Here is a 144137-nt window from a genome sequence, read left to right on the forward strand (position 1 = left end):
CAGATTCAAATATACACTTACTTGTTCATATATATGTTACATGTTTGAGAGTGCTTTAGAAACTGCAATAGCTTAAAGTAAAAAATAAATAACAAAGTTTAGGAAAAATGAACATGTTAGAATTTTGAATCTTCATATCCATTTGATACTAGGGTAGTAGTTGAGACCTTTCCTCCAAAATTGGCATATCTCAATTTTCCTACATTCAACAAATATTTATTATGTGACTAGAATGAGCAGAGAATTTAGGCCCTTTAGAAGATAACAAAATACAATACCTACCTTACAGCTTATAATAAAGAAGGAGTTTGAGGACCTACCATCATTCCAGTTAGCCAATTTTTGACAAACTTCCAGTTACTCTTTTGATTCTCTGTCCTTTACTCCTTACATCCAACTGCTCCAATCTTCCTGATTCTTCCTTTCCAATGTCTCTTCATTTCTCCCTTTCTCTCAAACCTTATATCTGAATAACTTCAATAGTAGGCTATCCTCTCATTCATCCATCCTACACAACTGATAGAATAAATTTCTCAAATTTTTATTGTGATTTTCCTTCTCCCAAAAACATTCAGATATGTTTTGGTATGTCAAATCAACATGCACACTTCACTCAAATGTTTGAGGAACTCTCTCAATTGGCCACCCCCCAATCCATCACTACTGTTATCACCACATCCCTACAAGCTATCTCTGGTAATTCATTATCACATCCTCTAAACTAACCAAAACAATCTGTTTGCTGTTCCCACATATGGTTTCCCACCCTCATGATCTGACTAAAATGGACTACAATAGGATTCATTTCCTTTATATTTTCTTCCCCTCTTTATACGATATCCCATTGAGGATTCACACAATGGGTCTATACTGCTTCTTTTTGTTAAGTAGTTTCACTCATGTCTGTGCTGCTTTTCCATGCCTAATTTTTAGCAATTAGAAGACACTAACTCCTTCCCAAAAAAGCTCATAGCCCTTTTCTTTCTTTTACATTTATGTCTAATCAATCTTTTCTCATTTGTTTTATCTCACCACATTTTGATCCTTAAGTGAAATACCTTAAATTTTTCCCTCTGAATATGTTAGAATTCTTACAAGGTGCTAAGTCACTGGAATTGATAGAGACAATAATTATCTAATTTAGCATGGTACTTAACAGTTCTCTAGTTCACTAATGAACTTAGTACTTATTAGAGTTCACACCTTTCACACCTTTAAGAGAGCATATATAAGCTAGGAGCCTCAACCAGGATGGACTCCAAGAGATTTACAAGCCAGGATTCAGTCCAGGAGATTCACAAGTCAGGAAGGACAAACCCACTAATCCACAAGTCCACTCTTGGAGGCAGAGTCAGATTCATTCCAACTTCCACCTTTGTGCTGGCTGGAGAGATTTGGAGGGAGCTGAAGGCTGAAGCTGGAGAGGCAAAGGATTAGCGACAAGAGCTCTTGGAACCAAGGAGAGAGATAGGCCTCTAAGAAAGCTAACCGGGCCCAAGGAAAGAGACAAGACTTAAAAGGAAAAAATAAAGGATTTGGACTTTAACTCCTGGCTGCATTTGAGGTGATTATTACTCAGAACTGAAACTAAGGCTGCCTCTAGAAGCCCCCCAAGAAACCTGCTCCCAGAGAATATTATATTTTAGAGAAGAACATTACATTTTGGCGCCTGAATATGGGACAGGCACAATCCTGATTCCAGTGGAAAAGCCTCCGACCTGATCTCAGTGAAAAAACCTCTGATCCTGATTTCAGTGAAAAAGTCTCCTTGACCCAAAAATTAGGGTTAGTACAACAAGGAAACTTTGTTAAAGAGCTAAAGTAGAATTTCAGCTAAAATGGGGACAGATGTTTAGAAAACAACCTTCTGTTTTTCTTATAGGAAAATGTGTAGAGAGCATTGTCAGGATTATGAAAAGCCAAGGTTTGATTATAATTTAGGAGCAGATCACTAAACTTTTAGAAACTGTACCATACACATCAACTTGGTTCTATATGGAAAAAGAATTGGATCCAGATGAGAAATTAGTAGGAGAGCAACTAGGTGAATACTACAATTCCAATCCAAACTCAATTTCCAAAAATACACTTAATACATATAATTTAATACAACTGGCTTTAAGAAATTATATAAGTGTTAGAATAAGGAAAAAGAATAAAGAGCAGGATGGGGAGGTGCTAAATAAACTAGGTGAAAAGGATAAAGAATCAGATAAGAATGGAGTTAAGTACAATTCTGAGTATGGCACTCACAACAGGAACATTTCCCCTCCTCTGACCTACTCCCCTCAATTAACCCTTCATGGGTGGAGAGAGGAGGAGGGGGAGAGACAGTGACACAACCACCATGAAGCAGCCTATAACAACATTACAAAAAGCACTGGTTAAGGCAAAAAATGAAGGACAGGATGTATCTGATTTAAAAATACATGCATACCCTGTAATTAAAGAGATTGACTCTTCAGGTCAAAAAAGGAGAAGATACACTGCTTTTGATCTGGAAAAAATTAAAAATTTGAAAAAGGGTTGCACTCTTTATGGGGCTACATCATCTTATGTTAAGATGTTACTAGATAATTTGTCTTATGAAATCCTAACCCTTAGTGACGGAAATCCATAGCTAGGACATGTTTAGAACCTATACAAAACTTGTTGTGGCATTCAGAATATCATGAATTATGTAGGATTCAAGCCAGACACAATAGGCAAACTGGAATTAACATACAAATCACTTTTGACCAACTAGCAGGTGAAAGTCAGTGTGGAGAGAATTCAGAACAAATTAATTATCCCATAACAGTGTATGAGCAAATTTCTAAGGCTGCAATAAAAGCTTGAGGTTCTCTCCCAGAAAAAGATGAAAGTAAAGCCTTCACAAAAATAGAGCAAGGTCCCAATGAACTCTTTGTGGATTTTGTGGGACATCTTCAAACAGCTGTCACAAGACCCATTAGAGAAAATGCAGCTACAGAAATAATGACCAGACAATTGGCTAAGGAAAATGCTAATGAGATTTGCAGAAGAATTATATGGGGACTACACAAAGATGCTCCTTTAGAGGAGATCATAAGATGCTGTGCCACAGTGGGCACAAATGCTTATTATACCCAAACTACGATAAACATGGGAAGACAGAGTCCCTCTTGGCAAGGGACTTCTAGAGAAAATCATCGATGTTTTCAGTATGAAAAACTGGACATCTGAGAGCTCAGTGTGGATATAGAGATAGAGTGAGAGTACAGGGTGAGAGAAAACCCACTATGCTATGTCCAAAATATAACCGAGGCTTCCACTGGGCCTCAGAATGTAGATTAGCCCAGAGAAATGAGAGGTGGGGCCCAGCTCCAAGACCTCAATCAAAAGACAGATGGGGCATGATGGCAGCTGAGTTTATACCTAGAGAGTCTTTAGAAGGTCAGGACTCTGATGTGATTTATCAGCCAAAAAGCAATCAGATGGCAGAAAGGGATTACTTGATCAACCAACAGAAAAGCAATCAGATGGCAGAAAGGGATTAGAGTTGGGGAGAATACAGGTTTTTTAAACCAACAGGGCAGTGTCCAATGCAAACAGCTCCAATATAATTGCCAGGTGAGATTTTAAAAGTGGTAAATAGAAGGGACTAGATATGTTAACTGCTTGGGAGAAAGGGTTTGTTTGTATTCCTACAGACGGAGAAGGAAACCCGTAGATAAGGAAACAGATGGGTGGCAACAAGCACCTGGAGAGAGACAAAAAAAGAAAAAAATTTGGAAACAAAGGAGAAGACCTAGGAACAAAATCTGCAGGAATCATTGGATTCCCTAACACAAGATAAGACTGTTGCAGGAATTGAAAACCAGCAGGAATCATTGGATTCCTTGAGATGAAAAATTGTTGATAAAGACTGTTGCAGGACTTGAAAACCATCAAGAATCATTGGATTCCCTAACACAAGATGAGACTTCAAAACTTGCAGGAATTATTGGATTCCTGGCACATGAACTAATGGACAATGGGTTCCTTTTGTACTATTTCTAGGACTTATGGACATGTATAATTCCTCATATTGATGCATGTCATTTGTTACATCACTTCTAGCTGTGTTATGTTACTATGTGCTTATGTAATTTATATAATTATGTGTAATACCTCACATATTGATGGATTTATGTATACCTGTTTTAAGAGTGAGTCCCTTCAGAAACCCGCTAATCTGATTTGATTTCCCATTTCCTTTGGTGTTTTCATCTCCCTTCCTGAGATGTCAGGGAGGGCGTGATCACCTCCTTTTTATGGTGTTTTCATTCCTTTTTTGAGGAATCAGGGAAGGCGTGATCACTTCCTTTTTTGGGATTCTCACCTCCTTGAGAAGTCAGGGAGGTCATGACCACGTATATTCTAAATCAAAAGAAAGCAGGAGATGTTAGAATTCTTACAAGGTGCTAAGTCACTGGAATTGATAGAGACAATAATTATCTAATTTAGCATGGTACTTAACAGTTCTCTAGTTCACTAATGAACTTAGTACTTATTAGAGTTCACACCTTTCACACCTTTAAGAGAGCATATATAAGCTAGGAGCCTCAACCAGGATGGACTCCAAGAGATTCACAAGCCAGGATTCAGTCCAGGAGATTCACAAGTCAGGAAGGACAAACCCACTAATCCACAAGTCCACTCTTGGAGGCAGAGTCAGATTCATTCCAACTTCCACCTTTGTGCTGGCTGGAGAGATTTGGAGGGAGCTGGAGGTTGAAGCTGAAGAGGCAAAGGACTAGTGGCAAGAGCTCTTGGAACCAAGGAGAGAGATAGGCCTCTAAGAAAGCTAACCAGGCCCAAGGAAAGAGACAAGACTTAAAAGGAAAAAACAAAGGATTTGGATTTTAACTCCTGGCTGCATTTGAGGTGATTATTACTCAGAACTGAAACTAAAGCTGCCTCCAGAAGCCCCCCCAAGAAACCTGCTCCCGGAGAACATTATATTTTAGAGAAGAGAACATTACATGAATACCACTGTCTTCCAGTTTGCTTTTGTTGTTTCCCATTTTATCAAAGTAATTTTGTACTTTGTACATATTTCCAAAGCAACTGTAATTCACCTAATTTAGTATCACCTCCGTATTTCATAAGAATATTTTAAACTCTATTATTCATATTGTCAATAAAGACACTGCACAGAACAGGCCTCAGGATCAATCGTGAAAGACAATTCAATTCAATTAAATTAATATTTTTTAAGCAATTATTGCATTCAGTACACTGTGCTAGGCAAAACCCAAAAAAATAATGTCCTTAAACTCATGTAGCTTATAGTCAAGTAGAGAAGTCTGATAATATATTCTGATGACACTCTGCCTTTCTAGTCTTATTTCATTCTACTTTTTTTTTAACAGCCCAATAATGGTACAAATCACATAAACCATCCATGCTCTCCCTATCCTCACAAAAATAACCAACATAATGAACTCCTCATTTTTGCTATTTCCTTATCCCCAGTGCCTAACACAATGGACACAGTATACACTTGAATTGTGAACAAAGTACTAAATGAATTCCTGGGTAGAAATAAAAAATAAATAAACAAGAGATGGTTTCCTAGGAGAGTTGACATTTGAGTTAGATTCTAAACGACCTATGGAAATGAACAAGTTTGGGTTGAAGAAAATAAACCATGGAGAGATGATGAGTAAACCATTGAGTTATAAAATAAAATGCCTTGGTCTGTTTAAAAAAAAAAAGTAGAATGAAATAAGACTGGAAAGGCAGAGTGACATTAGATTACACATAGCTCTGAAGACCAGAAAAAAAATCTTAACTTTATTTGCTTACCAATAGCCAAAAAAAAGCCATTAAAAGATTCTGAACAAAAAAGTAACATATCCAGATCTGTATATCTAACAGAGGTATAAAAAGCTAGATTGTAGGGGAGAAAGAACAGAGCCAGGAAGACCATTAGGAAGTTATTATAATAATTTAAGTGGGTGACATTAAAGACCTGTACTGAGTGCTAATAATAACAACACATATAGCCATTGATAAATGTATGCTTTTGTGTGTGTGTGTGTGTGGGTGGGTGTATTTCTTTACACTACTAATTATTGTCAATCATCTTTTGGATTTTTACTTCAAATCAATTCATTCACATTAAGTCAAATAATCACTGAACTTCTAAATTATTAGGATTGTGGTTATTTATAAGCAAGAAGGCACTTTAAAGATCTTGTAGTCCAATTCTCACATTTTATAGCTATGGAAAACTCTAAAAATCAAAATCATAGCTTCCTAGCTTATCAAGGCAATCACTAAATATCACACCTCTGCTCAGAAATCTTCATTGGCTGCCTAATGCCTGCAGGATAAAATGTAAAGATCTTAGTCTGGCATTTAAAGTCTTCTCAATCTAGAGCTTTTAGTTACCATTCCAAACTTATTTATATCATTTCTCTTCATGTATTCTATGTTTCAGATGAGCTGGTCTTCTTAATTTTTTACCCCAGTCAGTCAATAAGCATTTATTAATAAGTATTATGTGCCAAGCATTATGTTAAGCATTGGGGAAACAAAAAAGCAAAAAATCTTTTCTCTGTCCTAAAGAAACTAACAATCTAATGGAGGAGAGAAAAGTAAATAACTGTGTATATATACAACACATATAGGAAATAGATGGAAGGCAATCCCAGAGGACAAATCATTAGGAGTTGAAGGAAGTAAGAAAGACCTGCAGAAAAAGAGATAGGATTTGAGTTGAATTTTGGAGAAAACCAGTAAAGTTACGAGGCAGAAGTGAAGGGGAACAGCATTCTAGGTATTAGAAGCAAGAATACAAAAGCATGAAGGTTAGAGGTGGAGTTTCATGATAGAACAGTCAGTAAGCCAGTGTAGCTTGATCATAAGAGTTCGTAGAGGGAAGCAAAATCTAAGACTAGAAAGATAGAGAGTTATAAAGTTATAAAGGGCTTTAACTGTCAGAAGACAATTGATCTTAGAGTAACTGGAAGGCACTGGAGCTTACTGACAGTGGAGTGAAATGATCACATCTTCATTTCAGAAAAATCATCTTGGTGGCTGGAGTAAAAGACTGATTGGAAGGGGAAGCAAAGAGAGTAATTAAATAACTTTTGCAAAAATCTAAGTGAATGATAATAACAGCTTGTACTGAGAAGATAACTATGTCCATGGAGAGAATGGACATATAGGAGAAATGTTGTGAGAGGAGAAACAAGATTTAACAATAGATTAGATTGTGGAGTGAATAAGGTAAGAAGTCAAGGCTGTGTACCTGGGTAATATCCTTGACAGTAACAGGAAAATTGGGAAGAAAGGACTGAGGGAAAGGAGAGAATGAATTCTATTTTAGACACAATTGTTGGAATCCTTACTAACTGCTAACTAATTAGAGTTGATCTAATCTTACAAGAAGATGTTTTGGGCAGAACCTGAAACAAGGTACTAAGTAGAACTAATTAATACAAGGCTTGTGTTCACACCTTTACTCATTGGAGTTCAATGAGTTCACACCTCCCTTGAAGCTCTTTGGGCCAGAGAGCACTATGGAAGAAAACCCACAATCCCTCTCTTGAAGGAGCATAAATAGAACTTCAATGGGCCAGTCAGGAAAGTACTTCAGAGTGAAGAAGCTACAAGTCGAGATTTCACCGGAATGACATGAAGAGTGGAGCTGGCTGGAGGCTGAAGAAAGCAGAGGCAGAGGCTGAAGGACCAGACCTTTGGATTTGGCGACATTTGGAGAGAGCTCTTAGAACCAAGCAGAGGGATAAGCCTCTAAGCTAACCGGGCTATATTGGAGATAATAAAAGATCTGAACTTTTATCACCTGGCTGCGTTTTGAGAAGAAAAAGCTCACCACACACAATGAGTCTGAGATACCCATGGAACATTCAGTTCAAGATGCCCAAAAGCCAGTTGATGAAATGAGAGCTCAGGAGATAGACAAGGGGTAGATATGTATATCTGAGACTCTCTTCTAGCCTATTTCTCTTCCTTCCCCCTCAAACTCTCAGGTCAATCCAGGAATTTATCCCAGATAGCTAGGAGACTAAAAGACTTGTTACTACCAACAACACCTTTTTACTTTGCTAGACCTCCTTGCCCTGTTTGCTAGACCTCATTTGCCCTGGCTTTCACAGGGAATAGATGAGATTTAAGTCAATAAATCTGCACCTTCTGATGCAATGGAGAACCAGCCAAGCTTATCATCTGTCTTACCTCTTCCTCCTAAAGTCCTATAAATTTCACTATATGCCCTGCTATAGTCCCCCAGTCCTATCATATGATATATAACCTAAGGGGCCTCTGAACATTATCATCTATACTATGGCTACATTCTTAGAACCTCTGGGTCTTGCCATCTTGCTTGGGGATACTAGTTGTATCCCCAGTACAAGTACAATATTCAGTACACTGTAAAATGCTTTTTCATTTATTCATCTGAATAAAAAATAACAATTGATCAGATAATCAATATCAGCAAGTAAGAGAATATAAAGGATAAGGAGCAGAGAGTTCAGGATAGTTCCTTTTGTGGATATCCATGGTTAGTTTACTTGACTTAGATGAAGCCCCATCATAGGATACTGAGAAGGTGCAATTGGACAAGCAAGAGATGAATCAGTAGAAATTAGTCACACACACACACACACACACACACACACACACACACACACACACCAGAAGAAAACATCCAGAGAGTGATGGCATCAAAGAATGAAGAAAATTCAAAAAAAAGTATGAAGATTGGGAAAGTCCATTAAAATTTTCAATTAAGAGATCATTAATAAGGGAAGAACTCAAGATAAGAGTATCAGGAAGAAGACAAATTCTCTCCTGTCAGTTCTTTGCAAAGGTCTTGAAGAGGGAGAAAGTCAGGGCAGGGGATGGGGAGAGGAGAAGGGAGAAGAATCTGAACTAGATTTAGTCCTGATTGGGAAATCAAGAAAAAGTCACAGTGAGTCATGTTTTCCAGAAGTTAAAAACATAGGTTGATACAGAGAAGTCTTTAGACACTAAAGATAAGGTCTAAATAGAAATAACATGCATCATTCCAATACAAGAATTGAAAAGGGTCAAGACTGTGCACTCAGACCCACACAAAATAGGTCTGACCTTTTGTAGGATGCAAGAAGAAGTGCCAATTCACAACATTGTTGCTTATTACTTAGTTCTAGATCACAGAACTAGAACAGACTTTTAAAAGTTTGGAAATTGAATCAATAGATAGCATTAGAGAACAAGCTGTGAGATGTAGGTCTATGCTGAGTCTGTGACATAATATTTTCCAGTAGAATAATATAATAATACATAAATGGTAGTTTCCTACTAGCAAGTGAATTTAAGAAAAATAGGTATTGAAAAGGTAAAAATGAATTCACCTTAATAAGTAGAAATGAAGATCTATCCTCTTGACTAGAATTTAAACATTACTAAGAAGCTTCATGTCCAGAGAACATTGAGCAATCTTTTGCAAAAAGTACAGAGGTAGCATAAAAGAATTCAGTTAATGACATGCATATATCAGGTGACTACTGTGTACCAGTCAATTCATTCCGGGAAAGGAATGAATTCTGGTTGCTTCTAAGAAAAAAGCAGAGATTTATATGGTGAAGATAGGGAATTCCAAGATCATAAAATTGTAGAACTTGTGGTGAAGGTGAGGGATGGGAGAGAAGAGAACTGAATTTCCAATCCAACCTTTATTGAAATAATGAATGCTATTTAAAAATTCTGACAAGTGGTCATCCAGGCTTTGCTTAAAGAACTTCCATGACGGAAAAGTTACTGCTCCTTATGGTAGCTACATTAATAGTATTGTACAATTCTCCTTTGGTAACTGCATTTAAAAATTTAAAAAAGAAAAATATATATACATATATTAGGAAGAAGCATTTATTAAGTAACTATTATGTACCAGATACTATGTTTGATAAAATATAACAATGTAAGTAGCTTACATTCTATAAGAAAAACATATACTATATGAATGTCAGATATGTACACAAATGTAAGATAAGATAGTTTACAACAGGGGAGGCACCAGAAGTTGGGTGAAGGTGGGATAGGGCTGGAAGAAGAAAATCTTCACTAGGGGGTGGTGTTGAACTGGACTTTGAAACAAATTAGCGATTCTAAGATGCAAAGGTAAAAGGGAAACAGCATTACAAGGATGGATAACAATTTATACAAAGGCCTGGAAATAAAAGACAGAATTCCACATCCGAGAAATAGAGAGAAGGGTAGTTTGAAATGAGTAGTGCATAAAAGGAGCTAATGTATAGTAAGGCTCAAGAGAAAATCAAAGCTATGTCTTGGATAGCTTTAAATCTAAAGGAAGGTTTGGGTGAAGCGTGTATATGTTATTCTAGAGATAGTATAGTCCTACTGGAATTTAATAAGCAGAACAGAGACATGTACAGACTTGTGCTTTAAGAATATAACTGATAGCTGAGTACAGAGCACACTGGAAAGAGACTTGAGACAGTGAGACCAATCAGGAAGTTGTTGCAACAATATAAGTGCTATTAAAGGTCTGTGCTAGGGTGATGACTGGGTGAGTTAAGAGGTGAGACAGAAGATGTTATGAGGCAAAATAAGAAGCTTTGATAATTGAACTGTAAGGTTAGTGGTACTTCTCTTGAAAGTAAAGAAACTAAAGAAATAGACAATCGTGGGAAATGAGTTCTATTTTGGACAAATTCAATCTAACTAAGCAATTGGAAAGATCCAATAGACAATTGGTTATTTGTAACTAGAGCCTAGAAACATAGAACCAGTAAGGAGTGTCAAGAGGAAAAAAAAAAGGAGGGCCAAGTAACAGACACCAATTAGAATGGACCAAATAACCAGCCTATAATTCAATTCAATAAGCATTTATTAAGTGCCTACTATGTGCCAGGCACTAAAAAAAGAGAAAGGCAAAAGATTGCCCTGCCTCAAGAAGCTCACACTCTAATAAAGGAGACAACAAGCAAACAAATGTGTACAAACAAAACTATGGTAAATAATAAATATATAATAGAGGGAATCAACTGTGGTTTCTTCTGAGATCTACTTATTTGACTTCTTGCACCATAGTTTCTCTGATCTGGAAGCTTTGGATTGTGGTTGTTATGTCCTGCTTTCTAGAGCCCCCAAGTTGGGGTGACAAAACATACCAGGCTTTCTAGAGCCCTCATGCCAGAGTGATTAAAATATACCATCTTAGTGGATGAGTGATGAGGCGAGACTCCCGAGGATGGTGGAGATATGGAGTCCATTTATTCCCAGTTCTTTCCCTTCATATACCCTAATACCAAAACAATACTGGGCATGCACTAAGTATATACTGCACAAGTGGGACCACATAAACAACTTGCTATTGTACATAGTTTGCCACCTGGTACCACTCTTCCACCTGGTATCACTCTGCTTCAACCACAACACTGGTTGTCACCCTCCCAACTTCTCAGGAATTCTGAGAGTTCTTAGGGGAGATGGGGAGCTGAACCAGACATTGTCAGCAGGTTCCCTCTGGGCCGAAGAGTCTTATATCTTACCCAGAGTTCCCCCACTGTCTGTGGCCCTCTACATTTGGCTATGACATTCCAGACAGATTTCCAGGTGGTTTTTATCTCGGATTTGAAAGAAGTCAGGAGATATGAATGAGTAAGAAGAAATGTTCCAGGTATGAGGGAGAATCAGAGAAAATTACTGGAGCTTAGTGGGATGCCTTATTCATGGAAAATAGCACAGAGGCCAAGGTTATTATCAAAGAGAATGTAGTACCGTAAGATGTAAGAAGATTGGAAAGGTAGGAGTGGTTAGGTTAAGAAGGTCTTTAAATGCCAAACAGAGGATTTTGTATTTGATTTTAGAGGTGGTAACTCCACTAGAGTTAACTGAGTGGGGAAGAGGGGAGGGAAGGTGACATGATTAGGCCATTGCTACAGGATAATCACTTTGGTGACTGAATGGAGGATGAAGTAGGAAGAGAGAATGATTCCATGAAAAAATGAAAAATATTAAAAACAAATTGAAAATATCAAAGAAAAATGTAAGGTATTTCAGAGCAAAAACAAACAAAAACAACTGACATGGAAAAGAGGTCAAGGGAAGATAATATAAGATCATTCTATTGTTTGAAAAACAGGACCAAAATAGACATATTTCAACAAATCGTGAAAGAAAATTACCTAGATCTCTCATTAAGAATAGAAAGAATCCAGCAATCATCTCCTTAAAAAAAAAAAAAATGAAAACTACCAGAAATGTCATACCCAAAATCCAAAGCTTTCAGGTCAAAGAAACTATGCAGAAAGAAGCTGGAGAAGTAGAACTCAAATAACAGGAAACCACAGTTAAGGATGACACAAGATTTAGCACCTACCATATCAAAGACAAGAAAGTTTGAAAATATTATATTCCAAAAGGCAAAAGACAGATTTTAAATCAAGAATAAATTACTCAGCAAAACTAAGTATAACTATATAGGGAGAATATAGACCTCTAATTAAATAAAGTATCTCCAAGTATTCCTGATGAAAAGACTGAGAAATGCTGAAATACAAAAATGAGTAAAAAGAAACATATAAATGTAAATATAAGTAGGCAATAAGAAAAGACTATACAAGGATGAAGTTTTTCCCTTCTAATGTGGGTGTGCAATGTAATGATAGAAACGTTCCTAAGAAACATGTCAGCAGGGATCAAAGAATGATTCAAATAAGATGGAGAGCCTGGGACTGATTATTTTTATGTAATGATCTTATAAAGAAAAAGGAAAGAAAGGAAAGAATAAAACTAGGAAAGAAAAAGAGAAGAATGGAATGAATGGGAAGAAACGTTTTTCACATAATCAAGGATGCAAAGAGAAATCAATTATAAATAAAGGAGTAAGAGAAGTATATATCATTTAACTTCATAGTATGAAAATGATACAAAGAGAGTAGAGTCAATAGAACAACTTATACTATGGCAACAACATTGTGAAAACTAACAATTTTGAACAGAGAAGCTAAGGGAACAAGCATTTGCCTGATTTATCTTAGGTTTATGTTTCTAATTAACCATTTTGTCCTGTCTTCATTTTGAAGATCATTCCCCTTCATAGAGGAACAGTAAACTAAGAGCTGAATAGTTACATCTTCTGTGCATCACCTGGTATTATCATCTTTTCATTGACCTTAAATGTGGGTCATTTTTATTTGACATTCTTCCTTCACTTTTGACACAGGGTGGGAGTGGGAGGTGGGGACAATATATAAAAAGGTTTTTTTTACAGTCTTGAGTCTGCAACTTTAGGGCCACAACATTGTAATTTGATTCAGTTATACTTGAGTTTGAAATTCTATCTCAGATACTTAAAATATCTGTTTGCCTCTAGGGTACTAGAGGCTTGGTTTCCTCATCTGTTAAACTGGTATTATATCTGTAATATCTACTTATGTTTGTGATAAGGCTTCAACTTTGCAGACAAAAAGTTACAGAAAATTTATAATAGTCATATTGGGGTAGACATTTAAATATTGATTGGTTGGTTTTTGAGCTAGTTTGGCAAAACAAAATATAGAAAAGCTTTGGTAGCTTAGTCGAATTCAAAGTCATTAACTCTTTAGTTCTTGATTCTGAAATCTAAATGACAATGGACAAAACTTTCTTTTATCAGGAGGAAATAGAGTCAGTTCTTACAGAGTAGCTCTCTGCAAAGCTAAAAAAAAAAAAAGAAAAAAAAAAAAAAAGAAACCCTAAGTATTAGTTGTATGGTTTTCAAAAGATAATTGCATTTCGTGATAGCAATTTTGATAAGTGAAAGCAGCTTCAAATTTGGAACAGTAATTCTCAGATATAGAGATGATGATATGACATGGGCATAATTCTAGACATGAGATGAGAGAAAACGGATACATAAAATAACTTCCTTCATTGACTTAAAATTGGCATACAAACACAAAACTCATTAAATAAATTATTTTTCTTTCAAAAGGTCGAGGCAAATAAATTAAAATGGTAATTCAAACATATTCCACTGAACTATACTCTAAATGAGTTAAATTTTTATTTTATTATGTAGCACTGCTCATGGGCACCTACTACACACATTAGATCAAAAATACTCAAATAAAAAACTGAGCTTAGTGAGGCAGGTTCCTATTGACTAGGCCAAAACTTTTTCCAGAATTCATATGTTTTCTAATAAAAAACGAACATCTACACAAGCAAAAGAAAGTGAAGAAATGTTCTATATAAATTAAATTATTGCAGATAATCAAGATACCTATTATTTTTTTTAACCTTTTCTTTTAATGCTTTAGGGACTTAAATTGCTAAAAAAAAAAAAAATTCTCTTAAGTCCTCTTTTAACTCATATACAGCATTACCAAGAAAAATTCAAAAGTAACTAAAATTTGAATCCAAACCATTCAATGAAATTATTAACCATCATTCACTACATTAAATAAGTTTTTACATCATATGTAAAGACTTTTTTTTTTGAGGGGGGGAGGGGCGGAAATAAAGAGAAATAAAGGAAGAAAGGATCCAAACCAGATCCAAACCACTTATTTGATTGGTATAACCCAGGAGTTCCCTTCATCAAGGCAAATCAGTAATTAATTTCTAACTTATAATCGAATAATGTTGCCTTTGGTATGTGCCCATGCTAGCACAGCATTTATGTGTCAGAAATAGACCTTGAACCTCCCTAACTTCAAGATGTCTTGATTCTACCCATCATACTATGCCTCTTAAAGACTATTAACACTGTTAACTTTATACGACCTTTTCATGATGCATTTATAATTTGGCAAAAATGAACGAGAAAATACTTCTCCACACAGAAGCCAGAATTCTGATTTTGTACCACAAGCAAATGTCAAGGTCTTTTCTAATCTAGACTATAGAGAATTATCAACATAATTAACTTAAATACCTGATGTCAAATTGAATCCATGGGTAGCAAAGTGTTGTTTCATCTTTCAACTTTCATCTAGAATGGGAAGAGTAAATATAGCTCTCCTTAGAGCTACAACAGGTATTAACTAACTATAATGAAATCCATGAAGAGCAAACATTACTTACCAAAACGACAAATTTATCAGTTAGGTCATTCTTCAATTCATTTGGCCTGACAGAAGGAATATTTACTCACCGGAAATTGTATGAATAGAAAATCTTTTTTTGTTGTTGTTTGCTATATGAGTCTAACACCTACTGCCTTGGGAACCTGCCCATATGGAAATAAAAGGTTTCCAAAGCTGGTTTATAGTTATAATGGAAAAAGTCTTCCCTCATGTGTGGCTTCGTGCAGAGGTGGGGATGCTAAAGCGTTCAAATTACAAAGTATAAAAAAAAAAAATTCCACATCATTTTTCAAGAAAATTTTCAGACACTTATCCAGGAAATTTTAGTTATAATAATAAAAAATATTTCTTTCTATCAATGCATCTTCTTTCTACCTGAGCAGGGGTCACTTTTGAATTTTTAACAGTTAACAGCACAAATGCTCATTTTGAGAGAAAAAAATCTAATAACAGTAATAGCTAACGTTTATATAGCACTGACAATGTGCAAGGCACTATGCTAAGTGCTTTACAATTATTATCTAATTTGATCTTCACAACAACACTGGGAGGAAAGTGGTATTATTAACCTCATTTATAGATGAAAAAAACTGAAGTAAATAAAGTAATTTGTCCAGGGTCACTTAGCTTAGTGTCTGTGGTCAGGTTTGAACTCAGATCCTTCCAACTTCAAGCCTGGCATTTTATCCATTGTATTACTTAGTGCCCATTCTACCTGGCACCCATTGCCAAAGACCTTTTTTTTGTTTTGTTTTCAAAACTTTTATAAGATTAAGTTACTTTTTTCCCTCTCCTCTCCCTCTTCTTTTCCCTCTCTACAAGAGCAAGCAATCTGATATAGATTATATATGTAAAATCATATTAAACATATTTCCACATTAGTCATGTTGCAAAAGAAGAATTAGAAGGGAAAACCTCAAGAAAGAAAAAAAGTGAAATAGTATGCTTCAATCTGCATTCACACTCCATAGTTCTTTCTCTGGATATGCATAGTATTTTCCATTATGAGCCTCTTGGAATTGTCTCAGATCATTGAATTGCTCATAAAAGCAAAATCTATCCAAGCTGATGATCATACAATGTTGTATTACTGTGTACAATGTTCTCTTGGTTCTGTTCATTTCATTTAATATCAATTCCTGTAAGTCCTTTCACTTTTTATTTTTAAATCTGCTTGCTCATCATTTCTTATAGCACAATGGTATTCCATTACATTCATATGCCACAGCTTGTTCAGCCATTCCCCTCAATTTTCAATTCTTTGACACCATTAAAATATCTGCTACAAATATTTTTGTACAAGTGGGTCCTTTTCCGTTTTTATGATCTCTTTGGGATACCAACCTATAAGACAGTAGTATTGCTGGATCAAAAAGTATGAACACTTTGAATGCCCTTTTAGCATAGTCCCAAATTGTTTTTCAGAAAGGTTGGATCGGTTCACAACTCCATCAACAATGCATTAGGGTCCCAATTTTCCCAAGTCCTCTCAATCCCATATTCTTTCATTAAAAATTCATCTTAATTAACTACCTACACATATCTTCAGCAGGAAAAAAAAATGACAATTATGTAGGATTTCCCAATTTTTCAGATCTAGTTTGTTTTCTTATTATGATAATAATGATATCAAGTTTTACAAAGTGCTTTGCATTTATCAAATCATTTAACCATCACAACTTTGTGTGTCAAATGCCTTATTAAATAATCCTTATTTTACAGATGAGGCATCTAAGGTTGAAAGAGCTTAAATCACTTGAGCAGTCATACCATTAGAAAGTCTCTGAGACTAGATTGAAACCCAAACTCCAAAGTCAGCTATCTAATTTGCCATGTTAATCAGGAAAGGCCTTTAGACACCATCTAGTCCAACTCATCCTCAAAAGAAATTCTTTTTATAGCATACCAATAAGCTATTGGTTTCAAAGCAAAAATCAACATATGGAAAACACTCCCAACAATTATCACAAACTCTCTGAAAGTGTAACAAGTTGTTTGGGATAGTGGGTTCCCTAATTCTCCAGTGGAAAGCTTCCAGCAAAAGGGAACCTATGACCTCCCAAACAACCCATTATACTTTCAGATGATTTGTTGTTGGCTTTTCCACATGTTGTTTCTGCCTTGAATTTGTCTGAGGCACAACAGTACAACTAGATAAATGGTCTAGTTTTACTCTCTGGGATGAGGTTTTGTATAATAAAAGTTTTGTACAATAAAATAAAGAAAAAGGGCACTAAGAAGCAAGGTCAAAAGACTCTCAGGAATGGCGTTTGAATTCTTGGTGCCCCTTTCCCTTACTATGAAACCTTTCGAAAACTCACTGTCTATCTCTACCTGGAAAAAAAAATGGCTTCTCAAGTTTGTTGCAAGGACTATTTGAAAAAACAGGTATACAAGTTCTTTGGAAAGATTTAAAAAGCTGTGACAATACCAGGAATTATTATTAATACAGATATTAATCTCTATGCTTAGGCTAATTAATTTCCTTATTATTTGCTATATTTTGGGGGATCAGTTGAAAGAATTGGGGATGTTTAATTTGAAAAAAAAGAGAAATGGGGGTAATATATCTTTCTTCAAGTATGTAAAAAACTGTATGGTAGAAGATCATTTAGACTTGTTCTTGCTAATTCTTACCCCTGAGGGATAGAGAAGCAAAACTAAGACAATGGATAAAAGCTGCAGAGAGAAAGCGGTAGATTTCAGCTCAATATAAGGAAAAAACAATTCTTAATAATCAGAATTATCAGGGCAGCTAGTTGGTACAGTGGATAGAGCACCAGCTCTGAAACAGGAGGACCTGAGTTCAAATCTGGCCTCAAACACTTAATACTTCCTAGCTATGTGACCCTGGGCAAGTCACTTAACTCCCAATTGCCTCAGCAAAATAATAATAATAATAATAATAATAATAAAATAAATAATTAGAACTATCTAGAAGTAGAGTAGCTAATTCAGGAGGTAGTGAGTTCTCTATCAGTGGAGGTCTTTAAGCAGAGGTTAAATGACAATTGTGAAAGACATTGTAAAAAAGGCTATTTTCAAGTACAAGTTGATCTCTGAAATTCTCTTCCAATTCAAAAGTTCTATAACATTTTGTGATCTAGCTCCCTTTCTGCTAAGTATAAGAAGAGAGTAATAAAAAGTAAATAGCTTATTAACAATGGAAGACTCTGGAAGGAAACATGGTTCTTCTGTCATTCAAGTCAAGAAGATGAGCATTATGGATGCATTCCTATTACAAACAAATGAGTATCATTTACTAAGGCAGCACAATACATTTGCACACCTATGTACATTGTGACCCCCTCTTATCCCTTAGCCCAGTACCAGGGCTGGTGTTCCCCAAACAACATACACAGAAAACATCCCACTATTATATATAAAAATATATATTATATATATTTTGGTCAGCTAGAATAGGCGAATGGTGCTACAATCTCAACGCCTGCCACATATGGGAAAATATTAAGAATCTAAACCAATTCTTAAGATAGGAGATCAGAAACTTTAAATAAATAAAAATCAGAATCCAAAAAAGGGCTTTCTTACCTGGAGGTGAATACCACTGACTGTTGAACTCTCAACTGGGAGAAGATGACTCAACCTATAGAGCACAAACCTGATCAGGTACCAGAGAAAAAAAGCAACAAGTATGGAACTTTACACATCATTATCATTTGTCCTCCTTTGTTCTATCAGAGCACTCACACAAAAGACAAAGTCTTCTTGAGCCCTAGTTATGGGGCAAGGCTCTTAGAGGCCAGCCTAAGGCTCAATGGGAAAGAATGTAATCAAAACTAACTGACATCAAGTTTCAAGTATTAAATACCTTTCCTAGATGTCTGCTCCAAGCTTTGCTTCACAACATGACTATATCATAACACGTAAAGCATGTTACATTGATGCCTATGGAAAAAAAATCAGATCACATATGGAACAGAAGTTTATAATTTCTTTGAAGGTGAGTAGGGGAAACCTGAGTAAGCCATTTGATTGCCATGTTCTTCCCAAAAGATCACTATGGCATAAGAAATTTTAAAAAGTAAAAAACTTGAAAAAGAAAAGGAAAATTGTAAACCTCCATACCAACAAATTTATTCCCCCTTTCCCAAATTCTTTCAGAAATGTGTAAAACTAAATATGTAGGAACAGCTAGCCTGGTATATTGTAATGACTTGGATAGGCCCTGCTACCTACCAACCAAAGGACTATGAACAAATCACTTGAAATCTCTGAGCCGTAGTTTCCTCATGTCTAAAAGAATACTGGCATTACCAATGCCTCAGAGGTGTGAAGAAGGTGTTGCTGTTGTTCAGTCCTTCAGTCATGTCCAACTCTTCATGATTCCATTTGAGAGCTTTTTGGCAAAGACACTGGAGTGATTTGCCATTTCCTTCTCCAGCTCATTTTATAGATGAGGAATTAAGGCAAACAGGGCTAAGTGCTTTACCCAGGTCACATAGCTTATAAGTATGAAGCCACACCTGAACACAGGTCTTCCTAATTCCAGGCCCAGCACTCTATTCACTGCACCACTTAGCTGCTCATTACTGAAAATATGAACTGATGTATATGGAAATAATGCAGATAATTTTACAAAATATATAATATCAGACATGAGAAGACTGGAAGCTGCAAAGCCTCATTCATGAGATTAGAAGGTCTCTGAAATTCACTCCAATCTAAAACTTTTTTAAAAAGTGCTTTTATAGAGCAACTAAACTGTTTTATTCATATTTCACAAATATTTTTATTATATTAATAAATATACTGTAATTCCAGGAAAGGAATTACAACCTCCTGAGGAAAAGACAGATCCAAGAAGTTACATACCTGGTACTTTTATGCTGGAGATTCTTTTAAGACACTATGTGAAAATTATACAGTATTTTAATAGAATAGATTGTGGTTCTGATATACAATAACATACAGCTTTTAACGAATGAAGTAAAGAGTTTGCAAAAGAGAATTACATCTACACTGAACATATGTGGAAAAAGATATTTAATTGTAAAATAGAAAAGTAGACCAGAGTACAGTTTTAAGGGTAATTTCTTTCTTATACAGTATAGGTTATCTAGAGGAATTTTAGGTTTAGATAAACATTTTCATAAAGCAGTGAAACAGAAAAACAAAGCAAGGAAAAAAAAAAAGGCCTGAACTTATATTTTACTGGGGAAAATAACCCAAAAGTGAACAATAAAGTCAAAATTTAATCATTTGTCTATCATGGAATTTAACAATTTTATGATAGAGCAAGTCACAGCACAGACAATCTGCTTTTATAGCGAAAAGCAATAATGCTAGACAACAGTGGCATCAACGAAGTATGAAAAGTTCTCGTCCTACATCCAAAAGCAAATGCTTTTCATAAGAATAGCCAAGACAACATTTGGCTCTTCTAGTTTCCTGGGGGGAAATGAGTCCTTGAGAATATTTCAGAAACCAATCTTTGTCGAGTTTTCCAAAAACATTATCCTTCAATCCAGTGCCTGGAAATGTTTTCATGTGGAAGTCATGATAGAAGGCACTGAATACAAAGTTTCAAGTCCCCTATGTGAAATTTTAAAAGAGAGTACAGGGTTTGCAAATTTAAGTTATATTGCAAACTGCTACTTCCAAGAACACTGTCATTCCAATAGAACCAGCTGCTAGCTTACTTAATTTCAATGACCTATGGACTAAAAGTTTTTAATTCCTAATAACTTTCATCATCTTTGCCAAAAAATACCTATGCAAGTGATGCACTTTGAAATTATAAAAACATGCAGAATATATACAAACTGAAAATTTAAAAAATATTTGCTTCATATACATGTAAATCTACTCAGATATAGCTGAAGTTGAACAAATATAAAAGTTTCACTTTCTAAAAAATGTTTTCAAATAATCTGAGACAACTACTTAAAGCTATAAAAAGATTTCCTTAGAGAAATCTACTCTTTAGGTAGAAGTCTAGTTGATACCTATAGAAATAATTCCAGAATCAGTCCACCACATAATTATTATGCAAATATTTGGTCTAATCAACAAGGATCACCCTTAAAACTGTTCTGCTTCTGAGAAATTAAGATTCATACTAAAATCAAAAGGAATTCACAAAAACAGTGGCTTATTATGTTTCTGGATCTCTTCAACCATCTTTTATCAACTCATTTTGGAACTGTAAAAAAAAAAAAAAAAAAAAAAAAAACTATTTACAGAATTCAGTTTTAAATACTTTTCACACAACTTCTAAATTCATAGTTTATGTTACAAGAAAATTCAGAGCTCATGGCTTAAGTCCAATTATCAACCTGTAAGTCTCTTTTCTGTATGCTGGATTCCCATGACTGTACTTATGTGGGGTATACAGTTCAAGATTGTATTCTTTTTCTTGACTCAAGGTAAAAATCAAACTATATTGTCCATTTCAGTTACACTGCCTCTTTGTTAGTCTGGAGACGAGTCATGGCCTCTAATTTCTGCCGATAAGCTTCTGCTTCCTGTTCTTTCTTTAGAAGTTGCTGCCGATATTTTTGTGCTTCTCGATTTGCTTCATCCAGCTGTTTCTGAAGTGCCTCTCTCTCCTAAAAAAAAAAAAAAGTTTCATCAATCTTTGTGCAAATGTTTAACATGTAAATGCAAAAGATCCAAAGCACCAGAAATAAATCAATCTAAACTAACTAATAAGTCCAAAGTACCTAATCATTACTGAATACAGTGCCAATTACATCTTTACAAAGAAGAGCCTAATAAGAACTGGGGTTTCGTTAAACTGATCTGACTCATACACAAATGCAAATATGGGGATACTTCTCTTTTCCATTTCAATCAACAAACACTGAGCACTTAGTTTGAGTTCAGTATTGTTCCAGGCCTTATGGAAGATACAGAAATAATATTAGACATTGTTCCTGCACACAAAGTGCTTACAATTTAGTTAGAGACAAAATCAAGATAGATAAAATAGGGCAGAGCAGCATACAAAATGCTAATTTAGTGTGGCACAGACTCTTGGTGCTACAGAAGTTCAGTAGTCAGGAAAGGCTTCATGGAGGTGAAAGATTTGCACTAGACCTAACCTACATAGAATAGGTGAGATGTGGATAGATATTGGAGACAAAGAAGAGTATCTATGGTAAGAAAAAACTTAATTAGTAATTGTCATTTATGTTATTCTTTAAGGTTTGCAAAGCACTTTATAGATATATTAGTTGTTCCATCCAATGATCCTGTGACTTTTAAAAATGCTATTCTTTTGTGATTCAGGTATCTATAAAAACACATAAAAACACCAATTTCTTCAAAGCATAATTTTTCAGTACATCAAGTTTCTGAATGGTATAATGGGAGAAAAAAGTATTTGACTTGGAATCAAAGGACAGGTATTGTTTTGATTACTTATTGTTGAATAGCATTTAGTACACTGCCTAGCATATAATAAATGCGTAATATTTTTTTCATTCAATTATAAATGTCTGGTAGGAAGTTTTTACCCAAAGATAAGTAGATGATAAAATAATAACTACCTGTCCTTGATAATTTAAGTCTCCTGTTTAAGATGAACTACATCTTTGGGTAACAAAAGAAGTAATTGATGTGATTGCTAGGCCAGTGGCAGAATTATTTAGAAGAGCATGGAAAACAGGAGAGGTCTCACTAATCTGGAGAACATGCCAATTTTAAAATATGCCAGTTTTCAAAAAAGAGAAAAGAACAAGATCTTCAAACTTTAAGTCAGTTAACTTAAGTGAATTTGATTTTTATTTAGCGGAAAACCCTAGTACAGATGATTAAGGAAATGGCTAGTGAATGTCTCAATAGGAAACCAGTAATTGCAAAGATTCAACACATGTTCAAGATTAATTCATTTTCTTTTCTGACAAGATCACTAAACTTGTTAATGAGGAAGATGTTATAAATATAGTCTACTTATATATTAGTAAAAACATCTGAAAATATTAACATACTATTCTTATGGAAAAGAGATGTAGAATATAGCATAATAAATTAGGTGGATTCAGAACTCGTTAAAAGGCTGAATACAAAGAATAGTGATTAATGATTCAGTCAATTTGGCAGAAAATCTCCAGTCTCAGAGATTTGTATTTGCTCTTATGCTATTTGATATATCAGTATCTTGGATGTAAGCATAGATAACATACTCATCAAGTTTTCAGAAGGCACAAAGCTAGGAAGAATATAGTGCATAACAGGATCAGGATCCAGTTAAGATCCTAACACACTAAAACACTAGAATGAATCAAAAATCATTAAATTTAATAAGCACAAACAATTAAAGTCTAAAGCTTACATTCAAAATAAATGACTTCAAAAGTATAGCAGAGGCATGCTTAGAAAGCAATTTATCTGAAAGATCTGGGGATTTCAATAGGCTGCAAACTCAATGTGAGCCAATAGTATGATGTAATAGCCAAAAAAGCTAATGACATCTTGGTCTTCATTAAAAGTCATGGCTTCTAAAAACAAGGAAGTGACTGTCTTATTGAACTTTGGTCTATTCATATCACATCTGAAGCACTGTGGTCAGCTCTGAGTGCCCCAATTTTAAAAAGTTACTCATAAACTGAAACATATTCAGAAGAGAACAACCAGAATGATTGATGAAGGACCTTGAATCCATGTCTTGGAGTATCACTTGAAAGAGCTACTATTGTTTTAGCCTAGAGAAATCTCATGTGGGACATAAAAGTACATCTGAGTATTAAGGTCCATACAGAAAAGGAGGTAAATTTGTTCTATTTGGCCCCTGAGGATAGAACCAGGAACTATAAGTAGAAACTTGCAGAGACAAATTTAATGTCAAAAAACTTCCTACTAATCAGAATTGGCCAAAATTAGAATGGACTGCCTAGACAAGTGATAGGTTACCTAGGCCTCATTAGAAGTCTTCAAGCAGAGAATGGATAATCATTTTGCAGGTCTGTTATACTGAAGGATTCCTTTTGGGTATGGGTTAAACTAAATGGTCAATATGGATCTTTCCAATACTTGAATGTCATGAAAAATTAAGTGTGGGTCCCTGCATGGAATATGTAGGTACAAAGAATTGATACTAACTAAATGCAAAAATAATACTACACCAGAATCTCAAAACTTATTCCAGGTAGTACTGATTTAATACTATTGTCATTATCATTTTCTTTAATACAAATCAATTAAAAAACAATCTTGTTATATGAATATCTAAAAAGTTCTCAATGGACTTTCACTCATAGATCTTATGTTATTTCATATCATTTCTAAATAATATTTAGGATATATATATATAGGAATTTGAAACATGGAGATAGTAAATAATTTCCCAAAATCATTACGTCAAAATGGAGGAATTTGAAACATGGAGATAGTAAATAATTTCCCCAAATCATTAAGTCAGTGACAAAGAAGATCCTTCATTACCAATATCCTGTTCAATGTTTTATATACATTAAGTGACAATTTCTCTTTCTCTTCAATGTACTCAAAGGGATTTTTTAAAAATATATATCAGATTGATAATATTTATTTAGAGAGAAAACTTATAAAATATTGCACTTCATCATAAAATATTCCCAGGAAAGAATAGCTTGCTGAAATGAATGGAATTGTGTTAAATAAGAAATTCAATCAGTTTTTTAAAATGTGTGCTTTTTTTAAAATTAGAGATAAAGATAAAGATAGATCACATGAATCAGTAATCTGTTATAATCACATACTAAGAAAACTGCTCATTTGGGATCATTTTATGTAGATGATTGATGCAGATAATTACAAAAGTAAAAGTATTTTGATATATATTATGTAGTAAAAGGGGAAGAAAATAATTATTTTAATAAATAAGACCCTTACATATCTATACCTTGACTAGCAATTTCTATTCTCAACAAATAAAATAATCCCCTATATGTGGCAGCTCATTTACTTTCCCTGGGTCTCAGTTTCGTATCTGCAAAATAGGAAACTGAATCAAAGGATTTCTTAGGTCTCTTTCTGCTCTAAATCTAGTATGCTATGAAATGAATTCTGCTGAATAAACTTCTATTCCAAAAATAATTGATTCAATTTAGTTAAAACAAAATTAAATGATTAGCAAATAACCAATTGTTTATAAAATAATCAATTTGACAAAACTCAAGCTACTTTGGCTATTCTCTCCGGAATTTCTCCAAAACAGACCTATAATTGGTCTGTTAAAAGACAGAAAAATATCCTCTGTGATAGGGAACAAGAGATAACATTTCTTGTTAATACCTGTAATGATGAATATATTTGAGATTACTAGGGAATAAATGAAAGGATAAAGTGCAGAAACAGACTACACCAAAGACCCTGTGCTAATCAACTACCATAAACAAATCCTGTTGTAAAAAGCAAAGGCTAAAGTACAGTAGAGGCAAAATGACAGCCCTATCAAACTTTACTCTACAAATAACAGAAACATGCAATGATAAGAAAAAAAGACTGAATTTACTTGTGACCACCCTGGTAAAACACACCGGGTAAAAGACTCCTTACTTCTATTTCTGCAGATTCCACCCGATTTTCTATAATTTCAATACATTGTCTCTTGACTGGTGGTTCTTCACTTATAACAGTTTCTTCAGCTATATCTGTTGCTGGTACTGTTAATACTGAAACAAAAGTAGTACATATTAATTACTTTAGGAAATGTTTATCATGATATTATGAAAATAAAATTATTCTTAAAATTACTGACACACGTAACTTTAAAATATTGATTCACATATTTCAGACTATACAAAAATGTGCTTCAAAACACTGGGTTACTACTTTCAATCTTTTACATTTCCTAAACTTTCCTGTCCTAATTTACTACACTTGTACTTATTAAAAACACAAGCTTTTTTGTTGGAAGACAAGGGAAGAGACTTGACCCCAGAGTCTGGAAGATGTGGGTCCGAGTTCCTCCTGTCAGTCACCTGATAAATATTTATTAAGCACCTACTACATACCAGACATTACTAAATGCTGGGGATACAAAGAAAAAGATAGTCCCTACTCTCATCAGACTAGATTTGTGATCCAAGGAAGTCACTTAATAATAAGCCTTTGACAACTCTCAAAACTATAAGTTGTAGAAAAGAAATGTTGACAGAGGAAGATCCTTACCAAATACTTCCTAGACCAGTGAAATCACAGGTCTGCCCTAAATAAATAAATCTTCTTTATCTAGAATCAGATCAATCACTCTCCTAAAGACTATTTCATAAATTAGTCTAAGATATTGATATGCAACTGTAGCTAACTCTCAGTTAGCTGGTTATCATTTATGGCAAGTATTAATTCACAAAATGGACTTTTCTGCCATGTAGCACACTTCTGGATTGGCTTCTCTGCACTGTCAACACATATTCAGTGAAAGAAAGGAAATTTTAACATTACCATACAGACAATATGATTTAGAAGTTTGAGAAGCATATATTGATGGCCTCAAATCATTTTTACTAGCTGAGTAATGCTGGGCAAGTCACTTAACCTTTGTCTGCCTTAGTTTTCTCATCTAAAATGAAGATAATAATAATGTCTACCTTCTGGGGTTATTGTGAGGATAAATGAGATAATATAAAGCACTTTGAAAACCTTAAAGAGCTATATATAATGTTAGCAATTATTATTATTCAATGTAGTGTTAAAAAAAAAAAAGTACAATGCAAGATCCAACAAATGATTTTTGGAGCTGTACCACAATTCCTTTCTTTTCTTTTTTTTTTGTTTCTTTTTTATTTTTTTTACACAAAATATACATATGGGTAATTTTTAAACAATGACCCTTGGCAAAGCCTTCTGTTCCAAATTATCCCCTTCTTCCCCCTCCCCCCTCCCCTAGATGGCAAGTAGTCCAATACATGTTAAATGTGTTAAAATATATGTAAAATCCAATATATCTATGCATATTTATATAGTTCTCTTGCTGCACAAGAAAAATCAGATCAAGAAGTAAAAAAAACTGGGAAAACAAAATGCAAACAAATAATAACAGAATGAGTGAGAATGCTATATTGTGGTCCACATTCAGCTCCTATGGTCCTCTCTTTAGGTTTAGATGACTTTCTTCATCACTGAACAATTGGACACAATTCCTTTCTTAATTAATGAAGATACAGAGATCTAACTTACCTTGTTGTCCATCTGGCATAGTTACAATGATGGGCTGACCTATTCCACTGGTTGGAATGGAGTGCAAATTACCAAGCTGAATTCCATCTGTAACTATTGTAATGACTTGCTGACCCCCAGAGCTAACAACTTGCTGGATTGCACCATCTACTGATTCTGCTGTCACCACCTCCTCAGTAGCCACAACTGGAGAAAGAATTCAAAAGTATGTCAACAAACATTTGAACACCAAAAACTCAAATTAAAAATTTTAAAAGTTAAAAAATAAGCTTTTTTTCAAGTTCTGTACACTTGTTGTTTTAACCTCTCCCTTTGTTTAAATTTATATGATGCCCATCACTGACAAAAATTTGTTCCCAAATGGCAAACTATACAAACCAATCCTATTTTTAAGTCTTAATAGCTGAGATTGGATTATGTTTTGAGAAAACACCATCACTTCCATTTAAAGAATAAAACAAAAGTTAATCCCCAAATCACTCTGACAAAGGCTCAGTACTTCTCACTATGGGCCTTTCTTATCACTAGCACAAAACTATTTTCCCACTCACTCATTAATATGACTCCATCAGATAAAGGCGATGCCTCCCACCTCTGTGTCTCGGAGACAACCTAAGATGCAGATTCAAATAAAGTGTACAAAAGTCCAGTTACAGACTATATGTTTGTTATTTGAGAAATGGCCTACCTACATACAGAGGCTTATTACCAAGTTGTCATAAAGTCAAGAAGAAGTTATGAATTTTATTGGTGGAAATAATATCCAAACCAATGAAATAATAGATCCTTAAAATACTGAAGGCAATCAAAGAACTAAGTCATAGGAAAAGACAAAGGACTGAATCTGTGATTTCAAAGAAACCTTTTCTCCCAACTCAGGTGGAAAACTTTTCTGTAATTTTTAGTCTGTAAGAGTTGTCTGGAGCACTGAGACCTTGTGTCTTGCCCAGGGTCAAATAGCCAGTTTGTGTCAGATGTAAAACTTGAACCCAAATCTTCCTGGTTTTAAGCCCACCATACCACACTGCTCTCTTACATATGGAGAATATCCTCTTTAAAACGCTGAGTAATCCTATTGATGATATCATTTCAGGAACAAATCATAGCACTACAGATGGGAATTTTTTATTAGGTACATGAAAAACAGTAGAAATAGAGCAATTGTATTATCAGTAGACACAATTATCAAAATAACAAAAACTCAAATCATGATTAATTTGGTTATTTACTTCCAAAAGAAAGTTTTATCTTTTAAAAACAAAGAAACAAAAAGAACAACAACCCAAAAAAAAAAAAAAAAAAAAAAAAAAAAACATTGTTACCAGCTTCATTTAAAAGAATGAGTATATAAAACCATTTCCAAATGAATTTTTCTGTTTAAGTCATGGGGAAAGATTTTATAATACAAAATCTTATAACAAACTGTGATATATAGATGCTGTGCAAAATAAACTTCATTTTACTAGTGTTTACAGCAGATTACCTGTAATCTTGGGCAATAAATGGCTAAAGAACTTACTTCAGAAGGAGGTACCTCATATGCACTTCAAGAAAAGGAAAAAGCAAGGTACATTTCAACCTTGGTGTTCAAAGTTGTATCTATGGCAACAAGCTTAGCCTCAAACCTGCCACTATAGTATGTGAGGACTGTGAAGATTTAACTCACAAAAGATAAAACTCACGATTTTGAGAACCTTTATATTTTGAGTTCTTTGATTATTTTTGTTTGTCCTTTAAACTATAATTAAGTTGTATCATGAAGCACTTAAGAAAATTTCAAGAAGAAATTATTTTTAAAACAGAGTAATGAAATACTGGACATGAGTGGCCAATTGTAAAGCAACTAACATTTTCAAATGTAATAAATTTATTCATGCTTTGATTTCTTTTCCTTGCATATGAAAAAGGAATTTCTACCTCAGCTGGTAATGAGAAGGAAACATTTTAAAACAATCATATTAGAAATTGCTGAGATCAGAAAATACACAAGGAACAATTCATGAGCTTTCATCTTTGCAATTAATTTTACCACTATTTTCAATGATTGCCATTAAAATGGATACAATTCTTGCCTTTCATCTAAAGATCTTTGTTCCTTTGCAAATTTCACTAAAGAGATTAAAGGAAAAAGTTACAGAATGTTTGTGTAACAAATCAAAGTAGAAACAATAATAAACCAAAAATATGAAAATATTTTTAAATTTGAAAAATAACTTTATATAAATAAATTTGAATTAAAAATTGAGGGGATGGACAGCAAAAGGGCAATAATTGAACAAGTTGTGGTACATGATTGTGATGGAAGACTATTGTACTGTAAGAAATAAAGAACATGTGCATTCAGAAAAATCCAGAAAGACTTAAATGAGATGATGAAAAATGAAGGAAGCAGAACCAAAAGAAAAATGTACGCAATAACAGCAATATTGGTATGATGATCAATTGTGAATGATTTAGCTATTCTGAGCAATACAATAATCCAAGACAACTCCAACGGGCTTTTGATGAAAAATGTTATCCACTTCCAGGAAAAGAAGTGATGGAATCTGTATGCAGATCGAAGCATAATTTTTTATGTTATTTTTCTTTTTTTTGTTGGTTTGTTTTTTGTTATTTTTCTTGAAGTTTTTTGATCTTTGGAGCCTGTTTTCTTTTGCAATGTGGCTAATATGGAAATGTTTTGCATAATTGTAATGTATAACAAATAAAATTGTTTGCTTTCTCAAAGAGGACAGGAAGAATAGAACTTGAAAAATGAATGTTAAAAATATTTTTACATATAATTGAGAAGTAAAATAAAAAGGAGAGAGAAATAAATATATTAGAGAGCTCTTTTGAGGCTCTTTTTTTTGGTTCAAAGTAAAATCACACAACATAAATACTCACTTGTCTGATTCAGTAACAAAAAGTATGACTATACAAAACCAAAGATAAACTAGAACTAAGTTACAGAAACTAAACAGAGAGATAGAGAGATGGATCTAGATATATCTCTGAAACCTGATATCTCTTATTAGAATAAAAGTTCCATGGCCGTAGGAATTATTTCATTCTTTGTACTGTATCTCCAGAACTAGTAGATGATTAATAAATGTCTGTTGATTAGCTGATTATCTATATGACTGATACAGAACTTGAACTCAAAACCACCAAACTAAAACAATGATTACCAAAAAAGGAAAATACTGCTAAAGACGAAAAATACCACAAAAGTACCTTTCCATAATAAAGTATTAGCTACATATTTATTAAGCTACATATAATTACATATAAGCTACATATAATTAGCTACATATGCTTATTAAGAAAAAATTACATTTGAAAACATAATAAGGAACCTGTCAAGAAAAAAGTCAATTTTTGTAAATGACTAAAAGATGAAGTTTATATATAGGATTTTCTTTCTAGTTACATATTCAAATGTCTTTGGTGGATTTCTTTCCTCAACATATGCAACAGGATTGGATGTATAGTAGGAGCTCTAAATCTTATATGGCTTAATCTGGGCTTGGAAGGTGTGAGAGAGAAAAAGTCAATTAAATCAAAAAAATCTAATAAGATTTTTAAGCTAATTCTTGAAACTTAAAAGGCAGGATAGAAGAAGAACCATTTATAGTCATTTTATAATAACTGATAAAAGTCAACCGTCAATAGAGGAATTGAAACAGAGTTTGGCAATTCAAAAATAATATATACTCTCTCTTTTTTTTTTTAACTAAGAAAATCTTTTATTGAAATTGTATCATGAGATACATTTGAAATTTAGTATTTTCTTTGGAATTTTTTTTTAAATAACTTTTTATTGATAGAACCCATGCCAGGGTAATTTTTTACAGCATTATCCCTTGCATTCACTTCTGTTCCGATTTTTCCCCTCCTTCTCTCCACTCCCTCCCCCAGATAGCAAGCAATCCTTTACATGTTGAATAGGTTACAGTATATCCTAGATACAATATATGTGTGCAGAACCAAACAGTTTTCTTATTGCACAGGGAGAATTGAATTCAGAAGGTATAAATAACCTGGGAAGAATAACATATACTCTCTCTGGAAAGCATTTGCGCATTTAAATTTTAATATTTCTTGCCTAATAAAATGGCTTTCACAACATTTCAAATTAGATAAAACCATACTATACAAAGTCTTGAGTTGAAAGAAGGCTTTCCAGCTTCCTCCACATTGCTCCCATCCATGTTTAAAATTCTTTCCTACTACTCATTCTTATTGGAATAGAGAGGAATATTAGGAATATTTCTCACACTACAACACAATATTAGATCAAAACAAAGCCTATCAAGTGCCATAAAGCTCTGAGATGTGATGATAATGAAAATATTCATCATTTTAAAAGGTCCTCTTTGCAAATTATGACAAACAAAAGATGTCAATTCTATCAAACAGTTAAAATAAACATAGCAGATGATATTAATAATGATTGACAGAAAAGTTTTTTAGAGGTAAACTCATAACTCAAATGATCCACATGAGAATTAATTCTGTAATGTTAAAAGTTTTGCTACTTTTAAAAATTGTCGTCTATTCTTTATCCATTTCAAGTCCAAAAGAAAGAATTGCTCAATTCCACTTACTTTCCCTGAGCCCTCTGAACCAGCCAAACTGATTTAGTCATTGGCTCCAGAAAATACTTTATACTTTCCCTACGTATATTTTGAGAAAAAGTGAACAGAAACATTTTTCCTGCATAAGCGCGCGCACACACACACACACACACACACACACACACACACACACACACCCTTTGGCTTGAACAAGTAACTGCTGTAACTAATAAGGTTTTCCCTGCAGCACTACAGATTTTCATCCCACTCAGAGATGCCAATTGCTTGTCACTGATTTGAGAGGTAACATCTATTAAATCTACTTAACTCTCAAGTACTTCTTATTTTTCTCTCCTTAACTGTGTCTCTCACACCTTCCAACCCCAAATTAAGCAACATGGGCTTTAGAGCTCCCATTATACACCTAATCCTATTGCATATATTGAGGAAAGGAATCCAAAGGCATTTGAAGGTGTAACTAGAAAGAAAATTCTCTATATAAACTTCATCTTTTAGTCATTTTGCAATCTTAAAGAATCATTCTAAGCAGGGCTTCTCAGAATCTTAAGACAGACATGTTAGGTTTCCATTACAATTAACTTTGCAGTATTCATTATTCTTTAATTATTTTGATAACTAATAAGATTAATTAGAGTTGCTGAGGTGCCACTGGACCAAAGCATATATTCTAACAACTTCATCACTCTTTTTTAAGGAAAAAAAAATGAGGGAAAATAAGAAAATCACAATGTTATCAATGATCATCTTTCACCACAAAACTATAAATAGAACCCTAATTAATTTACTAAAAATCTATTCCCAATTTGAGAATATTAGAGGAATATAGAAATATACTATAGCGCAATAAAGGAAAATTTTATTTTATGCCATCACAAAGTGTAACCATTACACTTTATGTTGATGATTATCAGACATCCAATTACAGTCTCTCTTTGGAAGTATATCACCAACTGCCTTATTCCATATTTATAACTAGATGACCCATAATTCAAAATAGAAATCAAAATCTTTCCCTCAAAATCCAACCGTCTTCCAAACTTTCCTATTTTGGCCAAGAGTAGTACTATTCTTCCAGTCACCTTTGTTCATAACCTTGATGTCATTCTTACTCCAAATATTTAATCAACTGCCAAATCTTGTTTCTAATTCCAAAACATCTCTCAATATCCATTCTTTTCTCCATTTAAGAACTAATATTCAAGTTCAGGATATTAACACTTCTCAGCTATCTAGTTTCCTAAAAATTAGCCTTTCTGCTAATCTCTTTAATCTACCCAGTTACCAGTAACTCTCTAACAGTGTAGCCCTAACCATGTCACTATTCAATAAACTCCAATGCTCTCTATAACTTCAATGACCAAATATAAAATCCTGTTTGCTTTTAAAGCCCTTTACAACCTAGCTGCTTTGTACCTTTCCACCTTTTTACATTTTACTTCCTTTTATATATTCTTCGATTTAGTGATTCTGACCTTATTCCCTCCTACACATTACACTCCTGTCTCTCTGACTTTGCATTAATTATCCTCTTTACCTAGAATTTTTTTTTTTACCTCTTAAGATTCCTAGTTTCCTTCAAAGCTAAGTTCAAGAATACCTTCTTCATCAAGCCTTTCTTGATCCTCAATCTAACTACCACCTTTTCCTCAAAAAGTATCTTATATCTATACATGTACATGTTGTCTCCTTGGGCTAGATAGCACCTTCCTTGAGAACAAGAACAGTTAGTTCCTCTTTGGTCTTTGTTATCTTCAGTGCCTCTCACTATGCCTGGTCCATAAAAGACAAATGCTTGGTGATTAATTATCCAGAAAATTACACTGCCCTTAAAATCAATGCCAACCAACAAACACATAACCCCAAAATTCAGCAGTACCTCACACTGACTCACCCAGTAAGCATCTCCTTTCCTACTCAATCTCACCAGGCTACCTACTAGCTATTTCCATTATAAGTTCTGGTATCCTATCATTTCCCAGTATTGTACTATAAAACTATGTGATATCATCTAGGCAAAGCAGACAGGAAGAACTGTTATTTGCAATGGAAACATTGTTATCTCTTTCTGTTAAAAAAAGTCACTAGAAACAATATAGGTTTGCCATGGCACAATCAACTTGACATATGAATCAGTTGGTTTGCAATGTATCTGTATTTGAAAGACATTATTCTAAGGTATTCTCTAATATCTCAACTTTATTCTTAGAATTACTCATGAGTAAAAAAACAACAGAAATTCAAATAACTCAAATGGATCCATGAGCTCATCTATTTGGATGGTTCCTTCAATAACAGATACTGTAATTCTTTTATTGTCTATCTTAGACAGCTCTTGTCTGTGGCTCCTTCGAATATGCCACATTTAATATACTGGCAGCCTTCTTTTCTTCCTCCTAACATAAAGAGGGTGACAGTGCCAAACTGTGTACTGTTACTGTGTACTGATTACTCTTGGCCCTTATCCCACAATCAGCTCAACTTCTCTTTCAGTCATACATAGATTTCCTTTACTCTAGCACTTCTTTATAAAGTTCCTGATTTATTATATGTTGCAACTTACACACACTCATCATTTGCCTTTTCACTGATTTGCCTTTTCATTGATTTGCCTCTATTTCCCTCATTTTTACTTTATCAGAGATTACTGTATTCTATGCTTCATACATATATTCCATGTTTTCACATGACATCAATAGACCCTACTGGTAATAAAAAAAATGGGCTTTTTTCCCAGGAGAAAGTTTTAAGTCATTAAAAGAGCTCTGACATTTCCTAAAGGCAATTCATCCTGATCTTCCCATTTAATTTTGGCCCAAATTCTTTGTCCATTTGTTCTGTCTGTCCCAAATATATATATTGATGGACATATGTTGTTTACCCAACTACATATTATAATCTGGGCAGAAAACACACTTTATCCATTTGATTTTCCTATGTAGATGATCAGTCCAAACTTTTAAGTGGTTATGCTTATGCTTTTTTGAATGTTCCCAGGTTTGATGCAAGCAGCAAAATGTTTTCTGCAATAAGACAGTGGTGTAGCAGATAAGGAATCCTGGTTCAAATTCTATCTCAGATATTCACTAGTTGAATGATCTTGAGCAAATTAAGTTAAATCTCTCTGTACTTCAGTTTTCTTATCTACAAGGTAATGGAATTGAACTCAGTGACTATTTTTGGTACCTTCTGGCTCCAAATATATGATCTTATGACCATCTATAGGAAGATCTTTTCCTCACATAGGCAAACACTTTGGGTGAGCATACATTTAATGCCTGGCATGATGTTTATAATCAGAGAATTAATGACCAAGTTTCTCTCTGCTATTACACATTGCTAGAAAAAGCTAATAATTTTAATGGTTGGGAGACATGCTGTTGAAAAAAGTCATTAAATTGGTACTTTGCTCTATTAAATATAAAACTTTTTATTTTAAAAAAAAAAGGAATCAACAATTAGTATAGCAGAATTTTTTATCTCGAACATCTTTCAGTCAAGTGTGTGATAGCAAAGATATGATCCACTGAGGAATACTGTTTGCAACAACTAGCTTGTTTCTTATTAAAATCCTCATTAAGAATGCTGTGCTTTCAGTATATATATAGATAATGCTAATAAAATTTTTACATAGAGAAGAATGAACAAATAGGTCAGTAGTTGTCAAAGTCCTGTCAGGTAACTTTTTTCAGTATTATTAATAATATCCAAGTTTTTTTTTCCCCCCCTTGGTATCTTCTCTTCCTTCAGATACATAATAAGTCAACCCCCTCAATGCTCTTTAAATTGTATTACCTTTAACACAGATCTCTACTCTGTACTACTAATATGATATAATCTAGCTGCTTTTCTCATATTGGTTTTCTTAGTCCAATTTCTACCTCTTCTATAGGTAATTTGGGACTATGATGTTACAGTCAAAGTACAGTAGTTCTATTATTTTGGTTATTCATCATAAAAATCTTTCAAAAATCTTTCCATTTTTCTTTTGTCCATTATCTTTCATTTTCATCCTTAAGTATCCTTGAGAACATTATACCAAGTTTTTCTAAACCTGATTTTATTCTCCATTGCTTTTCTACTTTATATGATAAAATCTCTCATAATTTTCCATCATCCTTCTTCACAAGGTTTTAGAAATGAGTTTATATTCTAAAAAGATCATCTCTTGGCAAGTCAAGTGTCTTCTGACTAAGGTGCTTTTTAGGCTCTTTTGGTCTCCTTCATATGGCAAATGACTTACCACAGTTAAACTTCCATAAGAACTTATTATAATTAGTGTCAATAACTTTGCTACTGACCATTATCCATTTTTCATTTTCAATAACTTGTTTTAATAGGTCAGGACAGAGCTGCTTAAACTGCATGAAGCCAACAAGAAAGGAGTTTAAAATATCACAACTCAAGTGACAAACAGGAATGAGGAACAGTATCAAAGGAAGTTTCAAATGTCAATGGGGAGAAAGGAGTGATGTTGAGAGAAGATCACAGCATAGCAGGAGCATACATTGGTAACGAGCAAGAGCATCAAATTAAATGAGAATGACAAATGGGTATTGGAAAGTATGCTAAATGTTATTAAATGATATCAAACTTTGTACCAAATGACTTCTAGATGGTCAATAGCATGGAATTTTAATTTTGATATTTTAACACCTTTATAGAATTGAAAAGCATATATTCCCAGAACCTAAAAGAATTAGGCTGGAATAAAAAGAAAATCAAACCATGATGGTTATGACAAATGTAATATATGCTCTTCTCATGTAGTCCAACTTTGTTTACATTTCACAGTAATCTGAGTCTGTGGGAAACCTTGGAATGTAATTATTTCAATCCTAACTCCTGCCCTCTGCTGATACAAAGATGGTGAGCAGAGTAATAGGAAAGGAACATAGGGCAAAGATAATTGAATTTTTTCAAGTGCCTAAAAACAATAATTTAACCACTTTCACAGTAAAAAAAATATACAATATTTATTGGTCAATCACATATATACTACTGGACAAAATTATGTCCATAATGGCCTTCTCATTGTAAACAAAGCCAGAAAAAAAAAGAGCATATAGCTAAATGAAAGAATAGGATATAAGTTTTCTTTCAAGAGACAGATAAAGGAGCTAATGACATCATGTGCTCAAACAGATATTTGATCATCTCAACTTGCAGTGCTCATAATGTGCACAGATAAAAAAAAACTACCATGAAGGTAATCATAGCTCATGTACCAAAATCTACAGCAGAAAATGAAAGAGCTAAGAAATTCTATTCAGAACCTGAGATCCTCCAGATGAAGTTAGTCTTAACAATGGAGGATTAAAATGCAAAGGTAGACATAAGAGGAAGTAATTTATAAGGAATAAAAGAGGCCAAAGGCTTGTAGGTAATTCAGAATCTTTATGCCTGTTTATCATGAATACTTTCTTCAAAAGAGTGAACCAGAAGGCACAGGGTATAGTAAACATTGAATATTTGGGAAAAAAAAAAAAAAAAGCACAAATAAATCCCCAAACTGGCTAAGTCTTGATTGGAAATAACTGATTATCAATATAGGAATCGTTTAAGAATAAATTCTCTGAAATGAATTTCTTTACTTAGACAAACATTTATTAAGAATCTAAAATGTACACGATATTTGAAAGTACAAAGTCACAAAAAAATCAAAGAATCCCTACACACAAGGAGACTACTATTCAGGGGTTATAATATGTACACAAATAAGCACAGAACAAGGAAAATCAAGGCAACTGGAGGAACAAAAAAGGCTTCATGGAAAATGTGGCTTCACCTAAGCTGAACCTTAAAGAAAGACAAGGATTCTAAAAGGTGAAGATGGAGATGGAAGGCATTTCAGGCAGGAACAATGGCTTATAAGAATGCACAAAGACAGGAGATGAAATGTCAAGTTTAAGGAACAGAGGGATCATGCAGGAGAAGTATATGAAACAACAAAGGTAAAAATTAAAGAAAAGATAAAAATGAAGACATATTATACAACTACAGAAGCCTCAATATGACCTAGTTTCAATAAGTTGTTGACGTCTAAAAAAAATGGGATAATGGAAAAAAAGTGAAGACAATGATTGCAACATCATTTTTTTGAGAAGCTTAACTGATGCAAAACAGTTGCCACAATGAGGAGGTCAAAAGAGCCCAGAAACCACCTTACCCAGGAAACACTTGATCTCCTTGCCAAGAGCAGAGACATGGCAGCCAAGGGCAATACCAGGTTAGAGTACAAGCTCATGTGCAAAAGGACGGAAGGTGACGACCAGTGTTGCCTCACAAAACAGCGAAAGACAGTTGAGGAAACGTGCCTGTAGGGAGCTTGGCATGAGACCCAGCTAAGCCAGATCATCCGGAGAACATGTGCAGATGACACTGGAAGAAGGACAACAAATAGAAATGAAATGGAACAAATCTGCTGGCATTTCTCTATGATCTAGTCTCATCAACAATGAAAATGGAACCACTACATTTGTGCTCCACCATCAAGTACCAATGTCATTTGAGAAGATGAAGTCAGTCTGTTTGCTATTACTACTCATGTGACTATGGGCAAATTATTTTACCCTTCTTGGATTCAGCTTTCTCATATGCAAAATGAAGGGGTTAAACCAGACTATCTCTTAGGTACTTCTAGTTCTAAAATTATAATACTATGATTTATGAAAAAATAGGTAGACAAGACCAAATATAGATATGAGAAATTCATGATAGAGATAACAAAATTTTAAAAGTAGTCAAATATCACTCTTCAAGAACTTTCAGAGAAGGGAAGATTTTAAAGAAATAATAAGTTATGGATAGAGTATTAATAGTAGCTAGTACTTATTACCCTCCCCCAAAAAAGTAACTAAAAAGATACCAGCAACCATTGATCCATAGATTATTTTCTCATCTTTATAAAAGATGACAAGTAAATATATATATATATAACAATGATGTGACTGTGAGAAGCAATGTTAAAAAAAATCAGTAAAGACAGGCATGGACAGAAAAGGAAGTGGGCTAGTCATAAAGTGAGAGCAGAAGACAACAGAAAGACAAACCAAATTTCATTAGCTGATATTCGTGACATTATTAAAAGAGCCAGAGGAACATCTCTAGAACATAAGGTAGATTCTCCATGGAAAATTTACAGTAAGTCATTGACAAGAATCTTACAGGATAGGAGAAATGAATGTTTTACAATCTGGACTAAAGAAAGGAAAACATATATCAATAAGGCCATGTGTCTACCCAAAAAAACCCCCAAAATATCTATTCTCTGCCAGGCAGTTAGCATACAAAGATAAAAATGAAACTGTGGTCTCCTGGACCTTCCATTATATTAGAAGAGATAGCATGTGCATGCCTAAGTACATAAAAATATAAGTAAAAGATAATTTGGGGGGAGGACGCCCTAGCAACTAGAGGAAATCAGGAAAATCTTCACATAGGAAATGGCATTTGAGGTGAGCTTTGACAGAAACTAGGAGCTAAGCAACAAACATTCTTTATTATTTCCTGTGTGAACACATAGGCTTTCAAAATCCTTTAAGTGACTATTGGTTTCTTCCAGGAGGCTCCACAGTATGTTGGAGCTTAATACAATCAGCACAATGCCATCCACAAACAAGGCCATCTGGTGAAAGTAAACATTAATAATCATTCTTTGACCTGGATTTTGTCCTAGGTCTTCTCCAGCACACTAATAAACTTTGGTGAACATACTTCATGTTTTATACTTCATCCAATATTCATTATCAAAGAATCATTAAACAGGGTTCAATGTTATATATTCCAAAGAATCTTGAATAATATTGATGTATAGGTGAGAAGAGCTTTCTTATAAAAGGGCCTCTAAAATATAATTTTTTAAAAACTCATCAAATGTTTTTTTTTTTAATCAACAAATAGACACAATCAGATCTTATGTTCTCTATACCTTAAATTTAACTGATATGGTAAGAATGTGATCTAACTTCAAATAACTGCTTGGAAAATTCTGTTATTCCTTAATAACACCTTTATCAAGGATTCAGATAGTTTTACTAAATTTTACTCTGATATTTTACTTTGTGGTAGAGATAACCCCAGACTCTCATAGGATATGCCTATTGCTCTGACAAAGTTCTACAATGATGAAAAGGTTTCAAGAATAATTCCAAAACAAGTCTGGCTTCTCAAGACCTAACTGGAGAGACACATCATCATAAACTGCCCAATAACAAATTTTCTTGGTCATCTTGTCATTTTCTAAACCATCAAATCTCAATTTGACTTTCTTTTTATTATTGTTCAGTTGTTTCAGTCTTAGCTGACTCTTTGGGATCCCATTTGGGGTTTTCTTGGCCATTTCCTTCTCCAGCCTATGTATGTATGTATCTGTGTATGTATATATGTATGTATGTATCTCTCTCTCAATGAAAAAACTAAAGCATTTAGGATTAAGTGACTTGCCCAGAGTCACACAGAGAGCATCTGAGGCCAGATTGGAACTCACCAAGACAAGGCCCAGTACTCTAGCCATTATGTAACCTATTTGACAAGTGACAATCTAAATGTGAGTTACAATAAAGAACTACTGAGTGGGCTTTGCTGGAGACCATACAATCCTGATATTCTTGCTACAAAGTAAATCAAAGGAAAGAAAGCTGCAGTTAAGTGAAAGAAATGATAGTTATTACCTGGAGAAACAAAGAAAGGATTTGGTGGGCTGGGTTTTACCAAACACCAATAAGAAAAAAATAAATATTATTTTGTGGGACACCTCATCACATATTACATATTTAATGGAAAGCATTTGTAAAAAAGACAACTATGAAATAACTGCAGCTTATGTACCATCAAAGATTGAGGAGGATGAAGTGGGAGAAAAATTCCACAAAAAATAAGACCCTTTCAAATTAAATAAACCTACACTCTGGTATTTAATTTCAATGAAAATGCGAGGAAAGGTGAAGATGATAAGGGGGAAATTATATGGGAAACCACAGTTCAAGAAGAATAAGAAAAACAAAATTCCTTTAGGTTACACAGTTACTTCATACCACTATAAGCACTTTCTTTAAAAACAAAACAAACCCAAAAAATAAATAAACCCACAATAATTGGTAGATACTAGACATGGTGAGAATCCAGAAACTAATAGTTAAGAAAAGATTTATCATTGAGATGGGAGTCACTCCTGATTCTAACTATGTATATTCAGACCATCAATTCAATAGAGTAAGGATCAGAATTTGGGGGGGGGGGGGGTGAGGGGGGAGGAAGGGAAGGTGGGGAAGAATGGAAAACTAATTAGGGGGGGATAAAAGAAGAATGGAAAACTACTGAAATTACAATCCTGGATTATTTAAACATTTAATTTTTAAAAAATCAAAAAAGGAGAAATGACATTGACATTGACTATAATTTTTTACAGTTTAACTAATGTAAATTAACTGGCAGTATGGGGAGACTAAAAGAAGCTAAAGAAGGCCTTACTCAGGAGACATCTGACATAACCTGCCAATTGGAAAGAGATGGTTTCCCAAAGCAAATGGGTTAGAATATAAACTTGTTTATAAAATCTTTTGAAGAAAGATGATAGAAGAATATGAAGAGTATCTTTTCATAAAGCAGAGGAAAAGAATAGAGGGTAAAATAAGTTTAAAGAAAACTTGGCAAGGTATCCGACTAAACAGCCTTCTCAAGAGCATTCAAGGGTTAAAAGAGAACTACAAATAGAAGTAACAAGGAAAAAGATTTGCAAAAATCACTTTTAAAAATATTTTCTATAGCAAGCAGTAGAATTACCACTTCTGGAATCTAATATCACAATCTTGGAATAAATTCATAGAAGCAAGAGAAATGTTACTTAAAAAAAAAAACAAAGATTAAGAAAAGCAATCATGTTAGATGATGTACAAGTAAATATATGTGCATAATATATGGGAGAAGGGTAGTCTTGGGCTGAATATAATGCAAATGGGAGGACGTTTTTAAAAAATATATAAGATATTAAAAGAGGCAGGTATTTACATATACAATTGTTTAATAAACAAAGTATTTGAAGAATGTGAAGATATAAAAGGAAGGGGCAAATTCTATTAATTAATACAGAAAAATATGTCTGAAAGAACATTAACAACTACTCAACAATAGGCCTATACTTCCATTAATACTTAACTAAAGTCAGAAATTTGGAGGAAAAATGTTATGTATGTACTGATTAATAAAAATGTAGGCCAGATTTTCACATAATTTTAAACTCCATTATATTATACTTTACAGGAAGAAATGTAAAAATGAAACCAGAAGAGGGTAAAGAAAGCCCATATTAAAGTTAATATGGAAGGTTATATAGTATCACACAATGAAGAAAACTTTTGATTTAAAATGATACAGTTTATACATATACAAAGTAAAGTTAGTGCAGAAAAAAAAAAGGAAACTGATCAAAGTAATCAAACATATAAAGCTTTGTCCAGGTTCAAGGCATGTACTCAGCCTTTCCAAAATGACCTAGATTTCTTAGTTCCTAGAATAAATTTATCATGTCATTAAGAGATTCTTTCACACACCAAAATATTTACAACACTTTTTGTGACAGCCACAAATTGGAAACAAAGTAGATGTACATCAGCAGAAGAATGGCTGAACAAATTTGATACATGAATATAATGGAATAGTACCATGCTGAAATAAATGATTTAACATGATGAATACATAAAAGCACAGACACAGCAACATGAATCTGTACAACAAAGAAAGCAGAGCCAAGCATATAATATACACAGTAACTACAACAATGAAAATGGAAAGAATGACACCAAAAATTCAAAAGTGAATATAACAAAATTATAAAGAGCAAGCAGGACTCTATTGACTAGACACAAGAGGAAATCCTCAACCCATTTCTTTGTGGAGGAGGGAGGCCCACAAGGATTATAATACTGATACACTGAAAGTTGTGCTAATTTTTTTTTGTCCTCTTTTAAAATTACTATTTTTAATATGGAATAGTTCCCTGCGAGAAGGAAGAGTATGGATACTTGAGATAACTATAATGACATAAGAAATAGGAAACATCAATAAAATCCAAATGCTTTTGGACACAAAATTTAAATACTTTTTTCTGTAGTATTCTTTTATAACTTCAGTGTTTAAATTTAATAGTATTGAACTGAATTTTCCTTCCTGTATCTAGGACAGGGAACACTTTTGTAAACTTGTTTGGTTTATATGCTTTCAAGATGAATGTATTCTTGTACCTTATGAGTCTTATAATTAATGGGCATTTTTTTTTTATTTCTCAATTCAAAATTCAACTACAAATTATGTATGTTGCATTTTGTCCTTTCAATGGAATATTGTTATTTACTACCATCTACTCTGGTTTTTTTCATATACATCAAAGTTGTTAAATTATTCCCCTTCACTCAGTACTCTATTCTCTATACTAAATTTTTGTTCTTTTGCCAGTCATCTCTATGTATCTCTATGAATCACTGAATCTTCATTCTTAGACAAGATGACATATTCCAGTCCCTCAATAATCTCCTTTATTTACTTATGGATTCTCTACAAGGTTTTCATTATATTTGAGCTCCTTCACTTGGTAATGTAAGAACCTAGACTAGAGCATCAACTCCATCTGATAAGACAACAACAGAATCATCACAAAGTTTGCATATTGCGCAATCCAATTTTTTTTTTTAAATAATAACCAGATTCACTTATTTTCTTAGTTTCTCAGGATAACAACTATGGTTTTGCTTTTGTGAATTATTTAAGAAATGATTGTTTTATTATTTAATGTTATATAGTATATATGTATATATGTATGTCCTCTTTAATATATTAAGTGTAATATGTTTAGTGTTATATTAATTTCCCTGTAAAAAGAGGTTATTTTGGTATTAATTGAAAATCCATATTTAAATTCATAGTCAAATCAATATGCACTTTATTATTGAACTGAGAGAACCAAGTGTCCTCATATCTAAAGTAGAGAATTGACTCAAATTTCTAACACAAGCCATTCTCCAATTGATAAATGGTCAAAGGATATGAATAGACAATTTTCAAATGAAGAAATTAAAGGTATTTCTAGTCATATGAAGAAATGTTCTAAATTGCTATTGATTAGAGAAAGGCAAATTAAGACAACTCAGCGGTACCACTTCATCTCTCTCAGATTGGCTATGATGACAGGAAAAGATAATGATGAATGTTGGAGGGGATATGGGAAAACTGGGACACTGATACATTTTTGGTGGAGTTGTGAAATGATCCCAACTACTCTGAAGAGCAATTTGGAACTATGCCCAAAAGGCTATCAAACTGTGCATACAAACAAAACACAGTATTTCCACCTTTTTGTTGTTTGTTTGTTTGTTTGTTTTTTCTTTATTGTGTCTTTTTCTTTTGAACTGACTTTTTTTTTTTGAGCAGTATGATGAGAATGGAAATAGACTTAGAACTGCACATGTTTAATCTATACTGAATTGCTTGCTGTCTTGGGGAGGAGGAAGGGAGGAATAAAGAGAGGAAGAAAAAATTGGAACACAAGATTTTGCAAAGATATATTGAAAGCTATCATTGCATATATTTGGAAAAATAAAATACTCTAAAGAAAAGGAAAGAGAGAACCAGGAGAAAATATGAATAATGATTATAACAGCGTTAAGTTAAAAGATCTCTAAACTTGAGGTAAATGAAAAACCAAGGATGAAAAAATCAAGGATCCTTGAAAACAATGAAGTATGTCTCCCTCCACACAGCAGTAAGAGAAGCAGGAAAACTAAGACAAAAGGCCGTACACCTTATCAGATGTAATCCCTGTGCTGGGTGACTTTGTAAATTATTTTTCTTTGTTACAAGAGGGGTTCATATTGGAAGAGAGGATAAGGGTTGTCTTTTTCTCCTTCATAAATAGTTGTAATAGAAGGACAAATGACACAAATAAAACATTTTTTACAAAGATTAAATGGGCTTAAAAGTTTTAGCACATTAAACATAAGAGGAAATATCATGGCTATACATGTACTTCAAAGGTGAAGGCCTCATTTTTTCATCGGCTTAAGTATTCATCATAGCTCCTAAATAATGCACCCTAACAAGGTAGCAAGTAATCCCTTCAATAATTTAGTAAATAGTCTTCATGTGTTGTTGCAGCTGAAGACAATTCATCAGCTATTGGCCAATCTTCTAATGATGAGCCTCTCAAATTGAGCTAGTGCTAGTCCTCAGCAGAAAAACACATGTTAACATGCTGCTTGGATTCCCCTAGTAAAATCGTGAAGAAGTAAGTAATGATAACCACATCACTTTGAGGCATTAGAGTAGAACTTCAGTGAAGTATCCTAACTCTAAAAGTTATTACAGATAGTAAAATAAATTACCATGTTCTGTCTTCAAGAACAGCACAGAGAGTAGTCTTATTTAATAGATAAAGAACTGCCCTCTAGATCAAGGAGACATGAGTTCAAATCCTTCCTCTGACACAAACTGGATATGATATATGATCCTAGCCAACACAATTAACCTTGTGTTCAAGGAACTCTCAGAGTTGCAGAACAGTTACTGATCTGCATTGGGAGAGGACATTTCCTCACTGGGAATTTATACTGATAATATCAAATGTCTGAACTGTATACTCCCCACTCACAAAAACAACAACATCAACAACTACTAGACAATCACTCATATCTTTCATGGTTTGGGTCTTGGTCTCTTCAAGTGTTATAGTTCTGTAAAGCTACAATTACCAAGAATTATATCTGCTTTATTTAAAACCATAAAACTTATTTTTCTAACCTGGAGTTTCTGAAGAATTGGACAATGGAGCAGAAGCTTCGGCTAAAGCAGCTAATGTAGCTAATACTGATGTAGATGAATTTCCAAACTGAACAGCAGATACTCCTGTTTCATCTATTAAAGGGGATAAAGAACGGTACATTAGTTCTTTAAAAACTTTAATCAAATTTACAGCTTTGAACTACTCCCTCCTTTTGGATCAAAGTGGGATTTTGAATCAAAATTTTCTCAAAAACTAAAATGTTAGTGCTTTGTCCAATGTCATCTTTCTTTAGATTATTTTATCTGCCCAAAAATCTGTCATGTGTCAAATATATCAAAGAAGGAAAATGCAACTACTATGGTCTTACCCTCATTCTCCAAGTCCTTCCTTAAAATGGTGAATACCTACTAAAGCACAAAATCCCAACAGCTACCCTACATGCATCTCAATACCTGTTGCCTTGGATGGATTTTCTGAGGATACCAGACCTGTTAGGTTCACCACCCCTCCAGGTCCAATGATAAACTGTGGTGTTGCCGCATGGATCGTCACAGTGTCAGGGCTCTCTGGGTTTGTATTTATTTGGTTCTGCATTGCAATCTAGAGAAGAAACCACAATAGAGGTTTAGAATAACTCAAAATAGTACAAGTCTTCAATGTAACTTAAAAACTTCCCTTAAAAGAACTATCTTTAATAAAATTGCTTAGTAGTCTAATGAGTGAGATATGTTTAAATCTCAACCTCAGCCTGTTTGTTAGATAAAGCAGCAAAATATTGAAAAAGGAGAAAGTGATTAAGAGCAGTATCTGACAAAATCACCAATGCAGACTAGAGATTTGGGAGCCATTAAAAAATTCATATCCTATGAAAGCCCTGTAGTTACAGAATTGTAATTAATACCTTATTTATTGTACTTCATTTAGCACCCCATAATGGTCATAGATTAAAATGCTTCTTTCACATTAATTGGCCCCAACCTCTTAATTCCCATGCCTAGAAGTGTAAATTGGACACTAAAATATCCTAGTTTCCCTAAACAAAGAAGCTTTTAATTAGTAGAAAAACAACAGAATTACAAACCAGCATTAAAGAAAAAAAATTAAACGGGATAAGGGGAATTTGAAAGGAAAGAGGTCAAGATAATGAACAAAAAAAAAAAAATGATTTATGTCAATGTGGAAAATTACTTCTTTATGATAAAAAGGAATCTGGCTCTAAAAGAAGAAGCTAATAGCTCACTAAAAAGTGGTTCACTAATGGCCAATTCTCAGCCCTCAAAAAGCCTTCTCAAGAGGATAAAAATCAGAAGAGAATATAAAAGTAAAGACCAAGAACCCACAGAATGCTTTAATTCATTGAATAAATATTACTATCACTGATGAAATTATTTATTTTTATTTAAAATCAACATAATTTACTCTAGGGAAAAAAAAATTCAAATTAGTATGCAAAAAGAGTATCCAAATTGTAATCTTTATTTTTCTTTTGTGAGGCAATTGGGGTTATGTGAGTTGACCAGAGTCATACAGCTAGGAAATGGTTTGAGGAGTTTGAGGCTGGATTTGAACTCAGATCCTCCTGACTCCAGGGCTGATGCACTGTATCATCTAGCTGACCCGTAATTTTTTTAATCTTTTTTTTTTCTTTTGAAGTATTCAAATTGTAAAAGGAATTACAAGGAACATCCAAGGAAATGAAAGACCTAAAAGTGTTCAGAAACAATTTTATAATCACATCAATTGATGATTTATTAATCCTTCTTATTTAGATAATAAAAGATTAGAGACTCCCTGAGATATGAGAAAATGAATGGGACGAATCAATTTGGGAAAAAATAAGGAAGAAATGAAAGAAAGGAAAAAGCTTTGTTCAAAACATCTCAAAGACAACAAGTTAACAACTGACATCATGGTAAAAATCAGGTATTCTTCCATAAATTTTGAAAGTAAAATTAAGAAAATTACCTGTAATATTTCTGCCAAATCTTCATTTCCATTGTCTATTGAAATATCCAAAGCAGTTTTACAAAATTTACTTTGGGTGTGGACATCAGCACCATATTTAATTAAAAGTTCTACCACCTCTTGATGATTATGTTCTGTAGCCCAATGTAGTGCTGTCATCTTTAACATATCTTTTGCATTGACATCAGCGCCATGCTACAAAAATATTACAAATCCATATATTATTTAAAATACATAATATAGTTTATATAAAATGAAACTATAAATGTTTTACATGTCTGTGAACAAGAACTTACAACAATAATATATATAATCAATCTTCACTTATTAATGTTCAGATCAAACAAGTCCTACTAATCAGTTATTCTTAAGTTGGCTTTTCTGACTGCTTTCTTTTTTGATACCTCAAAAAGCCTAAGTTATTCTGTTGTATTTTGTTGTTTTTGTTTTCTCATTAGTGATAAGTATGGGCATGAAAATTAAGAAAAGGGAGAACTGCAGGAGGTAGTAAAATCCAGCAAGTATTCCTACAAATCTCTTTTAATATTCCTAATAGATCTAGAGTCTATGTTTTTATTTTTAAAATTTCACACTATTATAAATAAGTCATTTAAGAAGGATAATTTAGAAGATAGGATCAAAGTCAAAGAGTATCATTTTTTAATCTACCACTACCAATTTCACACTTTCTCAGAGTTCCCTGTACTCTAATCAGAAAGTGCTTTCTCAATTCTCTAAATACCTCTGAAGAGCTTTTAAATACTCAAAAAATATATATATTCCTTTACAAATTACTTTATTCTTTAAATTAAAAAAAAAATCCTCATCTTTGCTAATGCTATTTTTAATTATCAGTCTTAAAATGTTAAATACACATACATATATTTATAGTTAAGACCAAAAGTCATTCTCCAATAGATAAGTTGTCAAAAGATAAGAACAGTTCTCAAAAGAAGTATTGTAAACTATTAACAATCACATGAAAAAAAACCTCTAAATCACAAGTAATTGCAAATCAAAAAAATCTTGAGGTTTCACCACACCCAAAAAATTGGCCATGATGACAAAAGATGGACATTTTCAGTATTAGAAGGGTTACGGGAAGAAAAGCAGGGCTGGTGTACTATTAATAGAGTTGCAAATCAGAATGTTGCAAAACTATAAAGAACAAGCATGGCTTAAAAGATATGAGAAGACAGTTTCAGTTCACCCTTCTGCAAAGGTGGAAAATCCATAAGTGTTGCAGATACTATCAGAATTTTCTAAAGTATTAATTAGCTATGGTATTTTCCTTTTCTTTTTTTCAAAAATATTATTTCTTATATTGGAAAGTTCTTTGGGAAGGGGAGAGGAAGAAGAATTGGGATAAACTAAAATGATTTTTTAAATCTTTTACTGACCTTTTTTTTTAATTAAAAAAAAAGTAAAAACCCTACTTTCACTGAGAACACTACTTTCCAGAGCTTTCTTTAGAAAGAAGCTCAAGAATCTAAGAAACCAGTAGAGATAAATTCTTCCAGAAAAGATAAATTGTATCAAGTAGTTTTTCTTTCCATAAGCTATCATTATTTAATGTTTAATTTTATTTTCAAAGTCTAGAAATAAAAGACAAACCTTAAGTAAAACTTCTACTATGCTTGCATGGCCTTCAGATGCTGCCATGTGTAATGGAGTTCGGTCCACTTTAGTTCTGGCATCTCGGCTTACACCAGCTCGGAGTAATACCTCTGTGGTTGAATAGTGCCCATATTGTGCTGCTAGATGAAGTGGAGATGTACCCAACTAAAATTCAAAATAAATATAATATTTAAACTGATTTTCTAATATACATTATATAGCTACTTTATATGTAATTATATCTTTCTTAATAGGAACTCAAAATACCTTTATAGATATCTTATTCATCTTTAAAATATCTGTATCCTGTCAGAAAAACTCAGTAGCCAATCAAATCAAAAAACTAAGGCTAAGAAAGATTACTTGCTTAGCCTGTGATTTCAGTTAGTAGGAGAGCCAAAAATACTTGTAACTTCTATTCCATATGAGTTATCCACTAAACTCCTGCTTACTTCATAAAGTTCAGTATGAAGTTTTAATATACTATACAGTTTATTAGCACAAGCAAAATTTAAAAGGTGCAAACTGGAGGTGATACTTTAAATGAATTTGTAAAAGAAAAGCCAATACCAATGTAGAGCTCGTGTACAAAACAAAATATCATTGAGAAGGATGACAGATGACCACGAGTAATACTGATTTACCAAACAGCAAAAATAAGTTGAGGAGAGATTGTAATTTAAAAGAAAAATCCTTGGACAAAGAGGCTATTCCACTAACATAATTTAACTGTTCATGATATCCATATGCTCAATTTCTAACACAGTCATAATGCTAAAATCATACAAGTTAACTTGTAAAATTGATCCAACCAAAAAATGATTAACTTTTAACTCTGTGAATACTCAAATGTATCTGTGCTCTCATGTGGAAGTTCTTTCCAACAAAAGAAATTACAATTCATCCTGACATCCTGCAAATTTGGAGGTTTCAGGCTCAGGAGGAAGAATAGGACCTAGTAGACTGGGCTCTCCTCTTCATTAGCGCTCAAAATTGCCAGAGCAGTTAATGGAGCATAGACATACTAATGTTATCTCCTGCTTTTGCCACATATTCATAACTGGCTTAATTTTCTTTTTCTATTACATACATCTGGTATAAATTAATGATTTAAGAAAACATTCATAAATTGATTAATTCAGTTAATCAAAATTATTAAAATGTTATTCAAAAATAAATAAGAGTAAAATTGACATATTTTCTAAAAAAAATTTTTTAACTTTTATTTACCCAATCTGTAGTAAAAGGAGCTCCATTTGCCATCAAAATCCGAACTTCATCATCTTGACCTGCTCGTGCTGCTTCTAAAAGCTTCTTTCCCAAATCTACCAGGGACATCTAGACAAAAGTCAAGGAGAGAAAAAAAGTTCAATGCTAAAGTTTAACTTTAATTTTAAAATCAATGGACATAGTACTTTTTTGCTTCCTGCTTTTATCATTAATTCAATTTTCAATTATTCTTTGAGAAAGAAAAAGTACATGGCTAATCTACCACTAAAGAAAAAGCAAAATCAATTAATATTTAGTTTTAAAAATATATTTAGACAAGTATGCGTTCATATTCCTAATTATGTTTTGTTTATGAGAATATGAAAATTAGTTTGTAATTCATGCACACATCATACAAGGTAGGCAGAGTAGGCTAGAATGCAAGAGAAAAATGGACCCAAATTAAAAACAGTTAATAAAGTTGATTATCTTTCATTCATCTATAGGCATTTATATCAGAAATGTTTCTTATTTGTCACAAGAGTAAAGTGGCATTAGAAAATTTTCTCTGACATTGATAAAAATAAGGTTTGGGCTGGCTGGGTAGATCTGAGAATCATCAGCATAGAGGTAATAATTACATTTCATTTTATATATCACAGTTTGATCAGGTTCTGACCCGTTAATGGGTATAGACTTTATTTCCAATTTTTTTGCTGCCACAAAGAAAATCATTATGAAAATTGTTATACATGGGCTCTTTCTTTTAGTGTTTCATCTCTTTGGCAGGGCAAAAAAGAACAAAAAAAAAAAAAAGTGAGACAAACAAAGGGGATGGGAAGATTTCTTCACACAGCTATCCCCTCCAATACTGTCTTTACCTTTTCTTAGCTCTGTCACCATGGTCCCCCTATAAGAGAAATGGGCAAATTCTTTCTTCCCTTTATTCCTTTAAGTCTACATAATCAAAATTTTCTATTCAATTCAAATTATAATGGGAATAGAAAAATCAATCCCAGGTCATTCTCCATTCTCTCTCAAGGAATTTAGCACTTACTACTGGGCTTATACCCCAAAGAGATACTAAAGAAGGGAAAGGGACCTGTATTGCCATAATGTTTGTGGCAACCCTGTTTGTAGTGGCTAGAAACTGGAAAATGAATGGATGCCCATCAATTGGAGAATGGTTGGGTAAATTGTGGTATATGAATGTTATGGAATATTATTGTTCTGTAAGAAATGATCAGCAGGAGGAATACAGAAAGGCTTGACAAGACTTACATGAACTGATGCTGAGTGAAATGAGCAGAACTAAGAGATCATTATGTACTTCAACAACAATACTGTATGAAGATGTTTTCTGATGGAAGTGGATTTCTTTGACAAAGAGAAGATCTAACTCAGTTTCAATTGATCAGTGATGGACAGAAGCAGCTACACCCAAAGAAAGAACACTGGGAAATGAATGTAAACTGTTTGCATGTTTGTTTTTTTCTTCCCGGGTTATTTTTACCTTCTGAATCCAATTCTTCCTGTGCAACAAGAAAACTGTTCAGTTCTGCACATATATATTGTATTTAACATGTATAGGACTGCTTGCCATCTGGGGGAGGGGGTGGAGGGAGGGAGGGGAAAAATCGGAAAAGAAGTGAGTGCAAGGGATAATGTAAAAAAAACCCTGGCATAGGTTCTGTCAATAAAAAGTTATAATTATTAAAAAAAAAAAAAAAAAGGAATTTAACACTTGGCTTACAATATATACCTGTCTTCATCAATTCCTGTCTTCCTACTAGGGGACTTGAATATTTGCAATTCCCCAACTCTTCAATTCTTCAGTCACCTTAAATGTCATTTACCTATATCTTCACTTCATTTCAGCCACAGGTAGATTAAGTCACATAATGGATGTCACCATTATCCATTATTATTCTCATCTTTAAAACTCAGACACTTCCCTAGCTGACCACAACCTCTTATCATTCCATTTTTCCCTATGTCTCACTCACTATTTTTCATTCTCATTGAGACTTCCTTTCTGAGGCCATTATTCCTGTTCTGATATCTCTTTCCTCCTTGTCCTGTCTCAACCCAATAATAAGCTGTTTTACCTCTATTCTCTGCTGCTTCTAAACTCCTTTCCCCTGGTCTCTAGCCAAATCTCAATTATGGATGTATCTCCTCGGTTACTGGAAAAAAAATGAGGTGCCATGAACATGCTGACTGGGCCTTCACTTTGGCTAACTGCAAGCACTTGCAGGAGGGTGGAGCTCTTGGTTTGGGATTCCAGGTCAAAGGGGTGAGCTAAAGTGAAACTAGCTGTTCCATCTCCCCACCCCATGATTAGAGGTGCTTACACTAATAGAAGAAGAACTGGCAAAGGGCTTAACCATAGGAATGTATTATGGGAACAAGAAAACCAGGGTTCATCTTCATCTTCAGAGGAGGGCACTGAAGTAAAAACAAACAAATAAATAAATAAATAAGCTTCTGCTCCAAAGAATAACATCAAATGGCTACCTACTCAGAGAAAATTTATATAAGAACTCAAAAAATAATTTAAAAATCAAATGAAAGCCATTGAGGAGAAGCTAATAACATAAAATAAAATAACCATCCAAAAAAAACAAGGTTATAGGAAAAAAGCTAACCAACTAGAGGAGATACAAAGTCTTAAAGATAAAAACAATCCTTTGAAAATTAGGACTGGGCAAGGGGAGACAATGAAGCTATAACAGAGCAAGAAATCACAAAATAGAATATAAAGAATGAAAAAATAGAAAAGAATGTGAAATATCTTATAAGAAAAACAATAGATATGGAGAACAGATCAAGAAGAGAATGAATAAGAATAACTGAACAACTTGAAAGCAATGATCAAAAAAGAAACCTCGACACAATAATGCAAGAAATAATCCAAGAAAACTGTCCTAAATTGATAGAACATGAGTGAAAAGTAGAAAGAGGAAAAAATTCACAGATCACCACTTCAAAGAGATCCTTTGTGGAAAGCATGTAGGAATATTATTGCCAAAATTTGAAACCCCCAGATCAAAGAGAAAATTTTGCAAGAAACAAGGAAAAAAATTCAAATACACTGGAACTACAATTAGGATTATACAGGATTTAACAGCAGCCTCAATAAAAGACTGCAGGCCCTGGAATCGTATATAAAATCAAAAGAACTAGGCTTGTGGCCAAAAATATCATATCCCACAAAATTATCCACAATCCTGAATGAGAGAAAAAAAAAAAAAAAGACATTCAATGAAGTTGCAGATCTTCAGGACTTTCTATCAACCAAACCCGAAGTCAATGGAAAATTTAATATAAAGAGCCAATATCAAAAATCAGTTTCAAGGAACTTTATACAAATTGTTTAGTTTTTTAACATTGAAATGTATACCATATATTTAAGATTGACATCAACAATCGGGTAGCTTAAAAGAAAGACTGGGGTAAGTTTTAAGATAAAAGTAGTAATCTTGTAATTCAAATGAGGTGCACAGGAAGCATAGACATAGAGGCATTAGAAGGGGTAAGAAGGCTCATAGTTCTAAAAACCTGCTCACATTAGAAATGGGTTAAATAGGAACACTACACATATACCATGAAAAGTATAGCACCTTCCAAAATCTATAAAGAAATAAAGGGAAAGGAATAGGCAAAAGGGGAAGCAAAAGATGAGGGAAGAAGACAAGAGAGAGATCCATGGGTAAGAAGAAGTTAAGTAATACCAAGGCAAGTTAAGGAGCAGAATTATAGCAAAGAGATATGAATTAGTAAAGATAAGTGTGTATATGTATATTTATGTATGTTTACATAAATATATTTTTGCTTAACTATAACCTGCTTGAAGAAGTAGGGGTGGGGGGGTAAAAGGTAGAAAAAAAATAAAAGTTTTTAAAAAGTGCACAGCAGAGAACAAAAGAACAATCTGCCAAGAAGTAAAGAAATGATAGACACTCGTAAATATAATTTCTTCTATTATTTACATATCCTTTCTTGAACTTGAAATTTATTATTATATATTTTGAATCCTCCCTGGTGTTCTGCTGAGCACATGACAATATTCTATTTATTGTTTTGTTTTCCTTTTCTGTTTTTCTTTCTTTTGTTTTTTTTTTAATAAAATAAACATTTTTTAAAAATAAGCTCCTTAAGAGCTAAAATTTTTTCAGTCTTTGTACTTATATCTTTAGTACCCTCATGCTAAATAAATATTTATTGGCTAATTGTATTGATATGAGAAAAAATATTCTGCCTAGTATACACATGAAACATGGAATAGGAAAACATTTACTCTCAAAGAATATATAAAAATTAAAATTTAAAGAACATTTAAAAATTTAAACCAAATCAAGTGTCACACTGCTATAAATACTAGCAAACTATAAACTCACAAACTGAAATTTATTGCAAAATACAATACTGGTATAATGTAATACATTTTAAATTAAGTGCTCACTACATAAACTTTTTGTTTTTTTCAGTAGGTTAAATTTTCATAATTTTTACATGATATTTTATTTGAAAAATAAAATGATTATTAACAATAACAGCTAAAAATACATAATCTTTAAATGTGCCAGACCCTGTGTGAAGAACTTTACAATTATTATTTCATCTGATCTTCACTCCATTTTAAAGTAAGATAAAGAAAACTGAGGCAGACAAGTTAAGTACCATGCCATATACTTTATTCCAAAAAAAAAAAAAAAAAAACTACTCTTTTCAAATAAGTGATTTTTTTTTAAATTTTTATTTTTTGCTGAGGCAATTGGGGTTAAGTGATTTGCCCAAGGTTACACAGCTAGGAAGTGTTGAGTGTCTGAGATCAAATTTGAACTCAGGTCCTCCTGACTTCAAGGCTGATGCTCTCTCCACTAAACAAGTGATTTTTAAAACTTGTGACTTTATTTCCATGATATCAAACTGCAAAAACAAATGTTTATAGAGTAAGAAATGCTTAGTTCCTAGCATAAGTTTGTAAACCAGTATTTGGAATTGTGCATGCATTCATCATGAAATATATATGAATTTTAAAAATTACATTTTGTGTTATTACATTTTGAGTCTATACTGGCTGACAACTGAGAGAATTCTTAATATCATTTTCTTTGAAATTCACTAGTCTCAGTGAGAGGAAGGATTCTGGGAAGATAGCCGTTCCAAGCTCTCCAGATTTTCCTTACAAATGGAACAAAAATGTGTCTCAGAGCAAATTTAGACGAGTGAAAAACAAGTAAGACTTGGGGCAGAATAGGGGTCCTCTGGGACAAACAAACAAACAAAAAAGTCCAGGACAAAGGTTTAATCATTGTTAAGTATAAACGCTGCCAAGATCAGCTCCACTGAAACAAGAAGGGGGAAGCCCTAGGGCTAGATGGATTTGGAGGTAGCCTCACCCCCAAGCACAGGAACTTTCACAGAATGGGGAGTCAGAGGTCTGAGTATGAGAAAACTGAGGGAAGCTCCACAGATAAGAAGCACCAGGTTGTGCTGCTGAGACATGGTGAGTGGGAATCAGCATACCTGGTGAATTCAGAAGCAATGGGGTAGGAACGCTGCTGGCTACAGGCACTTGCAGGGAGAGTTCTTGATTTGGGGTTCCAGGCCAGAGAAGAGAGAGCTAAAATGAACCCAGAAGCACAATTCCCTTCACCCCAAGATTAGACATAGTTATACTTGTAAGTTCTTATTAAAAAAAAAAAAATAGGAGGCAAATGAAAAGAATGCAACCATAGAAACTTACTATGGAAATAATGAGAAGTCTGGGGGTTCATCTTCAGAGGTTACTGAAATTTAAAAAAAAAAAAAAAAGCCTCTCCTACTCCAAAAAGTAATGTTAGATGGTTACCTGAACAGAAAGAATTTATAGAACTTAAAAAAAAAAGAAAAAAGAAAGAAAGAAAAAAAGAAAAAGAAAAACCTTTTAAAAAATCAAAAGAGATTGAGGAAAAACTTCAAAAAAGAACAATCCAAAGAAAAGATTAATGGAAAACAAAAGTCAACCAACTAGAAAAGGAAATCTAGAGTATTGTTTTGTTTTGAGGGATCTGTTAAGTGACTTGGCCAGAAGTATTACATGTCTGAGGCCCATTTTGAACTCAGGTTCTCCTGAATTTAAGGCAGGTGCTCCTTCTAGCTGCCCCAATTCCCAGTCTTAAAAAAGAAAATTACTCTGAAAATTAGAACTGGGCAAGAGGGAGCTAATAAAGTTTTAAGAGACAAGAAATAATAAAACAAAATATAAAGAATAAAAAATAAAAATAAAAAAGAATGTGAAACATTTTATAAGAAAAACAACAGATCTGGAAAACAGAACAAAAAGAGAAAACACCTTGGGGGGGAGGGAGGAGAAGGAGGCGGAAGATAAAAGAGGAAAAAGAATAAAGCAAATAAGGTACACAGAAAAGACCAAAGACCAATTTTCAAGGAAGTAAAAAAAAAAAAAAATTCATGAATATAATTTCTTCTACTAATATATATACTTTCTTGATATGGCAATTTGTGGTTATATAATTTGAATCTTCCCTGATGCTCTTTTGGGCACATGACAATATTTTCTTTTGTTTTGCTTAATTTTGTTTTGTATTCCTTTTCTGTTTTTCTTTTTTTCTTACACTGCTTTTAAAAATAAAATAAAATGGGGGGAAAAAAGAGAAAATATAAGAATAAATGTATTACCTGAAAGCTATGACCACAAAAAGGAACTTTGATACAATAATACAAGAAATAAACAAAATTGTCCCAAAAATAAAAGAAAATTGTTTTGAAGTTATGGAACGGAAAGTAGAAATAGATAAAAAAAATCCACAGATTGACACCTGAAAGAGATTTTACAAAGAAAACAAAGAAATATCATTGCTAAATTTCAAAAACCCCAGATCAAAGAAAAAACTTTATAAGCAAAAACAAACAAAAAAAATTCAAATATGCTAGAATTACAATTAGAATTGTACACTCTATCAGCAACCATAATATGATACAGACACATACATATATATATATATATAGTATAAACACACACACATCTGAAACAAACATGATCTCAATAGAATATTTAACATCTAAGAGTCAATATCAAAGACTAATTTCAAGGGATTTGATAAGGACAAAATGTATCTATCATAAAGGGGAAATGTAAGCCAAATGTTAAAGATTAACATCAGTCTTTCCAAAAGAAAGACTGGAGTAGAGCTGAGTATGATGTGACTCTTAAAAAAAAAAAAAAAAAAAAAAAGCAAAACTGCTTGTTTGTTTTTTTAAAAAAGGTAAAAATAATAATTATGCTATACAAATGAGGTAGGAGGGCAAGAACCAACACAGAAGAATTAGATGGAGGAGGAGGACTGGTAGTTCTGAAAACCTACTCACATCAGATATGATTAAAGAGGAGGGAAAAAATATCTATATCTATCTACCTATCTACCTATCTCTCTATAATATACATATATATATACACACATACATACATATACACACATATACACACACATAAAATTATATATTATGCATATTATTATAGTCATATTCACTAGTTTTATAATGGATATTTTAAAAAATTAACAGACAATTAAAGACAAGACAAAAAACACATGTAACATAGTCATGCCTTGCCCCTTCTTCCAGACCACTTGGCCCAAGTAAATTTTATTAGTTTCTGGTAAGATAGTGAGGTTAAAGATATGATCCTTTTTTTTTTTTAATTACTCCAAATCACAGTTCCACCAACAAGGTGTGACTGTATTGTCATACAACTTCTCCAACCTGACTTTGCTATTTCAACTTGGTCAATTCGGTGGATAAAAAAAATGAAATCTTGACATTATTTCTTTTTTTTAATTAGTGAATTGGGGCATGTTTAATGGTTATAGATACTTTTAAAAATGCAAACTATATATTTTATCTATGGAATCTTAGTATTATATAATAATGTCAATTCTTTATGTGTTATATATCAAAATTCTTTCAGAAATATATAATTTGATGTATTGTATCTAGGATATGCTGCAACATATTTAACATATATAGGACTGCTTGCCATCTTGGGGGGGGAGGGGAAAAAACGAAACATAAGTGATTGCAAGGGATAATGATGTGTAAAAATTATTCTGGCATGGATTCTGTCAATACAAAGTTATTATTAAATAAAATTAAATTAAAAAAAAAAGAAATATATAATTTGAAAACTTCCTCCTGCAAACTTTCTCTTTTACTCTAGTTACATTTATATTATTCATAAGAAAGCTTTTAAAATTATCTATTCTATCTTCTTCCTCTATCCTTTATTTGTACTATTTTAAAATACCCAACTACAGATTTGAAGGATATTCATTCTTTCCATTTTCCTTTAATTTTTTTGTGTCTGGGTTTTATGATATAATCTTTTATTTTAAAATTGCTTTTTTTGTATTGTAGAGTATAAAATTTTGGCTTAAACCTATTTTCTACCACACTATTTTCCAGTTTTTTCCAAAATTTTTGTTGAAGAGTAAATTCTTCTCAACAATTTGAGTTCTTGGATTTATGACAAATTGGACTACTAAGTTATGTTATTTTGTAGTTTACTTATCTATTCCCTTACATTTACCTGATTTTTAACTAGTGCCAAATTGATTTGATTATTGCCTTAAAATACAATTTAAGATCTGGTACTGCTATGTCCTTTTCATTCCTATTTTTCCTTTTTAATCTCCCTTGAGAATTTAAGACTTTCTCCCCTCTCCAATCTATTTTGTCATGATTTTATATAGTTTTATAAAGTAAATAACTCCTTTGTGGTTTTCAGATAACATTCTAACAGAAACAGAAGATACTCCCAGGCAAGAAAGTCTATCCTGGAACACAAGTATCAAGAAAATGGATGGAGAAGAAATTGAAGTCCCAGAATGTACGTGCACATATGTGTATATATCCTTAAGTTATGGTTATTCACAAATGGAAAAGGATACCACAAGAATTTTTATCTAAAATTGTATAATAGTCCACGGAAAGAAGAAAATAGAAAAGTGAGATATTATTCAAAATAGTTTTCAAATTCGAGATGCCTATCTAAAGTAAAAGAAAGGTCCCACAGAGGAAGACTGTTCCAAAGAAATCTGTCTATAGTTAATCCTAAAAAAAAAAAAATTTAAAGGAACCAAAGATACTTTATTATTTGTAAGAGAAGGAAGGGGAAAAGTACCTGGGCTTGAATTTATACTAGAAATGTATTTCTTGAAGGGTAAGGGGACAAGGGAGAAATTAGTCCCAAATAGAAGGTTTACATTCGTTTCCAGCCTAGGTAAACATGTGTTCTTCAACAAGTAGGTATGTGAGCTGGGAATTGACAATTAGGCATTTCCTAATTATGTTTTGGAGTAAATAATACAAAATTAGCTTGCATTTTTTTTACTATAAACAAATGAAACAGAAAAGAACTGAATACCAAGTTTGAAATTTAAAACTTCTAACAGATAAACCACAAAAACAAAAAGTTAATCATACATATTTGGGCGGGCATCTAGGTGCGGTCAATAGAGTACTGAGTTCAAATTATGTCTTAGCCACTTACTAGTAACTGTGAGACCTTGTTTGCTTAATCCTGTTTGCTTCAGTTCCCCATCTGTAAAATGGCAAAACACTCCAGTATCTTTGCCAAGTAAACTTCAAATAGGGTCAGACACTAAAATGATTCAACATCATACTTGGGAGTTGATTTATATCGTGTGATTGTCAATTAGGTGAACGATGCGTCTAATGTCTTGCACCATGTTCTTGTCTGAAAACATTAAGGGAAGGAGAGATATTTTTGACCACATTATTAACAAATACACTTCTGAAGCATAAAGCACTATGTAAATGTGACCTATTATCATTTTCTTAGACCTATCTGAGCAAATTCCCTATTCTCACCAGTCATCAAGCAGCCTAAATAGTCAGAAAGTCCATATGTTAGGCATGAGTTAATTCTGTCAGCTTAGTTTTGAAAATGCCATGAATAAGTAAACTTGTTATTTACCATAATAGGCTAATGTTGCTGCAAAAAGACAAATGAAAGCAATAATTTAAAAATAAAACAGATTGGGGCAGTTAGGTGGCACAGTGGATAGAGCATCTGCCCTGAAGTCAGGAGGACCTGAGTTCAAATCAGACACTTAACACTCCTCGCTGTGTGACCCTGGACAAGTCACTTAACCCCAATTGCCTCAGCCAAAAAAAAAAAAAAAAAACAACAACAACAACAAACCAAAAAAGAGACTGTCATATAATCAGAAAAAAAAAGAAAAGAAAAAAAAAAGTGTATCTGAATATGATCATCTAACTATAGCTTTCTGCCTCTTTGGGGGGAAAAAAACTGATTTAATTTGACTAAGTGGTAGAAATCAAAATTCTGACCATTAGACTAGATCAGCTATGATTTTTTTTTAAATCAATTGACTAAACGTGATCACAGCTCCAAATTTACTCCAAATTAATCTTAGTGGTATTAAGTCTTAGTGTATTAGTCTACAATAATCTTAAGTGTTCAATTCATTACAGCAGTTAGCAACAATTTACATGGAATAAATTGGTATTTTGTACTGTATTTTGTACTGAAACTTGTCCTAAACAATTGAAAAAGTACTTAAGTTTTGTTTAAACATGCATACTAAATCTCATTTGTGCCTAAAAGTTACTAGCTACAGATTATAAAATCTATGTTATCTGGTACTGTGCTTTTCCACATGAATTCTATTGAATTTTGTTGCAAACTAAAGTTGATATTTTAATTTTAAAAATTCAATTACCTTTTACTATAAGTTATGAATTGAATTAATATTTTTTCAAATGAGCTGTATATATAACATCTAATTTTGCTTAGTAGCTCTTCACATGCTGAGAGGGCCATCTGGTGGTGAAATAATTCTCAACTAAATTTCTCAACTGGAGACTCTCATATACAATAAAATCAGATTAAATTATCTTAATTTATATGTATACCCAGATGAAAACAGGCTCTTTTTACAATGTCATTCAATCAGTATTTATTGAGCTCCTGTTTTGTGCAAAGCATTGTCAGGGACTGAAAAAGGATACTAAGTAGTCAAGTCACAAACAACATTTATTAAGCATCTATTTGTGTCAGACACTAAGCAAAGGCAGTACAAAGTTAGTCAATCAATAAACATTTATTAAATGCCTGCTAAGTGCCTGCAACATAGCAATGTGCTAAGGACTGAGTATACAAAATGAGGCAAAAGACAGTTACTGATCAAGGAGCTCACAAACTAATGGGGGAAAATATGGATAAACAAACTATGTGCAAAAGTTTAAAAATGGAAGCCCCAAGACAGAAGACAGGGGAAAGGTTACCAGTAGAAATAGTATTTTAATAGGGACTTGACACTTGGTATGAATAATTCTACCACCAATTACCAACACATAATTCCATTGAAATTCTGTTAGATGCTCTTGAAGAGCTGCTTGTGGCCAAAGCATTTATTACACTGTTGCTACTCTGCTAATAAAACCTCTTCAAATTTAGCTATCTATGTTGTCCCAAAACAACAGACATAAAAGTGAATTCCCAAATCCATAGGTTCCTAAACTAATTAAAAAGTCTATTTACTAAACAATGTTCCTGAATTATAGTACTAGCAGTGCCATTTCAAATCTATCTAATCACTTGTTATAATGTAATTTCTACAGTAAAGTGTATTACAGAAAAGTTATTAAATTGTTTTAAACAGAACTTCTAGCTCAAGGATATTACTGACAACAAGAAAAGATCCACATGTACAACAAGAAATGTTCATAGAAGCATGATTTATAAGAATAAAAATATATAATTAATAAAATGAGTGTCAAATAGTTGAGTAATGATTGAATAATTTATAGTAAAGTTAATGTAAAAGACTATCATTCTACAAAAGATGCCAGAGAAACATGGGAATAGTACTCCAAAGGGATACAGAGAAGAAAGCAGAGCCAAAAAGTGAAAATAAAATCAAAATAAAGAAGAAAAAACTCTGGGAAAAAAAACAATAAAGTTAATATTTATATTAGTGCCATACTTGTCAATACAAAAGGGCTCATCCTGACTTTTTGTAAATAAACAATAAGCTGTTTTTTCAGGAAATGTACCTTGCAGGGGTTTTATTTGACTATTTGTGAAATATCTTACATGTCAAAACAATACATATCTGAAGTGATAACAATTGTTCAGTCATTCCATCGTGTTTGACTCTGTGTAATTCTGTGGACAAAGTACATGGGTTTTTTGGTTTGTTTTTTTGACAAAGATAAAGGAGTGGCTTGACATTTCCTACTCCAGGATGTCGTCATTTTATACAGGAGACACTGAGGCAAACAGAGATTATATGACTTGTGCAGGGTCATACAGCTAGTAAATGTCTGAGGCTGGTTTGAACTAAGATCTCCCCAACTACTGATGCTCTATCCATTGTACCATGTGGCTGTCCTGTATTTGAATTCCTGTATTGGAATTCATAATACAGTTTGGTTTTCTTTTGTAAAATTATTTTAACTTTACATATTTTATAAGTACTTTTTTAAAAAGGAACTATATTGTGAATTCCAATTCAAGATGCCTAAAGACTTCTCCCATACATATACCAGGGAAATGGAAATCCTTGAGTTATACAGCCATAACTTTGATACTCAAAGTAAATTACAAATATTCCTTGGCACCAATAACTTATCAATAATTCCATATATTCTCATAAGAGAAGATCTCATAGTACAGAGGAAAGAACATTTCTTTCTCTCTAGGTCAATCACACTTCTGGCATTCTGAATAAGAGAATCAAAAGTAGTTGGCAAATAATAATGGGAAGGTTCTGGGGTAAATTTCTATGTAGCTTCTCTAGATAACTTCTGTAAGGAGGCAACAGTCACATGAAAGCATAGGCTCAAAATGTTTGTGGCAGCCCTGTTTGTAGTGGCTAGAAACTGGAAATTGAATGGATGCCCATCAATTGGAGAATGGCTGGGTAAACTGTGGTATATGAATGTTATGGAATATTATTGTTCTGTAAGAAATGACCAGCAGGATGAATATAGAGAGGCTTGGAGAGACTTACATGAACTGATGCTAAGTGAAATGAGCAGAACAGGAGATCATTATACACTTCGACAACGATATTGTATGAGGATGTATTCTGATGGAAGTGGACTTCTTTGACAAAGAGACCTAACTGAGTTTCAATTAATAAATGATGGACAGAAGCAGCTACACCCAAAGAAAGAACACTGGGAAATGAATGTGAACTATCTGCATCTTTGTTTTTCTTCCCGGGTTATTTTTACCTTCTGAATCCAATTCTCCCTGTGCAACAAGAGAACTGTTTGGTTCTGCAAACATATATTGTATCTAGGATATACTGCAACATATCTAACATATATAGGACTGCTTGCCATTTAGGGGAGGGGTGAAGGGAGGGAGGGGAAAAATCGGAACAGAAACGAGTGCAAGGGATAATGTTGTAAAAAAAAATTACCCTGGCATGGATTCTGTCAATATAAAGTTATTATTAAATAAAATAAAAATTAAAAAAAAAAGAAAGAAAGCATAGGCTCAGGAATTAAGATTCAAGAAAAATTATATCCTACTAGGCTGAGGACAATCCTAGGTCTTGGTCAATCCAGGATCTATGAATTAGAACAAATAACCTACTAGATGGTATAAATTAATGTATGTGTAAGTAATATGAGTTAAGTGATGAAGGAATTACTAACATTTTTCTTCTTTAAATGCCACTTTTAGGGACCTGTATGTGCCAAAATGTTTGTAGCAGCCCTGTTTGTAGTGGCCAGAAACTGGAAAATGAATGGATGCCCATCAATTGGAGAATGGCTGGGTAAATTGTGGTATATGAATGTTATGGAATATTATTGTTCTGTAAGAAATGACCAGCAGGATGAATACAGAGAGGACTGGCGAGACTTACATGAACTGATGCTAAGTGAAATGAGCAGAACCAGGAGATCATTATACACTTCGACAACGATAGTGTATGAGGACATATTTTGATGGAAGTGGATTTCTTTGACAAAGAGACCTGAGTTTCAATTGATAAATGATGGACAAAAGCAGCTACACCCAAAGAAAGAACACTGGGAAACGAATGTAAACTATCTGCATTTTTGTTTTTCTTCCCGGGTTATTTATACCTTCTGAATCCAATTCTCCCTACGCAACAAGAGAACTGTTCGGTTCTGCAAACATATATTGTATCTAGGATATACTGCAACATATCCAACATATAAAGGACTGCTTGCCATCTAGGGGAGGGGGTGGAGGGAGGGAGGGGAAAAAAAAATCGGAACAGAAACGAGTGTCACTATAAAGTAATTATTAAATAAAAATAAATAAATAAATAAATAAATAAAAATAAAATTAATTAAAAAATAAAAATAAAAAAAATAAATGCCACTTTTACCATAAATTTTCTATCTTCAAAAAATTTTCAGTTCCCTAAAATTACCGCATTAAATTCATATCTTTAAAGTCCAACTCAAATACGCTTCATCTAATACCTGTACTGTGAGCAATCATTTTCTGCTACCCCCATAATCAGTAATTGTATTATTTCTCAAACCTTATGTAACATTTTATTTTATAATTTCCTAATGTTTTTGTCCAGTAATACTGTGTATTATACTAATCTGTGTCATGGTCTTAACCCCTCTATTTAGGAATATAAGCACCCAGGGAGCAGAGATGGTGTCTTAACTCAACTTTTTATCTTCCTAAATACATCCATCATGGTTTTCCTCTTAATATGATCTTAATGGAGGATAATTGCTACTTCCATGTTTCCCTTCCATTTTCTAGTCATGGATTTCATGACGAATTTTTAAAAATATATATTCTGACAAGTACATTTCACTGTCATTGGTTTCCCTTGTACTTTATTTTATGTCTTTAAAAATAGTACTGTGAGAAGGGATCCTTGGATTTCTTCAAAGTGACACAGTGAAGAATCCCTGCTCTTAAAAAATGTTTTCTATCCCATTTCCAATACATCCTAAACACCATAATTAGAAGATTCTCCCTAAAATACTATTATCATAGTATCTCTACTCAAAAATTTTGAGGGCTACTTATTCCCTATCCCTGACTTACACTCAAGGTCATCCACAATTAGGTACATTGTTCTTCTACATAAAGTGTTTATTCAATAAAATTTAACTTTTTTAAAAACTGAGTCCACTAAAAATTTATGCTATGTAACTTCAACTAGGACTTCAACTAGGACAAATACTCATTGTCACATGGTAACCTATTTATCTCTTCTAGACTCTATCAAAATCAGAGTAAATTTATCCATTCCCCATTTCCTCAAATCATCAACTTTTGGAGGACAGGCCCAGGTCAGCAATACTTCATTCCCCTACCGGGTACATTTCTGATTCCCTAGACTTTGTCCCCATAATCAGTTGGATTGATACTTTTTCTCATTCCCTAGTTCCACAACCTTTTCCTTTTTAAGTGATGTCTTCCACCATTGAAAGGTAAACTACTTGAGGGCAGAGATGGTCCTTCTTTTAACTTATATTAGTATTCTGCTTAGTATAGTATCTTGCACAGAGCAAGTAAGTAATAAAAGCTTCTTGCCTCCTACCTCAACTACATCCCCATATCTATAATGTTTCATGCATCAGATGGCCTTACTCCGTAGTTTCCTTAAAAAATCAAGGCCAATTATCCAAGACAAGTTATTCAAATTAAAGGACAAGCAAATCTCAAAAGAAAAGCAAACTATAAAAACTATATGAAACATTTCTCTGTCACCAATACTAAGAAAATGAAAACTTAAACAACTCTGAGATTCCTCTTATGCCCATCACATTGGAACAGATAATAAAAGAGGAAAATAGTGAATAGTAGAGAAGCTATGGGGAAATAGGTACAGCAACAGATTATTGTGGTAGCTCTGAGTTGGTCCAACTATTTTGAAAAACCATTTAGAATTTTGCAAGATACTGAACTCTTTGTACTCTGACTCAGTCATCAAACTTCAAGACATATATCTGCAAGGAAGTCTATAAGAAGAAAGATATCCAAACAAAAAAATACCCCTAGCAGCATTATTAGAGCAAAACAAAACAAAAAAACCTAAAAACAAAATGGAGCCCCATGAATTAGGGAAGGGCTGAGACAACTGGGGCATAAGAATGTAATGGAATATAGTTGAGCTAAAAGGAATTCTAAATATTGGGAAGCTAGAGAAATATGAAAAAAATTATACAAATAATGCACAACAAGGATATTAGATATATGAAATCATTATAAAAACAAACAAAAATAATGCTAAAATGCTGTGGAACTCATACTATTTTTGGGAACTAATCTAGATCTCAAAAAACTACTTTCCTCCCTTCAGGAGAAAGATAGACTATTGCAAATAATATTGGACAGTATTTTGCTCAAATTTTTGAGAATTCAGTGTGTGTGTGTGTGTGTGTGTGTGTGTGTGTGTCTCTACTGGAAAACAATTCAAATGCTTTTTTTAAAAAAAGCATAAAAATTATTAAATGGAGGAGGGGGAGAACAAGGCCAATGCATATGAATAAGTTTAATCTCCCTTCCTCCACAATTCAAAACTCATCTTTACTTATCCTCTTTTCTTTCCCTCTGGTCTCAGAGGATTACTATGCCAAGGTGAACCCTTTTATTTTGTCCTGGTTCCTATTCCTTCTGGGATCTTGCTCTAGCTATTTCCCCCTTCCACTAACTGGCTCTTTTCCCTCAACAAGTTTGCTCAGGTCGTACTGATAGTTTAGGAAAAAAAATTCATTTTCTCCTGCTATACATTCCAACTACTATTCTTTCCCATTCTCTGCATTCTGTACTGTCAAACTTCCAACAAAAGCAGTTTACATTTGTTGTTTCTGTTTCTTTATCATACATTTTATTACTTAACCAACTGCAATTTGGCTTTAATATATTGTCAAAACTCATCACTTCAAAATTACTAATTACCTCTTTCTGATCAAATGCAAAACTTTTTATTCTGGCCCATGAGTGTATTTCCAAACCATACTCTTTCCTCCATTTCCAACTACCTGCTGGATATCTACTTAGATTGCTACTTTAAATGATCTGCTAGCATCTCAAATTTATGTTTACAACTGAACTCAGCTTCTTTCATCAAATTGGATAGAATGCTAGGCCTAGAGTCACAAAGATTTCTCTTCTTGAGTTCTGTCAACAGGAAATCACAACTTCATAAAACTTACCTGAAAACTAGATTTATTACAAGAGAAATAAACTTGCCTGTGGAACCCAAAGTCAGAGCAGTTCTTACAGAAGCCTGCATATATATGTATGGCAATAGGACAAAGAAAGAAGGAGATACCAGAGTCTCCACCTAAAGGAGCCTGGTATGGGAAGGGAAAAGTATTGTAAAAACAGAAAAAGAACAAAACCTTCTCTTGAAGGGAAGGACCAAGACAACACCAAAAACCACATTCTTTTCTCTTGGGAACTGCTAACCAAAGAAAATAAACACTTATCTACAAGTGTCCCAGATGTACAAACCTATTCTGGCACTTGTATTGACTCCCAAGGACATACAGGGAATCCAGTTTCAAATGCAAACAACAAATTATGTCAACTAGGGATGGATGGGTCATTTTTGGCATATTCAGAGTCTCTTGCATTCATCCATTCTCTGGGTCTAGTGTTTCAGAAAAATATGGCAACTCAAAAAGAAAAGTTCAAGGGACCCTTAATACTCAGTTCAAATCTGGTCTGAGATTAGCTACATGACACTGGGCAAGTCACTTGACTCTGTTTTCCTCAGTTTCCTCATCCATAAAATTAGCTAGAGAAGAAAACTGCAAAATACTCCAGTATCTTTGCCACAATAATCACAAACAGAATCATGAAGAGTAGGACAGCCTACTCTGGTCATATCCTCTAGATTTACCTCCAAAGATCTCTCATACCAATCCTCTCCTTTCTACTACTCACACTGCCACTAAGCCACTTTAAGGCTTTCATTACTTCTCAACTAAACTACCTCAACTCTCATGAATCTCCCTTCTCTAATAAATTCTTTACTTAACTGGTATTACTGATTCACAAATATAATCAATGCATGCACCTACTCACAAATCTTCTAGTGGTTCTCAGAATAAAATAAAAACTCACATGTATATAGTGCTCTAAGATTGCAAAATGCTTTTTCTCAAAACCATCCTATGAGTTTAAGTAGTACAAGTATTATTATCCCCATTTTATAAATAAAGAAATGGTGGTTCAAAGAGGTTCAATAAGTTGTCTCTGGTTACAAAATATATTCTACAATCTCAGGCCTCTAATAAAATGATACTGATACCAAGACCAGGAAGGGCTCTTTTCCATGACACCACAATTGTCTCCTTTCAATTTAATCTGGTATTCAAGTCCTATAATTTATTTTGATGTATTTATTTCTGTCACAAGCTCTTTTAAGATCTTAACATAGACACGGGATCTACTCAGAAGTGAGTCCTGAAGACTTGATTTTGTGCTACCAAATCAAATCTTGTTTTTAAATACCATGCAAAGAAGCATCTTATACTCTCTGTATCTCAATAAACCATAAACTGTGAATACAAAGATGTGGCTGGCTAGAGAAATTAATTTGTAAAATTCTGTTTCCTTCTCATGTTTTCCTCAAATATCATCCAGATGAGAGCACTGAACATTATATGGATAAAAATTAGGTATAAAGTTCAAAAGTTGCCGATCTTCCGAATTACCTTTGATAATAATAGCCTGTGATCTTTTATAATCTTCCTCTTAGAGATATCTTAGAAATATGAACTCCAAGTCCTTCTAAAACTCGTTTTTAGCTTAGAATTATTTTTAAATACACTCTTCCCAAATTTATCTTCTCAAATGTCATTTCGATTCCTTCTCACTGTACACTGTATTCTAAAGTGATGTATATATTTATGGTCACTCCCTTAACACTGATAAAGAAAACAGATTTTTAGGTTGACAATATGTTCCTGGTCAAAAAGTTTATGCTTTAAGTTATAAATTAATCAATCGACAAGCTTCTACGTACCAGGTACTATGCTATTATGTTAGCTGATAAACTTTTAAAATGTGACTTCTTGATTTTCAGGACAAAATTTCAGAAGGCTTTGATAAACTATTTTAGGAAACTGACATGTATAAACAGCTTTGATCACTTTGTAAAAATCTGCAAAAAAAAAAAAATCAAAAACTGAATTAAATTGATTTCATGATTTTTGCTCCAGTATTTGCTATCTTTGAAAATTTTAATATTCAACTTCTTACTTTATTTTCTTTCTTTTTAATTTATCTCTAAAATGAGGGAGTCAGGGTCTAAGGTCCTTTCTAGTTCTAAATTTTGTGATCAATGATTTCCAATTGATATCAGGTAAAAAATGCTTGTGGTTATCTACTCTCAATAGTTTCAACAATGGTCCAAGGAAATTTCTGGTCAATTCTGGAAGTTCCATGAACACAGCACAATTCTGTAAGACTAGGAAGTCTGTGCTTGTGAGTCTGTCATCCCCCTTCCTATCTAGTGATTCTAAACTCCTGGCTGTCATAGTTCAAATCCTGTTATCTTTCCCCCACTGAGAACTCTCTCATTTTGTCTCAGCTTAATTCCATCAACATCCCATTTTAAAGCTAAGCACTTCCCACTATGCTCTTACAATGTCCATTTCATAGGTAACAAGTTTGTTTTCATTTTAAACATTTTTTCCTTTTTTTCTTTTAAACCATTTCTATCTTTTATACTGGAAGAGACCTGATTTCTTATAGATAACATAGTCCTGGCTACCATTTCTACAGAACTTGGGTACATTTTCACTTATACCCCAACTCACTGATTGAGACAGGGAGTTTTAATATTTCTTCCTCCCTATTGCTACTTCCAAACTCTCCCTCTACCACCGTTATTCAGCAGTATATCTCTTTCTTTTAGGTTCATTCCACACTGATGACCCAATCAAGACAGTGGTAGCTATAATCAACTAACTTCAAGACATTCTCCTTTGTTTAACAAGTTCAGTACTTAGGTTTCCATCTTTATTTCTTCCCCAACTCCTCCCTTCATATTAGAGCATTCCAATATACACACTCAAATTTTCATTTTTCTCAACCTAATTCATATACACAAATGGTCACATCTTTTATATTGTCATGTTTTACAGGTGTTCCACTTCTAAGTTCATAAATTCTTAAATTCCATTATTTATTAACAATCTGTGGTCATTCCAACCTTCCTTTGCCTTGCTATCTCTAATTATTTTTTTTCTAAGTACAATCTCCAGTGCCTCTATTCCTTATTTCTTTCTCAATTCTTCACTTGTATACTATTTCTCTTCCCTTTTCCATTCTGAACCTTCAATGAACCAGTTCAATTCAGTTCTGTCTTCTGTCTTCTTTTCCTGAAACCCTTGCTCCTTTAGCCTATCAATAATACTGATCTGCCAAATTTCAGCTTTACATTGCTTCCACTAACCACTGCTTTCCTCCTACTCACGAAGCTGGAGAAAATCCCAAAACCATGCTGACTAAGTTCACTACAAATTTGTTAAGCAATCTCAACTGGGCCATCATTATAACAAGGCAATACTTTTATACATCTCTGACTCTTGTGTTATTCACCACAGCAACTCTCAAACCTTTTCACGTCTTTTCAAACTTACCATGGTTCCCCAATCTTTGTCCTCTCAACTGACAATCTTGCTTCATATTTTACAGAAAAAAAATTAAATCTTTTTTCCCCACTCCTATTCCTCAAACCTATTTACCTCACTCACTAGACCCTCACTTCTAAAGAGATGAACTACTTCCCTGCCGAATAAAACTTTTCTCTATGCACCCTTGATCACATTTGTTCCCACCTTCTCAAACAAATTGATTTTCTATTGTTCGTTCTCCTTTTCTCTCATTCTCTCTTCCTCTCCTCACATTCTCCCTATTTACATGCTCCTTCTCTAACACCTATACACACACTTATGTCTCTAATTTTCTCAAAAACAAACAAAAAACCAACCTTTACTTGATCTAACCATCTTTGGGAACTATCATCCTCCATTTCTCTTCTTTCTTTTGTAGCTAAACTCCTTGAGAAGACCAGGTAGAATAAGTGTCTCCATTTCATGTCCTCTCCTTTGTTTCTAAATTTTCAAAAGTCTAGCTTATTATTCAATTGAAATTGCTCTCCCTAAAGTTACCAATGATCTCTTCGTTGTCAAAGTGAATGGTCTTTTCTCAGTTCTCATCTTTTTTGACCTCTTTAGCCTTTGCTACCACCAATCATACTCTTCTCCTTGAGACTCTTGTCTCTTTACACTACTTTCTCTTGGTTCCCCACCAGTTTGATTGCTCCTTCTCAGTCTCCTTTGCTAGATATTCGTGCAGGTCACACTCATTATCTATGGAGCCTCTGGGCTCTGTGCTAGACCCTCTTTCCTTTTGCTTTTATATTATTTCAAACCATTGAGAGTATTCAATTTTCACATCTACTTATCAACCCTAACTTCTGTCCTTGCCTCTAGTTTTACACCTCTAACTGCCTATTAGACATTTCAAATCAGACATCTCATAGGCATCCTGAAATCAATGTAGTCAAAGCCAAATTCATTATATTTACTCCCAACTCCTCCCTCTTTTTTTCTACTATTGTCAATATATCCAGGCTTGCAACCTATAGACCATTCTCCATTCCTTATTTTCATCCTCCATATCCAAATCAGTTGCCAAGTCCTGTCCATTCTACCTTCAAAATATATCTCATGTACATTCCTTTCTCTTCTCTGTCACTGAGCAGACCCACATTATCTCATGTCTGGATTATTGTAAAAAGTGTTTTGGTTGGGTCATCCTGTCTCAAGTCTCTCCACTCCAATCTATCTTCCATTCAGCTGTCAAATTAATCCTCCTAAAGTGAAAATCTGACCATGTGACTACTCTATTCAATAAAATCCTCTGTTTGGCTTTTAAAGCCCCTTATAACCTGGTCCTTTCCTCCTTCTCTGTTTTTCTTATACCTTACTTCCCTTTCCCCCCAACATACTCTACCATCCAATGATACTGTTCTTCTTATTCCTTCCACATGAAACTCCATCAGACTGGGCATTTCCTCTGGCTATCTCACATGCCTGGAATTTTCTTTCTCCTCTTCTGTTTCCTGGTTTCCCTGAAGTCTCAGCTAAAATCTCACCATCTATAAGACTTTCCCAGTTCCCGTTAATGTTAATGCCTTCCTTCTGTGACTATCTCCAATTAATCTGTATATTTTGTTAAAATACAGTTTTTTGCATGTTATCTCTCTCACTAGATTGTAAACTTCTGAAGAGCAAGATCTGTTTTTTTGTTTTTGTTTTTCTGTATATTCCTACAGTTTAATCTATAGTGCCTGACACAAAATATTTTGATTTGTCAAACTGAAAAGCAAACCGGGGCTTTGGAATATGGTACTGAAAGTACTATATTCAGGGATTTTGCCAGTGGGAGAGAACTGAATAAAAAACAAACTGAATTTTTAAAGTGTTGAACCACACAAGAGCTTAGGAACTTATTAAGAAAAGAGGCATTTTTGCATTAGTTTTATAATATAGAATTTTGAAGATCATGAGATTAATATATTTTCTGTCATGCAGATTATTAAAAACTGAAACTAGAAAATTTTGTAACTATCTGTTAGGGGTTTTTTTACATTTTGGTAAAGATGTGGTCTATTGTATAATATCATTTGCAAAAGCTGCCCATTTTTTTCTAATACCCTCAACAAATATAACATCAGATAAAAAGTAATACAGTTCAGCAGAAAAATCAAATAATTAATTCCACAAAATCCCTTGTGTCCAAGTCCTGTGACCTCTGACAAGAATGCTTCAGATAATAAAAAATTAATCTGAGGGTATTTTCAATAATATAGCTAACAATGTTCTTGTGGAACAATTCATTCTTGCCAAACCCTTTGGAATTCTCTATGCTCAAGACCATGCAAACAAGATTCCCCAAGGGATAAAACGCTATGAAAAAATACAAAGACACATATGGCACTCACTCAAGAATACTAGATCACCAACAACCACAATAATTTCTTCCTAAAACAGGTCATATATCTAGTCTTTTCTTCCTTCCCCATAAATAACCAGTACTACAAGTGTAACAGAAGACAAGAAATCCTGTTTATATCTGTTGAGATGCCCTAGTCTTGAGGTGGAAGAGAATCACCAAATAACTTCCTCAGGGCTATTAAAAGCAACTGCTACATTATGCACTCCCATGGAATAACCTGGCCTTCCTTGTTATCCTAAAACTTACAATGTGTCCTAGCAATTTGAAAAAGCACCATAAATTGTCATTTTGAAAGACACTGTCAGTTTGGAAAACTAAGACTTAAAAAGAAGTATGAGATAAAATGAAGTAAAAGTGGGTGGGGGGGGGAAGGAAGATGAAATAGGGAGAGAGGGAATAAGAACAGCATTTTAAAAGTGCTTACTATGTGACAAGCATTGTACTAAATGCTTTACAAATATCTAATCCTCACAAAAACCTTAAAGTGCTAACCCCATTTTACAGAAGAAATTGAAGTGAACTTGCCCAAGATCACAGCTGTTAAACATCTGAGGCTGAATTTGAACTCAGATCTTCTTGACTCCAACACTCTAATTACCACACCTAACTGCCTAGAGAATGTGGCAATAATAAGCTATGTGGAAAAGTAGAGAGGAGAGAATTATTTAACGTGAATGATAAAGTGGAGGAAGTCTAAAGGCAGCAATTTAGTCAAAGCAATGTGCCCCAGTGAGTGTCTCACAAAGTAATTGTGAGAGAAAGGAAGAGCATTGAAACTAATCTAGACTTTAATTTTATGCCACTTCCAAAACTAGCAGTTTAAGCTATGCCCTTTGTAGCTTGAGTGGGAAATCAACATAAGCAGCATAACAATGCATTTAAACACTGCAAACCACAATACTGGATGAGTTCTCAAATCTATCCCAATCCCCAAATTTTAGGATTATCTATAAAATATAAGATTACTCAGCACAATGTAATTACAATTACTTGGCACATAGTAAACATTTTTTAAAATGCTTCATTACTGCCTTTCTTTAATTAGCTATAGTCTAATATGATTAGTGAAAATATTGATATAATGTCTCTGGAAAGTTTCAACATTTAAAGTCAATATGGTCGCTATGAAACCAATCTGGAGTTCCTCAATTCTATCTTGAACATAGCTTCTAAAATAAAACCTAAAATAAAGGTTTTTTCATATTACTATACTACTTTAGGACTACACTAACGCTGCTTTTTTTTCTTATAAATGAAATCCAAATTCAATCTAGCAATTGAGGTCTTCTATCAATAGGCCCCTTTTTGCCTTTTCAACATCACCTCTCACTTCTTTCCAGTAGAGGAACTCTAATTAAGTTCTCCCTCCATAAGTTTAAATCCTATCCTAAATTCAAAATCCATTTCAATTTTCCTGTTTTCAAGAGAAAGCTTTCCCTAAATCACCTCTATCCCACAATAATATTTCCCTTTAAATGTCTATTCTTTAAGCTATGATCAATGAAATGCCAAACCACAATTTCAAAAGGAAACATAAGATCTTTAGCATAGATAATAAAGTAGTATTTACTTTCTTCCTCCTTCATCTTAAATCAACAATTGTTTTTCACGTGATTATACATATCTTTAATTAATTTTGCTTTTCTTGTCTTCTCAATAGATGGGGAAAGGGAAAATAAAGGACAGAGGATTCAGAATTAAAATAAAATAAATTGAATTTTAAAACCTTTCCATCCCTTAAACATGCATTTATCCTTAGTATTTGCTTTAAATAATTTGATTATAAATTCTATGTGGACAAAGAACAAGTCACATACTTCTTTCAAACAATTAAAATGCCTTGTTTGAATCAAGGCTAACTAGTTAGTTGGACATAATGCTTGTGGATTTTTTCTTTAAAAAAAAACAACACAAGCCATTCTCCAATTGATAAATGGTCAAAGGATATGAACAGACAATTTTCAGATGATGAAATTGAAACTATTACCACTCATATGAAAGAGTGTTCCAAATCACTATTGATCAGAGAAATGCAAATTAAGACAACTCTGAGATACCACTACACACCTGTCAGATTGGCTAATATGACAGGAAAAAATAATGATGAATGTTGGAAGGGATGTGGGAAAACTGGGACATTGATGTATTGTTGGTGGAATTGTGAACGAATCCAACCATTCTGGAGAGCAATCTGGAATTATGCCCAAAAAGTTATCAAAATGTGCATACCCTTTGATCCAGCAGTGCTACTACTGGGCTTATACCCAAAGAAATACTAAAGAAGGGAAAGGGACCTGTATGTGCCAAAATGTTTGTGGCAGCCCTGTTTGCAGTGGCTAGAAACTGGAAAATGAATGGATGCCCATCAATTGGAGAATGGCTGGGTAAATTGTGGTATATGAATGCTATGGAATATTATTGTTCTGTAAGAAATGACCAGCAGGATGAATACAGAGAGGCTTGGAGAGACCTACATGAACTGATGCTAAGTGAAATGAGCAGAACCAGGAGATCATTATACACTTCGACAATGATATTGTATGAGGATGTATTCTGATGGAAGTGGACTTCTTTGACAAAGAGACCTAACTGAGTTTCAACGGATAAATGATGGACAGAAATAGCTACACCCAAAGAAAGAACACTGGGAAACAAATATGAACTATTTGCATTTTTGATTTTCTTCCCGAGTTATTTTTACCTTCTGAATCCAATTCTCCCTGTGCAACAAGAGAACTGTTCGGTTCTACAAACATATATTGTATCTAGGATATACGGCAACATATCTAACATGTATAGGACTGCTTGCCATCTGGGGGAGGGGGTGGAGGGAGGGAGGGGAAAAATCGAAACAGAAGCGAGTGCAAGGGATAATGTTGTAAAAAATTACCGTGGTATGGATTCTGTCAATATAAAGTTATTATTAAATAAAATAAAATTTAAAAAAAAACCAGTATTTTATTTTTCCAAATACATTCAAAGATAGTTTTCAACATTCACCTCTGCAAAACCTTGTGTTCCAAATTCTTCTCCCTTCTTCTCCCTTCCCCAAGACACCAGGCAATTCAAACACGTGAACTTGGCTATAAGTTCCTACTCCACAAGTAAACCATGAAAACATTAAATATTTCCCAAAATTATATAGATTATTAGTGTATGTATTATATGTGTGTTTTATACATTCTATTTATAGTCTGAATATACATACAAGTCTACTTGTTAATTTAAAATTATGATCTCTTCTAATCACAACTATGTAAACTCTTTAATACTTAGTATATCTTTAGTGCTTATGTACCCTGTGGACATAAAATTTTTATTAGTCATGATTACTTAAATAATATTCAGTTCAATAAGATATTTTTTCAATGTCTAAAGCATATTGACATCCCCCCCTTAGTTACATGACTAATAGGGCTTTCTTGTCAAGACAGTAAAACCATTCACTTCAAAAACCCTTTCATAAAACAGCAAAGATTAACATCAATGGTAAGAAAGTGGTTAAAAACAAAAGATAATAATAATAAAAAGCCAAAATAGAACATAAGCAAGGTGAAGTGTATTAATACTACTTTTAAAAAAAATATGAAATCACTGAAACACTTAAAACATCACACACAAAGCAAATGGAAGAGAAAAGTGACACAAGATTTCCTCAAATGAATAAATTGAGAAAAAATGAAAATGGGTAAGAAAAATCACAAATGCAAATTTTAAAAGATCATGCAGAGAATTTGTTTAATAGTTTTTTTTTTAAAAATCTATAATGAAAATATAGCAAAAATGTTTGAAAAGAGGAAAATGAATAACCACTATGGATAATAGAAAAATAAACAATATATATATATATATATATATATATATATATATATATATATGTAGATATTTTTTTTAAAAGTTTTGCTAAAGTAGAAAACAAAACTGCCCATAATGCAAAACTGGAAAAACAAGTTCAAAAAACAAATGAATTGCTAAAAAGATTTTTACAATATAATTCAAATTTTAAAAATATATTAAAATGGGGGGGAAGCAATAATCTGAAGATGACATACAAAAAATTAAACAAAAAATCTTAACATTGTATTTCAGAAATTGCTCCAGGAAACTTTCTACTATTAACAAAGAAAAGAGATTAAAAAATGGAAAGAATACACAGGACACTGACCAGGGAGAATCAAGATTAAACTCTCCAAAATACATTACATTAAATTCTAACATAATTTCAAGGAAAAGCCCCACCAAGTTGCAAGAAAGTAAGATGAAATAGGAAAAGAAACTATCTGACTTGATAACAGAAATGCAAAGCAAAGATCCTTCTTTAGGAAGGGGGAAGGAAAAATGAAAAGCAGTGTCTCTGTTTATCCTTAACCTCAAAAAGACTCAGTGGAGATTGTTGAATGTTTATAGAACTGATAATCTTTTCAGCAGAATATAGAAGAGATGAAAGAATTTTACTTATTCTGAATGAAAGCACTAGGGATCTTTTAGTGTCAGGGAGTAGATAGAAAAGGCCTTTTAAAAAATATACGTAGGTCAATTTTTTTTTGGTGCATCAGTAACAAACATTACAAAAGATGCTGCTTTAATTCCAGAGGGAATTAAGAGAAGGAGCGATGTTATAACAAAGTAATAACATCACAGCTAAGGTAAAAGATTCAGCAGCAGAAGACAGTGCAAGACTGATGGAAAAGCAACATAGAGATTTAGAGAGCAATGGCAGAAGATAGAGCCTCAGTGTATAACAACTAACAAGGCAGTAGAATGCAAGGGGCATTCTAAAATCAATTCAAGGCAGCTACAAAAGGAAGAGGAGAATCTGGGAAACATAGTTGCTAGGAAATGGCAATATAAAAAATGTTATAGCCATGATACAACTCCCTGTGTGCGATGTTGAAACTGATCTGGCAGCATGCAGGAGATTCTATCTCTAAGTATATTACCAAGAGAGTGGTGGAGGACTAACAATGATCCTACAGCCAGATATCCATATTATTTATTTTGCTGTCCTATCCCAATTAATCCATGCTTTCTATCTCATCTATTAGAAAAAAATGCACTGGATAGTGACTTAAGCTTTAGTCAGTTCTACTGTAATATTTGTTTCAAAAACATGAATTTGTTCTAATATGATTGACATATTAGGGAATATTTTGAGCACACCATGAATTTCAAGTTTGCTTCTGTGCAATTTGTTCCTTGAGAAACTACAAGTATGCAGAACACTGAACCACTTCACAATAGCTCACAAGCTAAAATCTTTCCAATGCCAATAGCAAATTCCATAGGCAAACTTCAGGTCTTTATTAAGGTAAAATACTGTAGTGTGTTTTCTAGAGCCCCTAAGTTGGGATGCCAAAGTATACTATGCTTTCTAGAGCCCCCATGCTGGGGGGTTCAGACTAGTTCTCTGGAGGATCTTGGGACCAGCCCGAGTCCTTGGTCTTAGTGGAGGAATGATGAAGCAGGGACCCATGACGATGGTCAGAGATAGAGTCCATTTATTTCAAGTCTTCTCAGCCCCTTAAAAACCTTAATTCAATTATATCACTACAGCACACTGTGCAAGTGCTAACTATAATCACACTGCTATAGATATGTAAATGCCTCTTTACTATAAGTATCCCTGCATCAAGTAGAACACAGGTGGTCACACATCCCACCCCTACCCCAACTTCTCAGGAAGGCTGAAATGCTCCAAGGGGAGAAGAAAGCCAAACAGACATTGTCAAGCAGGTTCCCTTTGGGCTAAAGGGTTTTATACCTCACCCAGAGCTTCCCCACTGTCTGTGGCTCTCTACAAAATACCATCTTTTTTTATATAATCTTCTGGTCAGTAGTAACTGTAGGTACAAAAGGACTAGTCCACCCCACATTCACATACGTTGTCTGCCAAGTTTCAGCCTGCTCAATTTATGAAAGACTTTACTAACCTGTAGGAGTTGGGACACAGTCCAAGACCCACTGTTTATTTAAAATATCTGTACATTTCTTGACCATCTAATATGTATAAAATTATGCTAATGATTTTATGATGTTACTATCTCTTTTTAAAATGTATTACTGACAAAAGTTTTTGTCTTCTTAGCCTATTTTCCCTATAAATACTAGAGTTTTTATTCCATCATTTTGCCTAATGCTGTGCTTCATATGAATGCATGTCAAGTGATAGCAGGACTGTACCAAATTATGATTATTCAAAATAGCCTATAATAAACATGAAATATTATATTTGTCCTACCCATACCCCTATGGGGAAAATGAGATCTCTGCAGATCTCACAAGACAAAGAGTTTGTTGGGAAAAACAAGCAAAATTGATGTGATGGTAAAATGAGACATTTTAAATTATATTTTTAAAAGATCAACAAAAATCCTCCACTCTCCTTCCCCACATTACACATTATAACCCTCCCTAATGCATACATATATACACACAGAAGACAATAAAAGAAAAACAAAAGCCCCACTGCAAACATATAGTCAAACAAAATAAATTTCCACATTGGCTATGTTCCCCGCACCCCCCAAAAAAAGTCTTACCCTGGACTCTGAGTTCTTCATCTCTCTGTCAGGAAGCAATAATTTGTTTTAAGATAAGTTGCCTAAAATAATAATTGGATCATTACATTCATCAGAGTTCCTGATCCTTTAAATGTTGCTTATCTTTACTACATCGTTGTCCTAATATAATATTCTCCCATTTTTGTTGACTGGTAAGTCTTCCCAGGTCTTATAGCACAATAGTGTTCCATTATATTTACATACCATAATTTATTCATTTGTTTCCTTAAATTCTCATTCTTTGATATCTCAAAGTTTTCCTATAGAGTGAAATGTAATTCTGTATTCAACTGTGTGTTTATATGGGCATTTGCACCTCCTGCTTTCTTTTTTGTATAGATGTCTACTTGTACATCTTGATTATGTATGATAACCTTCCCTAATTTTCCTTTTCTTTCCCCCTCCTCAATTATTTCTTTCCTTTTCTTAAGATCATTAAGGCGTAATAGAACTTCAGGCCTTCTAATTAAATTCCTCCGATGATTCCTAATCATGGTAGAGTTCAAAAAGGATACATGTATCATCTTCTCACATTAGAATGTAAACAATTTATCTTTATTTCCCTATATCTGTTCATTCAGATTTACCTTTTCATGTTCCTCTTAACTCATTTCAACTTCAACATTTCTTCCCACCTCTGGCCTTTTTCATCAGAAATGCCTGTTTTCTCATTAAAAATAAATTTCCTCCCTCTATAATTATATTCAATTTTGTTGATTAAGTTATTTTTGGCTGTAAGCCTATATCCTTTCCTACTAAAGTATCATATTTCAAGCTCTCCATTTTAGAGTGGTAGCTAAATCATGTGTTCCTTAAATTCTTTTCCCTCCATTTGATGTATTTGTTTCCTAAGGAACCTGGGAGTCCTGGATTTCTGCTATGTTTATTTCTTGGTGAGGCAATTGGTGTTAGATGATTTGCTCAGGTTCACATAGCTACTAAGTATTAAATGTCTAAAATCCGATTTGAATTCAGATCTTCCTCACTTCAAGGCCAGTACTCTATCCATTGCATCATTTACCTGATCCTAGCTATAATCTTTTTGATGGATTACAGTCTGGGATTTCTTTCAGGTGGTAAGACTCATAGATTCTTTCTATTTCTACTTTTTCCTCTGGTTCCAAGAGATCTGGCCAGTTTTTCTTTACAATTTATTAAAATATGTCTAGGCTCTTTTTTTAGTCATGGCATTCTGATTTCATAGCCTAATGAATTGTTTTCTCCTTGATCAGCAGGTTTGTGCTTGTTTTCACAGCATATTCATATCTTACATTTTTTCCCTATTTTTTCCAATCTTTTGACTCCATTTTAATAGTTTTTGTTTCATAATGTCACTAAGTTTCTATTTGTTCCATTCTAATTTTTAAGGAATTTTGAGTTTGAGCAAGGTTTTATATCTCGTGTCAAATTAATTCCACTTCCATTTCTTTCATTACTCTTCTTTTACATTTTCCTCTATTACTCTCATTTCATTTATGAAAACATTTTAAACTTTTTAAAATTTTGTTTCATTTCTTCCAGAAATTCCAGCTGAATTTATGCCCAAGCTGTTTTTCTTTGAGGTGGTGGCTCATGGAAGAAGAATGCTAGTGTCACTGGATTGGATGTGTGGTTGGGGGTAATGCATAAGAGAAATGTAAAGGTAAGTAGGCACAGATTCTGAAGAGCTTAAAAAACTGAGGAGAAAACATAGTTTACTGGAGTTTATTGGTAAAGGGTTGTGTTGCACTTAGGAAGACCACTTTGGTATCTAAGTATGTAGGGTAGACTAGATTCCACCATGTCTTTTTTATTTTCCTTTGAAACATCTACAACTGTCTTCAGAGTTGTGACATTCCAAGATTTTTAATCTATGTGTGTATTCATGATGAATCCAGGTATTATTCCCCTCCCAGCTGTTCACCATCATAATTCAGCTGCCTTATCTCTCTGGAGCATCCCTTTGCCAAGTCAGCTTTCTTTCCCAATTAATAAGTTCCTTCAGAGGGCCTCCATTTTGGGGATGAGTCACAGGTTTCATTCCTTCAGGAAGCAATTGTGATTCTCCTAACTTTGCCATCATGCCCCTTGTGTAGGTACCTTCTTTTGTCTCCCTTCTGCACTTTTCATCTCCCTTTTATGTGTTGCCTTCCCCAATTAGAATATAAACTCCTTACAGGCAAGGACTATGAATCTTTTTGCTTGTACTTCTATTTCCAGTGCCTAACTCATAGTAAATGCTTACTTAATGTTTCTTATTTCACCTTGTCTTATGTACTTGTATATAGCCTATTAGGAAATTCAGTTGCAAGTCATTACAAATTTTTCATCTAATTCTTTTATTATTATTCTGAATAATCATATATCCCATTGGAAAGAAGTCTGATCTTCTGGAACATGTAATTATATAACATTACCCATAAGAAGGGATTATGTGGAAGACTTATCTATAATTAATCTCTTTTTCACTTGGACCTTAGTCATATCATTCTCTGGAACAATGGCAAAAATCTAAATAAATAAATAAAAATAAGGGGAAAAAAAAGTTCAAGGGAAAGCAAGAACAAGACTCCTAAGGAAAATCTATGAATAAATACCTAGCTGCTTTATGCCTTTCTTAAAAATAATCAGTCAATGGTTAATATCTTCAAAAAATCTTATATGATTGTAATAAATGCATGGGAGATTCCTTGATGGAAAAGAGATTTAAAGATTACATTTTGGTATTTTTTTCAGAAGATCTAAAAACAAGCACAGCAGAATCTTGTGTTAGATTGACCAGGGATGCTCAAACTACAGCTCGTGGGCCACATGCGGCAGCTGAGGACAATTATCCTCCTCACCCAGGGCTATAAAGCCTTTATTTAAAGGCCCACAAAACAAAGTTTTTGTTTTTACTATAGTCCGGCCCTCCAACAGTCTGAGGGACAATGAACTGGCCCCCTATTTAAAAAGTTTGAGGACCCCTGAAAACTGTTTAATTACAAAAGAGTGCTTTTAAGAATGTTCGCAAAAACCTGCTCGAGCTTCCCCCCACACACACACACACACACACACTCCTCCCTCTCTCTCTCTCTCTCTCTCTCTCTCTCCCCTCCCCCTCCCTTCCATCCCCCCCCTCCCACCCCCATGATTCCACTGAAGATATCCTGAATACAAATGCAGATTTCTCTATAAAGACTTTATAGAGCGCAGCTAAGTGGTGCAGTGGATAGAGCATCAACTCTGAAGTCAGGAGGACCCGAATTCAAATCTGGTCTCAGATGCTCAATACTTCCTAGCTGTGTTACCTTAGGCAAGTCACTTAATCCCAATTATCTCCCCCAAAAAGTTTATAGAAATTAAAAATACATTTGGCATATGAAGTAGTAGTTATTGACAGTCACTTGATCCTTTGGGGGAGGGGATATACTATTTTATCCATAACTTTTTCCTGATACTCTCCCATCTCACTTTCTCTGAGATATCCTGCAAAATATCTCGGTGCTTTCAAGATTATCAACTCCAGCACAGATTTCCTCAAGTACCTGGACTAATCCAACCACCTTTCCTTAATCTGCCTTCCTAAGCAGAATTTCTACTTCTTCATTTGGTACTTTGGTGTGGGAGGTATTAACAATCAAATGAGGTAATCCTATAAAGTAACAAATTTGTTCTATTTTATGTATATTTGTTATTGCTCCCTTGGTGTGGAGATAACATGGTTTATATGAAAAAAGATCTTAGTGGAGTATAAGATCAATGAGTCAATAGGGAGAACTAGCCCAAAAAAGCTAATATTACATCAAGCTGCATTGAAAGAAATGGTTTACAGTAACAAGGAGGTGACAGTCTTATTATAGTTTCTCTTTTGATTTGATTTTTCTTGTGCAACAAGAGAATTGTAATCCACCTTATCTGGAATATAATATTCAAGTCTAGAGACCACTACAGGAAGAATATTGATAAATTGGACAATGTCCAGAAAAAGTAACCAAGATGGTAAAAAGAAATTTGACTCTATGTTATATGAGGAAATGGGAATGTTGAGATGGAGGATTAAATCAGTGTGAGGGAGGTATATGAAAGCAAATAGAACTAAGAGAACAATATATAGTGTACAATGACTACAACATAAATGAAAGAAAAAAAAATGAAACAGAAAGCTGTGCAAGCATAAAAAAACAAACCCTGATTTCAGGAAAGAGATTAAGAAATGTTATCTCCCTGGTCTCATCATATCAAACCTAAAATTACAGGATTGTATCAGAAATCATCAAAACTATTTGATGATCAATTCTAATGAACGTGACTCTTTCCAACAATGAGATGATTGATGCCAGTTCCAATAATCTTGTGATAAAGAGAGCCATCTATACCCAGAGAGAGGACTGTGGGAACCAAATGTGAATCACAACATAATGTTCTCACTCTTTGTGATGTTGTTCACTTACATTTTGTTTTCTTACTCATTTTCTTTCTCTTTTGATTTGATTTTTCTTGTGCAACAAGATAATTGTATAAATATGTTTACACATATTGGATTTAACATATATTTTAACAAGCATAACATATATTGGATTGCTTGCCATCTAGAGGAGGGGGGAGAGGGAAAGGGGAAGAAAGGGAAAATCTGAAACACAAAGCTAGGGTCAATGTTGAAAAATTATCCGTGCATATGTTTTGAAAATAAAAAGCTTTTTTAAAAAATAATCTTGATACTAGCTATTTGATACTAAGAAATAAAGTGGTGATCAGTGGAGCAAATTAAGTATACAAAGTATACTTGTGTTAAGTGTACAAAACAATAGTAAAGGACTATATTAATCTACTGTTCCAGTTTCTGAGATAAGAACTCACTATTTGACAAAAACGGCTGGAAAAACTGGAAAACAGTATGGCAGAAACTAGGCATAGATCATGTCATATACCAAAATAAGGTTAAAATGGATACATGATTTAGACATAAAGGGTGATATCATAAACAAATTAAGAGAGCAAGGAATGGTTTATCTGTCAGATAGATGGAAAAGGGACGAATTTGTGACCAAATAAGAGAACATGAACCATACATGAAATGCAAAAATGGATAATTTTGATTACATTAAATTTTTTAAAAATTTTGCATAAACAAAATTAAGACAATCAAGATTAGAAGGAAAGCAGAAAGACAAGAAACCTAAATTTTTACAGCAAGTATTTACGATTAAGGCTTCATATTTCAAATACAGAGAACTGAGTCAAAATTGTAAGAATACAAGTCATTCCCCAATTGACAATTGGTTAAAGGATAAGAACAGGCAATTTTCATTTGAAGAAATTAAAGCAATCTACAGTCATCTGAAAAAAAAAATGCTCTAAATCATATTGATTAGAGAAACACAAATTAAAACATTTCTGAGACACTATCTCATACCTATCATATTGGCTAATATTACAAAAAAATTGATAAAAGTTGGAGAAGATAAGGAAAATTCTAATACATTGTTGGTGAAGGTGTGAACTGATCTGGAACAATTTTGGAGAGCAACTTGCAATTATGCTGGAGGGCAAAGAAAGTGTGCATACCATATCTCTGATCAAGCAACCCACTACTAGGTCTGTATCCCTAGTACAGATCATAAAAAAGGGAAAGACCTATATGTGCAAAAATATTCATAGCAGCTCTTTTTGTGGTTGTAAAAAACTAGAATTTGAGGGAACAGTCAACAATTAGGAAATGACTGTACAAGCTGTGGTATATGAATATAATGAAATACTATTGTAATGTAAGAAATAATGAGCAGGTGGATTTCAGAGAAACTTAAGATTATCACAAAATGATGCCAATTGAAGTAAGCAGAACCTAGAAAGCATTATACATAGTAATAGTGTGATGATCTACTATGATAAACTTAGTTCTTTTCAGCAATACAATGATCCTAGATAATTCCAAAAGACTCATGATGGAAAATGCTATCCACACGCAGAAAAAGAACTATGAAATAGGAATACAAATGCAAGAATGTCATTCTCACTTAAAAAAAAAAAAATTGTGACTTTTTTCTTCTGTTCTATTTCTCTTTTCACAACATAACCAATATGGAAATGTTTTCATGATTGCACATTTATAACAGATTATTTGCTGTCTAAGGGGAAGGAGGGAAGGAGAATAATTTTGAATTGAAAATCATATAAAAACGAATGTTAATAACTATCATTACATTGAAAAAAATAAAATATGTACTACCCTCTGGCTATGGAATGTTACATTTGCTGTCAGAGGTCAAACTTGATGTCAGTTATTTTTGTTTAACTGATTGTTGCTTTTTCGTTGTTACAGGGGAAGACAGCAGGGGTTGAGTTTAAAGGGAGAGGGTTATATTTGAAACTGACTATAATGATAAAATATCCATACCCTTAAAAATAAGGTGACCAAGAGAATGCCATATAATAAAACTTAAATAAAAAACTACACGAAAGAGTATCATGTAAGATTAAACTTCTTTGGTTTGGCTCCCAAGGGAAGAACATGAGACAATGGACAGAAGTTGAAAAGAGCCCAATTTGGGTTTGATTATCAGAAAAAATTTAGCAATTAGAACTAACAAAAAATTCAATCTTAGGGATGACAGATTCTCCCTTATTTAAGGACTTTAAACCAAACTTTAGATCAGAGGCTCTTAACCTGAAGCCCATTAATTTGTTTAAATATATTGATAAATATACTTCAATTGGTTTTTCTTTGTAATCTTATCTATTTTAATTTATGCATTTAAAAACCAATATGAGATGGAATCTAGGGATCTATCTATTCATTAAACAGCAAAAAACACAAAGAAAGTTAATGATGACACAAAGAAAGTTAAGAATGAATCCTTGCCCTAGAGCTAATCATTTCCCTACTTTGTTGTAGAAGGGATTCTTTTGGGCATAAGGTTTGCTCAATGTCCTTTGAAATCCTTTTACAATCCTAAATTTGATTATTCATTTCTAAATGCTCAGAATAACATGATTTGTTTTAAGTTTCATTCCAAAATTTCTTTAGATTGGGGACAGCTAGGTGGCGGAGTGGACAGAGCACCAGCTCTAAAGTCAGGAGGCCCTAAATTCAAATCCGATCTCAGACACTTAACACTTCCTAGCTCTGTGACCCTGGGCAAGTCACTTAACCCCAATTGCCTCAGCAAAAATAAATAAATAAATTTCTTTAGATTTGTTTTCACTTTCCTTGCTTTTTAATTTTACAAGGCAATGCTAATTATAATAATTCACCATCTTCCCCCATACAATTTCACAAATGAGTCTGAATTCTAAACTAAAGTTATCCTTGGCTGCCTACCATCTCTCTCTACCTGCAGAGAACAAGTATTATATACCATGGGGAATTCTCGTCTGGGTTCTTCAGAATCCTTCTAATGGTGATGGTTTTTAGATGTTAACTTTTTGTAGAAACCATGACTATTAAGGAAAATAATCTTGTCTTTTTCCATTTCCTACTTTTGAGACATCAACAGATAATTTGACGTTGAAGGGATTGCAACAGTTCAGAATGTCTTCTCAGCTAATTTTCATCCATTCCTAAACGTACAATTTAAGTCCCACTTCCTATATAATGATTCTGGTAAGTGGGAAAAAAAATATTAAATCATTCAAGTCCCATAAAGGTCAAAGACAGAAAGAAAAATCTCAACATACATGAAAACAGACATAGATAGCAGTTCAAGATAAAAAAAAAATAGCATAGCATAACAATTGTGGAAATATGTATAGAAGAATTGCACAAGTTTAACATATATTGGATTACTTGCTGTCTAGGGGAGGGGGTAGGAGGAAGGGATGGAAAAAATTTTGGAACACAAGGTTTTGCAAGAGTGAATGTTGAAAATTATCTATGTATATGTTTTGAAAATGAAAAGCTTTAATTTAAAAAAAGCATAGAAAGTAGGTTCACATTAACTGAAAAATTGTTGAACAAAAGCTATTGTACTATTCTATTAAGAGACAAAATATGATGAATTCAGAGAACAGAAACATTTACATGACTTTATGTACTGTGATGAAAACAGAATCAAAAGAATACCATACACAATGACTACAATAATGTAAATGAAAACTGCACTAAATGGCAGATTGAGTTGCTAATAGACTAATACAGGTCTTCAATTTTTTTTATACTGCCTTGTAAAAATATCCATCTTATGGAAATGTTTCAGATAAATGGTCTAGAATGGAAAACAAAAATGATCTAGACAAAAATCAAATTCTTCCTTTTGAGCAAAAGCCAGTTATGTGGTAGGATATGGTCAGTCCCTAAGGCTTTGTTGTACTACATAATAGAATCTAATCTGTATTTTTATATCCTTTGTCCTCCCATGGTGTCAATGTACTAAAGGGAAAGGAAAAAAGCATACATCATACTCCATTTTTAAATCACACACACACACACACACACACACACACACACACACACACACACACACAAATTTATTTGGGGTTATAACATTATAGCCAACAAATAGCTATTAAAACCACAAGATGCATATAGCATAATGTGACAGAAATAGATTTACCTTGTATAAACTATCTGTGCCAACACCTGGGTGAGTATATTATGCTAGTCCCTACTTAGGGTTTGCTAAATTGAACTGAAATGTTTGAGAAATAATAAACTCCCTGTATTTAAGGAATTTACAGTCTAATATAGAAACTAAGGCACAATAATTTTTTTTTAAGTATCATAGTAAGTCTTTGTAAAGTATAGTAAGTAAAGTATAAGATCTTTGTAAAATGGATGAGGTTAAAGGTTTTTTAATTTTCTGTGACTTTTAAAATAGCAAGCTGCATTCCTTTCTTGTTAAATTCCTGCCCAACATGAGACAAAAACAAAGTTCTTAATTTTCTATCTTTTCACAGGGAAAGTATAGAAGGTAGAAGAGTGTATTGCTAACCCCAATTTTTCTTTCAATCCACTACATAGGCAGATGAAATTATCATAATAAAATGCTCTAATATAGGCACAGAATCATATATCTAAAGATTGGCAAGATTTTGGAAACCATATAATTGAATCCTCTCATTTTACAAATGAGGAAATTGATGCCTAAAGAGGCTACTTGTCTAAGATCCTATGAGGGATGAGATAGAAAGGAGGAGAGATTAACACTGTAGTTTTTTCAACTACAAATTTTGCCTTCTTTCTACACTGCTATGGGTTTTTTATGCCTATGTAGATCCAGGAAATTACTTGAAAAACATGACTTTATAATTAATTAAAAACTAAATGGATCAGTGGATTGGCCCTGGAGTCAGAAGAACCTGAAATTCAAATCTCAGCCTCAGATACTTAATATATTAGCCATGTAACTCTGGGTATGTCACTTAATCCCTATTGCCTTTCCCTCCCCTCCCAAAAAAAAAGTGTGTGTGTGTGTGTGTGTGTGTGTGTGTGTGTGTGTGTACATTTATATGTACACAAACACACTATCTGTGCTAACACCTAGGTGAGTATTTTATGCTAGTCCCTACTTAGGGTTTGCTGAATTGAACTGAAATGTTTGAGAAATAATAGTCCCTGTCTTTAAGGAATTTACAGTCTAATATAGGAACCAAGGCACAACAATTTTTTTTAATTATTATAGTAAATTCAAGCATGTTGAGTGGATCATTTACACACACACACATAGACACACATATTATACATATTATAGCATAAGCAAATCTTAACTACAGTCTTAACTGAAATCCATTTTTAAGGAAAAGTATTAACAGAAAACAAATTCATACAAGGACCTTAGACCAAAAAAAAACAAACAACAAAAAACCTTCCACCAAATTCTAGAACATTTCAAATTCAAAAAGCATTATATTTAGAAATATTTCTGATTTACTACAAAATGCAGAATCAAAGACTCAATTGTGTAGGAAAATATACTAATGCAATTTGGAAAGATTTACAACACATGATCAAACAAAAAGAGTTTTTTGTTAATCCTTAGTTAAAAGGAAAATTCAATCTCTTTTCTACATATATGCTAGTTAATTGAGATTTTACTATAATGACCATGTTGGGTCTCAATGTCTATCTCAAAGGAATGTACTGAGGAAAAATTATGCTGCCTATATATATATTACCTGGTTTCATAAGAAAAGGAATATAGATACAAAATTTATCAGTTAAATGTCATCCTAATGTAAAAAAATATTAATTCCAAGGGTCTATTAGACTATCAAACCCAGTGACTAAGGTCAAGAGATAAAGGTATTATTAGCCCTCTTTTGCTAAGTGAACTCTGAAGAATTAAAACTGGAGTTAGACGTTTATATTTGATATTTCTAAAATTACTTATAGCTATTCATTAATTTGTTCATCAAAAGATCTAAATTCTAGTCCACTATGCTAATATGCTATATGAAATAAGACAGACAACAGAATGAAGGCTCCTTTTGTCTGGTGTCCCCAGTGCCTTATAACAGTATCTTAAAACATAGCATCTGCTTAATAAATGCTTGCTAAACTGAATCTACCCGAGTCTCAATTTATTCATTTAAGTGGATAAATTAGATTTCTCCAGTGTCATTTCTAGTGCTAAGATCCTATAATTCTATAATTCAAGGAAGAGAAGAAACTTTTTCAAAGTTAAAAGCTAGTGAGCCTAAATAAATACTCAATCTGGTCCACCGATCACTAAATCAGTATCTGAATGGACTAAGTTTTATCAACAATATTTATTAAATACCCAGTTTCAGGTGCTCAGTATTATAGGTAAATAGTTTTTAGTTTAAAGAACTTAAAATCTGAAGAGTATAGTAAGAAATAACAACTTCTAAAAACTTTAGTACAATGTTAAATACAATAAACAGAACTATAATAACATTTGAAATTTCCCTACCTGAAGAAGCACAAATCTCAGCCACAAGTTATCTTGCTTTTCACTTTCTTACCATTTTTCCCCTCTTCTCCCTTTCCAGAGCTCCTTAAGTACAAGATTTCTACCTATGGCCTTAGAAAGCTCCATGGATTTTAAGATTAATGAACCTAACTCTTTTTTTTTTTTTTTTAAAGTATGTTGGAGCTAAGGAGAGGAAATTAAGCTATAATGGTGAAAGTGACTGAAGGAGTTGAGCTAAGTAATCATAGTTCTTCAAAGAAACTGTCATCTCATTTGTATTTCCTCCACATGTGAACAAAGTAACTCATGCATTCATACTTTTTCAACATAGTAATTATCTCTCTTCTCCCACAGAGCTAAGTTTTCTTCTATATGTTTGTTTTTTAGTTTGATTTTTTTTTAATGGCTATCATGTATAATACTCAAACCGTTCATCTCTAATCCATTCACTACTGCTTCATGACCATACTACCTTTTTCATAGTCCTCATACTACTTCATGCTCTAAATCATGGCTTGAAATAACTTCCTACACATTTAATTATTTTTAGATTTTAAAAATTACCATTAAAAACAAACTATTCATATTTAGACTAGGCTATAATTAAACCAATTTCTATTCATGGGTAAAACTATTCTTTCTTGCAAAAGCGAGATACATTGTACATTTCAAGATACTTCAAATGGATATTAACTAAATTCTACATGTAATCAGACACCAAGCTTTAAAATAGTTCAAGCCAGACGAAATGAAATTTTGAAATCTAAATTTATACCTCAAATAGTAAGAATTTGCCTGGAAATATAAAACTACATACCCTTTGACCCAAAAATATCATTATGAGATCTGTATCCCAAAGAGATCAACGAAAAAGGAAAAGGACCTATGTATACAAAAATATTTGAAGCACTTCTTTTTGTGGTAGTAGAGAATTGGAAATTGAGGGAATGCCCATCAACTGAGGAAGGCCTGAACAAGTTGGACATATGAAGTTAATAGAATACTACTGTGCTTTCAGAAATGATAAGCAGGTTTCAGAAAAACCTAGGAAGACACATGAACTGATGAAAAGTGACATAACAATAAAACACTGTATACATTAATAGCAATATCCTAAGATAACAAACTATGAATGACTTATTCTTTTCAACATAATGAGCCAAGACATTTCCAAAAAGTTTACCATGAAAAATGCTATCCATCTGCAGAGAAAGAACTAGTACAAATTGAAGCACACTTTTTAAATTTTTGTTTTCCTGGTTTTTTTTTCCTATTTTCTTTTACAAGGCTAATTTGGAAACATTTTGCATAACTACATACATATAACTTTTGGCAAACTGCTTGCCATCCTAAGAAAAGGGGTACAGAGGCAAAGAGGGAATTTAGAACTTAAAAAAATTTTAAACAAATGCTAGAAAGAAAATTTACCTGGCATTATTTTAGGTAATTCCTAAAAGAGGAAAAGCTAAATACTTCCTATAGATGCAAAAGGAGAAGACTTAAGAGTGGAAACTTTTTTTGTTTTGCATTCTAAAGACCTATCCTTATCTGCTTATCCCCATAATGCTTCTAAATGCTTGCTGGGTTATAGTACAGAATTTCAGAGTGTCAGATAACTCAGAGAACAGAGAACTAATTTAGTTACCATCTCAAAGATGGTCAAAATTCCGAAAGTCTATAATCACAAATATTTATGTAATAGTTCATAGTTTTGTTTACTCTACTTAAAGTCCAAAGAAAATCCAAGGTTACTAAGAGCCTAATTTCAAAGGGTAAAGATACTCCAATAAATATTGCAGGGCACAAAAAAATTCTAGTTTCTCTTCTCTTGCTTCCAACTCAGATCATCCTTCCACAGCTTTTCATATTCTGTTTATGGCATTAAGACTAAAGTTTTACCACAGGATGAAGGGAATTGATAGAAGATAGAGGAGTCAGAAGTTGTCTTAAGTACCTTCTGGGGTTTTCAAGTCAACTCTTATAATAGTCCCTCTTGATGAAAGAGAAATTAAAACACCAATTATGGGTTTGTCTTGTATTAATGCTGAAAGGATATAGCATGGATTAATCTACCAAGTAACATCCATGATACAGAACACATCATTGTGCTCTGTGCATCAACATTAACATAAACTATCTAAAAGATATTTTATATACTTAAGCAATCCAGGCATATAAGTATAGGAAAGGTTTGGAGAGATTATTGCCATTTTAACAGACTTAAGATAATTTTTAAAAGTGAATATAACTATATGACCATATTCTCTCACAAATCATTACAATGTCATGTTCAAACATTTGAGATTGGACAAACTGACCTAACACAAAATGACTTGTAAATTCTTGAAAAATAAACACTCCACAATTCAGATAAATCACAAAGAACTGGAAATAGAATTTAATGAAATAAAGTACACACAAGCAATGCAGGCAATAGCAATACTTTAAAATCAAACTCACAGAACAGAAACTAATGTGCAATTATTTGCATTTGCAAAAGGATTTTCTGCTTCAAAAAAGTTTTAAAGTATCAAGATGCCTTTAAATATAAAACTTCTGTAGTAAGTATTCTATTTACAAAAATTCCTTTATGCACATTTTCATCACACATCTACAATGGAAATTTTGCATAAACTATTTAAAGGTACTCTTCCAGCTAATTATTAAGTCAATTAATTTGAAAACCCTATCTTGGTTCTCTGGACATATGCACAAACTAAGTTGAGCAATATTACTCGAAGTTTAAATAGTTAAACTCTTAACCCATAATTTTAATAAGACAATTCTTCAAGTTCAAGAACACCATTTGAATCTGTTTTCTAAGTCATCTTTTTGAAATGGGTCTTGCACCAAAATGGAACAAGGTATACTGCGAAGGTCAAATGATATTTGTATAACCAGCTCAAGAGGAATGGAAACACAAGCTGAAGATAGCAAAAAGGAGTGATTTTTTTCCCTTTAATTTAAAAGAAAGGACTAAAAATAGAAGCATCTAATTTGTTCGTCACAGACAAACGGATATAACAGAAGGGCAATGACTAAAATGATTTTTAAAACTTAAGTCTCCTTCAAATATCTATTAAGGGGAAAATTAGGGAACTTTAGAAGAGCAGAAAAAGTTTTCAATTGCAGTGCTCAAAACTCCCCTTACGATATTTGAAGAAAAGTCAAAGAACAGCATCTTTCATTCTTTGATCCCAAACTTTCCTTTACAAAAATTGACAGTTACTGCGCCTTTTCCAGAAGAGGGGGTAAAAAAAAAAAATTTAAGTCACACAGAGTTAGTGACTTGCCAGCGAGGAGGCAGCAAATCAGAGCCCAAGTCTAAAACTTAGAGATTAGCAGGCGCCCCACTCCCTCCGCCTCCAGCAGCGGGCCGCCCGCCCCTCCTCCGCTCAGACATGCTCCTGCACAGTCCAATCAGGTTTTAAGCATGGGTGAGTGGAGAGAGAACAAGTTTTAAGGGGGGATAAGGGGGAGCTAGTACTCCCGAAGCCGCCAGCTTCTTGACTTTTTCCGAATTCTCTCCCCGAACTGGCCCTCTCGTCCTCATCTTCATTTTTAATCACAAAAACGTCCCCATAACAACAGGTTAAACTGACACGTATTTTATCTCTACCCAGACCGCGGGAGTCTAGCAAACACCCCCCCCCCAAGTTCCTTCTCGCCCCGCGCGGCTCCCTTGGCGGCTACCCGATGGCTGGGCTGTGTCCCCAGCGGCCCAAACCCTTCGAGGTGGCCGCTCGGGGCTCGCGGTTCAGCCGACCCTGCCGCAGTTTGAGCTCCGGGCTCCCTTCCTCCGTTCCCCGAGGGATCGGCACTCCAGGGGGTTACGGAGGGGACCTCCAGAGTCCGGGGCCCTAGCGGGGGAGCTGTCAGTCGGGCCTCCCCGCACGGAGAGGGGGGAGGGGAGGAGAAGTGGGGGGACGCAAACAAAGAGGCCCCGCGGCGCCCGGGAGAGCGGGGCCGAGGCCGCGCCCGCGCCGGCCGAACCCCCGCCGCCCTCATTCCCACGGCGGGGGCGCCGGCCTCAGAACCGGCCCGCCGGACGGGGAGGAAAGGGAGGCCGGAGGAGATACCGAAATGGGTCCCGCCGAAGCCGGGGAGGGGGCGGCGGCCGCCACCATGTCTGCCCGCCCCTCCCCAGAAGCAGGGTGCCGGGCGGACAAAGCACGGCGGCGCGGGCGGGTGGCCCCGATCGCCCCCCGCCCCCCACCGACCCCCGCGGAATAAGCGGGGCCAGGAGCCCCGGAAACCCGGCGCCTTAATGCAATAAACAGGAAATCGCGGGGATGATCTGGGTTCCGGGGGAAGTGGAATTATTTTTTACCAGCGAAGAGATCAACTTCCACATCCGGTGGTAACAGGGCCCTGCACAGACCCGCACTGACCTGGAAAAGCTTCGGGAGCGGCGGCAGGGGAGCAGCGGGAGATGTTGCGGGGACCCGAGACGCCTGGTACCCGGCCGGGCTGACGCGGCCCCGCTACCAACAAAGCGCTTCAGAACCACCGGGCGCTATTTTCCGAAAATGCCGCGTCTGGTCGGCGCCCAAAATCCCCACCGAAAAGTCCCCCGTGCTTCTCGCGGAGGGACACATGGTGTGCGAGTGAGTCGAGCTCCCAGCATCCCTCCCTTCTCCCTGCCCTCGCCGAGCTCAACCTAACCTTCCCCCACCCTACCCTCCGCCCTTTTTTTTGCTGCAGTCCCAGTGCGAGCTGCCTTCCCTGTGCCCTAACCCCTGATCCCACGGGAAAGAGAGAGGATGGCGTTTCTGATATTTAACCAAGGAGAGGAAATTATGCTATTTCAAGGTTTTCTGCTACACAAAGAAACCGGCGGAATGATCTGCTCGTGATAAATGCGAGTCCCGGCTGGTACTGCGCCTGCGTGCCGTGAGGGGGAGGTGGCTATTTGTCCATGTGGACGCTTGTCCCGAGCTCAGGCAGTTCCTGGTGCCTTCCCGCCTGTTTTTATTTTTCTATTAGCTGAAAAAAAAAAACAAACGACTAGCGGAGCTTCTCTGACCTTTATTTGCCTTTGATGGAACCCGGGATCCGCCTATGCCCCCATGTCCTGTGTGGTTGGAAAGGAAATGGGGGATGAAAACGCGAACATCAGCTTAATAAGCTGGCCAACTGTGCCTAGTAGAATTCTGGGAGGCTTGGGGGGCAGGGAGAAGGGGTGTCGTGTTACTCTGAACAACCTAGGGGTTTTACTTAAAGCGACCATAGTTAAAGTTGGTGTGACTCGGAGACTGAGGCCAAGATATTTGCAACATGTCCGTATTTTAAAAGACAGCACCCAAGATTGGTTCTTAACAAGTAAGACTTTGAGAAATCCTGGCCGAAAGGGGTCCCTCGGCCTCAGGAATATAAAAGAAAGAGTCTTTCCTTACCCTGTAGATGCCACAAACTTACCTTTGAAGTTTTCATCCTTATTTTTTTCCTAGACCAATAAGGTAGTCTTGTAAGGAGGATTTGAGCTCCAAGGTGTCTGTCTCTGCTTCACTTAGTGATTAGAAAACTCACCTTAAGATCAAGATGACCTAGTTCAAGTTTTGGCTGACAAGCTAACGGTGTGACTCTGGGCAAGTCATTTAACTTCTCAAGTATTCAACAGCTTAGTGTTAACACTGGGTATGTGACTTCAAGCTGTTCACTTAACACCTCCAGGCTACTTATAAATGGATAAGCAGTTGCCAATTTGAATTGGTTAAGGAGTTTTCTCGCTAGGTTTAAACATTAATTCACAAGGAAAAACAATTCAGTTAATTTATACTTGCAGCCTGCTGTCTTATTTGGGAAAGTGAAAAGTTGGGGATCAACTGATTTTTGTTTTGGGGCTATCGAACCCTACAAATTGTTTGTATACCTTAGGCAATGTTTGAATGCTGATGGAGGAGTACATCATTTGACAATTGGCTCTCTTTGTCCTTGCTTTCAGGGTAATGCAACATATCAGATTTAAATACATGTCATCAAGACCTGAATTTTCTGGTGTTAAAATTTTTTGTTCTTTAGTTGTATTGGACTCTTTCTGGCACCATTTGGATTCTTGACAAAGGTACTGGAATGGTTTGCAGTTTCCCTCTCCAAGTCATTTTACTGATGAGGAACTTGGGCAAACAGGTTAAGGGTTTCTCCAGAGTCATAGTCTTCCTGACTCTAGGCCCAGTACTCTATCCACTATGCCACCTAGCTACCTGTCATTAAAATATATAACATATATAAAAATTGTTTCCATCTTCACACTCTCAGTATTTTATAACCCAGGTATTTTGTCAATAAGTGAGCATTTGTTAGATACTTACTGTGTTGCAGGTATTGTGCTAAGCATTGGGATTACACAGAAAGACAAAAAGTCTCTAACATTAGAGTGTACCTTCTTGTAGAGGGCTGCAGAATAATGGGGGAAGCCAAACCAGATATTATTAGGAGGTTTCCCCTGGACTGAAAGGTCTTATACTTCACTCAGAGTTCCCCCACTATCTGTGGCCCTCTACACCTTCTAAAGAATTAGATTGCCTTAGCTATACACAAGATATATCCTTAACCTGAAAAATGAAAGTCCTAATAGACTGAAGGACCAAGAGAGGATGACTGCAAAAGTTGGGATTTAAACCAAGTCTTGGCATGGGCAGCCCTTTTGCAAATGTACTAAGGCAAGATATCCTGTTTGAGGGGCTGCTTGTAAGGCAATGTAACTGGATCAAAGTCTTCTTGTAGAGGAGTAAACTCCAGAAGACTGAAAAGGTAAAAAGGGGCTAGGTTCCAAAGAGCTTTGCTTACAAACCATAAATATTCAAAAATGTAAGTCAGTGCTGTTGGTACCAAAAGAACAAACAAACCTAGTCACAACTGCCTTCAAGTATTTTGCTTTCTATTTCTAAATCTGCAAAATTTATGTAATACAGACTTAGAAAATTCCTGTTTAACTTTTTTGAATTAACATGCCCAAGTAAAATGCATTTTTAATTAAGAATGTTGCATTTCCCTCCCCCCCCATCATTTGAAATTTCATATCTAATAAGAGACTTGGCAGGTTTGCTCATTAATAATTCACTTTTTTGTGACTAGGTTTTTGAGAAAGTGTTAATAGATATTTTTTCATTTAAAAATGTGAAGGGGGAAGAACACATGAACAAAGGTTAGTAACAGAACAGGATAATATTTGTGTAAGGAAAATTCAGTACTCTCAGGAAACAGTGAAAAGGAATTCATTGAATGAAAAAATTTTGAAGAGAACAGACCGGTGAGTAACAAACCACAATTTTGCAACCTGGGTGTGACTGCCTTCCTGGAAACATTTTTTAAAATCTATGAAAGATTCTTCTGAACTAAATAAACAACTGCTAAAAATTCAAAACTTGAGTAAGTAAAATGATAAAATTACATTTTATCTGTTTGATTTTTAACTTTAATTAGCCTATATGTATGTGAAATAAACTAGCATTAACAAGTTGAGTGCTAATCAGGAATTAAATGGAATAGTATGGGTAGAGAGTGAAGTTCAATGAAAGAAGTAGGTGGCAAAATACATCACCAGGTAAAGTGAAAGAAAAAAATGTTTTTACCACTTCCTTTTACTTTTTTTTAAAGGTAGAGAAAATAAGCGTTTATTAGGCACATACTATATGACAAGCACTTTGATAAATGCCAATCAAGCAAGTGAAACAGTTCCCTATAAGGGACTTTAAAAGCCATCTAGTCCAGCTCTCAAATTTGGAGAGATTGAGTGAATTTGTAGTGTTTGAGGAGATATTTTAATCTAGGTCTTCTGATTCTAAGTCTAATGCTCCCTCAAGGTCCAAGGTCACAAAGGGATTAAGTGAGATAGGATTTGAATTTAGCTCCTCAACTCCAATGCTAGGATTCCTCCCAATATGCCTTCACACTGTTACATGCCTACTAAAAAGTCTTATTTCTGAATTCTTTTGGGAGAGACATGTACATATATAGATAAGGCAGTTTTGAAAGAAAGGGCCCAAGCCCCTGTGAGATTCAGGAAAGGCTTTGTGTGAGAGAGTATTCAAACAGAGTTTTAAAAGGAAGTAAGGTCTCAGAGCCAGGCTTGAGGAAAGAGTGAGGTCTAGGAATGGAGATGGCCAATGCAAAGGCACAGAGTTGAGAAGATTGCTATTAGTGGTAACTGTCCTCTGTTCTTTACGTGTGACATATCTCTATCAGCACTCTTTTTTACTGGCCATCCTCCATTCCTACAATCCATACCCATCTCACTTCCACTTTATAGAATTCCTCCTTCAAGATCAAGTTCTGAATTTCATCTTTATACCCTTTCCTGATTCCTTCCTGAGGGCCTCCCCACAACTGCTAGTGCCCTCGTTTCCAAACTGGCTTGTAGTTAACAACTTTATACTTTCATTATAATTATAATCCTCTTTATAATTTCATTAGTATTTGCATCCCCTGGCACAGAGTTGCCACTCACTAAATATTTGTTCCAATCCTGGAACTCACATGTCATCAATACTGCCCCTGGGCCTTTTCTGATTGAAGAATAGAAAGCTCCCAAAAGTTTCACCTAGATCAGAGGCTGTCACTAAGTGGCTCCATAGATTCTTCTCTATGTTTCCTTGACATTCCTTTTTCCACTTCCTTTCATATGTTATCTTCCCTTGTAAGCTTCAGGAAGACAAGGGCTGCCTAATCTCATATTTGTATCCTCATTGTTTATTTAGCACAGTACTTAGCACATAGTAGACACTTAAGTTTATTGATAGACTCAAATATATTCTCCTCCACATCTCAAGTGAAGTTCTTGTAGACCCTAATTCTAAAAAATTTAGCCCAACAGATAAAACACATAATGAAGAGAATTAAGTCCTGCTTCTGACTTTCTGGATGACTTTTGGGCAAGTTAATTGGCCCACTGTATCTGTGTCTTCATCAAGCCTAAATTTTCCTTTTTCGCAACTTATATCCGTTGCTTCTATTCTGCTTTTTGGGGATAAGCAAAGCAAGTTGATTATCTTTTTTTCCACAAGAGAGCCCATTAAATATTTGCAAATACCTATAATGTTTCCCGAGTCTTTTCTCCCTGCTGAATAGGTCTTTCAACTTCTGGATGTTCTCTGTTGGATACTTTTCAATATAGCAATTTTTTTCTTAAATTGTGTTGCCTAAAATAAACACAATTGTCAATCAGCAAACCTTTAAATATATACATTAAGGTGACAGGTACAGAAATATGTATATTCATAAATAATGTGTGTATTTATACACATATACATAAATGTTTATGCATGTAAAATTAAGAGTAATTTGCCTATAGTACTCTTTCCTCCTCTCTTTTAACTACTGACCTTCTTGGCTTCCCAAAAGTAAAATCCCACCACCTGCAGGGAGCTTTTCCTAACCCTTTTTAATTGCAAAGTTCTTGCTCTTAGATTATGAGTTTCTTGAGGACTGGCATTGCCTTTTGTATCTTCTCTCCCTACCCTCACTAGTACTTAGTAGATTCAATTATCTACCCAGATGAATGTTTTTTGGGGAAGGAGGAAGGGTTTGAATGAACTTGCTCAGAGTCATACAGCTAGTTAATAACCTGGCTCATTCTTTCCACTCTTAACTCCTACTCTAATATTACCTTCAAAAACCTAACTTTTGATTCTTCAATTTATTCATTTTCGATAAATCTCTCCACCTCAGCTAAGTTGACAAAGATGGTCATTCTTTTGATCTTCCTATCACCTACAAGTATTCTACTTTCATTTTCATGAACTCTGATTCATTTTTGTGTTCATAATCTTTATCATTCTTATAACTACAAAACTCATAATACTGTTCCTTGTCCTCCCCATGATCTTTAATCCTTTTACCTCGGTTCTTTTTCCTGGCTGTAACTCCTGCACTGTCTACACTCTTCTCTGTAACCTATCTCCATCCTTCATCAATAGTTAAATCCCTTTATGTCCTTGCCAAATCAAAGATCCAAATTGAGAAACATTAAGTACCTACTATGTGCTAAACTATATTGAGTGCTGGGGATACAAAAATAGGCAAAAGACAATCCTTGTCCTCCAGTTTGCAATCTAATGATTGTAATCCAAAAATCATACCTTGCCAAACTGGAATTAGTCCCACTACCTCAGGTGTGAGGTGGAAAGAAGAGTGAATAAATACAATAATCTTAGTATAAGATATAAATCCCAATAATCTTAGTGTAATTTTAAGCTAAAAAAGACTAGGATTCCCTGGGTAAATGTATTTGTATATTTTATCTATCTCAGCTCTCTATATATTTTAGAAATTAGGTCTTTATCAGAAGCACTGGCAGTAGAAATTGTTTTCCATCTTTCTGCTTCCCTTCTAATTTTGACAACATTGCTTTTGTTTGTATCACATCAACTTTAAAGAAAAATGAGAAAACTGAGGATTAATGGATTTGTTCTCTTTTACAGTTGCTAAGGGCCTGAGCCAAGATTTAAACCAATTTTCTAACTCTAAATCTAGAATTCTTCCTCATTCTGACGATAACCTATCATTTTAGCCTTGTTCACATTATTCCATTATATGAACACAATACTCAGGCCAAATTGGATCACTATTATGTAATATCCTAGAATTCACACAAATTCTCTTCCTACTCTCTCAGCTCTCTGAAATTCCTTGCTTTCATAGATGGCTTTGTCTGCTACTTCCTTAAAAATCGTAGGCTTAAAGCAGAAAAGACTCAAGGGTCAACTAATTCAAGGAGATTGAAGGTGTGAGAGGTTGAATGATTTTCACAGAGGAAATGATTGACATATTCAGCATTTAAAGCCTGATGCTTTGAGTCAAAATACAAGACTCTTTGTTTGCATTGCCTTCCCTCATACTTTCACTAAGAGAAACCTTTCCCTCTTCAAATTGACTCCTAGCTTTTTGTCCTAATTTCTCCTCTGTTTTTTATCACCTTACTGTTTGTTATGCTTATTTGGTGCTTTTTATTTATTTAGGCAATGAGGCCTAAATTTCTACAGCTAGTAAGTGTTCTAAGGCCAAATTTGAACTTAGTCCTCCTGACTCCAGAACTGGTACTCTTTTCACTGTACCACCTATCTATCCCAAAATTTTATGGTGATTTCTCTAGTTTTAATAGGAATTATAAGAGTCAAAATTGCCAAATTGAAAAACGTTACTACAATCTCTAGAGAATTGTTGAAATATTTAGTATATGTATGAGGAAGCTAGATAGGACTGGATAGAGAACTAGACTTAAACTGAGGAAGACCTTAGTTCACACCTGACTTAATACTTACTATCCATGTGACTCTAGACTGGTCATAATCTCTGATTCAGTCTATAAAATGTGAATAAATAATAGCACCTAAATCCTGGAGATTTATGAATGAAATAATATTTGTAAAATGCTTTGCAGATGTTACAAAACAAGTAATTTCCCAATAGTCAAATGAACAAACAGTTCTCAAAAAAGACAAAAGAACAGCAGTATATTTACAACCACATAGAAAAAATGCTCCAAATTACTAGTGATATGATACTAGTGAAATGCAAATCAAAACAATCCTTTAGAGTTCATTAAACGCGGCAACAAGAAGATTATATATAGTGACCAATTCTGATGAATGTGGATGGCTCTCTTCAACAATGAGATGATTCAAACCAGTTCCAATTTTTCAGTGATGAAAAGAGTCATCTACACCCAGAGAGAGGACTGTGGGAACTGAATGTGGATCACAACAGCATTTTTACTCTTCTTGTTGTTGCTTGCTTGCATTTTCTTCTGCTACTGCTTTTTTCCGGGTTTGATTTGATTTTTCTTGTGCAGCACAATAATTGTATAAATATGTATGACTACTTGACATCTAGAGGAGGGCGTGGAGAAAAAGAGGAAAAATTGGAACACAAGGTTTTGCAAGGGCTAATGTTAAAGAATTGTTCATGTATATGTTTTAAAAAATAAAAAGCTTCAATAAAACGAACAAAACAATCCTTTAGTTTTCTCACATCCTGCTAAGTGGCAATAGTCAGTCTTGGAGGAGTTGTGGAAGGATAGGCATAATAATACTTTGTTGGTGGAACTGTAAAATGGTAGAACCATTTTTGACAAGCAATTTGGAATCATGCAAATAAAATGACAAAAATGTCCATCCTTTTGAATCAAGGGTTCCATTACTAGGCTTATATCCCCAAAAGATCTGGAAACAAAATTGATGTCCATCTCTTAAGAAATGCTTAAATTAATTGGGATACATGAATATAATGGAATATTACTCTGCTGTAAGAAATATATGTGAGAATGCAAGAACCACAGAAAGATCTATAATAACTGATATAGATTGAATTAAGTAGGCCAGGAAAACAATATGCATGATCGCTACAACAATGGAAATGGAAAGAATGACACCAACCCCCCCCCCCAAAAGAAAAATAACAAAAGTTAATTGAGATTAAACAGAACTTAAATAGATATAAAATATCACTCCTAACCTTCCCTTCATGGAAGGAGGAGATAGAGCAGTATTATACATTGTATTTCTTTTCAAACTTTTTCAATGTATTGATCAATTATGTTGATTTCCTGTCAAAAAAATACTTTTTGTCATATGAAATAACTCTCTGGGAGAGTAAAGGAAAGAGATATCTGGGATTGCTAGTGGTAAAAGAAACCAAAAAGTATCAAAAAATATTTTTAAAGTGCCATAAAAATGCTATTGTTACCTGCTAATAACTTTGTATAAAAAAGTATTTACATTCTTCTCTCTACTATAGGATTTAAGAGCAATGGACATTGAACTTAGATAAATCATGTGAATTTAAACTTTTTGGAAAAAGTAAACTCAGAAATTTACCTTAAAGGCCACCTTACTCTGAAGAATACCTTTTTTTTTTCCTTAGAAGATCAAATGGAAAGCATTGTATCTATGGATAAATTAGTTCCTTGTGATATTCTTGAAAGATGGCTAGCAGTTACACCAATTTTATTGGATTGAGCTGTAAAACATAACCGATATACTTGAACTTCTATAGTTTGCATCTTATGCAAAAAGCTTGGGGTGAGTGAGATAGTATTGATGTTAGCAAAATACACTATCCCAGAAGCTCACAAATTTTAACTGACAGGTCTTGGCCAGAGGCCCTTTCTCAGAACAAAACAAAACAAAACAAACAAACAAACAAAAAAAAAACCAAACATTTAGGTAGACCACTTGGGGCTAATTGATGATATTGGCCTCTGGAATGGTCATATTTTTGAGTGCCTATTCTTAATTTTTGCTACCTGTGAAATGACAAGTACTGAACCAATGATTCCTCCCAAATGAGGAAACTAATGCAGGGCAATTCTCTGAAATTTCTAGTCTTAACGAGTTGCCTAGAGATAAACTTCTTCAACTGTGGTTTGTGATCCCATGTGGGGCCTTGTAACTGAATGTGGAGATTGCAACATTAAGATTTATTATCAGTAAATGTTTGATTTGTATACCTTATTTTATTTACCGAGTCACAAAAATTTCTTAGGAGAAAAGGAGTTGCAAGTAGAAAATGTTCAAAAAGCCCTGGCCTAGTGCTCTAAATCTTTTTGATAAGAGAAATGTAAATTAAGGCAATTCTGAGATACCACTACACACCTCTCAGACTAGCTAAGATGACAGGAAAAGATAATGACAAGTGCTGGAGAGGATGTGGGAAAACTGGGACACTGATACATTATTGGTGGAACTGTGAATGGATCCAACCATTCTGGAGAGCAATTTGGAACTATGCTCAAAAAGTTATCAAACTGTGTATACCCTTTGACCCAGCAGTGTTACTACTGGGCTTATATCTTGAAAAGATCTTAAAAGAAGGAAAGGGACCTACATGTGCAAAAATGTTCGTGGCAGCCCTTTTTATAGTGGCAAGAACCTAGAAACTTAAGAGGAAACCCATCAGTTGGAGAATGGCTGAATAAGTTGGTGTATGAATGTTATGGAATATTATTGTTCTGTAAGAAATGATAAGCAGAATAATTTCAGAGAGGCCTAAAGAGACTTGCATGAACAGATGCTAAGTGAAATGAGCAGAACCAGGAGATCATTATACACGGCAACAGCAATATTATACAATGATCAATTCTAATGGACATGGCTTTCTTCAACAATGAGATGATTCAAACCAGTTCCAATGGTCTTGTGATCAAAAGAGCCATCTACACCTGAGAGAGAACTGTGGGAATTGAGTGTGGTTCACAACATAGCATTCTCACTCTTTTTGTTGTTTGTATGCATTTTATTCATTTTCTTTTCTGGTTTGATTTGATTTTTCTTGTACAGCAAGATAATTGTATATGTATGCATATGTTGGATTTAACATATTTCTAACATGTTTAATATATATTGGACTACTTGCCCTTTAGGGGAGGGGGCAGAACTGGAACACGAAGTTTTACAAGGGCTAATGTTGCAGAATTATGTATTGATATGTTTTGAAAAATAAAAAAACTTTATTATTTTAAAAAAATTAGACTCCATTTGCAGTGTGGTTTGAGGCTGGTGATTCATTTACCCAATATGAAAGCATTAAAATGTCATCCACATTGTTATAATTTCATATTTCAATAACTTTAATTTCATTTTGTTGTTTTTTAACATTTTCTGTTTCTCTCTAGAATTCAAGAAATTAAAACTTTCTGTATCCTAATTATAAGGGAATGCCATTTCATAATAATTTTCTTTACTACTGAGCAAATGTGTAACATGGTTTATTGGATTAAGACATTAATGTTTTCTTTTTTAAAAATTATGTTGCTAGGGCAGTTAGGTGGTACAGTGGATAGAGCACCAGCCCTGAAGTCAAGAGGACCTGAGTTCAAATTTGACCTCAGACACTTAACACTTCCTAGCTGTGTGACCCTAGGCAAGTCACTTAATTCCAATTGCCTTATTAAAGAAAAAAAGAAAAGAAAATTATGATGCTAAAAAAAAAAAAAAGAAGCAGCAGCAGCAGCAGCCCTGGCCCTGGAGACTTGAGAGGGTAACAAACTCTCTTTGCCTATGATCGCACAGCTAGTATGTGTCAGAAGCAAGATTTGAACTCAGGTTTTCCTTACTCCCAGGCTAAATCTTTATCCGCTACACCCTAATACTCTTTTTGCCAGGAATTAATGCTTCCATTTCAAGTAGTGATTTGTAAAAGCAGTGATTCCCAATTCTGTCCCTTGGCAGTTATTTATTAAAGCACTTTTAAGTGCAAAATCTTCTCTCAACTTCTTATTTATTATGTTCATGCAGGTAGGTTGATTCCCCAGTGGGAAGCTACATACTTCTTCAGTATTCTAGGAAAAGATGAAATAAAAATAATGTAATAAGCTAAGGAAAAGGGACTGGGGTTGACAAATTAACTGAGGCTTCTGAATGCTGAAGTAATTTGTTAGACCACATGAGTATGTAATATATGTATTCCTGAAAAGTCCTTTGTAAACTAAATCATTTTAAATTATCCAGAGACTATTTAGAAATATTATTGTGAATCTTTCTGTAAAAAGTCATTTTTCTGTAATGTGAATAGTCAGAGATTCTTTTAGGGATTAAATCCAAATATTTTTATATATTGAGAAAACTGCCAAAGTTAAGATATAAAAATAAGAACACATGAAGTTAAAAAACCCAAAAATATGATTAAAATAACACAAAATTTATGAGGATGTACCAAGATAAGGTATGTCAATGACTATTTTATGATTTTTGTGCAGCTCTAGAAACATACCTAAGAGACTAAGAATATCATTATACCTAATGGCCAAAGGAAATAAGTGAACATCTAAAATTTTCCATGCTTAAGTTTTTAACATTTACTTCACAATAGTGATAAAATATCTCAAAATCAGCAAAGAATATTGGAGGAGTATTACATTTAGGCATCAGAGGAACTAGATTCTAGTCTTAGTTCTTGCTTACTATCTGTATGACGTTGGATAAATATTTAAATCCACTAAGTCCCAGTTCCTCATATATATGGTGAAAGGATTGGGTTAGATAACTTTTAAGGCCTATTCCAGTTTTTAATGTATATTCCTATGACCTAATACCAGATGAGTATTTTACAAGTTTCTTGTAACTTTTTCTCCTCTTACTCTCCCTTCCTTGATGGTATTCATTTCTAGACTTTCTTTAAAAAAAAAAAAAGTTTTCTTTTTAATTTCTGGAATAAAACAAGCATATCTACAGCATAGGCAAAAAGATGATTGCACATAAAACTAGAAATTTAAGAATCTAAAAAAAGTTTACATCCATGGTTTCTGATTAAGGCCTCATTTCTAAAATATATAAAGAATTGATTCAAATTTATAAGAATACAAGTCATTCTCCAATTGATAAATGGTCAAAGGGTGTAAACAACTTTCAGATAAAATTAAAACCATTTCTAGGCAAATGAAAATGTTCCTAATCACTATTAGAGAAATTCAAATTAAGACAATTCTGAGGTTCCACTTGACATCTCTCAGATTAACTTAACATGACAGGAAAAGATAATGATAAATGTTGGAGGGGATATGGGAAAACAGAAACATTAATATATTGTTGGTGGAGTTGTGAACTAATCCAACCATTCTGGAGAGCAATTTGGTGCTATACTCAAATGGCTATTAAATTGTGCCATACCCTTTGATGCACAATGGCTACTGGGTTACTATCTCAAAGAGATAAAAAAGAGAAAAGGACCTACATGTGCAAAAATGTAGCAGCCCTTTTTGTAATGACAAGAAACTGGAAACTTGAGTGGATGCCCCTCAGTTGGGAAATGGCTGAATCAGTAATGGTATATGAATATTGTGGAATATTATTGTTCTATTAGAAAAGATCAACAGGATAATTTCAGAGAGGCTTGGAGAGACTTACATGAACTGATGCTAAGTGAAGTGAATAGAACCAAGAGAACATTATACACAGGAACAAGATTATGTGATCAACTGTGATGGACTAGGCTCTTTTCAACAATGAGGTGATTCAGGCCAGTTCCAATAGATTTATAATGGGGACAGCCATCTGCAACTAGAGAAATCTAGGGGACTGAATGTGGATCACAACTTAGTATTTTCACATTTTGTTTGCTTGGTTTTTAATTTTTTTACTCAATAAAATTTTTTCTTGTGCAGTATGATAAATATGAAAATATGTAGAAGAATTGTACATGTTTAATCTATATTGGATCACTATGGGAAGAGAGGAAGGAAGAGGGAAAAATTTGGAACACAAGATTTTGCGAGGGTGAATGTTAAACTTTCTTTGCATATATTTTGAAAAATAAAAAGCTATTTTTCTATTTAAAAACCTACAAACCTATTACTTATAATTTGTTTTTCTTTTAAAATATGTAATAAAGTTATTATATAATTTTATTTTTCTTTCCTCCATACTAGAGATGGCTACCATTTATATATGTATATATGCACATATATTGCATATATGTAAAATCATTCCATATATCAGATCTTTTTCTGGATACAGATAGCATCTTTCTTATGTCCATTATTTTTAATTTGTGTATTTATAATGCACAATATATATTATATATAATATGCAATATAAGACAGTCTCTCAAAGTTGTTAAAACTGTTGCTTTTACTGTATAAAATGTTTTCTCTATCAAATTGCGACTACCCTAATTCTGGCCCCCATTACCTCATGCTTAGGCTTTTGCAATAACCTAATGTGGTTCCGTTGCTTCTAGTCTTTACATTTTCCAATTCTTCCTATTCAATTTTACCTTATTAATTTTCATAGACTCAATTCAACAATAGTTATTGAGCATCATGTACCAAGATCTATACTATGGGCAAGGTATGCAAGTATGAAAATGTAAGTAAGTAATGTCTGCCCTGAAGAAACTTATAATCCACTGAGGAAGCATGCACACAGATAAGTAAAAAATAGAAAACAAATAATAATTTGGAGATTGGGTAGAGAGCCTTAATGATTAAGGAGTTCAGAGAAAGTTTTATGCAACAGATGATTAAACTGAGCAAGTACCAGAGGTAGATGAGGAGGATGAATATTCTATGCATGATGAAATGTCATGTATATGTAATAGTATGGCCAATTTACCTGAAATATGTGAATGGGGGAGAGTAATAATAGGAAAGCAATCTGGAAAGAGGATGTTCCTATAACAATCACTGTGAAAGGCTTTAACAGGAATTAGCATTTTACCTTAGAAACATCAGAAAGCCATGGAAACTTTTTGAGCAGGGAAATAACATTCTAACAGGATATTGATCTGACAGCTGGATAAAGGATAGATTGCAGGTGGGAGAGACTAAAAGCAAGATAGAAGTCTATTGCAATAGTTCAGATGAGAGGAGAGGTAAAATTGATGATGTTTTAAGTGCTGGGTGAGAGAAATGTATAGTGGTAAAACTGACAAACACCAAGCAACTGATTAGATAATTTAAGGTGAAAAAGTGAAAAGTCAAGAATGACTTACAGGTTATCAAAATGGATGACTGGAGGAATGGTGATATTGATAGAAATAAAATTCATTAGAGTGGCAGACTTGGGCGGGGGGGAGAGGGGGGAGTCAGATAAGAATTTTTTAAAATATCATTTGAAATGCCTGTAGTCTATGTTGATGAAGCTGTCTAACAGCAAGTTGGTGATACTCGACCAATATTTTTAAAAATACAACTTTATTACATATTTAAAAAGAAAAATAAGTTATAAGTAATAGATTTGTAGGTTTTTAAATAGAAAAATAGCTTTTTATTTTTCAAAATAATTTTACATTATTTTCTTTCCCAAACTCTATGGTCCATTCAGTCTGGCTCTCTTTATATTCCTCATATACAATACTGATTCATAGTTTTCTGTCTTTATACCAGCCATTCTTTTCTGTGTGGAATGTGCTTTGTCTCATAGAATCTGTCTCTTCAAGATGTAACTAAAATATCAAGTCTTTCCTGATCCCTATAATTATTGTTTCTTCTCTCCCAAATTGATTTGTATTTTTTCCATATGCTACTATAATGGAGACTATAAGGAGATCATATCCTCAGAGCATGTACAACATGATCTCCTGCTGACAGTTCATAGGGAAGGGACTGTGGAGTCTTGTTTCCGGAAATGTATGCTGATATAATGACCACTATTTCTAGAAGTTTATCAGCGAAGAGGAGGAGGATTATAAGATTTTTGTTGTTTTGTTTTAGCAGAAGATCTAAGCATCTTTATAGTCAGAATTGGAATATTGGAGCCAAGAGGAGAGGACCGAATGATCAGAGAAGCAATATCCAATGGGGAGGGATCAAGGGATGGGATCAAGGATATTAGTGGAAAGATTAACTAGCAAGAAAGAGGACTGTCTAATTTTCTGAGACTGGAGGGAAAAAAACAAGTGATTGATTTAAAAAAGGGGGGAGGGGTTAGTTTTTCCATTTGGAGAATATGGTCAGGAGTAGACTGGCCAAAACTGACAATGATGATGCACAAGACCTTTGTTAAAGATGTTTCTTTATATGTGGTGTTAAACATCTCTGTTGGTGTTAAGACATGTCTTTTTGTGAGTTTTGAGAGGTATTGTTGGCCCAACTCCCAGATTAAGAATGTTTTATTGTTGTCATTTAAGGATCATTAACTAAGTTGAGGCTAATATACATCTGATAAATACACAGCCCTCTGGAGGGAAAGTTCTGTGGCCCCCCAGGATCCCAAGGAAATAACCACATGGATTGGGAAGTGGCAGTAGCCAGAAATAACAGCAGAATGGTAAAAACGCATTGATCAAGAAAAGAGAAATCTTGGACAATGCTCAGTTATAAGAGCAACTGGAAGTGCTCCCAAACCAAGCCAGAAGAGCTAGAACCAATGAGCTGCAAGGGACAAAGCCACAATATAAGGAGAAAACCAGATTTTGCCCTCCCTTAGTTTTACAAGTTAGGAATTCAACTCTATTAATCCTTAGTTTTTTCCCTTTCCAAAGGGGCCTCAATCCCAAGGTTGTTCTCTAAGACTACAGGACTATCTAGGGCCCTGAGGGAGGTGGGCTTCATCAGTTGGAAGGGAAAGTAGTAAACTGTGATAGACATTTTTGTATGTTTTACATTTTCAATCATCCCAACTCGTTCCAATTCCACAAATGTTTATTAATCACCTACTATATGCAAGATATCATGCTAGGAATATAAAGACCAAAAAAAAAAAAGAAAAAAAAACCCAGGACCCAGCCTCAAGGAGCCTACATTCCACTGGGAGGATACATATACACTGTTAATTAAATTCCAAGTATACACAAAATAATTTCAAGAAAGATCAAAGACCAAAACTAGGATAATCACCTTGCAGGAAGTAGAACCTAAAGTGTGCTTTGAAGGAGACTCAGGATTCTAAGAGGTGATGAAAATAGAACCATTTATACAAATCACAGAGGCACAAGGTAGAAATTTGTGTGGAGAGAACACTTAGCAATAGTTAGATTTCCAATTTGATTGGAACGATGTAAAGAGAAGCAAGATGACATGAATAATACTTCAAAGATTAAAGGCTAGACATATTTTGGAGGGCTCTAAATGCCAGCAGGGGAGCTTGGATCTTGTTGGAATCCTTACTAACTGCTAAGTAATTAGAGTTGATCTAATCTTACAAGAAGTTGTTTTGGCCAGAACCTGAAACAAGGTACTAAGTAGAACTAATCAAGACAAGGCTTGTGTTCCCACCTTTACTCATTGGAGTCCACAAGTATGCTAGCTTCAAAAAGTACACTTTCTAACTTCAAGAGAGTCCACACCTTAAAGCTCTTTGGGCCAGAGAGCACTATGGGAGAAAACCCATAATCCCATTCTTTTCAGAAGGTTCACATATAAGGCGAGACAGCCATTCCAGAATACATTTTTCCTCTTGGCTGGCTGATCGCGCTGGACTCGAAAGGAATGACTCTTGTGCAGAGAACACTTTAACGGATTTCAGTGGAGCTACACCAGAAGCCCTCTCTCCGCGTCAAGTTGGTGGCTGGGCTCCCCAGAAGGAGATAAGAGAGACCTTCCATCTCTGTCTTGGTTGGAGGCAGAAGAAAGCAGAGTCAGAGGCTGAAGGACAGAACCTTTGGATTTGGAGACATCCGAAGGACTCCAAGCCTCTAAACCGGCTGTGCTCAGAGAAGAACAAACTCCAACATTTGAACTCTAACATTTGGTGCCCAAGCGTGGGAACCAAGGACCCTACTTTCACTGAAGAAGTCTCCAGTGACCAGGAACTGAGTGAGTACAACCTTTTTTGGCTGAAATGGGACAGATCCTAGGTAAAGATTCTCCATCCCCCACCCCAACCCCCCCAACCCCAGACCCACCCAGGAGTGGTGCTATAGAAAGCCTGCTTAAGCTGATAGAAGATCAAGGGCTACTTGTAACTTGGGGACAGGCAGCTAGACTTCTGGCTACATTAAAACGCACCTCCCCTTGGCTCTTAGAGGAAGAGAAAATCTCTCTAAAAAACTGGGCATTGGTTGGTCAACAGCTCTCCGCATATTACAATGAAAACAGTCCTCATTCAGTTTCCATTGAAGTATTCTTTTTATATAATACCATACAGATAGCCTTAAAATACCATACTTGTTCTAGGAGAAAAGGAAAAAACTCTAGGAATAGCCAAAGGGGGAAGCCTGAGATAAAGGAGGAAGACAAAGAACAGATTAATGGCCATATCCCCACAGGGCAGGGAGACTTAAGTAAGGCTCAAGGGTGGGGTGAATCTGAGGCAGCCTCAGCCCCACCTGAGGAGCAGGTAATTGACTCTCCTTCATCAACTCCACCCTCCGGGATGGAGGGAGGAGGGGTAGTGGGGGGGGGGGCAATGACAGCACCAGCACCTCCCCCCCAGCATCTAGCACCTTCCCCTCGGCATCCAGCATCTCCCCCCCAGCATCTAGCACCTCCCCCTCAGCATCCAGCACCTCCCCCCCAGTATCCAGCACCTCCCCCCCAGCATCCAGCTGCTCCTTTGAGTAGATTGCAAAAGGGACTAATTAAGGCCAGAGAAGAAGGGAAAAATGTATCAGAATTTCAACACCACATTTTTCCTGTAATTCAACAGTTTAATTCTTCAGGTCAAGAAAGTAGAAGATACTCACCTTTTGATATAGAAATCCTCAAAGACCTGAAAAAAGCTTGCACTCTTTATGGGGCTACATCAGCTTATGTTAAGATGCTATTACAAAATTTGTCTTTTGAAATCTTGACCCCTAATGACTGGAAATCTATAGCAAAAATATGCCTAGAACCTGGACAGAACTACTTGTGGCTTTCTGAATATAGTGAGCTCTGTAGGATACAAGCCCAACAAAATATTCAAAGTGGAGTTCATACTGCAATCACCTGTGACCTACTAACAGGTACAGGTCCTTATGCAGATGTCACAGCACAAATTAGTTATTCTGTAGCAGCATATCAGCAAATTGCTGATAATGCTATCAAAGCGTGGGCTTCTCTTCACAATAAAGACAACAAGTGGGGGGGCCTTCACAAAAATAACACAAGGGCCAAATTAACCCTTCGCTGACTTTGTGGGACGCTTGCAGACAGCTATCATAAGAACAAATGGAGAAAATGCAATAACAGACATCTTGATAAGGCAACTTGCTAAGGAAAATGCTAATGAGGTTTGCAAAAGAATTATACTAGGACTGCGCAAGGATGCTCCTTTAGAGGAACTCATAAGACGCTGTGCCACAGTGGGCACAGGTGCCTTTTATAGCCAGGCTATGATGCAGACTTCCCAAAATCCAAACATGAGAAGACAGAGTCCCTCTTGGCAAGGGACTTCCAGAGAGACTCGTAGATGCTTTCAGTGTGGAAAAGTAGGACATCTGAAAGCTCAATGTTGGTATAGAGATAGAATGGGAAGACAAGGTGGGAGAACAAGACCCCAAACCCCATGTCCAAAATGCAACAGAGGCTTCCATTGGGCCTCAGAATGCAGACAGATTCAGGGAAACGGGATGAGGGGCCCAGCCCCAGAGCCCAAGGCAAAAAACACTTGGGGCATGATGGCAGCCAATGGTGCACCCAGAGAGTGCCTAGAAGTCCAGTACCCAGACATGACCAATCAGCCAGAAAGCCATATGATGGGAGAAGGGGATTACACAGTCAACCAGCCAGGAAGCAACCTGATGGCAGAAGGGAATTACAATTGGGGAGAATAGAGCTGTATGCAGTTGGGACAACTGAGATACCCCCTGGAGAGGTGAAATCTGTTCCTCTCCAGCCTATGGATCCCTTACCTCCAGGCACAGTAGGCTTGACCATTTCACCTCCTTGTATGTACAAAACAGTGTCCATCCACACACTGATGTGGGAAACTGGGGAATGTGTAGATAATATCCCAGTCACTAATACAGGTAGTCAATGTGTGACTTATCACCCAGGAGACGTAGTAGCATCAGGTTTACTCATACAGAATCCTAATAAGCAGCCTCGTGATAGTCACCCAGGTTCTGACTCCAGACCACAAAAACCAGGAATATACTGGACAGCAGCAGTAACGGCTGACCGACCTATGCTCACTATCTATATAAATGGCCTACCATTGGAAGGATTGGTAGACACAGGTGCGGATCGTACAGTTATTAGAGGTGCCAGTTGGCCCAGTCACTGGCCAAAGATTAAAGCAGATACCTATATGTCTGGAGTAGGAGGATCAATAGCAGCTGAAGTTAGTGCTGCCCCTATGAGATGGACTTTTGAAGGCAAAACAGGAGTTTTTACTCCTTTTATAGTTGAAAAAATCCCCATCAATCTGTGGGGAAGAGACGTTTTACAACAATTGGGGTTAAAAATGAGTACTTCGGTTTTTTAAGCAGGGCTGCTGTTGAAGGCCTGCCAACACTTTCACCTATTCCTATCCAATGGAAAACTGATACACCAGTGTGGATAGAACAGTGGCCCTTAAGTAGCGATAAAATTCAGGCCTTATTAGATATAGTACAGGAGCAGTTTGAACAAGGGCATTTACAACCTTCTCTAAGTCCTTGGAATTCACCAGTGTTCGTTGTAAAAAAGAAATCGGGAAAATGGAGGATGCTCACTGATTTAAGAAAAATGAACGAACAGATGGAAACTATGGGAACTCTTCAGCCTGGACTTCCATCTCCTACTCAGCTTCCTAGAGAATGGCCTCTTTGGGTTATAGACATCAAGGATTGTTTCTATTCCATTCCTCTGGATAAGGAGGATATGAAGAGATTTGCCTTTTCGGTGCCCAGTGTCAATTTAGCTGAGCCTTATAAAAGATATGAATGGACGGTTTTGCCACAGGGAATGAAGAACAGCCCCACTATGTGTCAAATGTATGTTGCTGCTGCTCTTGCTCCAATAAGAAAAGCATTTCCAAAAGTTATGCTATTACATTATATGGATGATATATTGGGATGTGCACCTGAGGAACAAATTCTAGAAGCATGTCTACAAAAAACCATAGAAACACTAAGATACTACAAACTTCATATCGCTACAGAAAAAATTCAAAGGCATGCTCCTTTTCAATATTTAGGATATGAAATATATCCTAAGGCACTTACTCTACAAAAACTGTCTTTAAGAACAGAGAGGTTGAACACCTTAAATGATTTCCAAAAATTAATAGGAGATATCCAATGGATGCGTCCAGTATTAGGTTTAACTACCAATCAATTGCAACCCCTATATGGCATTTTAAGGGGAGACACTGCTTTAAATTCACCACGCCGGCTTACAAAAGAAGCTCAAGAGACCTTGAGAGAAGTTGAACTGGCTTTATCCAATGTAGTTGAGAGAGTAACTCAAAAACCCTTGGAAATATCAGTTTTTGCTACGAAAGAAGCACCCATAGCAGTCCTTCATCAAGGAGACAGTGTGATAGAGTGGGTGAACCTCCCAGCACAACCAGAACAAAGCCTTACGCCTTACCCAGTACTTGTGGCTAGAATTCTATTAAAGGCCATTAAGCGAGCAGTACAATTATCTGGGACAAGACCTGACAAGATATATACCTTCTATACAAATGCACAAATTAATGTATGCTGTGAAACCATCCCAGAGTGGCAGATTTTATTGGCCATGGCTCCAAATTTTGCACATGGATCTCCATTAAAGATAACCAGACTACTGCATAATTGGCAATGGATTTTTGAGGAGAAGGTTTCTAAGGTTCCTCTTGAAGGACCAACCATTTTTACAGACGCAGCCAAACAAAATATTTGTGCTGTATACTCTCATGATCTAACCGTAAAAAGAGTAGTCAGAACTCCTTTTCAGTCCACTCAGCAGAACGAATTATATGCGATCATGCTAGCTCTCACTTATTACCCAGGCGACATAAATATAATATCTGATTCAGCCTATTCAGTAGGTATGGTACAAAGAATTGCCACAGCCCAAATAAAATTTGCAGCTTCTAATATATATCAGCTCTTTAAGGAACTTCAAGAGCAAGTGAGAAAGCATCCAGGAAAGATTTATATCCTGCATGTCCATTCACATAGTGGACTTCCAGGTCCTATTTTTGATGGAAATTCAAAGGCAGATAGCCTTTTAACTATGTTGGCCAGTACGCCTTTATTTCAGGAGGCCCAGGAATCCCATTCTAAATACCATCAGGCTGCTCGAGCTTTGCGTTTACAGTTTGGGATTACAAAAGAAGAAGCTAGGAGCATAGTAAAAAGCTGTACAGCTTGCCTTCCCTTCTACGCTCCTACACTGCCTCCAGGGAAGAACCCTCGTGGTTTGAGACCCAATGAAATCTGGCAAATGGATGTGACCCATTATAAATCTTTTGGTCGTCTGTCTTTTATCCATGTTGTAGTAGACACCTTTTCAGGATTCACTTTTGCCATACCAGCAGCAAAAGAGACAGCCCGAGTGGTCACTGAATTCCTCATTCAAGCATTCGCAATTATGGGTGTGCCACAAGAAATAAAAACAGATAATGGACCGGCATATACCTCCAAACATTTTGAACACTTTTGTGCACAGTATAAGATTCTACACACTACTGGCATACCCTTTAATCCTCAAGGTCAAGCAATAGGTAGAAAGAAGAAACAGAGACATTAAGACACTCCTCCAAAAACAAAAGAAAGGGGGAGCTTAGAGAACTTCTAAATTTAGTTCTCTATACCATTAATTTTTTAATCTTTGATAAAGATGCACTGGCTCCAGCAGACAGGTTTTATAACCCACCAGAAGAGCAGTGTCCAATGCGAGCAGCTCCACTATCTTTAGATAATCGCCAGGTGATGTGGAGAGACCCAGAAAGTGGTGAATGGAAGGGACCAGATAGGCTAACTGCTTGGGGGAGAGGATTTGCTTGCATCTCTACAGGTGGAGAAGGAATCAGATGGGTGCCTACGAGCCGCATTCGCCTTGTCCATCGCAGAAAGATGGAGCAGACCCTTGAAACAAAGGAGAAGACCCAAGAAATATCGGGTGGTTCTGTTGCTGATTGTGCTCACAAGAATTATTAGATTCCTGGCACATGAACTAATGGACAATGGAATCCTATTGGACTGTTTCTAGGACTTATGGACATGTGTAAATTTTCAGATTGATTCTTGTTATTTGTTACATTACTACTAGCCTGTGTTATATTGCTATGTGCTCATGTAAATTATGTATAATGCCTCCCATATTGATGGATTTATGTATACCATGTATATCTGTTACAAAGTTCTGGCCCATATTGATGGATTTATGTGTACCCCCTCAGAAACCCCCTATGTTTTAAAACAAAAGAAAGGGGGAGATGTTGGAATCCTTACTAACTGCTAAGTAATTAGAGTTGATCTAATCTTACAAGAAGTTGTTTTGGCCAGAACCTGAAACAAGGTACTAAGTAGAACTAATCAAGACAAGGCTTGTGTTCCCACCTTTACTCATTGGAGTCCACAAGTATGCTAGCTTCACAAAGTACACTTTCTAACTTCAAGAGAGTCCACACCTTAAAGCTCTTTGGGCCAGAGAGCACTATGGGAGAAAACCCATAATCCCATTCTTTTCAGAAGGTTCACATATAAGGCGAGACAGCCATTCCAGAATACATTTTTCCTCTTGGCTGGCTGATCGCGCTGGATTCGAAAGGAACGACTCTTGTGCAGAGAACACTTTAACGGATTTCAGTGGAGCTACACCAGAAGCCCTCTCTCCGCGTCAAGTTGGTGGCTGGGCTCCCCAGAAGGAGATAAGAGAGACCTTCCATCTCTGTCTTGGTTGGAGGCAGAAGAAAGCAGAGTCAGAGGCTGAAGGACAGAACCTTTGGATTTGGAGACATCCGAAGGACTCCAAGCCTCTAAACCGGCTGTGCTCAGAGAAGAACAAACTCCAACATTTGAACTCTAACAGGATCTTATATGAGAACTATTTTCAAATCTAGAAAAGTAGGAAATGTCACCCATTGAGAGAAGAATTAGCAGATGTAGATGGAGATGCAAGGAAAAATGGACAAAGTCTGCAGAGGTGAGAACCCAATCCTAATTGAAGACCCAGGCTTTCTTGAATTTATCTACCAATGTTGGACAGTTTGAGAGAAGATTCATCAAAGATAAGCAGTAGAAATGAACTATGTCCATACCAGAGGGAAGGCTCTAGTAACCCTTCTTATCATCGATCATTTCCTCCATTTTAAAGGAAGCCTCTCATTCAATTACGTTCACTCTTTCTTTCCTCTCTAAGCCTCATTTCTGATATTCCAGATTTGTTTTTCTGTCATGTCTTAGCAGCTTTCTCAAGCTGGAAGCAACCTTCAACACAATGCCCCAATAGCCTTCTTATCCTCTAAAACCGCTACTTCCCTGAAGTCTTCCTACACTGGAAGATCTCTTTGGCCCTGAAGGCCCTTCCTTTCATTGGTCATTTTTTCCAGAACATCCAAATGAATCTCCAACCACAAATACTTCCTTCCTCCCTGAACCCTATTCAACTTTCCAGACTTATTTTTCCACTATACTTGTACATACATGAAAGCCCCCCAACCCATTTTAGCAACCTTTTTATATATTGTCCTTTCCCATTATAGATTCCTTTAGGACAGAGATATACTTCATTTTTCCTTCTGTTTGTATCCCCAGTGCTTGACACAATTCCTGGAACAAAACCAACATTTAATAAATGCTAGTTGATTTAATTTTTTAAAGTAAATATTTTTAATTTTGAATTTTTTCCAAATTGATGTAAACATGTAAAACAATTTAAACATACTTTTAAAAAAGTTGAGTTCCAAAATATCTTTCTCCTACTTCATCCCCTACTTGAGAAGACAAGCAATTTGATAGATTATATACATGCATTCATATAAAATACTTTTCTATATTAGCCCTGTTGTAAAAGAAAATAGTCAAAAAAAAGTTTTCAAAGACTGATCTACATTCAGACTCAATCACTTGTTTCTCTGGAGGTGGATAGCACTTTTCAGACCAATTCCTTCAGAATTATCTTAGATCCTTATATTGCTGAGAGTAACTAAGTCATTCACCGTTGATCATCCTACAATATTGCTATTCCTGTGTGTAATGTTCTACTGGTTCGGCTCACTTCACATAACTGGCTTTATTTTTTGACTTGAATGAGGATTTAATAGCACATATGCATATATATATATGTTGGGGAAGTGGTAACAATGATGCCCTTGAGAGTAGTGGTGTCCTCCATTTTTAGTTGCCAGAAAAGAGATGTAGAAATTTTGTAATTAATCTATTTAGTACTCTCATCTCATTTTCAAAAATGTAATAATTAAGCACTTGATCCTGACACTCTATCAGCAGAATCAGAGGGTTATCATTACTTTTTCCTATTGCCTAAGACATTGAGTTGTACATGGCAGTTGAGACAATCTCCAATGTTACTGTAGATTTAGCCATGGCCTCTCAAAGCAAAGCTAAATGTAACCAAAACTTGCCCTTAAAGCATGTAAGGAAGAACAGATTTGACAAAAGGCTTGGGGCTAAAGGAACACTACTGAGCTGGCCAAGCAAAAGGGATCACAGATTTTGTCTTAAAGTTATCATTCCTTCCTATTCCTTTCCTCAAAAAGCATCTTATTCAGGTAAATATTTCAGGGTTTATTTAAGTCATGCTTAGATGGTGAAATGGAAAGAGTACTAGCCCTGAAGACAGGAGGATCTGAGTTCAAATGTGACCTCAGACACTTAACATTTCCTAGCTGTGTGACCCTGGGCAAGTCATTTAACCCCAATTGCCTCACCAAAACAAAAAGTGGGTGAAAAAGTAATTGACCATCTATACAAATACCAAAGATACATACAGATCCTTTTTAAAAAAGAAAATCGGATGCCCCAGGATCACCTCAAATTTGTATGTTCCAAACTGAACTCATCTGTTTCTTAAAGAGATTCTCCAGAGAAGATTCAGTAGTGCTGAATTAGTCTTACTCTTAATTGGGAAACAATTAGAGAGTGAACAACATATACATCTAAAAGGATAAAAGTCTTTTAAATTCAGAAATAAGAAGGCAAGGGGATCGAATAGGGGAGAGGCTAAGGGAGGGATAGGTGGATAGCTTAAGAAACAGGAGGGCAAGGTAGTGGGTAGAAGTAGAGAAATGATGAGATATAGGAACTGGGTGATGAAGACACTGAAGGGGTCAGCTAGATGATGTAGTGGATAGAGCACCAGCCCTGACATCAGGAGGACTTGAATTTAAATCTAACCTCAGATACTTAATACTCCTAGCTGTGTGACCCTGGGCAAATCATTTAACTCCAATTGTCTCAGCAAAATAAATAAGATTTTTAAAAATAAATAAATAAAGGTACTGAAGGAAAATTAGAAGAAGGAAAATATACAAGGAATTATATCTTAGAATAGTATTTGGATAAATTCACCCATGAAAAGTCCACAGAAGAGAATAAAAGAAACCTACAAGGAAGCAAAGAAAAAATGGACAGCTCTGAACACAATGTAGTATTTATTATATAAGTTTTTTTGAAGTTGAAATTTATTGCTTTATATTTTGAATCCTCTCATGTTCTCCTGTGCACATGGTACTGTTTTTTCTTTTACTTTGTATTTGTTTAAAATAAAAATAATTTTAAGTACTGTTAACCAAAAAGAGAAAGGGAGAGGGAAAGAGATTCTCCTTCCCAATATTGTCTCAATCAGTTGTAGATAGCATTCATTCTGCTTCTGAAAAAATATGAGCCCCAGAAAAGGACAGTGATGTATGTAAGCAGAGTCACACATGTTAGTAACTGAAGCAGCCTGGATTTGGGCCTAGACTGTTCCAGCATCCATTCCCCACCACCCTATTATTTTAAGTGATCAGAACTTTCAAAGTAGTAGCAGAATATGAATTAAAATTCATAGTCTTATAGTTTTCTCTCCTTTTTGAGGGACAGGTTGAGGTGAGAGTAAGGAGGGAAATGGATTTGTAATTTCATTAGTATAGGTAGCCCTAGATGTGAAGAAACTCCTATTCCATGACATGCTCAACAACATAATGTTACATTATCCAAGGTCATATAGTTAGTATGTATCCAGTGTAGAACTTGAATTCACATCTTCCTGACTAAGGTCCCCTTTCTAACCAATAGGCTACCTAGTTGAATTATTACCCCTTAAAACCAAACCCTAAGTTAACCTTATGTATAGCTTTTCTGCTTAATCATGAAAATGAATAGGCAGCCAGTTTCTAAATATGAATTAAAGCAGCAGAATGAGCTCATCTAACTGCTTAATTGCCAATATCTTTTCCAATAAGACTTCTCTCTGGGTCTGTAGGGTCTTGATTGTTTCTTTTTGTTTTAAAGGAAGGGCTTCATGGGGGTTGAGAAGGAGATACATTTCAGGAAATGACTAACTAAAACAAGATATTAATAACATTTAATAATCTGATTTATAATGTGATTCTTTAGTAGCAAATAGCTCTAAAGGAGTACACATTCTAGTATGTGCAAATCTACACATGTATTATATGTATGTATGCACACGTATAATGTAAATGAAATGTATTCTCAGAAAGAAATAACTGGAGTGATTAGGGAGGACAGACATAAAAAGGTCTCCTACAGAAAGTGGGATTTAAGTTGAGTTTTGAAAGAAAGCCAGGGAAGTTAAGGATAAAAGAGAGAGAGCATTTCCCTTTATGGCTATGGGGAATGGCCAAAGTTATTCCTGTTAGAATCCTTACAAGCTGTTAAGTCATTAGAGTTGATAGAAACAATGCTTATGTTCACACCTTTGGAACTCATACCTTTAAGAGAGTTTACATAAGAGCTCATACATTAGAGTTCACAAGAGATTCACACCTCCCATAATCCCACTCTCTCAGAGGTCAACCTTTGAGTTCACACCTTTAAGAGATCATATATAAGAAGCTCTTAGAGCTTCAGTCCTTTGGTCAGTCAGTTTGGGAGATTGACAAGCTAGAGACTGCAGTCGGGCAGAATGAAGGATTCAGAGGAGGAGAACCAAGATTCAGAGAGAGCTGGAGGCTGAAGCTGGCAGAGAGGTTACAAGAGCTCTTGGAACCAAGGAAGGAGATAGGCCTCTAAGAAAACTAACCAGGCTATTTTGGAAGAAACAATAAAAGACTGTACTTAAATCCCTGGCTGCATTTGAGGTGATTATTACTTGGAATTGAAACGAAGGCTGCCTCCAGAAGCTCCCCAAGAAACCTGCTCCCAGATAACTATTATAAAAAAGAAGAGAACACCACATATTCCCCTCCACAAACTCTATCATCTAGCTACATTGTCCTATTTGCTACTCTTTGAACATTCTACTTCATATCTTTTCACTATCTTCAATGCCTGAAATATTCTCCCTCCCCATAGGGATCATGGAGGGGGGAGTAAAGTGTAAGAAGCCTAAAAAGATAGGAAAGGACTAAATTATTAAAGATTTAAAAAACCAGAGGATTTCACATTTAAATCTGGATATAATAAGGAACCACTGGAATTTACTGATTTAGGAGAGAGGGTACTTCATTTTAGAAAAATCACTTTGGCAACTGAGTGGAGATAGTTTGGGAAAAAAAGAGAGACTTGAGAGAGGAAAACCAGATAGGGGCCTATTTCAATGGTCCAGGAAGAGCCTGTAGTGGCATCATGGCTATGTGAGTGAGAAAAAAAGGGGAATTATAGGAATATATATATATATATATATATATATATATATATATATATATATATATATATATATAATATATATATATATATATATATAATATGCTTGAAAATGGTGAGAGCAATAGCAATCTAGTGTTTGACAAACCCAAAGACCCTAACTTCTGGGATAATAATTCATTATTTGATAAAAACTGCTGGGATAATTGGAAATTAGTATGGCAGAAATTAGGCATGGACCCACACTTAACACCATATACCAAGATAAGATCAAAATGGGTCCATGACCTAGGCATAAAGAACGAGATTATAAATAAATTAGAGGAACATAGGATAGTTTATCTCTCAGACTTGTGGAGGAGAAAGAAATTTGTGACCAAAGATGAACTAGAGACCATTACTGATCACAAAATAGAAAATTTTGATTACATCAAATTAAAAGGCCTTTGTACAAATAAAACTAATGCAAACAAGATTAGAAGGGAAGCAACAAACTGGGAAAACATCTTCACAGTTAAAGGTTCTGATAAAGGCCTCATTTCCAAAATATATAGAGAACTGACTCAAATTTATAAGAAATCAAGCCATTCTCCAATTGATAAATGGTCAAAGGATATGAACAGACAATTTTCAAAGGATGAAATTGAAACTATTACCATTCATATGAAAGTGTTCCAAATCATTATTGATCAGAGAAATGCAAATTAAGACAACGCTGAGATACCACTACACACCTGTCAGATTGGCTAAGATGACAGGAAAAAATAATGATGAATGTTGGAGGGGATGTGGGAAAACTGGGACACTAATGCATTGTTGGTGGAGTTGTGAACGAATCCAACCATTCTGGAGAGCAATCTGGAATTATACCCAAAAAGTTATCAAATTGTGCATACCCTTTGATCCAGCAGTGTTTCTATTGGGCTTATATCCCAAAGAAATACTAAAGAAGGGAAAGGGACCTGTATGTGCCAAAATGTTTGTGGCAGTCCTGTTTGTAGTGGCTAGAAACTGGAAAATGAATGGATGCCCATCAATTGGAGAATGGCTGGGTAAATTGTGGTATATGAATGTTATGGAATATTATTGGTTCTGTAAGAAATGACCAGCAGGATGAATACAGAGAGGACTGGCGAGACTTACGTGAACTGATGCTAAGTGAAATGAGCAGAACCAGGAGATCATTATACACTTCGACAACGATATTGTATGAGGACATAGTTTGATGGAAGTGGATTTCTTTGACAAAGAGACCTAACTGAGTTTCAATTGATAAATGACGGACAGAAGCAGCTACACCCAAAGAAAAACCACTGGGAAACGAATGTGAACTATCTGCATTTTTGTTTTTCTTCCCGGGTTATTTATACCTTCTGAATCCAATTCTCCCTGTGCAACAAGAGAACTGTTTGGTTCTGCAAACATATATTGTATCTAGGATATACTGCAACATATCCAACATATAAAGGACTGCTTGCCATCTAGGGGAGGGGGCGGAGGGAAGGAGGGAGGGAAAAAAAAATCGGAACAGAAACGAGTGTCAATATAAAGTAATTATTAAATAAAAATTAAATTTAAAAAAAAAAAGAAAATCATGAGAGCAGAAAATATGAGAACAGAAAAGATGCCAGATTGGGAGAAGAGAAGGGGACCCAAGGCAAACCCTTGGAGTCATTGACAGTCAATAAACATTAACTGCCTAAAGATACTACAAATTCTGAGAAGTAGCAATCAGACAAAAAGAAAAACCAAGAGAAAATAGTATCACAAAAACTGGAGAGAAAAGAATATCAAAGAGAATAAAGTGATGGGTAGTTTCAAATGCTTCAGAGAGATCAAGAATGATTAGGACTGAGAAAAGGTAAATAATTTTGGCAACTAAGAAATCATTGCTACCTTAGGAGAAAACAATTTCAGTTAAATAATTGATGAAGACAACTCTGAGATATCACTTCATACCTCTCAAATTGGCTAAGATGACAGGAAAAGATAATAAATGTTGTCAGGAATGTGGGGAAACCATATCTCACACATACACAGAATACCACACCCATACCACACAACACATCCCCACACACTACACAATGCATACAACATACCACACACACAACTGGAATACTGATGCATTTTTGGTGGAATTGTGAAATGATCCAACCTTTCTGGAGAGCAATTTGGAACTATACCCAAAGGACTATCAAACTATATACCCTTTGATCCAACAGTGTTTCTACTGGATCTATATCCCAAAGAGATCATAAAAAAGGGAAAAATGTTTGTGGGAGCCCTTTTTGTAATGGCAAGAAACTGGAAACTGAGTGTATGCCTTTCATTTGGGGAATAGTTGAATAAGCAATGGTATATAAATGTAATGGAATATTATTATTCTGTAAGAAATAATGAGCAGGCTGATTTCAGAAAGGCCTGGAAAGACATATGAACAAATGCTAAGTGAAGTGAGCAGAACCAAAAGAATATTATACACAGTAACAAGATTATGTGATGATCAATTGTAATAGATTTGGCTCTTTAACAGTGAGATGAAACAAGGTAATTCCAATAGATTTATTTTTTTTGTATATTTAAGATTTTTTGTTTTTGCTGATGCTATTGGGGTTAAGTAACTTGCCCAGAGTCACACAGTCTTGACTTCAGGACTGGTGTTCTATCCACTGCATCATCATCTAGATGCCCCTCCAATAGACTTGTGATGAAAAGTGCCATCCACATCCAGAGAGAAAACTATGAAGAATCAAAGTATATTATTTTTGCTATTGTTTGCTTGCTTTTTCTTTTTTTTCTTGTTTTTTCCCCCCTTTCATCTGACTTTTTTTTTTTGCTCAATATGACAAATATGGAAATATATTTAGAATAATTGCACATGTTTAACCTAAATCAGGTTGCTTGCTGTCTTGGGAAAGGGAAAAAGAGGAAGAGAGAAAATTTTGGAACACAAGGTTTTGCAAAGGTGAATGTTGAAAACAATCTTTGAATGTATTTGGAAAAATAAAATACCATTAAAAATAATAACAATGTAATTGGACTCCAGATTAAAGAGGATTTAGAATTGAGAGAAGAAAAAAGTAACTAACGTGGACAACTTTGTCAAGCAGTTAGGTGAAAAGAAGATCAGAAATATAAGATGATAGCTGAAGACATGGATATAATTCTAAGCAGCAGGGAAGGAGCCAAGAGGTAAAAGAGCAATTGAAGGGAAAAAAAAGGAAAGATGCTTGTTGGATTATTCTACTTGAAGAGATGAGAAAAGTATGTTTTGAAGGGTTTGTTTTAACAAGGAGAAGGGCTATCTCTTGATTGGAGAAGTGGAAGAGAAGATAGTAGGGAAAGTTGTATGAGTGATATAAAAAAAAAAAATGAAAAAGGGAAAAGAGACCCCCTCATCAAATAGCCACCTTTTTTGTATATATGTATGTATAAGGAAGGGAGGTCTTCAGCTTCAGCTTTCAGTATTGAAATACTACTTCAAGAGTAGTATTGTGGGAGTCTTCCAGATTTATAAAAAGATTTGGAGTAGATGCAGTGATGAGTGGGATATTAAATCAATTAACTTATTTGTTTATTGTTTATTTATTTTAGTAGCTAGGTGGCACAGTGGATAGAGCCCCACACCTGGATTCAGGAAGACCTGAATTCAAATCTGGTCCCAGATATTTACTAGCTGTGTGATCCTGAGAGAAGTCACTTAATCCTGCTTGCCTCCATTTTCTCATCCCTAAAGTGAATTGGAGAAAGAAATGGCATACCCTTCTAGTATCTTTGTCAAGAAAACTCCAATGGCATCACAAAAAGTCAGACATAACTAGAAAAAAGTAAACAACAATGTAATTAGATAGGCATAAAAAATTGCTTTGTTGCCTTGGAGGCCCAGCTGAGGTAATAAAATATAAATTTGTAGTGGATTGGATCAGCAAAATTTTGTGGTTTTTCTACAGCAAGTGAAGAAAATTGAAAAAGGTTGATGGTGGAAGTAATCCAAAGTTGGAGTCTGGCAAGGCATGAATTTTGGATATTGGATATGACAAGGGGGCAACATATTCAAATGCAGAGGACAATGACATGAATTTGAACAAGGATGGAGATAGGTTAGAAAAGAGTAAGTTCAGAAGTTATAGCCTAGGGAAGAACAGAGGGGGTGGCAGGATTCAAGGTCATAGTAAGGACACAGAACAGATTTGGCAGGTGTAAGGCATAGGGGAAAAAATTATAAAAGATTGTGATCACATAAGAGAATTGGGGAGTTGATAAACATGGAAGTAGAATACTTATAGGTATTGGCAAGATCAAGGTGGATGGGACTGATTGGATGACGTTTTCTCAGTTTGAAACTAGGCCTACAGTCACATGATCCCTATCCCCAGAGCTGGGAGATCAGGCCTTGGACTCTGGATCCAACAAAGATCCTGGAAAGTCACATGATCTCTAAAAAGTCTATAGGAAGTAACAGAAAGTTACAGGAAGTGACGTGACCTGTGGGAAGCAGATAACACTGATGACCATTGGTCAAGGATGGGTACGTCCTTTTAGTCTATCCAATGAAAAGGCTTGAGTCTTTTGCTTTATAAATCTCCACAAGCTGGAAGCTGGTCAGGTTCCACAAGCACATGGTGGGAGTTGAGATTGCTTCCAGGAGTGTGTCTGGGCCTCTCTGTGCAGGGACTAAATAAATGCTTTCTCTTTGTACCTGAGGATGTCTCTGATTAGTTAACTTGGGAAAGAGAGTCTTGCGCCCGTCCCATATAAAAGGTATAATCATCTCTATGTGTACTTGCAGATAGAATGGAGGAATAGGTGATGGTATCTTTGCAGGTTGAGGAAACTTAGTTAGTTGAAGCTTGGATTCTTTTTAGTGTATCACATTTCAAACATGAAAAAACTTCATTCATAAAGTTACACAAACTCTAAAATAATTTCCGGTTAAAAATGAACTAATAATTGATAAGTTGATGCTGTTGAAAATGGGACCTTTATAGGTGATTTTCTCCAATTCTTTTGATATGTAGCAAGTATAATATCTTATTTTAGAAGTGGAAGTAGTCAGTATTCCATTGTACTTAACACTTTGCAAATATCTTAGAATAGAGGAAAAATAAGTCCAAAATAATTAATGTATCTTTAAATGTCTTTAACAAAAGAGTACTTTGACTATAAATTCCTACTGACATTTCTAAAATCTCCTTTGTCACATTTCAAACAAACAAGTATTTACAGAGTACTTACTACATAGGCTGTAAAAGGTTGCATAGAGTAAAGGATATCCTGGCTGTATAATTATGCCCAAATCACTTACCCTCTATGTGCTTCAGACAGTAATCTGGGATTTATTTACTAAGTCATATAGACTTTTGGGAGCTAGTTGGCACAGCAGATGGAATAGTGGACTGGGAGTCAGGAAGACCCAATCTTACATATGGCCTCAGAGACTAGCTGTGTGATCTGGGCAAGTCCCTTAACCCTATTTGCTCATCTGCAAAATGAGCTAGAGAAGGAAATAATAAATTTCTCTAATATCTTTGCCAGGAAAACCCTAAATGGGATACAAAGAGTTGTACCCAACTGAAATGACAACAACCAACAGAGTTAGATCTACACTGATCAAACAAATTTAATACCAGAAAGTTTCCTTACTGATGATATTGGATATCCTTGATATATTTGTGTGCTACATATTTAATTTTGTGAGAATTTAATATAAAATTGTCCCTATGTATTTATAAAGATGGCCAGTAAATATTTTGAATTTTTATTATGTATAAAGTTCTAGGTTAGGTGCTATGATATATATTATTTTATTGGAAGATCTAGTGAAAGAGCAGGATATTGGATGTTTATTGAAAATTTTATTTTTTCCATATGCATACATGTTTGAGCAAGGCTTGAAAAAAATGACAGTTTTGTTCCTCCATTACTTTATACAAGAATGTGAATGTACATTTCACAGAGATAGTCATTGGCACAATGGACATAGCACTGGGCTTGAAGTCAGAAAGACCTGAAATTAAATCCAATCTTAAGACAAGTTGTGTGACCTTAAGTCAGTCATTTGAGACTCATTTGAAACTAAATCTACATCACATGATCCTATTTGTTTCCTGAATTGTCACATGGGGATGATGATACTTTTCTTTTAGTGTTGATATGAAGATCAATTAAGATCACATTTGTAAAGTGCCTAGTGCAATGCCTGGCATGTAATAAATCCCATATAAATACTTATTCCCTCCTTTTCTTTCCTTCCTAATAGGAAACTGTTATGGGCCAGAACTTGAAACAAGGTGCTAAGTCAGCGAAATTGATAGAGCCAATAGTTATCTAATTAGCATGGTTCAGTATGATTGACTTAATCCTACAAGGAGATATTATAGGCCAGAACTTGAAACAGGGTATTAAGTGGAATTGAGGAGACAGTGGTTAAATATAGTTAGCATTGATTTAATCCTACAACAAATAATGGTTTCCTAGTAATTGGTGTATACTGAGTGTGGGGCATATAAGCAAGAAGCTCTCAAGGCCAGAAAGACAAGCTCACTAGAAGCCCTGGGAGCCTCAGCCAGGATTCAGTTGGGGAGAACTACGGAAGACCAGAGAAGTGGTAGCAGGCTGTCCTCTTTCGTTTCTCCACTGAATCCAAGATCCGGAAGGCCTCCAGAAAAACTAGCCGAGCCCCAAGTGAAGGAGACAAGACTTTGAAGGAGGCAATAAAGGATTCGGACTTTAACTCCTGGCTGCACTTGTGGAGATTACTGAATTGAAACAAAGACTGCCTCCAGAGACCCCAAGGAAACCTCAACAGAGAATATTACATTTTAGAGAAAAATATTACAGGAAAACAATGAGGTATAGTCGAAAGATAGCTGTATTTAAAATGAGAATGTGGGTTTGAGATCCAATTTTGTTATTTAGTACTGGTATGAATTTGGACAAATCCCCTTAACTTCTCTGGATCTCAGATTCCTCATCCACAAAATGAGGTAGTAGGACTAGATCATCTCCAGGGTTTTTTCCTGCTTTAAATCTTTATTTATATACTCCTATTTCTTATTACACAGATCATTTCCAGGGATGCCACCAGAAATTTGACACATTGACATCCTCTCCTCTCTCCCAATTCAGAAAGGCTTCTATCTTAACCTTTGCTAACTATACAAGAAAAAGATCCCCAATCCACCTGCATGCTAGATAAAAATTGGATGATATTTACAACTATGGGAAAAGAACATTTTGTAATTCTTAATTATCACAAGTTTGGGGCAGATTCAGGTAATGTTTTCAAATCACCAATCTTAATAAAAAAAATTCTCCAAATTGTTTGATATTTAAAAGAAATTGATCTGAAATTAACATACTCCCAGATGCATTAATTATATCATAGGGAAGCCACATGATATCATAGAAAGAGCTATATATTGGGTATCAGAAGCCCTGGATTCAATTTTGCCTCTGCCATTTAGTAACAAATTTAGAGAGACTAAATCTCTTTAAATCTTAATTTTCTTCATCTATTAAATGAAGTCTTTTGATTAGATGGTCTCCAAACTCCCTTCCATTTCTATCATTCCATATGATTTTGTAGCCTCAGGAATTTATTTTATCAGGATCTTTCATATTAGAAAATATAACTATTACAATCTTCCTATCAGAATCTATAACTATCAGTCTTTTCATAACCAACATACTTGAAGACTATCTTATTTAGTCACTTTTTGTATTACTATCTCATAAAATTCTTGGTACTTTTACCTCAAAGGCAGTACTTTAACTATTGATGTATGATAGTTAGGTCTGCCCGTTATAATTGCTTATTAGCATTTTTCATCTAACCTATCTAATTGTAACAGTGGGAATCCCTGGTAAGGGATTGGCTGACCACAGATTTTCCTGGAATTTATAGTCCTTTTCAATTTGGAAAGAGTGGAGAAACTAATTTGAGCTCAACCTGGAGGGAAAAAAGGGAGCAGCCTATGCTTGCCACATCTATGGGTCCCTCTTTTAAGATCACAAGAAATTACCTCTTTCTAAATGGAAAAGCTAGGAGGTATATGGAATTGTGTGTGTGTCTTAGGTGAGGGGAATAAGCTAGCTGAGAGGAAGAGGCAGGCTCTATTCTGCCCCATGAATTCTTTCTGTTGAAAAATAAACTTGCCCAATTTAAAATTATTGCTTTTTTAATAATATTTACATGTAAAGATAATTTTTAATTAAAAAATTTTTTTGAGTTCTAAATTTTCTCCTTCTCTTTCTCAACTTCCTTGAGACAATAAGCAACTTGATATAGGTTATACATGTTCAATCACACAAAATTTATTATGCTTCCATTTATATTCAGATTCCATAAGTTCTATTTCTGAAAATGGATGGCATTTTTCATCATGAGTCCTTTGTATCCAATGTCTTAGATCATTATATTGTTGAGAATAGCTAAGTCATTTACAGCTGATCATCATAAAGTCTTGCTATTATTATGTACAATGTTCTGATTCTGTTCACTTCACTTTGTATTAGTTTGTGTCTTTCCAGGTAAAATTATTTCTTATAAACACATGTGGTGTTCTTTTGTTTGTGGCAGTAAGGCACAATGGAAGTCACACAGGAGAAAGGGGCCTTTCCCAATACCAGTCCAGGGGTTCAGCCCCAAATTGATGTTAGAGTTGTGTTAACTAGGGACATGAGCATGAGTCATTTTATAAACTTCCTTTCTAAGGACAGAATTTCTATAAATACAATTCCTGGTATCAAATAAATCTTAAGATTTGGCTTTTTCCCCAATTTCCCCTCTCAGTTCCTATTTGTCCACTGACATAATATAATCTGTTTAAGCAACAAAATATTTATTTATGCTTGGATAACCCAAACATTTCCAGTAAACTAAATTTTGCTTCAATTTCAAAAAACATGAGGGGTTAAACTAGAGATAGATATGCATCTAAGATAGGCAGAGGCTTGCACCTCTTCCTAAATATTAGGAATGTTCCTGTCTGGGGGCTTGAAGCAATTGTGATTGAACTCATAATTCTAATCCCTCTTCCATGAAAGCCCTTCAAACACATGAAGGTATCTATCATGTGATATTTGTTAAAGGCCCAAATTGGAGTCTGAGATCCAGATCACAGAGTTTTACCTTCAGTTATCTTCCCACACTCACTTAGTCTTGGTCTGAGGTAATTATAGTGAACCTGTGAGGGATTTTCAGAAATAATAATAGCTTATATTTATATGGTGCTTTACTGTTAGTGCTTACTGTGCATTTTCTTATTTGACTGTCATAGTAACTTGTGAAGAAGAAACCAAGGCTGACAGTTTAAGTGATTTGGCCAAAGTAAGAGTCAGAACCTGCTAAGACAGCCGCAGGAAACAAGAGGTTAAGCAACCTGGTAACAAAATCACAAATCAGCAGAGGGCAGCTGAGCTTTGGTTAATTGGGCTCTACTAGCTGGGAGGGCAGAAATTATGGGGCCAAAGAGAGGCTTTGTGGAGGAGCTAAGTTCGTGGAAGGGGTGATCAACACTGGGAGAGCCAGCTGAGGGAAAAGAAGTCCTAGGAGACAGCGGTAATTAAAGCATTAGATCCCAGGACCAAACATAAGCATCAGAGATTCCAAGCAGAGTCAAGCCACAAGGTCGTACTTCTCTTTACTGAGCCTAGTGTGAAGGGAAGGGAAGAACCAAAGAAAGCCTGGGAGAGATCCAGTGATGCTGATCAGCAACTGGGAAAGGAGTCGCTGTCCAGCCAAGTTGTCCTATGACCAAGCAGAGCAGTTGTGTGCATCCCAACTTCTTAAAGAAGGCATGGTTCCCTGTTCCAGGATCTAGGATGACCAAACCAAAAATTCAGTGCTTACTTCTGCCCTTCCAGGCTTTCTCTCTGTGGAACGTGCAGCCTTGCAACATTCACCCACTGTGAAAATAACATTCTCTCCACTCTCTGACATTCTCTTTCTCATAAATCACAGACCTGGAGTTGATTGAATAAATCTTTTAGTCTAGCTTGCCTGTGTTAAAGCAGTCAAAGTTCAGTCATCCTGATTTATATCTTGCTACTAGACTCACATGGCACTAAAGGAGAAAGTAAGGCTGGTGACTTTATAAAACCCACATTCACTTAAGTCCAACTCACTTGCATGATTTGACATCATCTCCCTGACATCATGGTCCTCTTTGAAAACTAAGGACAAACAACAACAGCCTGTCTTAAAGCAGTCAAGGTATTACTATTGCCATTTTTCAGATAAAACAACTAAGGTCCCAAATGATTTGTTTAAATCCTAAATGTCTTGCCCAGCATTGTCTTGGTACTAGCTCCTTAATCTTTCCACATCAATCCTTTATAATTCCACTTCCTACCCATCATTACAATCCAGTTAGATTAATATAAATTGGCCTCCTAATTAGTCTTTCTGCTTCCATTCTCATTCTTTCTTCTATCTATTACTGCTGAATTAATCTTCCTAGGATTTAATTAAGTGTTGGAAGGGATAGAAAGCTGGAACTGGAATCAGGAAGATCCAAGTTCAGATTGATATGAGACACTAGCTATGTGACCCTGGGCAAGTCACTAAATCCCTGTTTGCCTAAGTTTCTTCATCTGTAAAATGAGTTGGAAAAGGAAATGGCAAACCGCTTAGTCTATTTGTCAAGAAAACCTTAAATGGGGTCAGTAAGGTTGGCCATAGCTGAACAGCAAGTCTTTTCAGTGGTTTCCACTTGCCTACTAAATAAATTTCAGGTGCTTTTTAGTAACATTCATGGCTCTCCACAATCTGGCACCTATTCTATCTTTCCAGCCTTGTCTCAAACTATTCCTCCCTTCCTACTTCACACTTTTACCCAGAACTATTATAAATTTCTCCAACACACTGAAAGCTTTTCCTGTTCTCTTTCTTTATTCACACTATTCTTTATTCGTGGAATGCTCTCCTATCTTCTGCCAAATAAACTTCATCATAGACTTTGTTGCTTCATATTTTATTCAATATTTTAATCAATAGTTCTCTGGCTCTTACCATGAATTACTTCAAATTTACAGGTATATGTCTAATTGCCTTCTAGACTGTATGTGATATGAAGGCAGGGTTTATATCTCATCTAATCTTTGCATATCTTTCTAAGGTTAATACAACATTCTCTTTCTGTGATAAACGTTTAATAAATGTTTGATGAACAAATTTCAGACATTATCATTGTCACTTCAGATTTTTTTGAGCTAGCTGTAATGTAGAGATTAAGATTATTAGAGATTGAAATTAGACCCATTATTCTTTTGATACAGGAATCTCCCAAATGAGGAAACTCCTGTTAGATGTATACCACTTAGAAAGTGCCTAGAACACGAAGTTGTTAAGTAATAATAACTAATAATAGCATTTATAGCATTTTAAAGTGAGATAAGTTGTTATTTGCTATTATTTAACCAATTATTAAATTAGGATCTAGCCTTTTTTCCCTTTATTTCCTCATTTAAGGCCCAGACCCTGTTAAAAAAAAAAAGATTTTCCAAGAGAAATCACTACTCGTCAATTATTATTAACTATCCTAATTAATAAATTGATAACTCATTACTCAGAAATTCTTTTTTCATTCATCACAAAAGTTTACAAAGCATTACATGTGTTCTTTTATTTAATAAGTGACTTGTCTGTACTAACATATATGTCAGAGGTAGGACTTGAACCCAACTCTTCTTAGTTCCAAGACTACTTCTCTATACCACATTGCTTCTCATTGTAACATAGATTTAAAAATGACTATTTCATTGACTCATCATGGGATAGTAGTGAACCTTGGAATAATACACTAATACTTGTCGATAGATTTGTGAAGTGATCCAACCATTCTGGAAAGCAATTTGTAACTGTGCCCAAAGGGCTATCAAACTGTGCATGTCTTTTAATTCAGCAGTACCACTACTGGGTCTGTATCCCAAGGAAATCATAAAGGAAGGAAAAGGACCCACATGTGTAAAAATGTTTATGGCAGCATTTTGTGTAGTGGCAAAAACTGGAAACTGAATGGATGCCCTTCAGTTGAGGAATGTTTGAATAAGTTATGAATGGTATGCAAATGTTATGAAATATTATTGATCTATAATAAACAATCAGCAGAATGATTTCAGAAAGGCCTGAAGAGATTTACATGAAGTAATACTAAGAAAAGTGAGCAGAACCAAGACATCATTGTACATAGCAATAGCAAGATTATATGATGATCAATTCTGATGGACATGGTTCTTTTCAACAATGAGATGATTCAAAACCAGTTCCAATGGTCTTGTGATGATGAGAGCCATCTACACCCAAAGAGAGGACTGTGGGAACTGAGTGTGAATCACAATATGGTGTTTTCACTTTTTGTTGATGTTTGCTTGCTTTTTGTTATTTTTTTCTTTTTTTCCCCTTTTGATCTGATTTTTCTTGTGCAGCATGATAATTGTGGAAATATGGATAGAAAAATTGCACATGTTTAACCTATATTGCATTACTTGCTGCCTAGGGGAGGGGGTGGTGGGGAAGGAAAGGAGAAAAATTTGGAACACAAGGTTTTGCAAGGGTCAGTGTTGAAAACTATCTTTAAATATTTTTGTTAAATTTTTTTTTTTTATTTACAAAGCATATGCATGGGTAATTTTTCCAATATTGCCTTTGCAAAACCTTGCGTTCCAAATTTTTCCCCTCCTTTCCCCATCCCCTCCCCTAGCTGGCAGGTAGTCCAATACGTGTTAAATATGTTAAAATATATGTTAAATTCAATATATGTATATGTATTTATACAGTTATCTTGCTGCACAAGAAAAATCAGATTAAGAAGGAAGAAAAAGAAAAACTGAGAAAGAAAACAAAATGCAAGCAAACAACAACAGAAAGAGGGAAAATTCTATGTTGTGTTCCATACTCAGTTCCCATAGTCCTCTTACTGGTGTAAAAGACTCTCTTCATTACTGAACAGGTGGAACTGATTTGAATCATCATTGTTGAAGGGAACCATGTCCATCCAAATTGATCGTTGTATAGTTGTTGCCGTGCATAATGATCTTCTGGTTCTGCTCATTTCACTTAGCATCAGTTCATGTAAGTCTCTCCAAGCCCCTTTGTATTCATTCTGCTGGTCATTTCTTACAGAATAATAGCTTTCAATAGTATTCATATACCATAATTTATTCAGCCATTCTCCAATTGATGGGCATCCACTCAGATTCCAGTTTCTTGCCACTACAAAGAGGGCTACCACATTTTTGCACATGTGGGTCCCTTTCCCTCGTTTAAGATCTCTTTAGGATATAAGCTCAATAGAAACACTGCTGGGTCAAAGGGTACGCAGTTTGATAACTTTTTGAGCATAGTTCCAAATTGCTCTCCAGAATGGTTGGATTCATTCACACTTCCACCAACAATGTATCAGTGTCCCAGTTTTTCCACATCCCCTCCAACATTCGTCATTTTCTTTTCCTGTCATCTTAGCTGATAGAAGTGGTGTGTAGTGGTATCTCAGAGTTGTCTTAATTTTTATTTCTCTGATCAATAGTGATTTGGAGCACCTTTTCATGTAACTACAAATAATTTCAATTTCTTCATCTGAAAATTGTTCATATCCTTTGACCATTTATCAGCTGGAGAGTGGCTTGAATTATTGTAAATTTGAGTCAATTCTTTTTATTTTTGAAATGAGGCCTTTGTCAGATCCTTTGGATGAAAAAATGTTTTCCCAGTTTATTTCTTCTAATCTTGCCTGCATTAGTTTTGTTTGTACAAAAACTTTTTAACTTAAAATAATCAAAATTATGTATTTTGTGATCAATAATGATCTCTAGTTCTTCTTTGGTCACAAATTCCTTCCTCCTCCACAGATCTAAGAGGTAAACTATCCTATGTTCTTCTCATTTGTTTATAATATCATTCTTTATGTCTAGATCATGAACTCATTTTGATGTTATCTTGGTATACGGTGTCAGATATGGGTCTATGCCTACTTTCTTCCATACTAGTTTCCAATTTTCCCAGCAGTTTTGTCAAATAGTGAATTCTTATCCCAAAAGCTAAGGCCTTTAGGTTTGTCAAATACTAGATTGCTGTAGTCACTATTTTGTTCTGTGAAGAAGTATGAGAACTTATGGATCATCAATATTATAATCCTGGGAGACTTGAAGTATGGTAATATGTGTGAACTATTCTCACTGGAGATAGCCTTCAAATTCTTCTGACATCCTGAGGATACCTAGGATGCACAGAGGAAATGCATCCATTACCCTTCCCTCTCTCCATAGTTCAAGCTCATCTTTTTCCATGGATCAACTTCTCTATTTCTTAGCCAGTACCAAATGGTTTTGATAACCACTGCTTTATAATATAGTTTTAGATCTGGTATAGCTAGGCCATCTTCATTTGCTTTTCTCTTCATTAATTCATTTGAAATTCTTGAATTTTTGTTCTTCCAGATGAATTTTGTTGGTTTTTTTTTCTAGGTCAGTAAAATAGTTTCTTGGGAGTTTGACTGGTATAGCACTAAATAAATAGATTAGTTTGGGGAGTATTGTCATCTTTATTATATTCACTCTACCTATCCAAGAGCACTTGATATTTTTCCAGTTGCTTGGATCTGACTTAATTTGTGTGGAGTGTTTTGTAGTTTTGTTCATATAGTTTCTGACTTTCTCTTGGCAGATAGATTCCCAAATATTTTATATTATTGACAGTTATTTTAAATGGAATTCCTTTTTGTATCTCTTACTTTTGGATTTTATTAGTGATATATAAAAATGCTGATGATTTGTATTGATTTATTTTGTATCCTGCAACCTTGCTAAAGTTGTGGATTATTTCTAATAGCTTTTTAATTGATTCTCTAAGGCTTTGCATATATTTTGAAACTAAAAAGCTATTGTATTTTACTTTATTATTTTTTTAAGCTATTATTAAAAAAAAAACAAAAAAAAAACCAAGGCATTTAAGGAGTTGAAGGGAGATCATTATATTGATGGTAGTACTTGAGTTGCAACTTGAAGGACAATGAGGGATTCTAAGAGGCAGAAGTACTGGGAGTGAATTTTAAGGATGAGCCAGAGCAAAGGTACAGAAACGCCAGTTTGTGCTGGACCTTAGAGTATAAGAAGGAGAGTCACGAATAGTGAGGCTAGAAAGATAGTTTGGGTCAATGTGGGTAAGAGCTTTAAAAGCCAGAGTTCATATTTTATACTAGAGGTAATTGGGAATCAATGGAGTTTACTGAGTAGAAGAGCTATTCTGTCAAATCTACCATTAAATAAAATCATTTTGATATCTATGTGTAGGATGAATCAAAATGAAGAGAGATATGGGACAGAGAGAGTAATTAGGAGGTGCTTAAAGTAGCCCAGTTAAGAGGCAATAAAGGTCTAATATAGGTTGTAAATATGTGAGTGGAGAAAAGTAGGTAGACTTGGAGAGATACAATGGACATAGAAACAATAAGATTGGGCAAATGTGTGGCTGTAGAGTGAAGAAGTATGAGGACTTACGGATCATCAATATTATAATCCTGGGAGACATGAATATGGTAATGTGTGTGAAAAAATAGAGAAGTTTGTTAAAGATTGAATTTTGAAAAGTGAATAATGAGTTTTGTTTAAGACATGTTATGTTTTATTTAACCTGTATAGGACTTCCTGCCATCTAGGGGAAGGAGGTGGAGGGAGGGAGGGGAAAAGTTGGAACAGAAGTGAGTGCAAGGGATAATGTTGTAAAAAAAAAAAAAATTACCCAGGCATGGGTTCTGTCAATAAAAAGTTATAATTATTAAAAAAAATAAAATAAAAAAAAAGACATGTTATGTTTGAGATGTTACTGGAAAAAGTAGTATAATAGGTAGGGGGTGATATGAGTGGTATCAATCAATCACTAAACATGAATTAATAAATTAACCAATATTAATTAAATATCTGTATATATATAAATATATGCCAGATACTGGTTAAACAGAAAAAAAGACTTGATTTGATTCAGGAGAGAAATGAATTAAAATTCCTTTTCAGACATTCACTAGCTAGGCAAACCATTTCACCTTTTTAAGACTCAAATTTCCTTATCTGTAAAATAGGCAATATAATTCCTTCAGTATCTAACTTGAAGCTTAGCACAATGCCTGGCACACAATAGGTAACTTAATAAATGCTGGTTGATTGACTGTTAACTAAGTTGCATGATATCATGAAGATCAAATGAGACCAAATACATGTAAAATATTTTTGAAGCCTGAGCAAACTTTGTAAAATCTACATAAAGTACTATTATTATTATAGTACATTTATATACTAAAGTGCTATTGTATAAATGGCTATTATTACAGTGCTTGTATTACATAAATTATCATAATTAATATAATTTATTCTTACTATAAGTCCATTTATATGGTACTTCCAAGTTTGAAAAGTACTTTACATACTTTACTCATTTGATCTTCTGGGCAATAAAGATACAACTGATATTATTCTCATTTAACAAATGAGGAAACATTTCTAAATCTTTAGTGCTATTATTCCATTTCTGGTACTTTTCCGGGTACTACTGGTATTTCTAAATGCTGAATTACTGGTACAAATTTTCTGAATCTTTCTGAATCTCAGATGTCTTATCTGTGGTCACATAGCTAGTAAATATCATTTTATAATGCTACTAATAATAATTGAAGGGAGTTGCAGGGAGGAAATTGTAACATAATCATTTTATATCTTGGTGCATGAACCATGTAGAAATCTTCTAAGCACTTGGTAGCCTAATAGGCCAACTACTGTGGAAGAAGAATTAAAATTTAACAAACATCTAAGAAGACAGTAAAGCAGAGTCTCATCTACTATGGAAACACCTGTTTGTCCTTTATTAAGAGATACTTACATAAAAAAAAGAGATACAGTCTTGCCTAACTGGTTACTTCAATCCAGTAGTTTTGTCTAAAAGAACTTCTTTCAGGGATGTATAAGTATTTAGACGCCACCTTTATCTTCTGCCCTTCAATAGGGGATGTCTTCTCATTCTAATTATAAAACCTATATGACAAATATGCTCCCAGAGGCGCTCCCTCACTTTTTTCCTTAGATGATCTTTCTTTTCTCTACTCCTCTCTCTCTTGTGAAGTCTTGGCTTGTTTATCCTAAATTGCAGCATAATGCTGCTCATTGACTCTATACTCTTAAATGGAAAATTATAAAAACTAAATCTGTACTCTAAGAAACCAAATTGGCTATCAGTGAGAGCAATCTTTCTTAGCATGCTAATACATTTCTTTGCTTTCAGTTTGGCCTCCTATCTTTGACTTCCTATCATTGGGTGCTCTCTGAAGGACATGCTTCTCCAAAGAAATCCTATTCCTCTTGGTCAAGAGCACGCTGACAATATCAAATTCTTGAAGTTTTGAAGTAGAAGAGGTGTGACCAATGATCACTAGTACCTTAGTAAAAATACTCTTCCAATAGCTCAAAAGGTCTGTTGTTTTATTGATTTACATGACACCTCCATAGGTTTAGACTGCAGCCCTTCTATGCCTTCCCATTCTGTGTAATTCTAACCCATGTTCTGCTATGTATTTTCCATTGGGAAATGAACCCCAATATGTTTGACCTTCTCTAGTTCTTTTAACTTTTTGTAAATATCAGAAGGCTGTAAATTGCCAATTTCCAAATGCTCACACTGAAAATTTAACAATCACCTAGCTCTCTTGAGCTAGTTCAATCTGGCTCCAATTGGCACATTTCTGATACCAGCATAGCACCTGAACCATCCATTTGTTATAGTACTGACAACAACTGATATATACACAGTTCCTTACAGTTTGCAAAGTGTGATACATGTAGTATATGGCTCACCTCCTTTTATAATTCAGGAATGAAGAATTGACTATGATACTGTATTATGAGCTTAACTTTTTTTTTTATTATAGCTTTTTATTTACAAGATATATGTATGGGTAATTTTTCGGCATTGCAATTCCAAAACCTTTTGTTCCCATTTTTCCCCTCTTTCTCCCCACCCCTTCCCCCAGATTGGTTGACCAATATATGTTAAATATATTAAAGTATATGTTAAATACAACATATGTGTGCATGTCCATACAGTTATTTTGCTGTACAAAAATAATCAGACTTTGAAATAGTGTACAATTAACCTGTGGAGGAAATCAAAAATGTAGGCAGACAAAAATAGAGGAACTGGGAATTCTATGTAGTGGTTCACACCCATTTCCCAGAGTTCTTTGGCTGAGTGTAGCTGGTTTAATTCATTACTATGAGCTTAACTTTTGTCATAAAATAATTGCATGTGAATCATTTCTTGGGTAACACCCTTACTTACATTTCTCAAAGGTTCATCAGAGTTAAGAATTAGTGAATTAGCCACTGATAATTGGGGTGATGTTTGAAAATCCAAATTACAGCTTTGTCTAAATTCAGGCTTATTATTCACTGACTTAGATACATGAAGATCTGAATAAAGGCAATGAGAAATTCACTAATAAGATGTTCTAAAAGTGACTTTTTCCCTCATGGAAACAATATAAGTGCTAGTTAGTAGACAAAAGTCTATTTAACCCAATCCATTATCTGTCTACCTGACCAGAATAACATTTATAACAAGGTTATAAATTTGTATTGTCCATGTAGCATCTAAAGCACATTCCTCTCATGTAGATCATTCTGAAAAATTACTTCTCTATGTTTACATTCACTTAAGTTCTATATCTGGCCAACCTCTATTCCATTCCATCTAGCCATTGCAGGGATATTAGGTCATCTGGGTCATCTTTCCAACTGTGCTACCAACCTCTGATCCTCATCAGTGACCATTTAGACCTCCACAAATCTCATCTGCTTTCTCAAGGGAGTTGGTCAATCCCCTCAATTTTGGAAACACCTTGGAGAAAGGTTATACTTGTGATTTATAGAGTGAGCAAATGAAACCTCACTTGAGCCATCCCATATCTGGCCTTCCCCAGCCTAAATATCATGTCTTCAACTATCCCAACAGGCACCAAGATCAAGCCAACTTGAGTATCTTGCCAACTACTCTGATATGTTATATATCCTTTCACTCCCCCTTTCTATATTTTTGCAAGGGAATAACTTCTTGAGAACTACTGAGGTCTCTACTATTAGTGAGGTTTCTCTAGGTGCATTTATTAAGCACCTATTGTGTGTCCAACTCTATGCTATACACTGGAGGTACAAAGATAAAACAACAATCTCTTTCCACAAGGAGCTTACATTCTATTAGAAGGAAATAACACATATACATTGATAAGTAAATATAACATGTAGAGGGTAATTTCCTAGGAGAGGCCATAAGTCTAATATAAAGGAAAACTTAACAATCAAACATGAGTTTTAGAGAGAAAAATGGGAGGTAGGAAAGAGACACTAGAGATGGAACTAATATGCATGGGTATGAGGGAGCATGGTAGTGAGGAAAAAAAAATTAATTCCAAGTTGAGCTTTAGATTGGTAGTTTGTCTTGCCTTTCATTTAAGCAAAGATAATATTAATTAATTATTAATCCTCATGGAGAAAAAATGAAAAGGGATTAGAGAGGTAAGGATATATGAATATCAGGGGAAATGCCTGGTCCCTGATCCTGTTTAACAAAATATGAATTGGTAGAGTCATGTTAGGAAAAAAAATGTAGATCATTCCCCATCCCACCCCAAAAAAAAAAATTCGAGAAAAAAAAAGTAAAAAAAAAAAAAAATAAGGATGCTTTAATTTGTATTCAGACACAATCAGTTCTTTCTCTGGGTATGGGTGGCGTTTTTTACATCATAAGTAGTGTCCAGAGTAGTCTTGGATCATTAAATTGCTGAGAATAGCAAAGTCATTCACAGTCAATCCCACAGCATTACTATTACTTTGTACGTCATACATTTCACTTTGCATGAGTTCATGGAGGATTTTCTGTGTTTTTCTGAGATAATTTCTTACTCATCATTTCTTACAGAACAATAATATTTCATCATAATCACATACCACAGTTTACTTAGCCATTCCCCAATTAATGGGCATCCCCTCAATTTCTAATTCTTTGCTCTGAGAAGAATGCTGCAATAAATATTTTTGTACTTATGGGTCCTTTTTTAAAATCTCTTTCTGGATGCATGCCTCACAATGGTATTGTTAAGTCAAAGGGTATACATGATTTTATACTCCTTTGGGTATAGATCATATCTTTTGATCATTCATCAATTAAGGAATGCCTCTTATTTTTTTAAAAATAGTATTTTATTTTTCTAAATACATATAAAATCTTGTGTTTCAAATTTTTCTCCCTGCACCCCCTTCCCCCAGACAAGAAACAATCTAATATAGGTTAAACATGTATAATTCTTCTAAATATATTTCCATATTCTTCATGCTGCATGGCTCTTATTTTTTTCTATAAATTTGATTCAGTCCCCTATTGAGAAATAAGGCCTTCATTACAGAAACTTGACTCAAAATTTTTTTCACAATTACAATTGCTAACTGTATTTTCTATTCATTTATTCACCCTGTCCTTCTTCAAAAGTGTTTTACTTCTGACCATTCCCTCCCCCAATATGTCCTCTCTTTTATTACTCTCTTCCCTTCACATATCCCCTTCCCCTTTTATTTTCCTACAGAATATGACAGATTTCCATACCCATATTGAAGGTGTATGGTACTTCCTCTTTGAGCCAACTCTGATAAGAGTAAGATTTACTCTCTTCTCCTCTCCCTCTTCCTCTCCACTGTAAAAGCTTTTTCTTGCTTCTTTTATGGCAGATAATTTATACCATTTCACCTCTTCCTTCTTTCCTCACTCCTTAATTTTATTTTTTAAAGATATTATCCCTTCATATTCAACTCAAACCTTTGTCCTCTGTCTATATATACTTCTTCAAATTGCCCTAATACTAAGAAAGTTCTTATGAGTTACAAGTATCCTCCCACATAAACAGATTTACCTATATCAAGTCTCTTGTGATTTCCCTTTCCTGATTATCCCCTTCATCTAAGTCCTGTATATGAAAGTCACATTTTCTATCCAGTTCTGTTCTTTTTCATCATGAAGGCTTGAAAATCCTCTAGTTCACTGAATAGAAAATTTTCATTTTCACCTTTTCCCCTGAAGGACCATATTTAGTTTTCCTAGGTAGGTAATTCTTGTTTGTAATGTTAACTCCATTGCTCTCCAGAATGTCATATTCGAAGACCTCCAATACTTTAATATAGAAGCTGCTAGATCTTATGTTATCCTGACTGTGGTTCCAATGTACTTGAATTAATTCTTTCTGGATCCCTACAATATTTTCTCTTTGATCTGGAAGTTCTGAAATTTGGCTATAATATTCCTGAGAGT

The 144137-nt window shown here is 34.7% G+C and overlaps 1 protein-coding gene across 6 annotated transcripts; it reads right to left on the bottom strand.

Annotated features, from left to right (window-relative positions):
- Positions 1-20043: 20043 nt before the first annotated feature.
- GABPB1 (GA binding protein transcription factor subunit beta 1) lies at positions 20044-97046 on the bottom strand. Of its 6 annotated transcripts, XM_051980622.1 has the most exons (10): positions 55851-56204; positions 52673-52766; positions 50340-50447; positions 49107-49274; positions 47493-47687; positions 45980-46127; positions 45545-45658; positions 27180-27365; positions 25557-25672; positions 20044-21625 (listed from the first exon to the last, which is right to left on the bottom strand). In XM_051980622.1, exons 2-10 carry the CDS (start codon positions 52706-52708, stop codon positions 21473-21475), a joined length of 1224 nt encoding a protein of 407 aa, XP_051836582.1. In that variant the 5' UTR covers positions 52709-52766; positions 55851-56204; the 3' UTR covers positions 20044-21472. The 6 variants fall into 6 exon arrangements, with proteins under 6 accessions (XP_051836582.1, XP_051836584.1, XP_051836585.1 ...); XM_051980624.1 differs by lacking the exons at positions 52673-52766; positions 55851-56204 and adding an exon at positions 95152-97046; XM_051980625.1 differs by lacking the exons at positions 52673-52766; positions 55851-56204 and adding an exon at positions 59875-60206.
- Positions 97047-144137: the final 47091 nt, after the last annotated feature.

This window comes from Antechinus flavipes, chromosome 2, assembly GCF_016432865.1.
Source record: "Antechinus flavipes isolate AdamAnt ecotype Samford, QLD, Australia chromosome 2, AdamAnt_v2, whole genome shotgun sequence".
Lineage (NCBI taxonomy): Eukaryota > Metazoa > Chordata > Mammalia > Dasyuromorphia > Dasyuridae > Antechinus > Antechinus flavipes.

Bases quoted from the DNA above. Each gene is read 5' to 3' on its own strand.
- GABPB1 (XM_051980622.1), bottom strand. From the start codon at position 52,708: ATGGTTAAGCCCTTTGCCAGTTCTTCTTCTATTAGT. The intron at 47,688-49,106 runs GTTTGTCTTTTA...ATATTTTTGTAG, and splicing joins TAGTAGAAGTTTTACTTAAG to CATGGCGCTGATGTCAATGC. The intron at 21,626-25,556 runs GTAAGGAGTCTT...TTTTTTTTTTAG, and splicing joins TGGAATCTGCAGAAATAGAA to GAGAGAGAGGCACTTCAGAA.